A 136,771-nucleotide genomic window follows, 5' to 3' on the forward strand; every position below is an offset into this window, starting at 1 on the left:
GAATGACACGTTATTCTTTCATTGTTAATGTAAAAATTGGTTTCTTTATTATATTTTAAGTGCTCCGTAGAAACCTATAAATTCTGCTATACCTTTAATGCTAGTCAGACTAGATTTGATCTAATTGTGTGTGCATTGTATTCTGTGTATGTTGTCAGATTTGCAATAAAAGGTGTTTCAAACGTCCATTTACTACGGCCGGAGACTATCGACAGATAGACGTTCGAGTTCGAACGCAAAACAAAATTATTGTCAGTCAATGCTGGGGTCATAATCCGCAAACCAGTCCATTCAACAAACAATTTATGTGTCGTGGAAACTAATCACTATGGACGAAATTGTAATAGTCTTATATTTTCAACATAAAGAAGCGCTTATAACTTCAATTATACTGAGGTGACACAGCCGACATTCGACACTAAATTTTACAGCATAAACACGCAAAGAACTTAAACACAACTGCAAAAAGTGGGTGCGGAGGGGAAAGCGTTTTTAAAAATACCAAAACAAGATCCTCACAACTTCACCGAAACATGCACAGCAATCAACCCCCCCCCCCCCCCCCCAATCTATTCTTTCCAAACGAAAAGGTGCAAAAAAGATTCCCCAATTTCTCGAAATCCAGAAGTTGGCATAAACAAAAACAAGCTTCGCGACTTTAGAGAGATTCCAAACAACCGAGAACGTTTTCAGAAGTAGTAAACCTACTTTATGGCGTACACCATAAACATCAACATGAAGATACCTTGTAAGCACGAGCCTCCAAATCTAAACAAGATCAGACGTCTTATAAATTGGAATGACGAGATACTGACTGAATTGATGTAGCTAGCATGATTCCGTTTAAAAGAAAATAGTCAAAAAAAAAATAGTAACAAAGAAGTTCGAAACTAATGTTGTGTTTCATGAGGAAACAACGATACCATGCTTTGACGCAACAAAAGCCGCAACCTGCAATAAATGGTGATAAAATAAGTGAGTCAAACAGTAAGTCACTTCGATCTTAAATAAAAATTGAGGAAACCTAATTCCTCATTGTAATGAGGTTCGCTGTGCAAGAGGAAGAGTAATGACGCAATGCATGAATATAAAAACGTCATTTTGTGGTTCTTAACCTAGACTTTGAGTTTTTCAAAACACTCAAGTAAAGAGGAACTACGCACCAGCTTTCTCCTATTACGCAGTCTATGATGTAAATCTTTGAATATCTCATTAACGATTATTCTGTGTATACATGAGTTCAGCAAGGTTCAACTTTATGGTTTTCATATAACGTCACTTTTCACAAAATTAGCATGTGATCTCAATTATTAAAGTGAAGTTATCCCTTAAAGTGAATATTCCGCGCAGAACTAGGATACATGAAAAACAGCACTGTTAGATAAAAGTTTTCTGAAAAGTATATATAGAAAATTGTTGCCGTGAGTTATCTCAATTCTCCTGTGCAAGTTAGCACGCGAATCTAACCAACAGAAATTTATACAGCGAATAGTTTAGTCAAAATGACATGAGATTTGAAGTGCGATTTAAACACTGTTGCCATAGCCAACCCGGTTATCTGTACTATTGAAATTCCATCAAATCGATTTATTAATGTTTGGAAAGTCTCGTAATCACCAGGTATATTTTGTGTCGCTGTGAATTAGCCATTAGTTGGATGTTTACTCATACTAGTAATCGTAAGGAAATTTTTTACACTTGAGTATAAGAAAACGATTTGGCGTGTTGCAAAATAAAGTGTTCGTATTGCCACAAAATATAGATTCTATCGTTATAAAATTGGCATGATGTATGACAGTACATTGTCATAATGGTGTTTTCAAAGAGCGTAGGCGATGTCACGTAATAATACTATATATTAGCGAATATTTACAATCGACAGCTTGTTTGTTATTAATAAAATTACAGTCTAGCTAGCCTCTTAACTCAGGTTTATTTTGATTCATCGTTGTAAACGACGAAAGAGACATCGACATCAATGTTATGGTAATCGTTTGCTTATACAATAAGAATAATATTAGGTAAATTTATCTAGAAGTGCTTAGGCACAGCACCAATATCAGCAGGTAAAATAGATAAAATTGCACCCACAGATGAGTTAGAAATTCACACGTGGGAGAAAACAATAAATATATATGTAAGGTGCTACGTCAGTATTGTAAATAAATGAATTAATATTGTAACTTGGTAAAATATCTTTATTGCATAGTAGGTATTTCTGTAGTTAATATGATTCTTGATTACAACTAATTTCCTTCTTTAAATATTAGCAAATTTGAAAATTTTTATTCAATCTTATATAAGCACATTTTGGGATAAGATAACTCGGGATTTGTGACGTTGGTGCATTAAATATAGCCTATGAAATATGACTGCGACATGACTGCATTGCCTACCTTTCGACGCAATACACTATTTCTTATTTAGAATAAAGCCTGAGTTTGTTGAATCGTAAATTTGAATACAATGGAAAAGCTGACCCTATACTTTTTTTCAAAAACTTATCGTTTTTATATAACGTTCAGTTATTCTGTTAGACTGGCTATATATTTGATATTGTCGAAGGACTAAGAGTATGAGATGTCAGATCGAACTCTGACTTGGTTAGTGTGAACCGGGAAAAATAGTTTGAACCTGAGATAGAGAAAAAGAGCCGAGTCCATATTTAGAAATATTTGGTTAGAAGAAATCAAAACTTTCCCCTCTCTATACCCGAGCTTGCTTAAGTGAAAAATGTTCACGCAATGTTACTTCCCCACTGCGTTTAAAATGCCGTCGTCTAATGTTGAACTTATGCATTATATTTTGCAGTCTTATAAGTTCCGTCTGAACTTCAAAATATTCCGTTTAGAGCGCAAATTTTCATCTTAAGCACTGAATCAACAATTTAGTCAACAGAATTATATTCATTTGGTTAGATTGAGGTCGTCCCATTTGATTTTTAAAATGTACAGGCGAATTTTCTTGTATTCTGCGAGTTTAGATACAACAAGTAAATGTGCAGGATGTTCAGAAATTCGAACAAAACGTTATGTACGACAGAATAGACGTCAAAGTTAGATTGGTGAGTGAAAAAATTCTATGAAAATAACCTGAATAGAAATGAGATTTTTTTCATCTATGTGACATTTTACACTGCCAGTTTAATTCACTTCATTGAAATTTAAGACATGGTTTGGACCATATGAACTGGTTCCAGGTGCAGGTCTAATACCTTGAAAGCAATTAACTGAAGTGAAATTTGTTCATGTCTATTTCATTGAGCATGGTCGAAGTATTAGGTTCATGATGCACCAAAGTTTAATTTGTTTGGTACTTGTATCCATTATTATATGTTGAGAGGGGAATCTTGATATTAGCCCCGCCGATCTCGAGTTGGATACTTTGCGGGGCAGGGACTCATATAAGCTCTGAAGCATGACGTGTCATGTCGCCAAATACCCGTTATGTATTGTAAGTTATTGCCATCGTTTGTCAAATAAAGTAGATTCTTGCTTAAGTCATCATATTTCGTTTCCATTTCCTAACTTATTAATACAAAAACCCTTGTATTTCACACAAAACAGATACAATAATACTCGTTTTAAAACAAGTAATCATCATGAATTCAAATGATGAGAACGAATTCATCCGAGTCGTAGAAAAGATCACAGTATTTCGTTGGTTATAATTATCAAAGTTTGGAACAAAGTATGAAGGTTTAGATTGCGATTTTGCGTAATACAACGAACTGTTGTAATATAGAAAGTAACCTGTAATTCGAAACCCAAGTAAAACAAGCAGGAAGGAAGCTGTACCTAACGCTTACGTCCAAGCAACGCACAACACTTCCGGCGAAACTTACTTAAAACAAAGACGAGATTGTGTAGACCAATTTCAGATATTGGAAGCAATTTGGTTGACAACTAAACTTTGCTTCGCGACGATTACTTTGTATACTTGTGATGGAAGCCTGTTTGCAATCCGTGATTAGTACAGAGTGAGAAATCAATGCAATAGTCTTAGGGTGTGTAAAACGTAGATGTAAATCAGTGTTTTTTCACGTTAGCAGTTTGGTAAACATAGAAAACAATAAAAAATTATTAGCGTAAAATGAAAAAGAATGTAATCAACGAGCTGAAACGTTAGTTGAAATTAAACTCTGCTGAGTGATATGCTAAAAAACTTTAGCATATCACGAACAAAAACATTGACGGAAAATTGACTGCGACCACCGCGAATCAGGCTTCACGGGTACGTTAATCCGCATTAACACTTTATATCAATTGCTATTTTTGGCCGAGCTACAATGCCATAATATTTCACAAGTTTGTGCAGCATTTAGGACTCGACTATTTAAAGCTAAATCCGCCTTAAAATATTCGTGCTCAAAAAAACATTTGTTATATCAATTTCGTGTTTGGACGTATTTCAATGTCGATGTGAAGAAATTTATACTATAGGACATATTCTCTCTCACTGAATTGGCGTAAAACCGTTTCGTTGGGTGTCGTTTTCTTCATTTTTATGGCATGCATACAGTATTCAGGTTGATTTCAGCTCGTGAAACCAGATCGTAAATCGCGATATCGAATGAAATTTAATATACCGCCTATATCATATGCGATATACAGTAATGTGGATTGGATGCACCTAAACAACTGTATATAAAGCTTTATTGAACATACGACAGTATAGGAGTTTTAGTTTCAAATAAATGACATGGTACTGAATAATTTATATGACAATTGGAAACATCAACTTCCTCTGTATACTAGTTAATATGTTTTTTCACGTTTTAATTGACTGTCGTTCAGCATAGAATAAGTTAGTTACCGCTTCAACGCAATTTTATTCAGAAGAAGTAGAATGTAGAGTTATACTATACAATGCTTAGCCGTTTCATTTCGCTTTCCATATGGTATCAATACCGGTATTAAAATATCATTTCCGAATTACTCTAATACCAAATATTTTTATTTTAATAGCCAATCAATTTGAGCAATCGATGATACAATAATTTTTGATTGCATAATGTGGAATAAATACAAAAAACTTAAAGGGCGATACATCTACAGTAGTAAAGAGAAGTGTTTTTACTGTTTCCAAGGAATTGTTCATCATAAGAGAACAATATCGTCCAAGAGGCATACGCTCATAGATTTAGTTCAGTTTAGTTCACCCGACGAATGGGTCCCAATTTGGTATATTTCACAGACGATCACGTTTCTGTTAAAGTGTTAAGTAATCGAATGTTCAAATCTCAATCAATATAATGATAAGGAAGATAGTAGAGACAGAAGTTAATTATATGCGGCATCGAAATTTGGGTTGAATCAAAAATATTTTGAAGCCAAAGCAAAAACTACACTTAGATTTACTCATTTACGAATTCTGGCAATATCAATGAGTCCAACATGACTGTCACTAGTGTTTAATACACGGTTCAACGCTTTTAAACCTACAAATTTTTATTCAAAGTGTAGGACTGTTTATTTATACCGATTTAAAAATTGAGGAAAATTCTTCTAAGATGTCTGATATTCATTCCACTGTTTCGATTCAAGATCCTAATTCTACGACAACTGTACCCGCAAATGCGGTCGGACAATCTCCTGTTACTCATGAACAACAGGTACCTTTATAAATTGTATTTTAGCAATATCCCCGCGTACACAGGCCTGATATTCGCAGAAAATAAGTGTGCTCTATGTTCAGGTTGCAATGACGGTCGCGATTGCATTTTTAGGACTTTGGTGTGCAATCGGAAATATTGTGACGATTCTCGCTATTACTACTAGAAGATATATGAGAACAAAAACGAATGTATTTATTTTAAGTCTTGCAATATCAGATCTATTGTCTGGATTGATTGCCTCGCCATTGTGGTTGTATAGAAGGTAAGATGATATATTTTCAGATTTTTGTTTATATTTATCAAATAATAAAAAGTCTTTTCTACAACTTATTAAAATTTTCCTCACTCTTCGAGGAACATATATACAGTAATACTTTTCATCCATGTATATGCAATAAACTTGGGGGCAACTTAATATATTAGGTCGAATGCAAGTGGCATCTAACTTTCATCTCTTCAGACTCTAAATTCCAAAAAAGTGAAGTAATTTAATGATTGAACAAATTATTTTCAATAAACTATAAAAAATTAATTTTAAAAATTCCTAACACAAGTACTGGACACAGTATTATGTATCAGGCTATAGAAAAGAATGATTTAGTATATTTATCATGTTGAGATAATTATAATTAGAAATTGCATTTAACTGGTTCGTTAAGGGTTCTCGTATATTTAATATATGCAAACAAAACCGTCTCAATAGAACGAGATGTTTATGTCATCAATACCTGCTTTTTTCAATATTATTTTTAAATGACATGTCTTAGTAAAATAAGAAAAACATTTTGAACATTATGCATTTCAAATTCCATCCTCTTGCTAAATATATATTCAACCTCACCCACTCTATATCACAGGCGGTTCAATGCTGATGTACATTGCAGCAAATGAGTAATCTATTGAAGTGCCCACTCTTCGGAATAGAGTTCAAACGTTGCAATGCGCACGTATTACATTTACCTCAGTGCATGACTCGTGAATCCTCTATTTTATCGGCATTATTACCGTTTAAATGTAATTGCGCCAATCGGCATAAAGTGAGAATGAATTTTTACCCAAGTTTTTCGAAGACATTAACGTTTTATTGCATTTTGTTATTTTCAGGACCTGGGGTTTCAATCCATGGGAATTGGGACAATTCGCGTGTAAGCTATATTGGGTTATAGACGAAACTACTTCCTATTGCACAGCAATGCATATTGCATCGTTTGCCATCTGGAGATTCATTTTGGTGAGATGGCCACACCGCATGGGAACCACCAAGATCAGGTTGCTTTTTGTTTGTTACTGGCATTTTAAAGTTTTATATGCGGAGTTTACAATCAATTTACACGCAATATATAGTTAAGTGACTTACGTCAGCATTCAATATATGCAAAACTTATGATTTTAAGTGAAAGCGTTCAAAAACTCAAAATGAATTGACGCCCTGGCGAGGTTTTGCCATGTATTAGGTCATACGTAAAGATAGAGTAATATTTCCATCTAGAATTGAATATCGAAAATAAATGTTGAGTTTTAAAACTTACATTTGTTCAAAATCCCTCGATTTGTTTTTCCCGGAAAACTGTGTGCACATAAGATCGTGTGATGGCAATCACAATATCTTTTTTTTGTCTAATTTTATGAATTTTAATATTTACAAATGTTGATGTTGACTTTAAAAGAATTATTTTTAACTATTCCGTAAACACAATACTTCAGAACAATCACAATATGGGTCTGCACAATATGGGTGATCAGTATTATATTCGGAGGATTTGTCTACAGTCTGTTCTATGAATCAGTGGAGAAGCCACAGGATGGGGGTGTCTACTCTCACTGGCCAATGTGCTCCATAAAATTCGTTGATGATGGGTGAGTTATCCCTATTTCTTTCTCAGAGTATGCGCGTAATCTCACAATTCATTAGGCCCCATTATAGTTGGGAATGAGGAGAAATATAATCCTAATGGACCATTGAACGTGTTCCTCATATATAGCTAACGGGGTTGCCCGTTTCCTGACAAAAGGGCACCAATGAGAGACGAACTCGCGACCTCTAGTTTACCAGATCAGTGCTTCAACCTCGGAGTTACGGTCTCCATCCACATATGGTTATGACCAGTTAGTCGGATGATAGGTAAACTAAAGCATTATTCGAACTTTTCGCAGTTTTACTTTTTTTAGTTTTAAGGAAAAACTCTATAGTATAGTATAGTAAAGCTCTCAAGAGAAATACTTTTTTTCTTGGGCCGCCTACTCTATGTTGTCAAGTGTGAAATTGATATGTACCCGCCTTCCCTGCTTTACATTTTCAATCAAATTCCTTTCAAACGTAAATCCTGTCAGTCTAGGTAGGAGGTGTCAAGTATAAATACGTTTGGTTCAAAGTATCAGGTTAGCTAAATTTTAACGCCACAGTATATAGGTAACATTTGCTTAGGCGGCGTGCTTTCAGATCTTTATTGTTAATTTCCCCATTTTGTGATAAAAATATTGATTTAATAATTTTAACGACAAATGTTAACACAGATGTATATAATGTACAACATGTTTTTTTCCTGTGAGTGCATATAGTATACCGTGTGCGTATAGAGTAAATAAAAAATTTATAGAGATGCGTTAAAAAATATAATTGAATACTACTAAAGCGTATTCCTATTTCCGGACCAATTAAGCAATCTATATTACCATTAACAAGCGGTGGATCTGATGAAATATTAATTAGAATTGATATCATCACCATGTTGTTAATTAATTGATTTGAAAGCAGGAAACAGCCAAGCATAATTGCTATTTTCAACTCAATTATGACGACGAACTATATATTTAAGTTCTTGTGAATGAACATTTAATTAACATGTTTTATCGAATTAAAATAACCAAGAAAAAGTAAAAAATAATGAATTTTACACTTGGCCAAATTGAACATAGTCATAATTTTCTGTTGATAACATTAGTCAAAAATTTGTATATTGCGTGCATTCATTCTAGTTGCACATGGGAAACCACATCGTTGATAATTTCAGAACTGTGTTGCGGAATTTCGATTTCGTTATAAGCAAACAATATAAGAAACCTTGTCATCTCAAAATTATATTGAATGAGTAACACCACATGCAAAACTGACCACATAATATTGTTTCGTGATGGCAAAAATTAACGCAATTGCTAGATTGCAGCGCGTGTTTTAATCAGAGTATGTTAGTATGTTATTTTTATAGAAGTAAATATGTCAAAGAAATACGCTAGATTTTGAAAACTGCATATCAGAGAAAAAGATTTGCAAATCACGTCTATCAAATTTATTTATTGGAATTTCGTTTAAACAAATCCGCCGTCTATACATACACCGTGATTCGTGACATAGCACGACACGAAACGTTGTTATGCCACGGTTTCGTACGAAAACTCACATTTCAACTCGAAACCGCGCACGTATATTACGGTTAGTGTAATCTCTTACTTCTGTCGGGTTTCCAGTTTTGTTGCGGGAGTTTGCATAATATCACGGTTGGTTTCAAAAACAATATATAGAATAAAACAGCTTTTTTACAAATTTAAAGTCAGACCGTAAGAATTTAGTTGGCTGAACATGACATCCCTTTACTCAGATACCTCGTTCTATAAGAGAGAGGATTTTGGGTTTTACACATCTTAATTCTTAATATGGACGCACTCCAACATTATTTGTTGCACTAAAACCAGAGCTCACAAAGCTGAATTTCCTTTTTATAGAATCGCAAAATTCAAAATGTATTATACATTTTCTTCAACGATGTTCATGTTGTTTCCAATGGCAATTCTGTTCGTAATGTCGATGTTGATTGTAAAAGAGCTTTTCTTCAACAAAACATTCAAAAGCGAGTTAAGAAAAATTAAAGGCAAGTTTTTAAAAAAATAAATAATTCTGAATGCAGCAACATATTTGCAAACTTTTGTCGATAGCAAATATTTTTATGACATATAATATGTCTCTTAGCTTTACCGGCGTTTCTCCGACCATATGTAGGTGTCACACTTACTTTGCTTCATAATTGGTCAAACGTCATTCAGCATTTCACCATTTCGCCAAATTATTCAAACATTGGGTGAAGGCCTATATATCTCATATTTAACTCTAGTATAAACATATTAATGAACTATTGATTTAAACCTCATATTCGCCGATAATTCATGAAAATCTCCTACATTTTACAGAGAAAAAAGCAGTGGCGCAATTAGCTATGATTGCTGCGTCGTTCATGATTGGATATATCCCGATGACGTCATACATGATGTGGACTATTCGAGTATCAAACAAAGATAAATCGTAAGTATTCGCTGAAAATAATTTTTACATCTCGTCGTCAAAAGATCGCCGGTGTATTAATGTTTGATCTGTGAGCGTAGCTATGCAACCAGATTTCTTGTATTTCTGAGGTCTGAAAGCTTTCCGGCCTGGCAATGGAAATCCAATCTTTTACATTCTCAGAGCGCCAATGCTTTTCTGAGGTATGGTCTAAAATTCAAGATCTTCAAACGGAGATTTTTGACCTGGAATTCCAACGTTATTTTACCAACGCGCTGACCTCGTTATGCATTTTGTCATGCTCCAAATAACTTTAATTATTCGTAGAGTAATCCGCTGACACAAAAGTGATCAAGCATTGCTGCACTGGTGCCGGAAACTAATTTAAACGTTGTCGCGTGTGATAATTGTTTGTTATTTGAATATGTCTCCAATGACCAAAAGGTTGATTTGAATACTCAAAAGTATAATTTGACTTGAAAATGGCAAATGAGAATTTTGGATACGATCGATTGATTGTTGACGGTATTGCTACATATTGCTTTAATGCGATTATTATATCTTTTCGCATTTAAAAAAAATGTTACATTTGGTTATGACAGTTGAAAGCAATTCTGCGATCTAATCTTGTACGTGGAGGGTCCAACTTTATAATATATTGGGATAGGCTTTAATAAATTAATATCAACAATTATAGCTATACTAACCAATGTTTTTATAATACGATATAATTATATACAGAGTATATGTAAGAGATATTCCAACTTTCTTGGTTGCTACAGACCTGGTAGAATTTATATATAGAATCGATTTAGACCGAACCGAACATGATATTACGCTTTATTTTAAAATTTGATTGCTAGGTATTTCCGCGATTGCGTTTTTTACATAAAAAGAACCACTTAAGAGCTTTGAGTAATCGATTTCATTTTCACTGATAAATGTTGTAAAATGTAATATTCGTTATTTTATTTAAAAATCCTAATCTTTAAGTTTTCATTCAATTGCCAAAGATATACGAAAATATGGTTTGCGTATGTATGTATAAAATAATTATTTTCTGGTTTTAGACTTGATTACTGGATGGGCGTTGCTGCTTATTTCTGTCTGAGATTTTCAGAATGCATGAATCCTGTCGCTTACAATGTATCGTCTAACAAAATGAGAAAGGCATCAAAAGAGGTTTTAGCACTCGTCTGGTGAGTGTTATGTCAGGACTTGTATAATACTAGATCAGCGATTCTCATTCTTTATTTTCTTTTGGCACAATTTATCGTTAAAAGAAATTTTTGGCACACAAAACCTTTAATAAAAATTTCGAATTTCATAAAAATGTTTTTTTATTAAAAGTATCAATGACCAACCAAATCTTTGTGTCTATTCATCAGCTTGTCATGTTGACTTTCCAAACCTTGGTTTAATGTCAGTCATACATTATCTTGGAATCTATTATAGGCTTAATAAAAAGTCCATTTCCATTTGGGAAATCCCGCATTGCTTTTACAAAGGTTCGTCTTCAAAAAACACGTAGTAGCCTAATTGTCGCTCTCGAATTAACCAAGATGGCGCACAACCTCAACCCTAACCTGGTACTGTGCGCCATCTTGGTGCACTTACTTCTGTAGCTCCGCCTAATTGGCATGATGTTATTTCTGAATAAACTGTATTTACGATAAATAATCAATGAAGAATGTAAAGTGTTTTAGTACCGAAAGACGCAAAGGCGTATATGCATGTATATATATATATATATATATATATATATATTACATGAAACGCATTAATTCTTCCAACCAAAGTTATAAAAATATAATGTCGTATTTGCATACCAGCATCTAATTGTACAACTTTCAGAGATTACCTAGATCAACAAGACAATTACTTAGATTTATTGACTGTTACTTTAACCTCTTATTCTGATATGTAATATGTTATATACAACTTACATTCGATATTTCAGGACATGTTGTGGAAAAAGGGCTCCCGTGTCTCAAACTCCATCTCGTGTATCTCACTCAACTCCAAACGAAGCTGGATTGTACGTAGGAAGTACCATTATCACAAACGGAACAAAAAGTTACGGAAACGGACCGAAGTGACGAAATTTAAAACGTTATCAATCATAATCTAGACCAGTGTTTTCCAACATATGGGCCGAAAATCCTCCCGTGTAACTTTTTTTTATCAAATACATGAAAGTGGTAAGTAAAATGTTTGTTATGTATTAGTGATTTTATTTTGCCGCTATAAAAGCCGCTTTTTCGTAGTTCGGAAAAAACACCACATTATTGCTTACTATTTAGCTCGTACGCAAGTCTTCGCTCAATATTGTGCATTAAACTCAAACTGAGGGGTGACAGCTGACGGCTATTTTCATAATCCACTGTTCTTATATAGATATTTTAATATATACAATGGTGTATAAAACGCTATATGAAGATAAATTCCAATGTAAAATATATGTGTATAAATTTACGAAAACAAGCGATATAAGAATTGCGTACTGGAAAATGTTTTTCATACGTACTGTTCTAGTTCAGATTTCTTTTATCTTTACTCCAAAGAAAATTATACTTATTGCTTCTGAGATTTCATTCTATGTCTATGCAATGTTCCTTCAATAATTTGTTACGTTTTTGAATGTGATGTGTTTTAAGTATTTTTTTTATTATCTCAGTATATATCTAAATTTGTAATCTTATTTGCTTTCGCAGACTAGTAGATTTTTAGTTTGAAAATTGTCACGAACAAATGTTCGGGACAACCTGGTTTGGCAGAATATATAAAACTAGATAAAGGTAATTAAGGTCGAATTTAACAGCGAAATCCCTTAAAATGTCGTAATGTACATAGCGAGTGTGTCTGCAATCAAACCTATAACATGATGTGTTTCCAAACTATTTGTTTGCCCTTGTCAACCATAGAAAATGACAGCTTTTGTCATGCTCAAAATGTTATTCAATATTCACATACAACATAACAACAGAACTGCCTATAGGTTTGCAATCACTCTAAACTGCGTTAAAATCAGTGATGAGATTCAAAATGTCAAAAATGAACTCTCATTAGTATCGACTTCACTAACAACAGGCTCCCTCATTTCAGCAACCATGCCGATCTTATAGCTCTATAAAGCAATAACGGGTTAAGTGATTACCACAAAATTCCAAGAACAGGTTCTCGCTACCCGTGAATTCTACCACTGGTCTTCATATCATATCAAAACATATTTTTCAGATTGTATATATTACATTTTTTTTTAATTTGAGTTTAACATTGCTGTTAAAATAATATCATTCTTTAATATTTTATGCAATATAGATAAAAATTGAAAATATTAATCTCGTAATTTCATTGTCATAAATTATATTCCCTGGTAGTCGCGAAATAACTATTGGGGGTAACGTATTTATCACCATTTTGAATATTTTCTGTCTTAGTTTCAGACTGGTTGCTAACGATTTAATTTATACCCACATCACTTTTATGTGTTTTTAATGAAGATTCTCTTATTCATTCCGAATTAATTGGAACTGCTCTCAAATTTGAGATTGAATGATTGTTTCTGAATATTGTTTCTGAACATTTATGCATCAGTTATTTCTGAGTATTTTATCACAATTTTTCATTGTTAATATACATAGTGTTTTTTATTGTTGGGATTGCATTATTTGAATAAAGTATAAAATATATGAACTTTGTCGATTTGTTTCAAATCTAAAATTAGCAGCGCAGTCCACCTTCCGTGTATCCGGTGAATAGATTCTAAGCAATGAATCTAGGATAGATAGAGAGAGGTCATCCAAGTATCTGTGACATAAATTAGTGATCTTACTTATTGTTTGTTAGCACTTTTTCCGGCTCAGCAATATTAATAACGTCAGTTCAGAATGACGTCTTCTGAAATTCACCTACAACTGACAGTGACGTAGATTTCAGAGGACAATGGAGAAAAACGTGCACTTTGTCATAACACAAACGATTGTTTGTTGCTATCACCGGAAAGAACTCTTGTAGTTTACAATATTTCGTGGTTTACTAAGATTTTCCAGTTCTTGTAAAAAATATTACTAGAGTCTTGCAGTTTTTTGCAAGACCAAACATGACGGTGTTGCATGATACACGCTTTATAATTGTCTTTTCGAAATTTTTTACACACTTAACTACTCTTTTCTTTTTCATCACTGAAAATTTATAAATGACCTATGACCATATAATAGGAGGATTAGAAAATATAATAGGAAAACAAGTTTAAATTAATGTATTCCAAATAGAATAAATTTATGAAAAGGTATATATTAAATATGAAGATAAATTTTACTTATCTTCTTATGGAATGTGTATCTTAGTGAGTTGTTGCCAATTCTTTGAGAATTGAATCACTTGAGAACACCTGAATGAAAATATTCATAACAAACGATTTTTTGTACACAAAATCTTAAGTACACACATTTGCTATAAAGAAATATGACAGTTGCTCCCACGAAGTGCATTTTTATCATGTTTACTCATTTATTCAACACAGTGCGCTATTCAAGTGAATTTACGATGAGCAAACCTAAAAACCTTTACAGGCTGTGTTTTTAGGCGCGTAAAAATATAGCTAACCCAAATACTCAATATTCACGTATTACTCTGTGGTATACGTGCAAGGTTTGATGACAATGCTCTCATTCTTGTAGTCTCAGCTATTTTAAGACGTACGTCAAGTCATGGAATTTCACTAATGAATTGATGTTCGATAAGAATGAAACAATAAATGAAACTCAGGTATTGGAAGTTTGCAATTTCAAATTGACGTCAACTGAAGTTATAGATCCATATTGACAGTTGACACATACTGGACATTTTGCACGTACACGGTTTGAGTAACTATGCTTGCATAAAAACCTTCAGACGTTGACCTTTGGCCGATAGAATGCATCTGATCGTGGAAAATAGTTCAGTGATAAAATGGCGGACAACGATAATCCGAAAACATGCATGTTCATCAGAATTTTTCGTTAATATTGTAATGGATATCTAGAATTGATATTATAAAAGCTTAAAAATGCCGAACGAATCCATATTTTGTTGGAATTTTAAGAAAACACCCTTCTCAAAGTTAAACCATTGATAATAATAAACACCTTTGTACAACAGATTACTGTTCCAAAACGATAAAACATTTGATCAATGCCAATAGATGCAAATAAATTCATTTCAGCGTGGATGTTTCACAGTGTAGTTACGATAATTAATTAGTATTTTCATATTTACCAAAAAATTACAGTAGTATAATTATAGAATATGAATTTCAGAAACGTGACGAACAATAATAATTTGACCGTATTCGGATTCCCTGCAACATTTGAACAACGGGTAAAGTTAGACTAAAACGAAGCTCAAGAAAAAGTTTTTTCGTTTCTTAATTTCCACAAAAAGATATTGGTGGGAATATGAGAATGGTGATTATATATATATACATAATTATCCATGACTTGAAATGCTCCTGCTTGCCATCACAATTTCTAGTTGCCATTCGTTTTTAAAGACTACAGTTTTTTCAAAGTCACCTCCAATCAATCTTTTTAGTACTGTAAATATTTGGCTTGCCAGACACAAGACTTGGCTGCTTTTGATGAAACAACACTTTTTTGATGAAACAACACTTGATAAAAGTTCTTAATCTTCATGTAGGTAGCAATTTCAGTGGGAATTGGGATACTTGGGCTATGGAGTACAGTTAGAAATATTTTGCGAATCATCACAACGATACATGAAGAAAAAATCAAGTATTTTGATTCTGAGTCTTGCTGCATCGGACTTAATTTCGGGAAAAAGCAAGTATTTTGATTCTGAGTCTTGCTGCATCGGACTTAATTTCGGGAACTATTGCTTCTCTGCGGTGGCTATAGTATAGCCGAAGGTTGGGAATATTTCCCACTGTGTTTAAAATTTTCGTGTCTTTTGCGATAGATGCTTTCACGAGAATTAGCATTAAGCTCAGTATTCTCGATATTCTCACTGGGTAATTTCCATTCAGCCTTTCATTCTAATTCTTATTAATCAATTTTTATCACATCGTTTGGAATTTATTTCATGATATCATTCTGGGCTTTACCAGTGTTGTATAGTATATATATTAATATATATATATATATATACATGAATTTTTTGACTTTAGTGACCTGAAAATTTTGTCATATCTAACAAAAGAGTTGCGGGTAGTTTATTGGCGGTTTCGGGAGGTGGGAGAGCAATGTGGTTGACGACTAATCCCCTGAAACAGCAAAATTGGGTTTTCAGGGTGTCAAGTACGTTGAAAATGGCCGATGGATCATTTGGCCAAAAACTAAATTATGGTTTTGTAAAGCACTGAGGAATAATATTTCGACGTAGTTGAATTTCTTTCTCAGATCTGGTGCATTTGTGAAACTATTGACGGTTTCGGAAATGTTTTATCATCAATCGTAGGAAATTTCACCTCTTTTACTGCCCTGCCCTATAGACAGGGATGGCCATTACCGAATACTTGTCCATTTCGAATACATTCTAAAAAAATGTTTTCGAATCAGAAATTCCTAATATATACTGTAGGTAATATATATTCTGAAATCCCACAAAACCTAAATTTTATGCACGTTTCCGAAATCCAAGGACATAGAAATTGCGCTTTGATGATATTATATATCACAGTAAAGCGGATGCATATAAATCAAATGGCACTTGTAGTATGATTCAAATTTGTGGTTCTCTTGCAATTACAGTATTCATACTCATGTATTGCTGTGTATCTTGGCGAGTACCGAAAAAGGAGAAACTGGGCGCCCAGTGAAAGGTTCAAATCCTACAGTAAAATCATAGTTAATGAGGCACACACTTCTTGACTGGGCTAATTTTGGCTATAAATTCCCACTGTTTTTCGCAAGCGAGAGTGTCCTTTAGCCCGCCGACATCGTTAATTAGCTAAATTCTGACACTTCTCCCTATCTCACAACTATTCCTTTAAGTCAGGGGTCGGCAACCTACGGCCCACGGAGTAATATATATAATCCGGCCCGCGACGTTTCACTGAATTATAGTAATAAAACAGCTGTTTTGACAATTATTTATATTTTTTACGTAACAGAATTTATTATAAGACACGTGTAGACTAAATTATATATATCATAACCTAACAAGTATATAATTCACAATTACTCGTTCAATAAGCCTATTATTTAATTATAATACCCAAATGGCAACAAAACGCAGAAAAGTTTATGCTAAGTGCAAAGGGCTCAATGGCGCCGAAAATATTCAAATGAAATTTTTTGAGACGCAATGCAATGAAGAATGAAATCTATATTCTATTCGAGAGATGTAGGCCTATCATTGCTTGATTTTTATTATAAAAAGTATCATTCGTTCAGTTTTAAACTTGCCGACCCTTAGTTTAAGTCTTGTGCCACCACGTAGCCTACGTGTCGATTAATTACTTATCGATCTTAAGATCGGTAAGTATGTTGATAGGTATTTGTATGTCTGTTTGTGTGTATGCCTGTGTGTTAGATGCACGCGATATCTCACGATAGCGAGGTTGAATCTGCTCCAAATTTTGCATGTGCATTCATCATAGCTCGGATCAGAAGCCTAGTGATTTTGGATAGATTATGTCTCATAATTAGCGAGTTATTAATTAATTAGTGCTGGGACACACGGTGTCACTATGGAGTTAGACCACTGTTTTGGGGGATCCCCAAATCTTCGATCGATAAGTCTTCGGTTTCTAACCGATATTCTAGTTTTTATTTTGCTCGTGAAACTGAGTTCATTTAGAAAAAACGCCGATGTTATTACATATTTTTCGTTAACGAGACGATAAAAATAGTTAAAGGAGCAAACCTGATTTCCAAATTCAATCGGACGATGAAGACCGAAAATCTTGTTTTATTCCTCAAGTCGGGGCTGATTTGAACAAGGTTAAATATTTCTCATCGGTTTGTGATGCTTTTTGCTCAGCTTTTAAATTACTGCCGCCAACTTAAAATGAACAAACAATATTCTCAACGACACCGGGATAACGATAATATCCGCGAATCGCGATAGATAGTATGTATATAATATTTTATTATTCAATTGCAAGAAATGCAAAAATTACCAGTTATGCGCGGTCACGATAGCAACGAAGGGTAAAAAAACAAAAATTGCAAACAATTGTCCCTTTTTTCCGTAAGTTCATTGCTGCGGCGCACAGACCATCTCGACTCAGATGAAATAAATTTACGACAATAATTGTAAAATATTTTCAATCAAAAACTCTGCTATGTTAAAACCACTCCCGGGTCGACGCGTTTAAATATGCTTCCATGTCGGCTGTGATTTAATTCCGCGGCATATTTGCATAACTATATTTTCAGAGTTATAAAAGGAGATCATGGCTCCATCAACTTGTCAAAAAATTAGAGTCCTTAAAATTGGGGTTTCGAAATTTGTCGAACGTTGAAAATTGCTTAACTTTATTTACTTTAATAAGGTATGTAAACCCTGTAGGTGCTATATTAATTCCATTATCATCAGTCAGAGATTTTTTGTGTAATTTTCAAAAATGATCAACAGTCATCAATATAGATAAAGCTGTTTAAATTGCATTTAGGGAGGTCTCGAATTCGGAGTTAGGGTTGACATTATTATTTGACGATCGTATTGTCACCGTGCAACAGTCATCAGAACGCAAGAGTGCAGTTTTTTGTCATAGTAATGTAATATGAAGTATTGCCATCATAAGAAATTACGAACTTCATCTGCCATCATATAAGGATCCCCCAACATGTGTTTCAGCTTCAAGTTACCTGTACCAAGTTCCTACGACTACCGACTCGAAAGCTTGAAATCGATTCTATTTATAGAATTAGAATAGATAATTACATACCACCAACATACAACTACGAAATCCCACATAAATAATCCGAAGATTCAACGTAATATTCTTTATTAAATTTTAGAAAGGTCACAACAATCGAATACGCCAGTGGAATTCAACAACAACAGATGGAACACAGAAAAAAAAAAGCATAGCCAGAATCATATGACCTCTGGAGGTAAACCAAAAATATTTTGCTGAACTTAGTCATCGACTGTAAAGGACAACTTCATAAATAAAGATTTGAAACCAAAAGGATGGGACTGACCTAACCTAAATTTTCACTAAGACAGAAAAGGGAGAATAATGTTGTTGCTGAAGTTACGTGGCGGTCGATTGGAAGGTTTTGACGAAGTTGAGCACAATTTCTTTCAATTTAGTTTCGGTGTCCTCTGATAACATAGCCTCAGAACTGAAAAAGGAATTTGGGATTAGTGTTATCGATCTTGATATACCAGAGACTGAAAAAAGCTATTTAACAAAAAAGCTAAAACCAATTCCTCTGTAACTTTCTATGGTCTGTGGCCAGAGTCTCAAAGACTTTTGAATTTGTGGCTCCCTGCTCTTTTATAAAAATATACACTTTTGCTTAGTTTCCAGTCACTTCATGTGCAACGTTCAATAACAAAAAGCCAACAAATGAAAGTAAAAGAAAAAAGCATTGAAATCGAGAAATAAACAAATCAGCCAATCTAATTAGTTCACGGCTTCACACGCTCCTAGCAAAAATGTTAAAAGGCTTTTGCTAGTGGCCCAGAGAACCGATACGCGGGTCCTTAGGGAGGCCTATAGAAACGCTGGTCTAAACAAAGGAAGTGCATCAGTTCACACCGTCCATGAGTGCCACAAATCAGTTTATGTAAATCAAGCTACAAGAGAATTTTATTCTTGAAATATTCAAAATAACATTGTGAAATAGTACCATTTATATTTGTACACATTTGAACAATTAACAACTTTCGTACTGTAAATTATCCTTTCAACCAACTGCCTTGTTACTATAAATTTTACTTACCGAATAGTATCTACCAAACCGGCATGGTTGGTTCGCATGTGGACTAAAAATTGTTCTTCGTATTCAGTTATTCTAGTTGGATCAATTTTGTCCAAGAAACCTCTTACACCGCAGAAAATTACAACAATCTGTTCAGCAATATCCATAGGTGCTGCAAAAGAATTTTATAGTTGATAGCAAAGCAATCTAACACTTGCAACAGGGCAGCAGCTAAATTACTGACCATTCAGTAGCCAGTATACTTACAGTATTGAATTTGTTTCAGCAGTTCTGTAAGTCTGACACCACGATTTAACAGTTGTTGAGTAGCGGCGTCCATGTCACTTCCGAACTGTGCGAATGCAGCGACCTCACGATATTGGGCAAGATCCAGCTTCATGGTTCCAGATACCTGAACATATGAACAGTCTTTAGATTGACAAAGTAGAATAATTTCCTATTCTAGAATATTTTAGAATACTTATTAAAATTGAATCCAGAATCCTATTCTATTTTTAAAGTTACCGGTATTTAAATAGTGGGAATTCCCCACCAGATTGCTTGAATAATATTTTAAAAAAGCAGCAAAATTGTAATCTAAATGCGTTACTATCTTTGTAGACTACCGGTATTTAATTGAAAATGTCCTCAGCATTGCATTTTATTTTATACCAAATGGACATTTAAATCTTAAGACAATGAAATTTAGGAATTTTGACCTTTTTTTGCCTTTGTGAACTATTTAAAATTTATGTGACCCCTAAATACCTACATGCTACATAGATCGTTACGACAATTTTTATATACCTTATTAATAGTAAACGGTGGGATACAGAAATCAATATGAAAAAGCATTTAATAATTTGAATGTACGAGTGCCTACACCGTCTAGTGCACTGAAACATACCCGCTGAGAATTACATGCAGAATTAGCGTGATGACACTGCAACCTGTGCGGCAGCAGCAGGTACTGCACTTCGTAGGGAATGTATTAATTATTGGTATAGATCAGTGGTCGGCAACCTTTTTCAAATGACGGACCGGTAAAGCCTGACCAAAATCTTGGCGGACCACCTATAAACAAACAAACTAAGCCTATGCAATACATTGAACGCATTATGAAATTTATGTTGACAATATACTAAACACGATGGTGATGCTATTTAACGCGATATCTGTATTTGTTTGACGGCCATTAACTGTTCCCATATTCGAGATATGGTCGACATTGACACACGTAACGTGTTTCTTACATCCACCCTACTTCGATATTTCGTTTTTGTAGTTATTAATATTGATAAGATTTCGGGAAAGTTAACAATTCCTGTATCATTTTGTTATGGAGATCTTATTCGGACTGATGAGAGGCATTCTTATACGAGCGTAGAGAAACAATTGACCCAGCAATATTGCGACATACTGACATGGCAATTGTTTATGAAGTCAGACATGCTGCTCAATAGTGTTGTGCGGTGGTCGGCAAACTTCATGTACTTGCGAGCAAAATATACACATTTCCGGTAGCGCGCGGGCCGCAATATTCCTATTTCCGCCTGCGAACAATCGCTACATTAATTGAATGGTGCATTCGCATTGTTGCCCTTGTATTGCTGTGTTGAAAGCCACAATGGGATGTGTATGTGGCGTTTTTTCCAACAATACATTGTTTTTTATTTACTTATTATCAATGTGAAAGATGATGTTTTTATGGCAACTTGTCGTCCAATTGATGCTCTGACAGGCGAGTACGAAATTCATTCTAAGTGTAATGCATTTTAGATAAAGTTGCTCAAGGCCATATATTCTTCCGACACATTACACCTTTTGCACTAGCGGACAGATATGCTGTGAAGCAGTACCGGGTCTCGGGGTCGAATTCGACGACTTGTTTCGTAACAAATTTAAATTAAAACCCTTAACTGCGATGCTGTCTGGGCATATCGAGCAAACCGGTTTTGGAATGCGCAAGAAAGAAAAATATTTTTCCGTCCAAGCACTTTGGAATGCTCGACCCTCGTCGCTCCGTTTCCCGGACATTTTTAATTTTTAAAAATCAAAATTAACTCTAACGCTACTTATTACAAAACAAGCACCGTACATCAGCACTTGTTACCACATAAATCCGTGTAGAGACAATAATAAATTTATAATCTTATTTGGTTTTATGTATTAAATGTCGGGTCGATCGAGGGCCGCAACAAATTAGCTCAAGGTCCGCATTTGGTCGGCAGTTTTGCCGACCCCTGGCGTTGTGTTTGTCTGGTTTACTGTTGTGTTGGGTGCTGTTTTTTAGTCGTAGGGTTTGTAGTTAGATTGTAGAAGTTTTATTACAGCCTTGTCCGTTTTTGTGTCACCTCTTTGCGGACCGGCAGTAACCTTTCCGCGGACCGGCGATGGGCCGCGGCCCAATGGTTGCCGACCACTGGTATAGATTATTAAATTTAACCACCAATAATTATAATCAAGTATCAGCCAGCGTGTTGTCGTAGTCATGATTTTGTACGAGTGAAATTTTCAATTACAAAATTTTGATTTTCTGTTAGTTTTATATCTACCTAAAGTTGGCCTTATTTATCGTCAACTAAAATCATTTGATTAATAAATTTGAAACTGGGAATACAAAAATTTACACTCGGCGAATGGGCCGAAATCGTTTATCTGAATCTTCTGGATTCGTTTCTATCGGGATTCGGTATTCTAAATTGCCCATCCCTACACAATCTTGTAGCTACAAATGATAAAACACAGCTATTCACAATGAGTAGTGGTATAAAAGCATTTCCTTTCCCTGTATTGTAAAAAATTGAATAAAGTAATGTAATAAACAAGAAAAATGTTGAGTAATTACCTGTTTCATTCCTTTAATTTGTGCAGCAGATCCTACACGACTGACAGACAAACCTACATTGATAGCAGGTCTGATACCCTTGTGGAAAAGCTCAGTTTCCAAAAATATCTAAAATAAAGGAGATGAAGGTAAAGCTTTTATCTACAGGTTATTTATTATTAAAATTCAATCAGCGTTCATCGATTTTCAAGATCAATTCAGAAGAAACAGTGTAAGAAACTTGGCCAGACTGCTACAAATATATAAAGAACATTACAAAATATTAAAAATACAAAGTCTTCACATTTCTGGATAATGACAGTAATTGCTCAGTAGACTCACTTGTCCATCAGTAATTGAAATGACATTTGTTGGAATGTAAGCAGATACGTCACCAGCTTGAGTTTCGATGACAGGAAGAGCAGTCAAAGAACCACCGCCAAAATCATCATTCATTTTTGCTGCTCTCTCGAGAAGACGAGAATGCAAGTAAAAGACATCGCCTGGATAAGCCTCACGACCCGGTGGACGTCTGAGCAATAGAGACATTTGACGGTATGCAACAGCCTGAAAATAAATAAAAATGATGAAAACAAGAAGATACACACAAGAAGAAAAAAGCTAAAAAAACATACCTGTTTTGACAAATCATCGTATATGATCAATGCATGTTTGCCATTATCACGGAAATATTCTCCTATAGAGCATGCAGAGTAAGGTGCAAGATATTGCAAAGGAGCAGCATAGGCTGCAGATGCAACGACAAAGACCGTATACTTGAGAGCATCTGTAGAAATTAAAAAAGTATTGAGGTTTGATTCTAATTTGCCACTAAATCATTACGCATATAAATTCCCATGGAAAAACCTAGAATTTGACGACTATACCAGCACGCCATCTTAGGGATTAGAGAAAAGGGCAAAAATTACGAAAGAAAATCAAGTTAAGAGTAGGAGAGCTTATAGAGGGTTGTCGAAACTAGCTTTTTCAGGTTACACTTCCACATTCATATCCAATTATTTGTCAACGACCTACATTTTTTTAGATACGTTTCTAAGTATTAACCATTGGATTTGATCTAACCTTCATCTTCCAATCTTTTGATAAGTTGAGCAACTGTAGACTGTTTTTGTCCAATAGCAGCATAGATGCAATACAATTTTTTCTTTTCATCTTTGCCTTCATTGAATCGTTTCTGATTGATAATGGTGTCAATCGCAACAGCAGTTTTGCTGGAAAAAAGAAAAGCTTATGGTAATGAGCAGCAAGTGGTTGTGATCACCAACTAGGTGACTTTCAAGACTATATCAGAAGTTTAATATTTTTCAATTGGCTTTATTTATACATCTCAGTTCCATTATTTGAAGATGAGGTTTTTCCATACTGTAGTGTTTTCATTTTGATAGTGCAATGATGGGCATAACTTACCCTGTTTGCCTATCTCCAATAATCAGTTCACGCTGTCCTCTTCCGATTGGCACAAGTGAATCTATAGCTTTCAAACCAGTTTGCATAGGCTCGCTCACACTGATACGAGAAATAATACCAGGTGCCTTCACATCTACTCTTCTTCTGATTTTTGTGTTCAAAGGACCCTGGAAATAACAAATGTAATTACTATAAAATCATATCACTTTTAAAACTTCCGATTGGCATATTTGACTGATACCATAACCGCAAACCAATCATTGACGGGGGATGAGGACATGCAATAGACCGAAAATATAACTGCAAGATCCATTGCCCACCAACCAATATAACTTTTGAAACTAACTCTTTACCACGTTAGATAGATTTGTATCTAAACTATTAACTAACCCAACCTTCAAAATCAGTATAGATACACACCTTGCCATCAAGAGGATTTCCTAATCCATCAACGACTCTTCCGAGAAGTTCTTCACCAACTGGGACATCTACAATTGCTCCAGTTCGTTTAACAATGTCCCCTTCTTTGATATTCCTGTCATTACCAAAAACTACAACACCGACATTGTCTCTTTCCAAGTTGAGAGCCATACCCTAAAATGATACCAAGAATAATTGTCAAATGCCGATAGTAATTGACTGCATGCAAGCTTCAAATCTGTGTTACAGAACAGGGGTACCTCTAAGGGTCTATTGCAAGATTTTTGGGAGTTCGTGAGCTTCCCATACATAATATGAAACGGCAATAGCAAAAAAAGATTTCATTCGTTCATCTGGACTCTCAGTAATATTTTTCTTCTAGATAACTATCGACTTGTTTTATTGAAAAGCGCCGTTAGTTCTGATAAATCATCCATGGCAGAGATTAAGTGTAGATTACTTTATTTCCCATTTTTCATAATAGGCTAAAACCTTATCTGGGATACAAACCTTGAGGCCGCTACTGAATTCCACCATCTCTTCTGCTTGGATATTGCGTAACCCATGGACACGGGCAATACCATCTCCGATCGCCAGCACTCTTCCAGTTTCTGTTAAATCTTCCGATGGAGCTGTGCCACTAATCCTCTCTTCCAAAATTGTGGCAACTTCAGCAGCTCCTTGCTTTTCTGCATTTAGTGGTTGATTTATGGAGACATTTCGGCTTCCAACAAAGCTTGCACCGAGGCTTTTGCAGAACTGTCACATAAAAACAGTTTGTTAATTTGTATAAAATACACTTAAAATGTATTACAATAAAACTATTTACAATGCACCGATGAGACTATAGCTGAACCAGGAGTGACTGCTATATGAACTTTGCTCTTAAGCGAATCAATCCACAGCATTTAAATACTCATATCAGTGGTCGGCAAACTTTATGTACTTGCGGGCCAAATATCCACTTTCCGGTAGTGTGCGGGCCGCATTAATTTTTGGCTATGAAACTTCAACTGTAAATCATGGCGCACTTGCACCTTCGATTGCTGTGTTTTAGGTCTGCCACAATGAGACGCGTATGTAGCGGTTTTTTACATATATTATCAGACAATAGATTGTTTTTATTTACTCAACAATTGGTTGAAAGGATAGTGTTGTTGCTTCGTTGCCCCGCATTACGTCGTCCAAATGACTATCTGACAAGCGTGTACAAAATTAATTCTCGTTGTAATGCATTTTAGAAGCAGTTCACATCAATGGTGCTTCCGAAGTGCAGATTGCACATTTTGCAATGTTGCGTAGCTGAGCAGTGGCGCATCTCGGGTTCTCCTCAGGCAAACTTCCCTCAGTTTCCCCAGACATTTTTAAATTTAAAAATCAAAATAAACTTCACTTATAACTAAAACCAACTATGCGATGTTCATCAAGTAAACAACATGAAACTGAAGCTACTTGCTACAAAACAAGCGACGTACAGCTGCACTTGGTATCACATAAATCCATACGAAGACAATACTTTTAAAATCAATTTTTGTCTATGCATTAAAAGTCGTTCCAAGGGCCGCAAAAAGGTAGTAGGGACGCAGTTTGCCCACCCCTGCTCTAAATTAACCGATAGCACAAAGCATAAATGGCCAAGCAATTGGTCATGCTTAATATTTGAGGTGTACATAATTTATATAGTCAATGAAAAAGCCATTAAGTGCAGGTTCTCTGTAATCAGTCAGTTTGTAATGTTAGTACTTTTCAGCACTGTTATTAGTGGCTGTTTTATTCCGCCACCCGTCAAGACTATTGAATATAATTGTGAGCAATCACGAATTACAGTCTAGCAAAATGTATTCCTCATGTGTGCATTTTTTATAGCACTAGTGTACTCTGGCATGCACCTGCCATGGAATCCAGGCTAGTGGATAAGTCTGTATGAAGACAAAACTGAAGAACAGACGCGGTTGTTCCCGTGTTACGTACACGCTTGCACGATACAGTTGTTAAGCACAGAACTGGGGTCTCGTATGGTTTTGTACCTCAAGTCGTTCTAGTGGGCGATGCGTAACGATCTTTGCATGTGTCATTCCTAATCCCCTCTATCCAAAAACTACGTCACAATCACGTCATAAAGCTTGCCGAAGTATACATACGGTCGTTGGGAATGGCATCCGTACCGACGATAAAGAACTCACTAACGACAGCATCTGTCATATCAGCAACTTTCTAAACAGCATAAAGATCATACGAGTCCGGTGCGCCGCCAAACAGGCCCGGAAATTACATCGGGGCATTATTTATGTTAACCCGATCAACATCAAATTATTGAAAAGAGGAAAAATAAAACTTCAAGAAAATCAATATCATGGGACGAATTATGTGAATCGTGCGAATGTTGAAATGATCTGAAGGGAGGTTCACACCATAAGGACAAATGGATCGGATGCAAATCGTGCAATGTTACGCATTTGTTTCATTTTAATTGTTGTAGCGATCCACATGATCTCTGTGGAAAATTATGACAAAGTATTTATGCAGTTCTCTTTTTTATCATTTCTTATTCTTTACCGTATTTTATGTTTTTTTTTAATTTTACTTCGGAATACAAAAAATGATAAAAAATAAGCTTGGTTTCATATTAGTGTGATTAGGTATCAATGTGCAATAAATCTGTAAATAGCAATACAGTACATTGAAAAGGTACACCTAATTTAAAGAAAAATGTTTTATAATAATGTGCTATTTTGATAATGACGCTCTTTTATGTTATCACGTCGGATGGTAGTCTCGCAGTGACGTTCGTTACGCACATTCAGACGTTTCTTCCCTTTGGTAAGAGTGACGCGACACTTTAGCTCTCTGCGTAGAAGTCATGTAAGGGGAGGTGAAGAATATCAGACGTCAGTTAAGGAAATCGAGGAACATTCATTGAAAAATTGGGTCTAGTATAGTTTAGTACCACAAGTACTTCCGGTGGGCGTAGCATAACGAATTTTGCATATGCTATTCCTAACCCCCACCTGACTATGCCATCCAAAAATTACGTCACTATGACGTCACCATCACGTCATAGGGATTGCCAAAGTATAATTACGATTGCCCGAAATGACATCTGCGCCGCCGATTAAAGCCGGCGATCTCTCTTCTATCGTGATCGTTGTGACGAGAAAACGGGAGAAATTGATTGCTCGATTTCGGGTGATCGTCTGCGCGTTTTGGACCACCATCCGCATACTTCGGTGGGCCTTATTACGCCACTGTGACGTCGAAATGACGTAATTTTTTGGTGACGTAGTCAGGTCTGCAGGTGGGGGTTAGGATTGACATATGCAAAAATTGTTGAGCCAGGTCAACTAGAAGTACATGTGGTACTACAGTACTAAACTATACCAAACCCGAAAAATTATCAGGATTTTTCTCAAATTTGCAGATGATGAAATCACACTCTCAATCTGTCAATGCAGCAATGCAGCAATGTCCTACCAGTTAAGTTTGAAGCGATTTAAATATATATGACCGAAGTAATTGCTGAATTGAGCATTTAATGCTGAAGTTAGGCACTCCGACACCATACTCTAACTCAGTAACTTAAAGTCCTAAAAGCAATAGACTAGGCGTATAGCATAGGATAATGACGAGCTTGTTGTACCGTACAAGCTGACGAGAGTTGTGTGGTACCGGTAACAGTGTGCCAGTACCGGTACCGTTAGGTCTGTAGGTCACGGGGTGCCTATTCGTACCGTACACAATACAGCAATACCGGAACGTTACCGATACGGCCAGTGCCATTGATACCGTACCGGTACAAAGTCCACCACTAATAAAATTATGTAAGAAAGTATCAAACCTGTTGTGTAGCTTTGTGCAAAACGGCGGAGGCCACTTTTGAGGATAACATACTGGTAGATTCCGCTTCGAGTCAGTTCCTTGCCAGCCTACGCAACAACAGCCGAATGAATCAAACCAAATCTTGCAGAGGACGAACACTCGGACGCCCCTGAAAAAGCAAAAATCATCCCCGAGGTCTGTTCGTTTGATATAAAATTTCCGACCTTTGACCGTTCGCCGGTAAAAAACTTCCGGGTAAGTTGATAAAGGTCAAAAGACATATAGAAATTTTATTTTTAAAGTCGTAAACATTTTATGGCGTATTTTCATATCTTTACTCTCATTTCTCAGACAGATATTTATGTGGGGTTGTTGACATTGCTCCGTTAGTCGCGTTATATCTCAGTTTTTAGTTGTGTTTTCAAAAATTAGTTGTAAATCAAATGACGTGATTGTCATTACTGTATGTCTTCCGAGGAGCTTTAGTTCAGTTGCAATGGACTTTTCCCCGACCTTTGACCCCAGAAAAATTATTCCCATACTTTACCATTGCAAAATTTTCGGGGCTATTTTAAGAGTGCTTTTGCGAGTTGGCGCCTGTAAAATGGGGAATGTGTTTTAAACCATCATTATGATTCATCACATACAACAATCTGTTCTTTAAAAGTACCGGTAAAGAATTTTAGCCTAGTCTATCACAGCTATTTCTACACTCATTTTTTATTACTGCAATCAAATTAAAACTCCTAGGAAGACAGAGTGATCATTGACTTATCTGATTGATATTTAAGTTTCCGAAACACAACTGAAAACTAACGATTAGGGTTAAAAAACGCGAAAACGAGGTAATGTTTACAACCACGCTTGAAAATCTGTCTGAGTGAGACTGAGAAAAGTGTCTGAGCGGATGCGAAAAGGGAGCATTGTTACGTCACTTTTTGCATCTTGCTGATTGGCCAATTTCACGATGTAAACAAGGAAATCGAAGCTCGGGGAAAGGTCCATACTCAAAAATTGGTCCCGAAAACGCTGCTATAGACTGGGGCTAGGCTAATATTAGCTAGCGGCACGCGGATATATATTTTCGATATAAATAGTGGTTTTAATCTTTCTACAATGAAATTTTTTTATGCGGGGTCAAAGGTTTGAGAAACATCAATAAAAAAGAAATAAATGAGACGCATTTTCAATGTTATAATTAGATATTTTATAGGAAGTTGAGAGGTTTGATGATTGGTGCGCTGTAATAAGAATAACATAGACAGAGCGAAATTTATTGCCACAAAAATAAAATCAACACTAATATAAACATGATACAATAAAGAAAATATTTCAGCAGTATTAACAGTGATTGATTATTGTTTGTGTGGATCGGTGTGCAGGACGGATTAAGGTCATCTAATCTCCCAATCCTTGTGTATATGCTGTATATAAGCTCATCATGGAATAATATAGTACCATGGGTGAATGTAAATGAGATTAAATAAAATATGAATAAGATAAAGAAATGAGTGAATGAGTCGGCAATTTGAAGTTATTTGAAAATGGCAAGTCAAGCGGAAATTTAGGATTTTGAGAGGTCATGTATTGTTTGAAGCCGGGCATGTCCAATGGAGGAATTATAAAAATCAAAGATTTTTTTTTATCGGACACGAACCGGGATAAAAAATTAAAAAATAGGGACAACAAAATAATATCATCACAGAATCAGCAATAGAGTGCATGACGTAAAAGTATCATCTGACAAAAAAGCAAGGGAAAAATACTAACAATCACTGAATATTGCATAGTTGCTACCGCCATTTATAAGTAAAATACATGCTGGAAAAAGGGCATAGCTATTCTCGCATCGCGTATGAATATGATGTACAGCCGTGGTTTTTAAAGCAACATAAATTGCAAAAAAAGAACAACGTACTGCACATAGTCATCCGACCAAGTCCTTTTTTTAGTTGACATGTTTTCTAAAAGTCTGCTCGAAATTGCAATTAATCGAAGATTTCCGGCAAACTATTAACCACCATTGCCTTGTAACTTTATCAATACATGATGTCGAAATAATCACCACCACAGCGATGTCGGCGGAAGAAAACATAAAAGTGTTTTCGTTGTGCGGGATGTCATAGTGGGAGGGGGAACTGTCGGAGCGAAAATTGCCACTCTAGAAATCTGAATACTGAAACGACGCCCCAAAAACGTTAATGGCTCTAATTATTCACTTCTCAGATCGCTAGACTGCTGTCAGTTGCGGATAAAAGCATTGTCCATTGTTTCAAATATAGGATACGATAAAAATATAGAATAGATAAAAAGTATAGATAGCATATGTCAGCGGTGGCAAACCGCGCATCGCGAGACGCATGCGGCTCACCGGAGTTTTTGTGCGGCTCTTTTCGCTGGCAATATTTATATATTATTCAAATTTAACTAAGAGGAACTGTAGCGTAAGAGTTTTTTAATTCATTAAGCGGTTGAAGAATATATACTTTCCAATATTGTTACTATACGTTTGTGTAAAATTCTTTTCAGTTCACGGTATTCTAATATTATTAATTTTTTAAATTATGTGGCTCTCATATTTCTGACTTGCTGCATGCGGCTCTTATACTAAAAAAATTTGCCCACCCTCGGCATATGTCATATAGCCTACATGGGCCCTACAGCCAGTGGTGGGATTCAGCCGGTTCGTATCGGTTCTATAGAACCGTCTAACTCCAGCAAAATTTTATGACATCATCGAACCGGTTAGCATTAATGATTACTGTCAATGTTGTTTTTGTAACAGAACCGGCTAAAAAATATGACTTTTGGGAAGGAACCGGCTTACAAAAATTTTGAATCCCACCACTGCCTACAGCCAAGCACGCGACTTCTGCGACAATACAATGAGGTGTCGATGAAGTTTCTGGTATCAATCATTGACAGGTGCACTAAAACATATCTTATTATCTGTTATATATCACTAAACTATTTCAAAGAACCTTTGTCCAGTCGCTGGAACATCTCCACCGAAAACCAGGAGTTCGATCGCATCCGGGTTAAGAAATTTGTATCATTCAATAATAAGTAACTAGAATCTAAATCTTCACGAGCAAGTCAAACGACCCTGTGGCCTTCAACGCTTGTGGCCTTTCAGCTACGACATTATGTTTACAAAACTTTGTTTTATCGGACACGTAGTGGACATAGCGATCGTTTCAATAGTATGTTGTTGTTCTTTGACACTTTTTGGACACCTAGTGGAAAATCTAAAAAGTCGCTTTTCTCTTTGATTACCGGACCACTTGCTTTGAAATTTTCAGTAGTTAAAGATGGAATTTTTTTATAAAAGGCTATGACTTTTATTTATTTCTAAATTTTGTATGAATTCTATTAAATTTGATATTTCGTCCAAAATTTCTCTGTATTTTTTTATCCATGGAAACACGGATTTTAGTCCGCGTGAAGTCTGGTTGTATCTTGATTCTACAAAATTCCTGCTACTGAAAATCTAGAATTTTCTTGATGGTACCGATAGCGTCAAAGGTACCGGTAAGGACTGATTCACTCTCGTCTACGTGTCCATATATTTGAGCGTTGCTCTCTTGTTTACAATATTCATATTATCCTGAATTCATTAACGTTAGAGTTTGTGTTATTAGTTCACAGAATTAATCTCCTCATCTCCCATGTGTACGAGCAAAGATGCAACTCGACTTGTGGATATCAAAATGACCAATAAATTAAAGATTCAATCTTCCATTTATTATATAACTAGAACACGTCTCAGACATAGTACATAGACAAAGTTACTGTCAGACGTTAAAACAGTGTTCTTCAACCTTTTACTACGCGTTATACCTTTTTCACTACTTATTTTTATCATATACCCCACAAATAACAAATGTAATTTGATAATATAAAGTAGAGAAATGTTGTTAGATAAAGTCGGTAAAGAAGTCTTACTCTGGTCACAACTACTATAAGTGCTGCATTAGGAAAAAAAGAAGAAATTGACGTTGATTTTATGACTATGGCTTGTGTTCAGAAATTTGAGACTGATTTTGCCTTAGCCTTCTCTGCATATCTATCTGCTACTAATTATTTTTTCGCGCGGTATGGGTTTGTAATGGGTCATATAATTTACCTCGCAAAATTCGTATAAAAACAAACACTTTACTTGCCATTCAGTGAATTCCAATGTGGAACGTGAACTGCCTCTGTTTCAAAACACAAAACTAACTGTTGTGTAGACTGTGGGTAGAGCAACGGTGCACACACAACCTTCGGCCGTCGTGAAAAAATAATGCGGCCGTCCACATACAAAATCCTATGAAAAAAATAAAAAAAATTCAAAATGTGGGATTTGGAGGCTATGCTGGCGTATATTGAAGCACTGCAGAAAAGTCAGACGACACGATGCGTCACAATCTGGGCGACCCTTGGTGGTACTTAACCTTTCCTGCTGATCGGCAGGTAATTGAGTGACAGTGTTACGCTTACTACCGCCAATAATATTTTCCCTTTTATAGCTTTTTTGATCGTGTTACATCCGAATGAGTACATGTTCCGCGAATCGGACTAATTGCCAGGCTGCGAGAAATTATGTTGGTTTGTTATTTTGTATCAGTGTAACTGCTTGGTTATCGAATATACAAAGAAAAGTCGCTTTATTTGACAACTAGCCCTTGATTAGGTGTTTTACAAGTATGGTATTGATTCCCAGGAGGTGTCTTAGCTGGTTCCATTACATTTGAACCCACGTACATTTGAACCCATGACAATTGCACCTGTATGCTATTGCACCTATGGAATTTTTTTTGTTTCACGGATAGTTAAACCCATACTAACCCTAACCCATGGGTTTTAGCACCCGCATATAGATTGAACCCGTGGATATACGCATGGGTTCAAATGTACATGGGTTCAAATGTACGGTCACCGTCTTGGCTGAGTATTTATTACACTTTGAGTTTGGATCAGTTGCGGAAGCGCTTCGTTGATTCGCACACGTGTCTTAAATCTACGAGTAGGCTACCTGTTTTGTCGCCTCCACATAAAAGTGAACATTTTTGTGTCGCTATATTGCGTATTTAGACGTTTCATACATCATTTCAAAGCGTTACGAGCAGTCAAACACAGTTCTAGCATAATAAAGGCACTTAAAAAAAGTCTAAATATAAAATTGCACTGTCGAAATGTACAAACGTAATATAATATTGAACACGGAAAGTCTGAACAGAAAATTCGCAGGTATAATGATAGCTACATGAAATTTTGATCGTTCAACTTTCGTGTACAAAAACTGCTCTGTGGTTTTTGTTTCAACTGGTGATGCGATGTTACTAATTGCCGTTTAGGTTAATTAGATAACATGCGTTCACTGGCCAAAATCTTGCTACAGACAACACATTGCGACTTTTCTTTGCCCTTTTATTGAACGGAATCGATATGAAAAAAAATTCAAATTCTAAAAAATTAATGAGTTGTTGGATTTCCCTGGATAAAGATTATGTTTTCTTGGTTAAAATGGCGATGCGCACTCGCATCCCTTTTGCAACTTCGTATTTATGCGAAGCCAGCTTTTTTACCATGGCCGTAATGAAGCAAAAAATCTTTCCCGAGTAAATGTTGAAAGGAAAATGTGTGCGGCTCTTACAGTTCACCCGAAGGTTCAATGACAATTGTAAAAAGTAGCAAGTACACACATCACATTGAATGCGATTTTACTGACTTTTGTCAGATTTTGTTTGTTCGTTTAAATAAAATACATTGAAAAAAAAGGTTTTATTGAAGGGTACTAAGACGTTTTTCATGGGGAGTCACAACTTGAGCATATTTTTTTGATGGCGCCACAATACAAAAAAGTTTGAAAACCACTGCCAGACACGTTGTTCCTATTTTACTTTCATGCCCTGTTTTACTTTCGAATTAAAGATGGAGCAATCTGTAATATGGTAACATTGAACTAGAAACAATAAAGACACTGTTGGAATATACTGAATAAGATTTTAAATTTATGTATTTAGAAGCCTATAATCTACCACTTTTATCAAGTCTGTCTATATTTCGCCAAAGAACCGGTATAATTCTGATCTAAGAGATGTTACACCGTGGTTTTCATACGATGCCACGTGTTACCAAATTTTCTGAGGTTTTTCCGGCGATGTTCATCGTCAACGTCCACTTGCAGTCGATATATATATATATTTAAATACATTGTTCTCATTGAGATAAATAAAATGATATGCAGTACTGATTTTTGAAGTTGCGCACTGTTTATAGTTGTGGGGTCGCGAGTATCCGTGGGCTTTGATTTTATGAAAATTGGGGTCGCAAAAAAAAGTTTGGGAACCGCTGCTCTACACTACAGTATACCCGGTTGAATAACTATGCTATTCCAATTCTCTAAATTTTATAATACAAAAAAAAAAATTTGATTCGAAAAAAACATGAAGATATTTAACTAACAGGAAAGCATTTCTGATGTAAATTGTATGTAGAATATTTGAAAATAGTTAAATGAATTTGGTGTAGTTTACTACTATAAATATACTTATTTATTTACAACCTAAAAATAAATTTGGATATTTAAAATCCCTATTTGAGATAAGATCCTTTTTCATTTCCCACTGAATAAAACAGCACTCGCACTTGTCAAAATCAGTGAAGCATGTAGCGTAGAATTTTCTTTGGGCTGCTGCCATTGGGCCTGCCGCCCTCGAGGCGGCAGAAGCATTGCTTAAAATCTGGCTCTTACAATTTCTATAGCGTATGCATTCCCGACAGTTGTGAGATTTCATTTGTCGTTACAACATAAAATACTTACACGACATTTATTCGGAAAAGCTATTTATCTTGATATTTCATTTTTCGAATGTAGATTAGCTGTGATGATGACTTACGGTAGTTGTTAAACTCCACCAAATAATCACAAATTGTAATCGTATACCCAGTTTTCTAAATCCTGGGTAAGATGGTGGACATAGGGTTTGGACCCTAAAATTTTAACCGACGATTTTAACCTAGTCAGATCCAACGCTCTAATCACCAGGATGCGCCGAAATATACACATATTTATTATATTTGTTTTTCTTATTTATTTTAATTTAGTCTGGAGCTCTATCCGAATTTTGGAAGTGTTCGGATCTCGGAAACAGTAGAGTGTTGTACTCACTTGTGAAATTTCTGCAATCGCAATTCGCAAGAATAATCCCTTTTTCCTTTATTCTAACAAAAGCGATGTTTTTTTTAAATTTTGGTAACTGGTAGAATCTCTCGTGATAGCTGGCCTTATTAAGTGTATTAAGCATGTGGTTTTTGTACAAATTATTATATTATTATATCTTAATAATATTCAGACTTGATTATAAATTTCGAAAAGCAATTATAACTAAATCTGCCACAGAGACAAGATAAAAGCAATTCGACCTTTAGAGAAACTTCGCGTATCAGTGTATTCCGCGAGAGGGCGCATGAATTCCTAGAATAAAATGATCAAAGGTTATAATGAATGTAGGACTTGCAAATGTCAATGTAGACCGTTCATTTCTTTATTTTATATTAATCTTAACTCCAACCAATTGAATATACCCGTGGGATTAAATTCTGCATTGTCGTCGCTGATTTATCGTTATACAAATAGATAAAAAAAACAGAAGTCTGTTCTCATAAAGAGTGGAGGAAATAGTGACCGAAATTTTTTTTTTCATAGAATTGATAACGCATATAATATATGATAAGGCGATGACGTCAGGCAATATTACATAATGGCACCTGTTTTTGACGTTAATTTCAGTTGCTAATGTTATTGGACAGTGTTATTGTAAATATCAGATTATTTGCCACTAATTACGATTTTAAAGTTATGATAAGTAATACGGAGTTGAAGAATTCCATAAACCATTTGGTTACTACACTCTGTGTCGGGTTTATCGAGCCTAATTAGCTATTCGAAAAATCCAGGTATTGATTGTCTTCTGCCATGGAATAAATGTAAAACTTTGGCTGTCGTTTTCAATACAAATTACAACTTGCGTACTTACAAGACGAACGGAAGCGTGTTAGGGAGCACGAACACACATAGCTAAATATACCAGTAGTCGATTGCCATTTGGCATACATTACGACGTTCTTTTTGTCAATATGTCAAGTGCATAACCCGACACATAATTTATAGCATTGCCGATGACACGGCGATGTCGATTTCCAAATTCCATACAATTTCTCCAGCTGTTTTGCCGCGAAGCTACCTTTTCCCATTCCCATAGTCAAAATTAGATGATATATAACTGGTGAGATCAGGATTTCCCCGGTAAGACCCAATTCAAATTTTTAGACTTGACAATTTTGCTTATAAGCCGATATCCATACGGCGTTGCTCTGCGATTCTTTTCAAATTTCAATAGAAAACTAACACGATACACGGAAGTGGCAAATCTGCAAAACAGTGCACACTGTGCATTATATTTCACTCGAACCAATCAATAACAATAGCACGTCTGCACCATTTTCACGCGCCTGAACAATTAGCAACGTACGTATGATCATGGAAATATCCAAAAATAAACATCCGTGACATTTTGACCTGCTTTTAATCAGCATACTGCGGTGTGCCGGCTTCCCGCTGTTGGTATTAGCATAATTCATACAACCTAATGATAATAGTAATTTATAGTATGAGAATGTTTGGCCATTTATGTTCCGGTAATGATGGGACATTCAGATACGTGTAACATTCAGCATTGATCGCTGAAGCTTCAGATTGAAATATCTCCCAGTTTTCTATTCATCGTAATCTTTAATAACGTTGAAAATTGAACACTTTATGCTTTTTTCTAACAGTTTAGTTGATAGTGCTTTATTTTGCATGCCGTGTGGTGAAGCTGGAATGACTCGTTATAGTATATGTGCAGTTGTATATTGTATGCGTTGAAATAGTGAGTCACAGCAACATGAGATTATGTCTTAGTTTTATGCAAGAAAATATTATCATAATATATTAAATAAACGGCACAGCTTTTTGCTTCAGGTTTCAATTGGGTTATCATACGGGACCAAAACCATCTGTTCCCAAGTGTTTGGCGACCCAGAAAACAATTTAAAAAACATCGCGCTGATAAGATAACTAAAGATAACACGTTCTCGTTACGTCAGGAAGTGCCCGAAATCAAAATTTGTATACGTCATAGAATTTTCGCATTATCGATTAATGATCAAATATATAATGAGCTGACGAATACAAAGTTAAAGAACAGGACGTAACAACTGAGCGCATTGTACGTGTTTTCAGGGAAATGCAATGTTTTTGAGGAAATAGAAAATGCCATAGAGTATCAATATAAATGTGCGTTTATTAAGAGACTTTTTGAGAGGCAGTTGTAGTAAATTTTATTTTTAGTTCAAGAATATGAGACATAAATATATCCAACTCGCGCTTTAGCTGATTGGTCGATATGCAACATTGAAAGGATCAACTTGAAATGATCTCGTAGGAATTAAATCACCTCGTAATATGAATTACATATTATTACGCAGCAATTACCTCGTAATAGGTAATGAATGATACATACCAAGAAATGGGATGAAGAAGGGAAAATGGACATATACATTCTTCGGTCCCAAATAGCCACTCATTTGAATGTTTCTAAAAAACATTAGGTTGCTATATTACATCTCGTTGCTACCGCTGAGCATTGTGGCATTGTTGTTGTATTCGTAACCAATCGCCATATGATTTATGGTTGGGCTTTCAATATCATTACCAAACTTATTTTCTGTATTTAACTAACCAGACCAAACGTAGTTTACTAAACGGACGTTGCAACGCACGGTGCTGTTAGAGTTGTAATATATATAAGGCAGACTATTACCTCATGGCGGTGGTGTGTTAATTTGTTTATGGGCGCTAATATAACTGAATAGAATTAATAAAACTGCATAAATGTTTTAGAAAGCCGTTGCCATTCAATACCTTGGAACCAGAAGCTCTGCACCTTGTTTTGTTTCTTTAGTCTTCTTGAATGTAGGTCGTTTGTATTGTGTTAAAGATAAACTGACCCATTTGTAGGCTAAGTTTAGCTGTTCATTTTTAAAATGAATCCCATATACAGGCCACCGCATTGACAATAGTGATGACAGGCGAGGTCTGTATTGATGCCATACAATTGCAACTGCGATACAACGAAATTGGGTGTTATCTGATACTTTCCGCTCCCATTGGCATTATGGGGTACGTTATTCACAATGTAGAAATGATTGACATTCGCAACATTCAATAGTTTCAGTTACATGTTTTAATGGCGAATTGCTGCGAGTATTTTCGACTGAAATTTACTTGCAATTCCGGAATGTTATTCACCATTTTTCAATTTTTACTTCAGAATTGTAGGATGAATTTACCGTTTCAGACCATAGTCAGTGGTTTTCCAGTCGAAGTCTTGTTATCTTCCTTGGTGTTTGTTTTAACTTTAGTAGTAATCCAAATTCGAGGGCGAATGAAATATCAGCTTCCACCAGGACCAAAGGGATGGCCGATACTTGGAATATTTTTTGACATTTACGATTACCCAGCTCATCTGGCATATACAGGTATGTTTATCAGTGGTGAAGCAGAGTAGGGATGATCAAGTTTACCACTCTCACTCAGCGGTGTTGTAAAAAAAGTGTTGTAGATGTTGAAATGGTGGTAACATATGGACGATATGGCGAGTGGTTGTTCATATCAAAAGTGGCCTTTTCCTAAAGTACTAAATAAATCTATTTCAACCAACAAAGTATTGACTACGTTAAAGTACATTTCGAAATAAAGTAGGCTTATCAATCACAAACCTGACGGTTGGTGACTAAATGAGCACACGATGCCTATCAAATTAGCGATTGACAGGTGCTTAGATGTATAATTTAATCAGATTCACTCGTATATTGGTAGTGACTACTTTGATAATAAGACATATTCCAGCCAAATATGTATACCTAGACTGTATGTAGTCTTGTAATCGGCCAGAATCTAGGATATACACTTGTACTTGCATATACCTGTTATTTTTCAACCAAATGAGATATTTTGTCATATGCAACCGAGGCCCCTGTATAGGCTGCACGCGTTTTCGATGACGCGCAATTGATGAAATCAGACCCCTGCTATATCTGTAGAGTAATATTCCAAGATAGATGACGAAACAAAGCGGATATAGCAATTATTTTCTAGTTTGGAATTAATCAATTGCAGTTACATTCTGGACTATTTTAAACTCATGCGTATCCGTGAAATAGTACAGCGAAACATGCTCAAAAATTCGCTTAATTTTTTGAACAAAATTAGATTGAATTTTTTAGATTTATTGATTAGGAGTGAGGAATGATAAACATAGACATTTGGCAACACTACAAAAATGTCGCATTTATAGACTATTTTATAACGCGAAATAGTACAGCCACTGTGCTAAGTACACAATTCGCTATCACGTAGGCTGCCACATAACTGTTTTTTTTTGTTATATCAATGTGATTGTCAACGATATATTCAACAACATAGCTGTTCATGACACATAATATCCTGAATATTATAGCCGTATAAATCCTAATTCGTTGGCAACATTGGTGATTTAGTTCTCATCAAATTTAAATAATCGTGTTAAAGCAGGATTACCCTGCATAATTAGGATATAATTATGAGTGCACTAGAAAGAGCGTAAAAGCATGGTATATTGGCTAACTAAGCGATTGTAGATAATACAAACGTGTAAAAGCACTTGAACCTTGACTCTGCGGCGATGTCTGGTACAGTAACAGCATGTCATTTAGTGGCCATTGGTCACTTTTAATTATTGTAGCTATCATCCGATAAAAACATGGTATAAAAGTGATTTCTTTGTACGTGAAACATGACCTCGCTACAGTTGGTTTCTATTACTGAATGAAATTTTACAATTTAGAATGGAGCAAAAAGCACGGCAAAATTTTCACTATAAGCGTAATAGGAAGAAAGTGCGTAATACTCAATGACGCAAAGACAATACGAGAGGCAATGCTGAATTGTTCGCCAAAAATAGACGACAAAACAGACTGGAGATATTGTTTTATAGAATTGCTGAAAGGTGAGGTAATTTTGACTTGGCAGTTAGCACTACACAATACCATATCGACAAACCAAGCTCGTTTCTCTGGATATTCGGTGCTGGGAATAAACTAACCTTCTAACATGTAGAATACCATATAGTTTAAACAAGGGGCCGAATTTAAATTTATTTCACTATAAATAGAGATGTTATAAATAAGGCGACAAAACCCATGTTTTTCTTTAATTCCTGCCTGGGATTGCCAAATTCGTCTTTTTGTGTTATCAACAAAAAATGTCTGCAGTACGCAAAAGTCGAATAATTTTATGAGGAATGGACGAGCCAATTTGTAAAAATATTGAAACCCTATAACTGAAATTTGATGCACTTGATCATACCTCACTAATCACTTACTTATAAATCGTTATAAAATCAGAGTTTGGGATATGGAATGATAAGATTTTTTCATACTTCTATCATTATTGATTGAACGTTGATGATTCACATGAATACTGTAGCAAGTACATAAGGATAGTTACTGTGTATTTTAATAGTAACTATCCTTATGTACTTGCTACAATACCATTATATATATTTTCTAGGTCTATCCGTAATGCCATATTCTAAAAAATGGCAGAATACGAGACGTCGAACGGCGGCCATACTCAAAGAACTGGGAATGGGCAAATCATTTCTCGAGCCTGAAATATATGATGAAAGTTAGTTTTTGATCATTTTTGTATTTTATAATTTCTACTCTAACTGTTTCAATCGATTTGTCAATAACAGGTTGATATAATAAACTAGTAGTTTATTATTTGTTTATTATAAACTAGTAGTTCATTATTGGACATTAATTTTGCAGCCCGTGCTTTAGTTGCGAATCTCCTGCATCATTCTGAAAATGGAAAAACAAATATCACGATAAAAGATAGAATACGAAGAACTCCAATTAATCTTATCTGCAGTATGTTATACAACGAAAGGTAATTGTTGATTGCGTATTTTCCTGTAGCCAAAGCATACTGACATGCACTCTCGTGATACGGAATTTTTCGAAGAAAATATTCGTGAAGAACATTCGGAAAGGGAATTTCACTTAGGTGCTAAAATTACGACGTCAATCACGGTCATCTATTTTCATATAATTATTTAAAAATATCTTCAATAATTGTGCAACAATGATCACTGTTAGATATGCCCTAAAGAGGCAATGTAATAATGAAATTGTCCCAAGATTGTCAGTTGCAAAAAAAACTTTAACAGTCAGTCTGGATCGTCCGTTCTATGACACGAAACTGAGCAACAGCGCTGTACTTTAAAACTTGGCTTGCTTATTATGGGTATTTCCAATTTTTGTAGAATAAACGAAAAAAAATTTGACTGGTCTAATATTACATGCAGTTTCTATGACAATAATTATTTACCATGCGAATTGCATACGACAAAATATTGTTAGTGATTGATTATTTGTGATGGCATCAAAACGATAGATCTGAAAATAGGTAAAATTGTACATGTAATCTGGACCTGCCAAATTAGAAATTTGTTTAAACAGAATAAACTGAAACATGAATTATAATAAATTTGTTCACGCAATAATACTGATTCTAATTTACTCAGTAAAGGGTGCAAAACTATATTATTGATTACCAAAGGTACGACTACGACGACGACAGTTTGAACTTTATTCTCGAAACTATGGAATATTTGTTGACATTTCTCCGAGCAGCGAGCACGTACGATGCCCTACCAAACATACTCCGACCGCTAATGAGCCACACTCTTCGAGATTTTCACGCACATATCAAACTTCTAAATGATTTCTTACAATCAAAAGTACAATATCACGAAGAAACGTATAAAGACGGCGTACAAAGAGATTTTGTTGATGCATGGATAAAGGTAACTTGGTCAACTTTAAAGAAGGAAAACATGTAAAAAAAACATGTGAATTTTTCATCATGCCATTTTTGACTATTCCGATACTTTGGGAATAAAAAATAAACAAGATATGTATATATATATATATATGGGGTTCTTTTCTAAAGCTATTTTAGTGAGCAGCTGCAACGATAACTAAAAACATCTATTCTTTAGTATCGAAGAATGAACCTGAAAAAAAATCAGTCACAGAATGTTGAAGGTGTTAGCCAAGAAGCAAATGGAACTTCAGCAGGTACGTCATTATCAACAAACGAAGATTCGTGCAGTCCGGTCGTCAATGTTTTGCAAGATGTCTTGTTTGCTGGAGCACATTCCACTGGATATGTTTTAAATTGGTTGATAATGCTGCTCACAATGCACAAGGATGTACAAGATGAAGTAAGTTCTAGGCTCCTGGAATTTAAAACATTTGCCAGGTATACCGAATGCAAGTTCTAAATATAAGTACTATATTATGACGCTATTTAAGACCCAATTTTACTGGTGAATAAATGAAAAGGTATGTTGATTTGCAAAAACATACAATTTTGTATTACTCTACTTCTCAAGTGGATTGTATCATTTCTAAATGTCGAAATTGGGACAAGAGCCTTTTTTAGTGACGAGTGATTGCTACCTAAAAGTCTTTCTTTGAACCTCTGTAAATACTTTGTTTTCTGATAACTCTTGTTTATGAATGTATGAATGTAAAGATGTAGATCATATTGCCCGTTGTCAACATGTTCGCCTCAGACTGCATTGCAAAAAGCACATGATAATCTGGATGGTGAGATGAAAGCGAAAACAATATTCATAGTGATACGTATTACAGGTATTCAATGCCATTGCTGAAGTGTTGGGAACAGATCGTCGACCGACTGTGGCAGATCGTTCCCAACTTCCAATAGTAGAAGCTGTAATATATGAAACACTCCGTATCAGTACTATTGTTCCACTAGTCGGCCATGCTTGTTACACAGATGTGACTCTTTGTGGATATCATTTGCCGAAGAAGACTGAAGGTATAAATTGTTTTCTCGCTATAACAAGTAATACAGACCGCTCACAAAATCCCCCAATTTCTTTTATTGGAGTCATATTTTTACAATGCAATCCTGACATATGACTCTTTACTATGTAGTGAGTTATTGATGAAACATGGTTCTTTCTGTGTGTGAACGTTCATCTAACTGTCCGACTGATGGATTCCACGTTTCAAGTAATTTTTATGCCCGGACAATCCATCTCAATAACAATCTTATATACAATTGAATATCTTCCAAGTATTTGAGATTCGATTGTGAAATCATCAAGTATTCGAAAATGTCTGCTCTAGAGTCTATCTAGACCAGCGTTTCCCAAACTCTTTCGGACACGGAACACTTACACTTTTTATCTCGTCTCAAGAAATTCATTTTACCTTTCTATGTCGTTTACTAGTGCTCGCCTCTAATGTTACCTCTAATGGAGATAAAAGTACTTGCTGCAACTTCGCGAGCTGCAGTTTATTTATCTGCTGAATCGAGTTTAGCGAACATGAGTAATTTTTTCAGCATTTCAAAGTAAAACCTGGCCGAGATGGCGGAAGAAGAATTGACCATTTGCCTTTATTCTTAAGACCTACTTGTTTGCCTGCAGCAAAATCAAAAGGATTGCTGCAAACTTGATAATGAACTTAACAGTCAAAAAGCTAGGCCGACGGTTAACGAATATGCCACTACCCTACCTTAGTTAGTCCGCTTTAGGCCGACGGTGACACGATATTGAACGGTCAGTTGGGCGACAACTTCACGATCCCTAGATCGCCATGGCGACCCATTTAGACGTATTTTTGATTTATTTTCCACGGAACACTCGGAAGACAGTTTGGGAAACGCTGATCTAGATTCTAGACCACTGGTTCTCAACCAGTGGGCCATGGCCCACAACAACACTTCCAGGTGGGCTACAAACTTATTAAAAATTGCTAAAGTTATTGATATATTCAGTTTCATTCGTGCCACTATAGTGAAATTTTGATTGTAGGGATGATGCTGTATTTTGCTACTGAGGGGTAATTTTCATTCTAACTAGTGAAATGAAAAATTCCATCTTTGCGAACATAGTTTATTTTTATTTTTTTGTAGTTTTTCTCTTGCATAAAAAAGGTAATGGGCCACAGAATTTTTGTGCAACGAAAATGGGCCACGAAAGAAAAAAGGTTGAGAACCACTGGTCTAGACCTACTCTCAACCCAGCTATCATTGTGACATAACAAGACTTGACAAGTGCTGTAAACAAGTCCAAACATAATATATAACACAAATTATCATTATTTTTTTCGGAATTAATGAATCGCACCCTGTAACTTGAAAAGTGGTAGAACCGATATTTTGTATGCTTAGCTAAACAAAAACCTTTGTTCAATAAAAATGTTCGAAGCCCTGCCGGCGTATGAGAACTGTTGGGCGTTTCGAATGTAAATACCTGCATTGGTTATTATTTAGAATTTTAGAATATATTATAATTTAGCAGAAGCATCAGCGTAAATGTTCAAGAATATTTCTCATTTTCAGTAACATATAACAATTGGGCAGTGAACTTTGACGAAGAGAATTTCCCAAATGCCAAGTCATTTATTCCACATCGATGGTTGTTGCCAGATGGTACTTTTGATCGTGAATCGACTAACAAATTCTTTCCATTTGGCCTTGGTATGTTATCTGCTCTAACATATTTATTCTGGAAAATTCTGCGTTTACAATCGAACATCAATCGCTGTATGGTTGATTTCATGCATGAAAATTCTAGTTCATTTGCTACGGTTAACTGCTTGCTTAGTGATTCTCATACCGAACTTGGACTGGCAACCGAACGAGAACTTTTATTTGGTGTGACATAAGACTAAGCAGTCTAATCGTCATTTCTTTTACCGAGATAAAAATGAATCCTGTCATAACTCAAAGATCAACTTACACCCAGCTCCATATTTGTACCAAATAAAATGAAAAAATTTCAAAGCAAAAAATTATTCAAACGAAGATTCTGGACAAATGTGTATATGATTATGCAATAAACCATTGCATGTTAAAATTCCTTACCTCAGTTCTTTTATTCAATATTTTAGGAAAACGAGGTTGTGCCGGAGAAACCCTGGCAAAGGCGGAGCTTTTTATAATCACAACCACTTTGTACCAAAGCTGTGAGTTCTTAATGCCAGGTTAGCAAAAAAACATTTTGAAATTGACGTAATTAAATTTGCCTTAAAGATGTTACTTTTTTTAATTAATTCAATACTGATTGGGTAGATAAAATTCTAATTGACACAGAGCATCTTTACACCACGATTAACTTTTTACCTTATTCAATTTCCCTCAGCTGGTGACTTGAATAACTAAATAAAAATAATTAGGTGAAAACATTATATTGGCTTATCTTGCATACACACGATAGGATTGACTAAATGTTAATCATTGGGTTTTTGTGCCCCAACAACCTATTCATTGTTGTGTTATCTCGTATTACTGAAATTATTTTACTTACAGATGGTGACGTTGGATCAAAACATATGCCAGAAATTAAACATATACAAAGTTTTGTTTTGGAGCCAAAACCCTACATGGTTCGAGTTAAAAGAAGAAGTGAAGTGAATTCAAAAAATGTTGAAATCCCTTCACAACCTTGAATCAAATGCGCATGAACTCAAATATAATGCGCATGAGGGACCGAAACAGATTTTGTACTTCGGTGGTTGATGCCAAAGTTGTTCACCAGCGAACGAAATCAAATCATTTTGATTGATTAAATCAACTGCTTATTTACATCCATAAACCTCAATTATTAATAATCTTACTATACTAATTAATACTGGACGCTAGTGAAGTTTATACGTCAAATTTGCCATCTGCACACTCAAAAAAGTGATTGAACATTTTTTCTTTTTTTGATAGTGTCGAAATGAATTCAATATTTCTGGGCTATTTCTTCCGAATGCAATGTTTATTCTTCTAATCGAATTAACTTTCTAGAGGAAGTTACAAATAGTTTTTTTCTTCAGACTGGGTGTTCAGCTACGCACAGGATTGCATCGTCACTTCTGAGACTGTGAGATACCGGTATCGCGTGTTCTTTTCTGTATTTTGTGGTGAATTTTGCAATCAATTAAATACTTTTCCGCTTCATGGTCTGCTTGATTTTGTAACATCCTCGGACTATAAAATTGTCTAGTAACAGTGATTCTGGAAATCAATGCTGTAGTGCTATAGCCTACCTTGTTTCTCCAGCACTAATGGATTGCGGGGTGTTGTGTGGGAGGAACTAGGATGCCTGTCCCACCCCCTCCAATGTGATTCCCATTGGAATACAATTCAATGAATATTACTAAATTCATGAAAATTTTGGTTTAGTGTCTATTAAGTAGGACTACATGTACAAAGAGATATGCACAACGACAAAATTCATTGACTTTGTTAGCTTTAAAATTTAGAAGTATTGTCTAACTATGACAATTCAGTATCATACTGGACTCTCATAAATAAGATAACTCTGCTCATTCAGCAAATTATCAATGTCTCGCTCATCAATTGTTTCTAATAATTCAGGTAATCCAGGTAATTCCTGAACTATTTTCCTAATTTACATGTACCATGTAAATCTGATGTAGCCTACATACTACATAGAGTTTATAAAAATAGCAGGTAAAACCACATTTCTCAGGCCCGATCGGAACGGGTATTGTAGACACCACCCCAGACCTACATGCCAAGTTTCGTCCGAATTCGAAAGCTAAAATTGTGCTCGCGCTCTAGAATGTAATAAAATTACCAATCACTTACGCACACCGATTTCTGATTCTGACGGTGGTTACGCCCAAACTGACGTTGGCTTTTTTATGATTGTCTTCACATATTTATCCTGATGAAGAAGAAAGTCCATGATACGTCTTAATCATATGGCGAACCACGGCCAATCTTCCGGTTACCAGTCCATGTCGGGTATACGATTAGTTAGCTAGTAATTTCCCCCGCATGGGATTCGAACCCACACAGGTAAATCAGAAGTGCGATGACGAGTGTTCCCTCACGCTTAGCACGGTGGGCCACACCGCCACACTATCGCGGCAAAATTGGATTGTAAAGTCCGGTTCCGATAACAGTAGCCTACAAACGATGGTGACTACATATGGGGGGCAATCCGTGAAATCAACTTGGATTATAGTTAGAAATTCAGGGGAAAAAATCTTTTTTTAATCAATTTTAAGTCTTCTTAGTCGCTAAAAAGTTATTTATAATGAGTTTGTATTAATTTCATCAAGATTTCTTACGTAGAATGGAAGGAAAACATATCCGGAATATGCAAAATACTAAATTAAACATTAAAAACCGACTATGTTATAATAGAAGTTTTACACCTTTTTTTTTATAAAAAAATACAAATTTGATGGAAATCCCCCACCCCCATTTTCACAAAGCCAAAATAAAAAAAAATTAATATATATATATATCATTTTTCTTCAGTTTTGGGGTTTAACCGAATCAGAAAATGATAATTGGAAGCCAGAACAAAAAGTGTGTTACGCTTTGTAATTAATAATTAGGGATAGGACAAGATTCTGATCCTGAATCGGATTCAAGTCAAATCCAAGAATTCGAAATCAAGTCATTTTAAAATACTATATTTACCGCTCCATCAGCGCCTCCCCTATGCATTATGTCCACATCTAGCAATAGGTCAGCATGCAGTAAATTATGTGAGCGATGCTTTATTTGAAAGTATATGTTTTGTTTCCGTTGTAGCTAACGACCACCCTGACTATAGTAATTTATGGTTTAAAATACGTGCACTCTCCCGACGAGCAAATATAACATATCTAGCCTATGCCCTCTAGTATATGTGCTTTAGAGATGTACCGATATATATCAGCAATATCCGTCATTTTCGTCTATACAGTATCGGTAATTGTATCGGCATCGACTAAAATAGACCTATATTTCCGAAATATCCAACTCTTTGATCTCATCCAAAATGTTTTAAAGTATGAGTCAGTATACGAATATTGCGGTCGAAAACAGGTTGGCCACGCCTACTCCTGCCGTACACTAAAGATTATAAGTATAGATCGATATCACTTACATATTGTTGAAACATCGGAGGCTTTTCATTAGTATGGGCGAAAAACTTGTTATCGGTACATATTCATGTACTTATCCGCATATTCTTGTGCGTTTTATTAATTCTGCACTATTCAACGCTCCAAACCAATAGCTTCAACGGTTAAAAACTAGTGTAACCATCCATCTCCAAACCCACGCTAGATGCCACATTGGTACTTACTAATCGCTTGACATTGTTGACGAATCCTGACTGAAACTACAGCAGAAATATAGAAACGCGTTCCCTCCGGTTTGGGCTGAGAATCTTTGCAACACAGTTGAACCTGCTTAGAGTGCGACACCACGAGCTATAAAGATTGGACCAGTCCTTGACTTATTTTATACCTATGAATAACACCACATTGTCGCATTCCTAGCAATGATTAGAGGGGCTCAGCAGATTGCAAGATAATCCCCATGTGAGCTGTAGGTACTGCTGGTATTCTATTATTAATCAGATACATTATTTCCTAAACGCGTCCGTCCAGTCTAAACGACAAAGTTAACTGCCCAATATTAAGATCTCTCTCCTTACAAGATAAGTGCATCAGAGCAACTCTTTATTATCGAACATCTGACAAGAAATAGACAGGAACAGATTACTTCAGCTTCTTTTTTGGTCTGAGCTGATTTGTATGTCCACATTTCTTCTTGCGACAATTTGTAGCCCTGGGATGAAGCCTGGCATAGCACCTGAGAATAATTCATAAAATTGTTTATGAAGTGATACATTTGTGTGAACAAAGTGACCCACTGCGTTTTATTCGTGACCCGCTAACGCACAAATAAAATGCTAACATATTAGTGATAAAACCGGCCTCAAGTTAATCTAACAATAACTAAACTATTTTTATGTACCGTCAGTTGGGAAATCACGACTGCGATCGCTTATATTCAAATTGTTAATTTTTCGGTATGTTAATTTTCAAAACCCATAATCTTGTCGCATGTCTGCACCGTTGCGTGCCGTTATTCAGCTATTGGCTCTGACATCGTTTATGACATAACAATGCAATTGATGTTCATTTCTCACAACGTCTTGTCCCTTTCAGAAGTGCATCTGCCGACAGTTTTAGGGGATATACGAGAACTAGATGCTACTTTGCATTTTATTAGTTTCTCGCCTACAATGCAGTTGAGAATACAAAATCTTTCAGACTTGAAATAAAAATCTAGATTAACAATGGGGCAGTGTAAAATTGCTTTTAATATGGTTAAAGCTGATAGAAAAATATAACACTATAAGAGTGGAATTCCCTCCAAACTCTTTGGAACCTTGAAATAATTTGCCGCATCATCCTAAACGTAATTCATATGCGTACTCTAATTTCATAAATTCGAGTGCCATAAAAAGTCCATGATACAAGTGCTGTATAAGTAAAGCCCTAAACTACACCAACATTAACCGCTAAATTACACCAACATCAACATTAACAACCGCTGTATCATGATTTGTTTCAGAAGTTTTTATAGATACAAACATTGATTAAATATCTGTGACCCACTCTCTTCTGTTCCGCGATAAAAATATAATTTTTGACCCATTCATTGAAAAAGGTTCCATCCCTGCTCCATATCCTTCTATCCAAGGTCTATTTAAAGTCTTTTGCACTTTATGAAACTTTCACCTACTATACACAGCATTAGCTGATTGTTCAACGTTCATGAAGGATGACTGTTTAAATCAGCTCCAACTCCAGAATGACTCGATTTCGAATTTGACATTAGGTAGAAGGAAATTTTCTTTCCAGTTCAGGAAAAGCTTAATTTTGATAATAAAACATTCATCGATTGTCTGATGTGTTGAGAATGCTTTATGAACCGAATGCTTCGATTATCATCATTTTGAGTGTCTGAATTTGACTTTAATGAACTTATAATTTTGACTACTGCAAGTTTAGGGATGCGATTCAGGTTCTGGCACCAATATGAATGGGCATATACCAAACCCTGACCCTAAAGCTTCAATTGTTTAATCATAGTTCAAAGTCTACTTACTTTCTGCAGATCATTTTATCGCAATTGTACTTTTGGGCCAAAATACGTAAACTGGGTTCAATAACACCACCACGAAGTCTCAAAACAAGATGAAGGGTTGATTCTGTTAAATAACACAACTTGTGTTTAATGACCGTTCAAATAAATCGGCATAACTGACTGTCAGAGATACAGCCATATAAATAATATTCTAAATACATTCTGGAATGGTATTTTAAAATATGGATTTTATCCTGAAATTGGTCATGGATAAATTCAGACAACTTAATGCATACTTCATCCGTTTGGATTTAATGTAAACTACATTTATAAGGAGTAATTTAAATGGAACTGAAAGGATGAACTATCTTATTTATATTTCTGCAGATAGCATAAGGTAAGTTAAATAAGGCTAAATTGAAGATCTGATGTCAATTACACAATCATATTTTGTCAGATTGAAATTTTCATAGTATTTCAGTAAGTAAAGATAGATAACAGTAGATATAAAATATGAATTTGATGTGGTGCATATTATACTCAAAAAAAAAAAACTGTTGAACTATTGGCAGAGAATCAATATCAGGGGAACGTATATAATTTGTAAAAACAATGGAATTTTATTATGAATTTAATTCCTATAACTTCATGTTTGGTTGGACGTCATAACTAAAAAACTTCTATTTTCTGTGATACTTCGATCTGCAGCAGAAAAAATTGAATCAGTCACTATGAAGATAATAATAAACAAAATAGCAACCTTTCTGAATATTATAATCGCTCAAAGTTCTTCCATCTTCTAATTGTTTTCCAGCAAAAATAAGACGTTGCTGATCAGGTGGAATACCTGTAAATTCATCATATATTCAATTGCACAAATTGATCACCATGTTGAAAAAAGGGAAATTGCAACACTTTCTGTTATGATAAATCATACTAGTATTATGTAACAGAAATCCAGAAAGGGCTCATTTTGTAGCTTTTCGTCAGTTTTCAGTTATGTTTCCAAAATTTATGCACAAAAGGATGAGATGGACCAAGACTAAAAATAGCCATCAGGTGCTTGGGATATTTTAAATCAAATTGATTGTGGATGGATATGAACAAGTAAACCGGTTTGTAAGCATCAACCCTTTGAAACTACATTCAAAATAAAACCAAAGTATTTTTTAATGGTACAGTATATTACGAATTTTTCAAAACAAGGATTCCCTATTGCTCAGGAATGCAGCAAACAGATTTCCAATTTTTAGGACCGGTTTCAAAAAATCACCTACCCTCTTTGTCCTGAATCTTAGATTTCACATTTTCAATAGTATCTGATGCTTCAACCTCAAGGGTTATGGTCTTGCCAGTTAATGTCTTGACAAAAATCTGCATCTTGACAGATCACTGTATAGAAGACAAAATAAAGTAACAACATAGTATGCCAGTAATATAAACAAATACTACTTAATGTGCAATAGAATGACATGAGGAAAATGATGCAAAAAATTCTTTGGAGAAAACCATGGAGGTTGCACGAGGCAAAAATATAATTCATATAGAATAAGTTTTGAATCTCTTGGAGTTTCGGCTAACTTATACATTTTAGTGCAAGTCACTCATCAGTAATTATAAAAGCATTTCAATCAAATGAATACTGAAAACAGACATAGCAGCATAGTGAAACCTACAGACCTAGGTCAGCTTTAACTAATATTCTACGGCATGCTTCGCTAATTGTGTAATTACGAATTAGGATACGGCAGTTCAGAAGTTATGAGACTCAAACAGCAGCCCGAGTTGTAATAGACTTCATATTCATTCAAGAAACCTGGCTCCCGTTTTGCTACTAGATCAGACAGCGCATAGAATTCTTTAGTCAGTTCCAATGCCACCAGTATCACACTGGCAGACTGGATAACTTCAATGGCCGAATGGAAACATAAACGGAAGCACGGGAGGAAAAACAAAATGATTATAATATCCACAGTTATGAAATGGCACTACATAATACACACAGAGCGAGATACAAGCCTCCAATCACAAATAAAACGAAATTTGGCAAACAAGAACGCACCTCCGCTCCCAATGAATCGCTGAAAAGGACTGTCGAGAAGGCCACACGGTTCACGGACTTGTGAATCGGTGTCAAAGGTCAATTCCGTGTCTTTCGAAAGATTTCGCGCAAGCAATCGAGTACGGTAGTACTATAGAGCAGGGGTTCTCAAACTTTTGGTGTTGCGGAGCCTTTGAAAATGTTGACTATTATTCACGGAGCCCCAAAATAAATGTTAAAATTTTTACTTTCAGAATAATATTCCTGAGCAAGTTAAATGTACTTCATAAGTCATACAAGTCATAAATAAATCTAAATTTCAAACATAAGTTATATATACTAGAGCTGTAAATTTGACACTTGGCAAAAATACTAATGAATTATGGGTCAAATCTTTTCCCTTTTGACATTTTTGAAAGACTTAAAAGGCCGCTAATAATGTGCGCGATTGCATTTTGTTACGATCGCCGATTTTTTCCTCAGCATGGCGTATTTTTGAATCTTTAAACATCTTTACGTCGGTGTTTATTCTCCATAAATAAAAAATTTCCCTCGGCATATACATGTATTGTTACACAATGACGAAGTTAATTGCTTTTTTGTTCTCGTGGGGAATTATGAGTTCAATGTGAAAAATATGTAAACATTTTATAATCGTCGGCGACGAAATGCTGAAAATAATAATTAGTAAAGAGGTAAATCGGCAACTCGAAATTCTTGATTGAAAATAGGCATTCTAAAATATTAAAACTTAATATGGGAGATCACACGTTTGGTTTCACCTCAGATTGAAAACGGTTTTATAGACATTGTCAATCACAAAATTTGGTGTTATGTTAGGTTTTCATCGTAGTAACTGCGAAATCGAAACACTGTCAATTGTGCGCGCGATGTACCTTTTTTCCCATTTTGAAACTACGGACGGAGCCGCACACAATCGATTGTACGCGCGATCCGCGATATACCTTTTTTATATTCTGAAACTACCGACGAAGCCGAATGCAATAAAATAAATTTTGATTGTTCGTATTTTGCCCAGACTTTATGTGATTCTTTAAACGGTGATATCTTGCTTAAATATGATCTCAAGTGCGAAAGAACGAATCAAGTTTGACAAAGCCCAAGATCGCAAAAATACGACTCCAAATTTATTTATAGTTGGCAGTTCATCACGTATTCTATGTTATTTTAGAATAGTATTCTTTCATTTTAGTAATCGTAATTGTAATCTCGAATCAAACGTGAGTAACGATGAGCACAATTACATTATAACGACGAGACACGGTAAATGCTCGCGTCGGTCATGGATTGAATATTTTACGCAACAGAAATCTCGTTATCCGTTTTTTTTTAATCGCGAATGTTGCGCGGAAATTTCCGATTCCAATTTTGAACGACTCTTAAGAATCCTGGCTGTGCTCCTGCTTACAAATAATGTCATTTTTTAATTCCGCCTCTTTGTCATATTTCGAGGCTATATTGTTGTCAGATTTTATCGAAGCTGTTATTGCTTCTTTGAACAGTTACACAATTAGCCAAGTCAGTATTTTGAAAAGTAATCGAATAGCTTGCGGAGCCCCTGGGTTTCTCTCGCGGAGCCCTGGGGCTCCGTACGGAGCACTTTGAGAACCTATGCTATAGAGCAGTGGTTCTTAAAGTATGGGTCGCGACCCAAACATGGGTCGCGGAAGGTTTAAAAATGGGTCGCGACAAGGTCGTCAATCTAAGAGGAGAAGGACGAATTTTCAGCTTTCCCAATGTTTCAATTTAGCTTCTAAACTCGGGTATTTAAAAATAATGAAATATAAAATTTCATTCACGGGAAGAACTGTCTTGAGCTCATTGTTACATCACAATTCTGATATGCCAGTCACGTGTATTATTTTTATGGTATCGGTAACCATGCACGTCGCTTGTCGTTGTGTTGACCGCGTGGAATGTCGTCTTAGTGGATTAAAATAACCAAAAATGGGTGTCTTTTTGGTAATGTAAATTGTAATAGACGACGCAATGAAAAAGCTCGCTTCTCGACATTGGATTATTCAATATCTAGCGAAAATGTGACTTCATCTCGAGGCACCATTTACTGCGAACGAAGCAGTGTGTGCACATTTGATGAGTTAAAAGTTGTATATTGCGAGAGATACCGAAGGCCAGCTAGGATGTCGTGTTTGCGACGGACAGCGGACGCCTTTTCTGCTACAATTCGCGACAAGGCACTTGTGCGAGCGAGGATATTTGGCACTGACGGTTATCAAAACTAAGCTCGCAATCGCCTCGATACCCGTGACAACTTGCGTATTGCGTTAAGTAAAATAGAGCTGTGTATTGAAGATATAATGAAAAGGAAATTTCAGTTTCATCAATCTCACTGAGTCAATGGACTGTTTCTAATAAATAGTTGTCTGTATTTGAGTCAAACTGTACTAACATTAAAAACACATTTTGCGTTATTTAGGATTGGGTCGCGAGTATTCATAAAACTCAGATTTGGGTCGCGCTCGAAAAAGTTTAAGAACCACTGCTATAGAGGGTCAACATCATTCTCTGTGGTAGTACTAGAGATGAGAGAGAGAGAGAATTTATTTGTTTCGTTCACCAGAAAACATAAACACAACAAAAATAATTACTAAAAAGCAAAGTCGTTCTCAGTACAGATTGGGTGGCAACGACACGACCATGCGGTCATCGAAGTTAGTTACCACAGTATTGGAGTACCACGGTATTGGAGAGTAAATAATAAACAATAATAGACTTGATACTTAGAGATCAAAATTAAAAATCAAATCAGCTCGGATTGATCATAAAATAAGAATTTAACAAAGTACAGATCTTAAATATCTTATAACAAAAACAGAAAAATCTTTTTTTTTTAGCTGTAGGAAGACCCGATACTCATTTATACATAGAAATACAGCATTATATTATAGTCATTGAACATCGCTGACTTCCCATTTGAACTCTTTTTAACTTGAATATAAAAACTTTAACATGCTTAATGTCAGTGGGTTCGCGAAGCTAACAAAGAGTTTTGTTGGTCAGTTGGCTTTAATATGCTTGTTTATATATGCTTAACGCTCATAATACCCGCAATGTGATGACATGGCTCGTTTTCATACTCAAACGCGTAATCACCATACACCCCAATGGGTGGAATGAATATTTCCCATTACCCAAGTTCCCATTTACATCTCTAACAATGAGTTTTCAGCAAGTCGTCAACGGGAACGCAACAATATAAATCTCAAGAAGAATATTTTCAGGCACAGAGGAGTCAACATTGGGCTATTTTTACAATACAATTTATTTCAGCATTCTGAAAACACAAAACTCGACGAAACGAACAAAACATATAACAGAAATGTCCGTAAAACGAGCAAAACTTAAGAATAAAGTTTATAACGCGCAAAGCACGTGTTGGGTTACCAGAAACATGTGTTCGTTTACCAAAAATAGGAATTTAGCTGATATATATTAGTTTGATTTGTGTCAAGTTTATTATTTCCAATCAGTAAAAAAAATCAATTTTCCACAAATAAGAGAAAACAATGGTTACACAGATTTACTGAGAAAGTGAGCCGTGGTCAACCAAAACTGGTTATCGAGCAGCGACAATCAAAATTTGAGTTTCCAAAATTTAGGTAAGAATGAAATATCTCAATGGTCATTTTGTTTTCCGGGAAGTTTTAGTTTAGTAACGGTAATCAACAATCAGTCCCAAAAAACGCGATAAATTAGATACCAGTCCTTTTAAATGGCAGGCAATTGAATATTTTGATGCAAAAATGATGGTTAGGAAAATGTAAGCGCCGGCCGGAGAAAACTTTTTCAAAAATAAGATAACTACTTTTGCAACGGAAAACTACAGTAAAGATAGGATAGGATTTACATATTTATCCCGGGGGAGAGGAAAGCCGATAAGACGGCTTATCCATATGGCGAACCACGGCCTCTCGTCCGGTTACCATTCCAAGTCGGGTATGGGATTAGTTTTACTGTATTGTTTGTTTTCGAAAGCATGGACTTGGTGGTGGAGGAAGCCGTAACCGACGACGGCGAGGAGTCCAGCAATCCTCTCGCACATAACCACCATGGGATTCGAACCTGCGAACCCACGCAGAGTAATTAGAGGTGCGGTGGCGAGCGTATTCCTAACGCTTAGCCCGTTGAGCCACACCGCCGCGCCGGTTTCTGTTGTAGCATCTTCTAACCATGTTGTGTTATGTATCTTTGCGAGCTTGCTTGTAGAGCATAGTGTCCGAGTTTCAACTGATATAGCCTACCACTAAACGGAAAACGGGCAGTCCAATCCCAAATATTTTTTAATTCTACTTCACTAGACAAATTTTATCATTCTCAAATTCCCTTTGCCGTGTTGCGGATTAAATCTAATTCCGATATCCAAGTACATACGTGAAGCAGAGGTACTGTACCAAACAATTTTAAATAAATGGCAAAGGTAAGGTAACCATCCATATTTATATCATAATGATAATAACACTATAGTTTCCGACCCAACAGTTGGAGACGGCTAATTTGTGGAGCCCACATCAGAGAAACAGTCAAAATGTAAAACCTATCGCTGGACCTGTCCAAATTAGAGATGTATCGATACCACTTTTGTCGCCGATACCGATACCGATCCGATACCAGCTAAAAACGCCGATACCGATACCGATACGCCGATACTACAAAAATGCCGATATTACCGATATTCCGATACCGATACTATGTAATTATTACTTAATTAGGTATGCTGTGTAGGGCAGACGGGTTAAAACAATGGTCTTTAAGCGTTGTTCATAATACACATTATTTCAGATCGAAAAAAAAGATATATATATCACATAATATGAAATTAATGTTTGGTATCCATATGCTGTAACTGATTAAGATACATTGTACAGTAACGCTAGTAATCTCGGTGTTCAATTAGAAAACTCATAAACCGGGATGTCCAATTTGAATTTAATGTTAATATCGCGAGCTTCGAATATCGTTATTCGTGTTTAAAAGAATATCGAATATCACCCACACATTCTAGCGCCGCCGTCCTACGTTCAAATTAAAAGCATTTTACAAATATTTAATTTAGTGGCTAATCGTAATCGTCGACGCAATAAGTCAAAGCCAACATGAAAGAATATCAATCAGCAACGACAAAAAGAAGGCCCACCGATAACCGTTGAGGATGTTTTTTTACTTCACTATTTTATAATATTTTACAATTGCTATCCTATATTTTGAGACAGTCTAGGGCTAGGCGGTCAAGTCAATATATCTATAAAGAAATCGTGTAGTTAAGCAGAATTAAAATTAATACCTGTGTAGTGGGATAGTTGTGTCGGAATTTAGTTTATCGATGTCGACGGACTAAATGACACTCGTACTTGACGACAAACAGTCAGAATTTATACCCGTGCCAAAAGTCCATGTGCCGTTAATAAGGAAGGACCCCAATTCCACTGTATGATTTAAAACTGGGCGCCTAGTTGCTTTTTGTTATGTGCTGTGTTGATATATTTCTTCATAAAAACTATGTAATATTAAAAATGTCAATATAAAAATTTGACAGCGAAAATAGCCATATTAGTTGAGCTAGTCAATGACATTAAACAACATGATGCGCAACTCCGGCATTTTTGTCCGAAGATCGTATTCGATAGCACGCTCCAATGCACATACTTGACGAGACGAAAACGAGCGGATGTGTGCTGCTTTCAAGGCGTAGCACGAATGGTGTTCGTGCCTGCTTTGACAGTTGTTGTCGATTTTAATGATATTTTTGAAAGTTGGGGTAAAAAGAAATCGGCAAAAGGTAAGGTGAATACTATTGTTGTATATCACACCCGGGCATCGCACTGTTAAGTACATGTGGGAAAGCCAGCCTTTGTCAAATACTACGAAGTTATGATTTCAGTACGGTACGTAGTTGCCCATTTGCCGAAATTACATATTTACTTACCCCTTATGGTTTCAAATAGTTCATGCACCTCCAGTTAGATTTTTTTAATCAGTGAGGATATATACTCATTGTTGATTGCTGCTCATTGTAACATACTATTACGCATTCACGTTTATTTGCGTATTGAATCAAAGTGTCAACAAGTTCACCTAACATTTCACTCATACCGGTCTATATTGTATAGTCTGATTTCTCAAGTATTTGGAGCCACGAATGCTTGTAATTTTCTGACTAAACCCTTTTATTAGTTGGTTTATATACCAAATTCAGTAAAATATTTTTTAAATAAAACATGAGATATTGGATTTATTAGCTTTTCCATTCTGAATCATATAGACTGCTTTATTTATTCTTAACGAAAATTAATAAATCTCCTCTCTCTCTTCAGATGTGAAAGTTGTGGACAAACCTGTCTAAGCATTGTGAGACTCTTGCAGCACAAGAGGCAATAGCAGAAATAGTAAGTATATCAATCAAGAAATTAAGCCGACAGAAAGCAAAAGTTTCAACTATTCGTCTAATCTCAATTTCCTATTATTTATTCACAGGACAACTATAGCAGACGGGAAGATATCAGAAGTTTGGCGACATATCAGTGACAGTGTGATTCCAAGAAATATATTGCAATTGAAAATAGAAAATTGCAATAGAAAAACAACCTATGGAGGCATGCAAAGACGTTTGACCCTCCGGTAGAGTTGTGTATGGCCCCCACATCCTGCAGGGCTTGAGGAAAATAACTAAAAATTCCAAAGCGTAAGATTGCATAAGCGGTCTTATTTGTAAAAAGGCACAAAACACGCCAGACATACTTAAAACAGCTTTGGAAATGAGGATTACGGGTACCTCACTGCACCTGTGTTATATTTGGTTCATCAACTTTTGGTAGTACTATAGAAGAAATTCCGGAAGGGGTATAATCATCATTCATGATAAAATACTATCATATATTTTTTGAACAACTTCAATCTAGACCAGGGATCTCAAACTCGCGGCCCCAGAGAACTTCCAGTGCGGCACTCGAACGCTTAACAATAATTGTAATAGTATTTTGGAAGTTTTTTTTTTATCTAAATGTAATAGATTTTTCAAACCTTCTAAAGTGAAATTGATTATTCACACAGAAAACAATTTACTGAAAGTAGTTTTGGAATATTAATTTTTTTTGTCCACATTTTGACCCAATTAAGAATACACATCAAGCTAGCAAAAGAATACTTGAATAAAACACTTGAGTAATTAAATTAAACGCAAAGTACATGAAGAAGGTGGCATTTTCGAAGAAAATGGGAGTTGTAACATTTCTGCTCTTCACAAAATTCTGAAGCACATTGTTTAATTTGTCATATTTCCATCAATACAATCAAAAAACACAATAAGCTCAGCAGTCAATATGACAAATTCGAAGACCAACTTCGAACAGAAAATTTCCATGTGTTTGTATATTAATATAATTATACAACGACTTAGTTACTAAAAATCAATATCAATAATAATTCAAGCAATCCTATGCCACGCAATGTAGTGCGAAATGTCTTGTCGAAAAAATCTGTCATTTGTTTTTTTACTGATCTATACATGAAATGATAAAAGTAACTTTTTTGCATTACTGGAATTAATTAAACATTCGTAAAGATCCAGATAAACCCATGATCATGTGGCCTCGTTAGTTAGAGTTGGTACTATAAAATCATTTCAGACTGGCCTTAGTATGCTGGTGACACAAAAAAAATGCCAAACGCCAGGACAAATGTAATTATTAAAACATTGAGTTTATACTGTAGTATTTTTGTTAATTTTAGGTTCATATATTTAGATTAAGTTATTTTTAGTGTATGTATTATTCTTTCCTTATTCAAAGCTTGTTCAAAATGATTTTGATGGTTGTACATAGAATTTTACGATTTTTTATAATAAATACTGTAACTTGCAAATGTTGCAATAATAGTGGAATGCAAATATTAATATGTAATTGCATTTGAAATTGAAGAAAATAATAAAACTTAATCCAACTGTTGCATCACAATATATGTCACAAACTAAAACTATCTTAAAAATATCTTTTAAGTATACATTATCAAAAACTGTTTGCGGCTCTTTTTACAATTTTCAAAATGCAATGCGGCTCTCGAAAACCCATGAGTTTGACACCACTGATCTATTCTAGACGATTCAAGTATTGCTTTGGGAAATTATATCACTTCAATTAAATTGAAATAATCTCGCTATATTAAATACAAAATCGTTGCTATCATAAAGGTAAACCAATTCAGCCACTCGAAATATATTGGCCTTCACAAAGCAATGGAGGCAAACTTGAGAGTTCATGAGCTATGAACATTTGTTCTTTTCTTTGTCTTGAACTTTCCATACTCCACAGCCACTATTAATTTTTTTTAATTTTAATTACCATGTGATGGTCATACATATCTTTAACTTGTATTTTCTGTCATGATGTATTATCTCAATGTGCCAAACTATTAATTAGTGTGCATATTTTGCTTCCAGATGACATAAATGTATTGTCATGTTTATTACCTCAGCTTGGAGTATTGACAAGAAAAAGGTGCCAGTAAATTAGGTAAAAAAATTTTCAACTTATTGTTATAATCAGAATTCACAATCAATAGGAATTATAAACAGCCAACAATCAGTGAGAATTATATGCGAAATCCCTCAGAATAAATTTGTCTAAAATCGGAGGAAGGCAAAAAATATAGGTAGTTTCCATCCACACAAGCATTTCAAGAAGACTTGCTCGAGCCAAACTAAATGAGCATCGTCAGGTGATCGGTAAGGCTGCAAGTTGAATTCAGCCCTGCAACCTTCTGCATAGAAGATAATATTAATTAGTGGGCTATGAGCTAAATTCCTAAATTTAAACAAACCTATCTACGATGCATTATGTACCCGCAATGTTACCTACGATTAACTGAATATGTAATATGTCTAATAAATTCACCTACAAAAGCAAGTTCGATAGGTGCAAACTTTGTGTTATGGAATTGTATCGCAGCACAGTTTTGTATGACACCCTCTTTAAATGAAATTTCAATGATTAAGCGCAAACATTAAAATTACTAACTTTGAACTTTGTCATTATCTGCAAAATGTTCCACACAAATCTTTCCGCTATCGCGTTTGTAATCTTCTCTGATAAAAAAAAAACGTCTATGATGTCCAGAATTGCATTTTACAGCTTGCCTGTTATTCCAGCTTTCCAAGTAAGCAAAACTTCTTAGATATAGAGATTATTTTGTTTCGTTACAGGCGCAAAAAGGCAGGTACTACACGTAAAAAAGACGCCGAGTAGCAAAAGCGAGCGGAAAACGGACGCGAAAGGCGACGAGAAATATGTGCATTGGAGCGTATCATGAAATACAATGTTTTGCCTGTAGTCTTATGGAGTGACGTCAGAGTTGCCTATCATGTTGTTTAATGTCATTGAGCTAGTTTAGCTGATAAATAGCTAAAAATACGTGAATCCTATTCTCTCGCAGGGGTGGAGACATGTATGGCTCATAGCTCACGATCTCTCCAGACAAAAATAAATTAAAAAGTAGTATTCCAACGTATCTTTTAAAACATTCTGGACCATATCAAAAAGGTAAATATATCGGTAATATCGGCCTTAATCTAACCGATACCGATACATGGCCGATACCGAAAAAATGGCCGATATTGCCGATACCGATACATCTCTAGTCCAAATATGTGTTTCCATAATTCATAAAGACTTTAGATAAATATCCACGAGAATACATTTTGTGCAAGTATGGCAGACCCGAAATCAAGCTACCGACTGAACTACCCCATTTTCTTTTGTATGGTTCACAAAACTGACAGAAGTATTGAGCATTACCCATTTTTAAAAACTCGTCACTTGCTACTAAGCCGACGACTCAATGAGGTACGATTGATCTAGCTATAATGAATACAAATACGCTGTCCTAAGCGTGTCCTACGCTACTGTAGATCATGTGCATTTGCAGGCGCTCCAGAAGTATGTGCACCAAGATGGCGCACAACCTGAACCATGACCTGGTACACATACTATGTTCAGGTGTGTGCCATCTTGGTGCATATACTTCTGGATGTCCGCATTTAAAAAAAAAATTGTGGTATCACTGGCTCGGTTTCGAGAATGAATTCAAGAAAACAAGGTGTTTTTAAAAGCACAATTTTTATTTTAATTATGCAAAAGCACAAGTGAAAATGCTGTACAAAGTTTAATAAAGTAACAGTTTGCTACTGCGAATATCGGGATTGATTTCATAGTTGATTTCATTTATTAGTCGGCTAAATTCTTGATTTTAAAATCATAAAACTCCTCCATCTTGAATGAAAAGGTTGACAAATATACCTTTCATCCCATATTCCACATGAATATTAAAGTTTACTGCAAATAACAAATGAATTGTGTACATTTACAATGTTGGAAATATCAAGCCTTGAAGACAATATGACCATTGACATTCAAGATGGAGCGAATACTTTTAATCTGACACTTGTGCGTCTATATGAAAATAAGATCTTGGCATATAACTAAAGAAGATAAGTACTTAAATCGACACTATTAACATCATAATTGGCATAATCACAAGAGCATTGAAAGGAAAGATCGTACCATATATAATGTCCTGTAAATATTCAGTACATTTCCTCAGCAACCTGATAAAATGGAAATTGTTGGAAACAAAAAATTCTACAACTGGGATATTTCAAAACAAGGAACACATTTTCAGTAACTTAAATAGCCACATTACAATTTAATACAAATTAATTTTTTCATTAAGTTGAACAAATGTAATAGAATTGACACTGATGAAACATAATTAGTGGCATGTCAGTAAAAGTTGGTGATAGCTACCATACAACATAGTAAATTATTATTTCAAGATCTTAGAATATTTTAATTTACTTTGGGCATTCAAAAGACGAATTAATAAAAATTATTTTACTCCTTCTGATGAAAACAATATCATAGTGACTTGTCCTTAGTAGTAAAATTTATCATAGTGTGAAAATATGTTGTGTTCAATGTAGTTTGAGTCTCATCAACAATGTTGCTATATAATTTGAAGTTGTAAAATATGAATAGAAGTACTGGCATATGTTGTTTCTCTTGCAATCCAACCACCATCATGACAGGCGAGTGCTATTAAACATTGCTACATAAGCAGTGTTTCGAAATACATGTACTGTATTCCAATACCCTATACAATTATAAAGATCTAAAAAATCTACCAATTGCTTGTGTACCACAAAAAAATGGGTGCTCCCGAAGTATGTGAACCAAGATGGCGGATACTGGAACTTAGTATGTGTACCAGGTTAGGGTAAGCCGTAATTTTATTCCAATTTTCCTTTTAGTTCTATTATGAGTTCCGTGACTGGCCAAGTGACTCCCGTAGTATTTGTACCTGAAATTATGACATAACCCTAACCTGGTACTCATACTACGTTCCGGTGTCCGCCATCTTGGTTCACATACTTCGGGAGTACCAAAAAATGAGTAAAAAGAAGAAATGCACACAATGAAATACAGCACAAATGATTAAATTGGGCACCATTAGATAAACTTGAAAAAAAAGACAGTAACAAGAGAAGACACATGATAGCATAGAACCTAATGGAATTTGTCTTTAAAGAAATGAAAATCTTTTCTCATTAAAATTTAATTCTTAATCAGAAACTTTATTGGTTAAGATATATATTATCCTATATAATCATCAACTAAAGGCATAAACCAGCAAGAACTGGAAACAATCAAGTATGGTGATCATGAAGGCAGAGTTTCAGAATTTGCATATTCCGTAACCAGAACCATATAATGAATGGGGAAGACAAATAACAAAAAAAAAAAGGCACCGTTTCAAGAATAAGTAAATTTGGCCCATGAATAAAGAAAATGTGAATGCATAATTATTGATCAACGTAGAACCATTTGTATTTAATTAGTACCTTTAACAGATCAGAAAGATGAGATGCTACTATACAGGTGTTTAATACTGTTGAATATAATGTGCTGCTGTAAATGGGACTCGAGATATAATAAGATTTTTAAACAGATAATGAATTCTAGTTACAAGGATTGACTTGAGCATGAAAGTGCACATTTTTGAAGTCACATTCTGTCCAATAATCGAGGAGTTGAGCAGCTTAACTCAAATTCAAATATTAATCTTAAATAAGCCACAATCATAACACCATAAACTAAGATATGTGAAACGGCAACAATTTTCCAAGATAACCCACTTCCCTCTATAAAATAATGACATTTTTTTTCAGCCACGGGCAGTTACAATTTGAATTATACCGAACTGTTTATGTCTCTAGAGTCCTTCCAACACCCATTTGTCACATAGAACATTGGTGCCATTTTTTACATACCGGTAGATCAAATTCAAGTATTCATTCAGAAAGTTGAAAACTGTGTGTAAAGTTTCAGGTTTGTGTTTATAATGAAATCGGTGGGAGTTGACAAAACGAAAAATAAAATTACACAAAAAGGAAACAAAAGACATTTTTTATAACTTCAAAATTAAACTGAATTGACAAATTTGCCCATTATTTAATTCTGGTCATCACATATATGAATATTTTTTTTACTTTTATCGAAGAAATTCTTCCATTCATTGGTACAAAACAACAGCAGCAACAGAAAGATAAAAAAGCAAACACTATGTGTCATTCAGGTAATAACCGTGATAAAAACGGCACACCATTATTGACACAGGGGCTTTGTCATTGAATATCATCTTATATATCTGGGCATGTTGTATGATAACAAACTGCAACATATTTATTTGATTTTCTTTAAATTCTGAGTGACACACAAAAGCTTAAAATACTGATAGTCATTAAAATATACAGGAATTACTAGAATTCAATCACACATTCATAAAAGCGATAAAGTAACAAATACAAATAAGAAAATGTATTGTCTCTCACATTTCATAATTACAGATATAGTGCAAATACAGCATTGATATAACAAGAAATATTCTGACATTCTCACTCAATTCTATCTTACAACAGGAAATCACAAAATACAAACTTGTGATGTTTTGGGAAATCAGGAGATAACATCCAGTAGTAATAAGCATTAGCAAAGGCTGAAGGGTTTTCCAATGGCAAGTGGAGAATGCAGGTACAAAAAGATGTGGTTGTTTCAGACAAAGGCCTCAGTGCCGCTACTACCCATGTTGTCTGTAGTCAATCCTTTTCGTTCTGCGTCATCCGTGCCATTCAAATTGCTGTAGTTGTACGAGCGTCCAGCAGTTCTACGAAACAGAGCATAACAATGCCTGTTGGTTTCACAAAATGCACAAAATTTTTGCAAAATAAATTAATTTCCATGCAGCATAGCTACTATTTGGAAAGAAGTGAGCATCAAACAAAGACAAATTTAAGCACATGCAAAGCTAAAAGAAATTTTTAATTCGAAGAAATTTCTTGCCAAAAAAAAAAAACTACCGTAGTTCAAAATTGACAAACGGTTTAAAATCTAAAATAAATTGGTTTTATATATGCAAGAAAAATAATAAATTTCCTATTGCACAAAGATATCTCAAAAAACCTTTTCATCTCAATAACGTAAACAAATTCCTCATTATTACAATTACACGAGTAAAAAAGCAAGGAAATGATTAGAGACAGCCAATGACTTGTTAACTGTCACATCAACCATTGAAATTAGCCGATGTAAAGTAGCAATTAACCAATAAGATAAAGACCTAAACAAAAAGAAAATGATGGTGCAAACCCAAAATTTCAGTGAATGCAGTGAGCAAGTAATAAGTGTATAGAATAATTAGTGCATATAAAATGAACTTTGAAACTTATCAAACATTAAAACATTTTTTGTGAAAATCAATGATCAAAACAAGGCTACATGACATGGAATTACTGAAACTCATTGTCTAGCTACAAGTAAGCACATGCGCAAACCAAAATTGTAATTTCTTACCTTGCACGTCGTCCATATCTTTTCCATAAAAAGAAAAGCACAATTGTCAAAAGAATTCCAACAGCAATCCCACCAAACAACAGTCCTGAATAATTCGAAGTTTCTACTGGAACAGTTTTTTCTATAACATCTAAATTATAAGAAATTTTAAGTCTCGTATTCTCAATAAAAAATGTTTTTATCCCTCAACAGTCACCAGATTATATTGTATGAAAAAAACGACCATATATTGACAGGATGGCAATAAACAGATAGACCAAAAAGTAAGAGTAAACTCATATTAGTCCTCACGAGTTTAAGTACATCACAATAAACGATATCAGCAGACATGTTTATTGAGCCCGAATCTTTCTGGTTCAGCACTGACTATCCAATTTATTACACCCTTGATGATGTGGGGGGGGGGGGGGGGGTAGGGGGGTGGAATTTAAACTCAAGATGTGTAATCTCTGATGCCAACCCGCCTACATTTAGCCCACCTGTAGTTTGGGTATAAACATATGTCATTATCTTATGCACAAGTTCACACTTGACTAGTAACAAATGATCATGTGTATGCACACCGTCAAATCACAAAGCCTCTTAATTTACCTGATGTTTCAACCGGTGTTAATATTAACCACAAACGATTGATTTCTATCCAACATGTTGAAGTATTATTCACAAAAACTAGCATATGAAAGCTTTCTTGATTATCTGTTTAGAATGCTCAGTCAACTAACTACGATACTTTCTTGGTTTCCACCAGAAATTTTGAATTTGATATAAAAATTCTGAAATTCTGACTAGAGAATTAGATCCAAGGGTTCAGAAATGCGACTCTGGCCCAGATTCCAATACCAATAGAGCACCATGCCAAACTTGACACTACAGCCCTGCTAAATATTGTATTGTACATGAGCAATGTTTTTAAAACCAATTCTACCATAACAAGATAGTTCTGTAAATGAAATAGTGTTAAGTATAGTTGGTAGTAGTAAGTGGTAAGTAAGACTAGTTTAAGTCTATGTCTATAAGAACCAATGATAACTGACCTGTGACCTGAGCTTCAAGAGGTTGTTTGATGTCAACAAGAAATCTGTCAGCCAGCTCTGGAGGATATGAACATCTGAGTGAATCAAATTGGAAGAATTAGCATTTTGATCAAAACTATAGCAGCAAGCTTGTCAGTTGAGCAAAACAATAATGATTGTCTCCAATATTGAATGAACTGAAAACTCATTAACATAGTATTAGGTGTGTATGCAAAACCACAGCATTTCAGTATTGTTTAAATATGAATATCGACTATCTGTTATTGATGGGTCGAGATTCGGATTTGAGTCGAATCCAAGCATTTTTTGAACTCTGTTTCAATTTCTAGTCACTTTTATCGAATCCATAATCAATTCGGCTTTTACTAATTTATGTTTGTGCTTTTATCTCCGTAAATCTAATAAACTTCTAATAAAAACGACGGCAGATATCCAGATAAAATAGCGCATATTTAAAACTATTGATCACTTATGACAGTAATGTCTCCGCCCTTACTATCGAGTTTAACGAACTTTTACATGAATTGTATTGACTGTATCTACTGTATTGACGAGTGGAATCTCTCTACAATTTGCGCATGCGACATAGTAAGTTTATGGCTGAAACTATCTGCAATTATAAGGATGCATTGTAGTCAAAATTGTGATCTTTTTTCATATCGACATGTGGGAATTTCTGAACAGCCGCCCAGAATTAACCAAAGGCGGACTGAAATCCAGTCTACAACCAAGGTGAACCGAACGTTCACATTGTGGCCGTTAAAAAAATATATTCTTAAAATGGTTCAAAAGCTTTCTACGGAACCAATAGGCAAAAAATACGAAATAAGGCGTATGTTGGTGTGCGCACGTTGCTGTAGGAGAGTCAGAAACATGTTTTTCTGCTTTTTCCATTCTGACGTCGCGGGCTCGGAAAATTCGATTCGAGTCCTTGACCTATTACTCAGATTCGTCGAATCTCTGTAATGCCGGACTCGTCCCATCCCCACTATCCGTTATACTCATAGTCCAGATATTATCAGACTAAGAGCTTACATAGTAATAAACCTACTTTATACCATCCGCAAAAAGATCAGGAAAATGTTTCCGGACTTTTTTATCCTTAACATAATTCCTCATTTCCTCCATGTTGTCATCACAATTAAAGGCATTATCTTCCAAAAATATTTTCTTAATTGTGGGATTTTCCTGTAATAAAGAAAAATAATAAGCAATATTTGGTTTCTCTTATATGCACAAATGTTTCATTTCATAATATTATATACCACATATTAAATTGCTTTCTATGTGGTTACCATTTTATTGGTAAATTAAAAAAAAAATTCATTGAAATGGTGAAAGTATGTATGTATGTATATAAAGTTACAAAGATTAAAATATTAGCTAACTTTTGTAATATCAGTATAAAAGCATTACCCGTTCCGTCAGGGTCTTGACTGTGTTGGGGTACATCACACCAATCTGATTTGACTCTAGATGAATAAATCTGAAAAATATTGAAAAGATTGCTTACTCACTGTGAAGATTCTAACGCAAAGAGCAATTCTTTGCCTTACAGTTAAACCTATCTTCCAATTATAAATGCAATTCATTAACAAAAGATGGCTTGGCAACACAATACCAAAAACATCTGTTTTTACAAATTCATTGAACCTTCTAAAACCCACATGATATATGAAAAGAAAAAGATGAGATTTCTTTTTGCCGCAGAACCTCCAGGCCAGAAGTGAGAAATAATTGGTGTTTACTCACTTGATTCCCTTGAGTGGAGCAAATGCATCATCACTTATTGTTTTAATTGTATTGTGTCGAATATAGAGCCATTGCAAATCTGCCAAAACCTGTAAGTGAAAAAGATGAAACAAACTGAACATAGCAAAAAAAATGAAAAGGAATTTATAACATCCAGCAATGTTATCATCCCTGCCAAGCCCATGTTAACAGAATCATTTGCTACATTACTAATCAGCGAAGGATAGATGAACTAGCAGTTGATATGGTAGATTCTCCATTTCACTACATTATCATTTGGAGACTCGTGGAAAGATATTTTTAATTCTCAATCTCTTCTCTAAACTCCTAATTGCCTATTTACAAAATAAAATAAAGTTGATAGAACACAAGGCTTAGTATATAGCGCTGTGGTTTTCAAACGATTCCTGTGGCACCCAAAGGGCATATGCATAATGTTTAAATATAATCGAATACCTATCAGGTTTGCCACTATTACTCGCTCACTTTAAAGATAATTTTTTGCCAGTGTTAGGTACACTATTATACAGGGTGATCAGACCAATTGTTTATTAAAATATCCACAATATAAGTTTAGGAGAGAAAAAAAATATTTTGCAAAAAATAGCATTAAAAAGATAAATAATAAAATTCATTGTTATTTTTCGGTATATCTTCCCTTTGCCTTGATTACAGGCCCCGATCTGATTGGAACTTGACTGCACAAGGCACGAATGGTTTCTTCTGAAATTTTGTCCCATCAATCTATGCTTTGGAGCAGTTGTTCTCAATATTTATAGTTTATACAATTCATACAATAGAAGAAAATTAAACTATTGCACATGTTTTCCTTGAGTCTCTAGGATGTTTCTTTGGGGTTCGGCTCCACCAAGAAGGTTGAAAATTATAAATGGGCCAAAATTAGAAGAGTCATTAGGTTTCTCGCCAACCCCATATCCACGAAAAAACAATTCCTGTAAAAGCATTTCATCAATTAATTTTACCTTAAACATTTCGTCATCAATTCTCAGAAGTTTATTTTTATCCAGAACGAGAACCTTTAGGTTCACCAAAGGTGCAAATGTCTTTGGTTCGATAGAAGTCAGTCTGTTTTCTTGTAATGTTAATGTTGTTAAAGCTGCCAATCCTTTAAAAGCCTAAAAATATAACATTTCACATTATTTCAGGGCAAGTCATAAATAATGGCAGATAATTTCATTGTTCCACATCTTCGCTTCGTATGTGTATAAGTATACTTTACTACTGTTGGAATATTTGGAAAAAACTGGAACCTTTTTGTTCGATAAACCCCCAGTTTATTACACCCTTGTGTATAATAAACTTTAGGTCTTGTTAAGATATCTATACTGCATCATCATTTATCAATAAAACACGCCTGATAAGCTTGGAAAAATTTAAAAATATTCCAGAAGTCAACAAGCATGTTTTCTCAAATGTTTTTTTTTATTTCCGCAAAACAGATTTTATATAAAATGTCAGCAATGAAGTATCAGACAAAAACTTATCAGTGGCATAATTTTGCCCAAGTGTGTTCACATAACCATACCAATAAAAGTTTAGAGATCTTACATCAGGATGAATATGTGATATCTGGTTGTTGTCCATTCTTAATTCTTCCAAGTTTACGAATTTTGCAAAGGCATTAGCACCAAGGCTGGTTAGACCATTAGTAGCAAAACTAATTGTAATTGCATCAGCAGGCATATCAGCAGGAATTTCTAGAAAAATAGATACATCATCATGAGTTCAAGCTTTCAAAGTTATGATTACAAAATCTATAGTTTAAGGGCACTCCAGCAGTATGTGTACCAATATGGAGGTAACTAATTTTGCTCGCCTATTTTACATCAAGTTGTGTAAAGGGACTGAAACCTATGGGCAAGGGGCTAACACAGACAGTCCCCGAACTCGTAATGGAACTAAAATAAGGAAAATCGGTATAAAATTATGCACTAAACCTAACCTGGTACACACACCATGGGAGCACCAGTTTAAGACCATCTCTCTCAATATAAACACTTAGGTATTCCATTCATTTTGCATTCAAAGTTTCATAAAATATCATAAATATATACGACTGAATTTTTTAATAACAATGACATTTATAGTTTCTGACAGTTTTTTTTCTCAATAGATTATTTTAAGTAGTATCAAAAAGTTATCATTGAACCACTGTTTACCATGATTTAGAGACTATTGCGATGTAGAGATGGCTAGTTAGTAATGGCTTTTTTGTTCAGTTAATCAGTCAGCTCAGTTGGGCAAGATATTCTCACATTCATCTTGAAATAGTATAGGATTTCAAACAATCTCTTGCCATACTCCTAAAATATATACTCATGAAATTTTAATTTACCTTGTCGACTTCTTATAGTGGCCTCCTCAAATAAAGAATAATCAATTGTGTGAGCCTTCTTTATAACATCTAACACGTTAAAAATATTACTTATGTCGCCGGTGCCAAGTATAGTTTTCTTACCAGTCATCTTAACCGCGTTGCCATCACCAGCACAATCTATATGTCTCGATATACACTGACAACCATGGGGACATTCTTTACTGACTCTTGCTGTCTCATGATCATCGGGTTGTATTGTAGGTTTCTAAGAAAGGAATAAACATTGTATTCAAGTTTGAAGATATTGGTCAATATTTTCTTGCCCACTGGGCCACCACTTCACACAAGGTCTATAAAATATACAATATCAAACCAGGAATAGACAAAATAATTGAATGTTTGATGTTATATTCAATATTTGAAATAAATTTTAAAATAGTAAGTTCGATTTTAGCTTAAATTAAACAACTTAAATTTAGAAACGTCATTAGAAATGGATAGATAAAGTCCAAAAAACTAAAAATATTTTTGACCATATATGTTCTGAGTTTAATGAATATATTTCAACTGATTTTGAATTATTTTCATTTAACTACTTCCTTAGGAATATTAGAAGCTGAGTAAACTCAACTGTAAAGATTGGTCCTTTGGTTGTTGGTCCAGGTGGTCCAGGTTTTCTTTTTAACACATCTATCCTTGTATTAGCTACGAAGGTCCCTACAAAGATTTAAAATAGGTACGGATGAAGTTGGAAATAGAATTTGTTTCAAGCATAATTATAGAACAGCAATAGGCGGAAGGAATGACTTTTCAGGGCAATGCCCTTTTCAATTGAACTGGACAAAAATAACTCATTGTAATGGAAATACAAATAGGAGATTTGCTGCATAAAGGCCATATTATTTCTATTCAACAAAAATTAAATATTTGGTGACTTGTCTAAAATATTTTTATAAACTTGTTACCATTGTGAAACTCCTATTTATCCATAGATATTGAGGGCAAAGCTCAAACCATAATTTCAAGATCATGAACAAAACATACCTTTCAAGTTGGATGCTGTGCAAGAGTAGTCACCGGTATCACTTGAATTCAAGTGAGATATGAGTAGTGAACCATTTTGATGTACTGTGATTCCATCGAAATTACCAGCTGTATTAAGTCTGTAAACATCTTTATTAGGTGCTGTCCAAGAAATGGTAGGTACCGGAAACTCTGTCAAATAAAGACAAGTGATTGATTGATTCAAACTACTTTACATGAGCCTTTACTTAGGAACATTGATATGAAAAGAATTGATGTATTACTAATGTCATAAAAATACATCTAAATTCTCAAGCATCTGAAAATAGTACTTTATTGAATAAAAACAATTTAGACCTCATTTCAAAAATGTGATTTTTAGACTACAAGAAGTAAATTACAAATTTATCAAGAGTGCAACATGCAAATATGTAGTCACAAATATATGGCAACAAGGTTGGCACTGGGGCACCAAAATCAATTGAGCAGAGAAATTTTTGGGAGCACAGATAGTTAGATCAAATTTGAAAAAAAATATAAACCTTCAGTATTCAACTACAAAATTTTAAATGTGACTGTGCCAATTATTATAAAGAAAAGTGTATGTTGTCCGAAAAACAACATAAACAACAGCAATATAGTAAAACAATACAAAAGTCTACAAAAATTCACATGAAAAACAGCCTATGACAATTTATTAATTACACTTTTATTTGCCAACTATTTTCCCATCTTTGGCAAGACTATGAAATAGTGCTTACCATAATTTTACCAAACTCAAGTTAAACTTCGTTGAATTAATCAAACTTACTGTTAGGATCGACAACACAGCGAAGTAAAACATCTCGGCCTTCTTCAATTTTTGCTGGTGATGATATACCAGTGATTACAGGCATATCACAAGTCTTATTTAATTCCGCATGATCCAGGCTTACAAGCTGTTTCATGTTATAAGGACTTGGTCTGAAAAACATAAAACCATATCAGCCTTTATGGAAATCCATTTTTGTATTCATCATTACAACAAAGACAAATTAGTCAAGTCATATATAAACAAGCAGATTGATGGAAAATTGGTAATAAGATCTGGAAATTGAGGAATCTGAATATTTTTAAAGACTATTATTAATTTACTATTACAATTATATCCCTGTATATTGTTATTATACTTCATTTCCACAAAATAGGTGTTTGAAGAATGATGAATAAATGCTGTGTATAAAAAAAACTAGAAGAGGATTCACACAATTCAGATCAGTGGTAATAACAATAAAAACCATACAACAAAGTAGTTCCATTATTATTCCTGTAAAGCATTTTCTAACTTTGTCACACATCCCACTGCCCTCAAACTTGAATACACGGATCATGATTGGTCTCAATAAAAAAACATAATTAGATATTTTGGGGACGCGTTAAAATTTCAAAAACCATTGCTTTTTTCACCCTACATCACCCTATGACCAATATATCATCATTGTTGTGAGGATAACACGAACATAAAAATGTTAAAAATAAAATATAAATGAAAATAAAAATGTTAGTTACAATTGGCAAGTGATCGGGTGTTCAGTGGTGAGATCGATAAACCATTTTGCCTTCTTTTGTTTTTGCAACCAATCATGTGAAACATTCATTGCGCAATCGCAGGACCAGGGATTATTGTCAAATCGAAGTTCCTGAAAAAACAATCATACTTTTGTACTTTGAACAGTTATGATATTCACAGTTCCAGTCAATTTTTTACAACAGATATTATTGCAATATCTGCAACTTTTGGTTCACAATGCCCAAAATACATTACCCCATAAGAAAATTGAGTCAAACCATATGACACATTACTGCCGTACTTAAGCTATCAAAGCATTCTGCTGTGTGAGCAAACATATAGGAGATATGATGTCATTTCTATCATTTTAGTTTATACACCATAATACACGCAAAAATGATAAGCATATTAATGAGCCTTTATAGCACAGATGCTGAAATTTCTTTCTATACTAGCTATTATGACTAAATGAAATAATTTGCATAGCTCAAAAAGTATCATTTTTTCTATGATATTCCACATTTACATTATTGTTATTAGGTACGGTATCTTCCAATATCAACCTAATCAATGCATCAGATTTCACCACTTGTAAATAGAAATCAGAAGCGAATAGAGAAAACTGACAAAAAGAAACCAGTTTTTAAATGTTGTAAACAAAACGAGAATTGTATACAGCATTATACAACATCACAGTGTGAAAATTAAAGTCTTGAACTGGCGCATGAAATTTTGTCTCAAACCAACCCATAAAAATCCTACAATGATATTAGTGCCCAGTGAATAATATTTGAATAAACTATAAAGACAATGACAAATATCATGAGATAATATTGTGTTGCTTACACTTATGGTATTTAGATAAGAATGACTAATACCAAAAACTTTTTTCCTATTCCATGACACCATATTTAAATTGTCGACCAAAATAATGAATAATATTGCCAATGAAAAATAGCCTCTGGAAATTGCCATTGTATTTTTTGCCTTTTCAAAAGAATAGAGGATACAGTCATGTTTTCAGATTTGCCTTAGGCTAGAAATATTACGGAATCAATAGACAGTTTCAAGTTCTAAGCTCCGTCATACAAATTCAAGCAGTAATATTTGTCATTCGATGTGGAGAAAAGCAAACAAGTGTTTGGAAATATGTAAATAAGATAGGAAATGCTTCAAAATGACTTGGATAGGACAATATCATAACTTTCAATAAAAATAGCCTATTTCACATTAGCAAATATCTCTGCTAGTCAATTAGTTTTTACCTTTATTTCCTTTACATTCTTTCCATATTAATTAATACCCACAGGAATCAAAATTGAATTGAGAATATCAAAAAAATTAACAAATGATTAAAAGAAATCTAGAATTCAAAATATAAATAAAACAATACGATAGAATGGAATTTAATTGTTGTAAGTTATAGCCTATATATTTGTTTGATGTGGCATCAAATATATTATTCATTTATCAAATGAATCTAAGTTATTTTGGTGTCTTACATATGGTTTGTGACTGTGCTCAGGCATCTACTGGTAATTGCCAAACACTACGCATGCAAAAACATAACACGACGTCTTTTTTAAATTTTTTTGCGAATTATTTAAACTTTGATTTGGAAAAAATTCAAATTCATAACCCTTTTGCTAAGGTTTTGTAAGATACTGGTTCAAGTGTAACTTTGGTTCTAATTTCTAAGTGGCATAAATTAAAGATGGGGGGTTGACTTCAATTGTAAACTTTCAATTCAAAACTATTGTTTCTTTTATTAATAGATAATCTTTTTTTCGAAATTTCTTCTATTCATATAGAAGATATAAATGAAATTTATTCTAAACTGGGTATATACAAAAGAACAGAAACGTAATTTCCACACAATTATGTCATTGGGCAACAATTAGGTCATAACTCAATAACCTATCAATGAAAGAAATTCGTTTCTGATATAACAGCATAAACTCAAAATGATCTGTTAATTGAAAAATCAATAAATATTTTCAATTCATCACTACTACAAACCACAGCCATATAATTTTAATTGTAACCCCGCGTAAATATGGAGTTTATATTAAAAATCCATTCACAACGGACTAGAGGCCGGCGTGCTATTGCGCAAAAATACTTCCAAGTTCCAACATTCAGCCAATGAAAAAAATGAACCAACCGTGAAAGCATTTGCTTGTAATTTTTCAACCCATTTATGATTAAACGTGTGTAGTTTATTCCCATCCAGTCGAAGATTCCTTAAATTTTTCAGCTGAAGGAACGCATGTGGATGAATAAATGTGATTATATTGTTTTGTAGATGGAGTTCAGAAAGTTGCTCGAGATCGTAGAAAAGAAAGTGTTGAATAAATTCCATCTTGTTGCCATCAAGATGCAAAACCTGTTCCCAAAAAAAAGAAGAAGTAGATACTTCAATCAGGTATCATTTGATATGCAAGCAAATTCTACTTTTAGGCAAAAATTAAAATATGAGCAAATACAAAATCTATCACTATACCTCTAACTTCAATGGATTCCACTCAAAAATATCATCAGCAATAGTTGATATTGAGTTATTGGTCAAAATCAATGTCTTCAGATTGTCAAGATTATCGAATGCATCATATGATAACTTTGTTATCATGTTGTTGGTAAGAACCAATGTTGCTAGATTGGACTCTTCTGGCAACTGAAACAACGAAAGTGATCATCATAAATTGAAGAACTCAAAAAAATGAGTTAAAACAAAGTGTATAAAATCTCAAAATATACCCGCAAAAACATTAAAACCTCATGAATAAAAAAAATAAAAAATGACAACATACCTGACCAATTTCTTTTATTTTATTATCATTGAGATAAATTGCTTGTGTATCATTCCTGATACCACCAGGAAACTTGACTAACTCCTGACCTCGACAATCCATAATAAAGTTCGAACAAGTGCACCTGAAAGATAACAAACAAAATTAGCTATATAGGCTTTACTAATTTACTGCTTAGAAAAACAAAAGTGATCCTCAATTTATGCTTACTTTTTCAAGTCTCCACATCGTGTATCTGCAGCTTGAGCTATGATAATATATTGAAAAAAAAGTAAAAAACTCGTACATTTGAATAACATATTGCTCTTATGAATCTGAAATGAATAATTATAATTTTAAGTTGGCAATACATCAACATTCCTTTAATTTTTTCATACAGTAATGCAATATTGACATGTCTATATTAAAACGGTAAAAGCGCTGTCTAATCTAATGGTGAGATATAATGAATTTAACTATGAAAGAAACTTTGGTTCAATTTATCATCTTTCTCATGAAGTATATATGCAGATGTGATGCCAGGATACAGTATTACACTATATACCAATTGTTTGTCGAATTGGAATTGATAAGTACAGTAATCTGCATGGTGGTAAACATTAGCTTGTTACTGTGTTGAGTGGCTTTAAATGCCATTTGTCAGTTTTTAGTTATATTTTCAAATTAAAATATTGATTAACTAACTCAATTTGACAAAATCTCCAACAGTTGTACAGTACTATCTCATTACAGCATTATCTAAAAACTAAAATGAAAATACTTGGCAGACTGATAAATAACTTTGTTATTGGACACCAAGTTGACTCATGAATCTTTTGCTGAAAGTATTGTAGACATTGTAGCTTTCTTAATGCTGCTTGGACCAAATCGCTTTTTACGGAGCCAATCTCTGAATATATTCCAAATTTTCAGTCCTAAAGATAATTCAAGTTTCTAGAAGGCTTTGTATATATACTTTATAAAATTTCTTACAGATCCTATGTGGCCGTATACAGGTATACTTAATATATGACCAGAACATGGTAATTTTAAGTTTTGTGTATGGACCTTTGGTCAAAATAGTTGAGTAGCCTGGGATTACGGCACACCCCCCACGCACGAATTTTGTATAAATTCTCACCTTCCAGCCTTCCGTTAGGGGTCTCCCTAAAACCAGGCACTTGCGAATTCAGGCACTTTTTCAGGCACCATTTCAGGCACTTTGATATTTTTTTATTTTTACCGTACGTCATTGGGGTTTCCAATTTACCTGACAATGTAATTAGACTTCAAATAATTTTTTGCATCTCTATATTGCAATAAAACAATATTATTTCCAATTTATTAGGGTATAAATAATTTTTCAATAGTAAAATGTGGCAACATTGATAACAAAATATAGAAATCAGGCACTTGTGAAATTTCAGGCACATGGTCAAAACCTATTTTACAATGTATCTGATTACTCTAAAGCAGAAAATTAAATATATACACTTCGTATGGTTGAATTTACAACATTTTGGTAAAATACAATACTGTTTGTGACTGATGGAGACGTGCCATATTTCGCAAGTGCCTGATTTTTCATTTTTCTCGGTGACAGTTGCCATATTTTTTCTCAATTACTTTCTTAAATTATTTGCGTCAGCACGTACTATTCTTTGCTTTCTAACGCAAATTCATTGTTCCACAACAATTTGAGCGTTTTTAATATTGCAATGAGCAATACCATTTGACAACATATGGTCAACCATCGTACTTTCTGAGTTTATTTAAAATTGAATATGAATGATAAAATCTGGCAACATCAAGCACAAAATACTAAAACCAGGCACTTGTGAAATTTCAGGCACTTTGTTAAAACCTATTTCTCAATGTTTTTACTTACTTTGAAGCAGAAAACTAAAATATACACTCTTTTGTATGATTGAAATGACGTCTTTTTGGTAAAAAACAAAAACGATTGGGACTGATGATGGGGGGTCAAATTTCGCAAGTGCCTGATTTTTCATTTTTTTCGATAACAGTTGCCATATATTTTCGCAACAATTTCTCTAAATTATTTGAGTCAGCACTTACTATTCTTTCTTTCTAACGCAAATTCATTGTTCCACAACAATTTGAGCGTTTTTAATATTGCAATGAACAATACCATTTGACAACATATGGTCAACCATCGTACTTTTTGGATTTATTTGAAATTGAATATGAATGATAAAATCTGGCAACCTCAAGCACAAAATACTAAAACCAGGCACTTGTGAAATTTCAGGCACTTTGTAAAAACCTATTTCTCAATGTTTTTACTTACTTTGAAGCAGAAAACTAAAATATACACTCTTTTGTATGATTGAAATGACGTCTTTTTGGTAAAAAAACAAAAACGATTGGGACTGGTGATGAGGGGTCAAATTTCGCAAGTGCCTGATTTTTCATTTTTTTTCGATAACAGTTGCAATATATTTTCGCAACAATTTTTCTAAATTATTTGAGTCAGAACTTACTAATCATTGCTTTTTAAAGGAAATTCCTAGTTCTACAACAATTTCAGCGTTTTTAATAATGCAATGAGCAATATCATTTGACAACATATAGATAATCTTGGTATTTTTTGGATTTATTTAAAATTGAATAGGAATGATAAAATCTGCCATATCTTCATAATTTTTGTCGTTTTTTTTTATATGTTGTTTCCCTATTGCATTATTTTATAAAAGTCAATGTTTGTATGAGAGCTCCACTTAGCATAAATGGAATTAAACTTCTAACATCAGTATCTGCATCCGGAAATCGGTATTTAATTGAACCAATCACGCTTTTGCAAAACTATTTGAATATTGTAAAGTTTGAATGACATTGTGTTGTTTATTTTTAATAATTCAAAAGTATGACATATGTATTATTTAAATACGGGTTTAAATTTGACAGATCTGTGGAAAATATTAGTTATTCAGACGACATCTTTATAGTAATGTTCGGAACCCTTGAAATTGGTTCAAAACTTCTTCTAATTTGTTATAAACCTTTCGACGTAATATATTACCCAGGTAGTAACAATCGCATCGTTATAAACAACCTAATTTGTCTTCTGGCAATATTAGTTCGACATTCCAGTTTTAAATATTATCGGACGACGATTTTAATAATGTAATTTGGCCTATGACTTCATATAAACTACATAACAGAAACAATTGAGTTATGTCGTATAGAATCTTTTATAATACGTATCCGAATCACATTATCCCCTAATTTAGAACATAATTTACCGTTCACAAAATGTATAAAAGCCTGTGCAAAATCTATATTGACAACCAGCGGTGTTCAACCACGGCTACAATAAAGATATTTAATCACTTGCTGTTGCTGTTGTATAATATTCTTTACAACCTGAAGATCTGACTGTAATATCTTTTCATGGATAGTTTATGGAATGGATTTCATCGATAGATTACGTAGAATTATTTGTACATTATTTCATGCTGTAACAGCTATGTAACAGCTTCATGCTGTAAAACACGTAGTTCCTAAATAAGAATAATGGCTACAGGATGGTAAATACGAGATGGCAATGTCACCTAAACAAAATTCGCTCTGCGAATGACATCAGGTAGCTGATATGCCCAAAGTTAGGCTTAAAAGCATCGTTAAACGAATGTTACAATAAAAATCATTCAATATTCAACACGCCAGTAGTCAGCCAACGAATTTTTAATATATAAAAACGTAAAACAGTAATTGTTTTTTAATGTCACAGAAGCCGTATTAAACTCTTGATTATAGATCTTTCTCCATCAGTAATTGGGGATATAAATTTGAATTTAAATTTATTAAGGAGATAAAACATTAAAAACACAACTTCACAAAGGAAGTGTATGAGTGAACACTAATTGAAGCTTTCAGTTTGAAAATTATCAGAAATATTGAGTATCCAATAAAAATCTTTACTATTTGTTCTATTTTAACATGATATGATTTACGTATCTTGCAATTAAGTAAAACCACAGATCTAAGAATTGAAAATTTTAAATGTCAGTTCTGAAATTAAACATGAAAAGGTTTTGTGTATATTTTGCTACTTTTATATGTCGGGCGAATAGTTTCTTCATGTCGCGAATGAGCATCAGAATAGGTTGTGCAGAAAATGGTGCTCCCGTAGTATGTGCACATAGTTGGCACACGACCCGAACATAGTATGTGTACCAAGATAGAGGTATTAGATTGTGCGCCATCTTGGAGCACATAGGCTACTACGGGAGCGCCCTGAAAATACCCACATTTGCAACACCGACTTACCGAATACAAATTTTATACTTCCACAATTTCGCTTCCGATACTTTCTCAAATGTATCATGATACCAACGCTTGTAAACGCAATATTGGTATTGTACGTGCTCCCGTATACATTTCGCAATTTAACAGACACTCCAATTATTATTTTCCAGAAAGCAAAATTCATGCATCGGAATGTCAGAGTATATGAGTGGCGACGATGCAGTGCGACAACGTTCCAAATGTGATTGAATTTTTGTTGTCTCCGCCCTGTTCAATCTTCCATCTGGGCGTTTTGAACAGGTATGTACTCACTTCAAATATCAATACTTGCACCACCTTCGGGCAGACGTCGAATTGAAATTAGCGATAAGAATAGCACTCAATATACATCGGATTGTCTTAAAAAACATTTTACCGAGAAAGCAAAGTATAGTAAGTACTAAGTTCTGACGAAAATGATTTTATGAAAAGTATTGCAAAAATATAGGGCAACTGTAATCGAAAAAAATGAAAAATCAGGCACTCGCGAAATTTGACCCCTCATCACAAGTCCCAATCGTTTTTCTTTTATACCAAAAAAGACGTCATTTCAATCATACAAAAGAGTGTATATTTCAGTTTTCTGCTTCAAAGTAAGTATAAACATCGAGAAATAGGTTTTTACAAAGTGCCTGGAATTTCACAAGTGCCTGGTTTTAGTATTTTGTGCTTGATGTTGCCAGATTTTATCATTCATATTCAATTTCAAATAAATCCAAAAAGTACGATGGTTATCTATATGTTGTCAAATGAAATTGCTCATTGTTAAAACGCTGAAATTGTTGTAGAACTAGGAATTTATTTTAAAAAGCAATGATTGGTAAGTTCTGACTCAAATAATTTAGAAAAATTGTTGCGAAAATATATGGCAACTGTTATCGAAAAAAATGAAAAATCAGGCACTTGCGAAATTTGACCCCTCATCACCCACCCAATCGTTTTTGTTTTTTACCAAAAAGACGACATTTCAATCATAAAAAAGAGTGTATATTTTAGTTTTCTGCTTCAAAGTGTATAAAAACATTGAAAAATAGGTTTTTACGAAGTGCCTGAAATTTCACAAGTGCCTGGTTTTAGTATTTTGTGCTTGAGGTTGCCAGATTTTATTATTTATATTCAATTTCAAATAAATCCAGAAAGTACAATGGTTGACCATATGTTGTCAAGTGGTATTGCCAGGGTTGTCCAAAACGAATCGAATATTCGAATGTATTCGAATATCAAAGTATTCGAATACCTTTTCGGCTGTTTTTCGAATAATTCCGAATAGTAGCCACTTTTCGCCGTAATCGTGGTGTTTCGTTTTATGGGAATCTTCAAACGACTTTTTACGCTGTCTCACGTATTGTAATGACGATCGGCACTTTGATTGTTTATATTCTGTGCGACCGTACGTCGCATAGTGTTGCGACACATTTGCACGTTTGGGTGGGTGGACATTGCCGACATTCGTCTACGAGGCTTTTAATTTACAAATTCATTTCCATTACGTCGAAAAATTGACAATTACCGTATTTCCCGGCGATAAGTCGCTTTTCTTTTGAGAAAGTATGTAGTTCTATGTGGTCTGTTTTTATTCGCATGAGTCTTCTCAAGCATGATTTGTGTAACCTTATATTTGGGTCTTAGGGTCTGCCAATCATGATACTTAATCGCAGACCGGTTATCGTTACTTTAATAAAGAGAAACACGGCCACCGAGAAAGTGATTTGTGACCCCTTCGTTTTGCCGATTCAGCAGAACACGACAGGGACAGGAAAACACAGCTGTGAAATAACCCGTGGACGTACAGTGTTTTACTTATCACATTCCAAAATTATTCCAACATTCGGGTTAATAGGTTGTCCAAAATGATTGCCGTTTTACAACTTAAATTTACCGCTCAATTGTTAAAAATAGTTAATTCTGTAAGTATGATTCTACCAAACTAACATGATCTGGTTCTAAACATATAAAATTATTAGCGCATATCAGCATAACTGAACAACAGGGACACAATTTTTCTACCCGTCTTATTGGAGGCCTGTATGGAAAAAAAACTTTTTTGAGTGCTAAATATAGACATCGTCCTATTTGCCATGTGGACTTATTAGCCGGGAAATACGGTATTTATAGCCGTCATTGTTACGATATCCAATAAATTGTCACAAGTTGGAAAAACAAGTCATTTATTAGAAAATAATTTCTGGCAAATAATTCTGATAACGATAGTTAAAAGTATCGATCCTTTGGCAGGATGATTTTTTGTTGCGCAAAATAATCCAATCCATGACTGGTACCAGCATTTAAAATGTCATGCCGTATTAATTTAATTCTGTTCAATGTAACTCATGGTTGTATCGACAATCTGTGGACATAAAATGTGTGGTAAACTGACCGATATTATTAAATATTGATTCCCATTTTTATATTGATAAAATAATGGAAGTATTAATACCAAATACCACGGTATTTGTGGACATGAAATACGTGGTAAACTGCCCAATTATAATTAATTTCGGATTCGTATTTACAAAATAATAAAACTATTATAATTCTAAAATGCAACGGCGATCTGTGGCCTTAAAATGTGTGGTAAACTGCCCGATTTACCAACATTTGAGTTGTGATAATAGAATTAAATTAACACGGTCAGGCATTTTAAATAGTGGTATCGGTCATGGATTCGAATATTTTGCGCAGCACAAAATCATCCTAGTAAAAAGTCCATACTTTTAAATACAAACCAATGGCAACCATTATCCAAATTAGTTCCCAAGAGCGGGATAAAGTATAAATTCTTTTTCCGTCTTGTGACAATTTTATGTAAAATAAGAATCAAAAACTAAATATATTCGGCACAATATCACGGCAATCTGTGGACATAAATTGTGTGGCAAACTCGCGATTAATATTAACTTTTGATTCCTATTTTCGTATTTACAAAATACAACGGCGATCTGTGGACTTAGAATGTGTGGTAAACTACCCAATTATAAATAGTTTTTGATTCCTATTTTCATATTTATAAAATAATAAAAGTATTATTACTCAAACATACAACGGCGATCTGCGGACTTAAAATGTGTGGTAAAGTTCCCGAATATAATTAATTTTTGATTCGTATTTTTGTACTCACGAAAAAGTTGTCACAAGTCGGAAAAATAACTCATACTTCATCCAACTTTTTGGCAAATAATTTGGATAATGGTTGGTATTTAAAATTATGGGCGTTTTACTAAGATGATTTTGTGTTACGCAAACATTCAAATCCATCATCGATACCACCATTGCCGTATTATTTTAATTCTGTTAACATGACTCGTGGTATATAAAATATATACTGCAATAATCTGCAAATATGAAATGCCTGGTAATATAGCTAGGTTTAACTTGTAGATAGCAGTTATTCCATTGCTTATTATATGGAAATTCCTACATACATTTAGATGAGCTTCAATTAGTGGATTTTATTTTCGAAGTATTCGAAATTTCATATTCGAAAAAAATAATTTCGAATGTATTCGAAATAGTGAACTATTCGATATTGGCCATCCCTGGGTATTGCTCATTGCAATATTAAAAACGCTCAAATTGTTGTGGAACAATGAATTTGCGTTAGAAAGCAAAGTTAGTAAGTGCTGACGCAAATAGTCTCGAAAAATTGTTGGAAAATATATGACAACTGTTATCGGAAAAAATGAAAAATCAGGCACTTGCGAAATTTGACCCCTCATCACCTGTCCTAACCGTTCTTGATTTTTACCAAAAAGACGTCATTTCAATCATACAAAAGAGTATATATTTTAGTTTTCTGCTTCAAAGGAAGTAAAAACATTGAGAAATAGGTTTTTACGAAGTGCCTGGAATTTCACAAGTGCCTGGTTTTAGTATTTTGTGATGACGTTGCCAGATTTTATTATTTATATTCAATTTCAAATAAATCCAGAAAGTACAACGGTTGACCATATGTTGTCAAGTGGTATTGCTCATTGCAATATTAAAAACGCTCAAATTGTTGTGGAACAATGAATTTGCGTTAGAAAGCAAAGTTAGTAAGTGCTGACGCAAATAGTCTCGAAAAATTGTTGGAAAATATATGACAACTGTTATCGGAAAAAATGAAAAATCAGGCACTTGCGAAATTTGACCCCTCATCACCTGTCCTAACCGTTCTTGATTTTTACCAAAAAGACGTCATTTCAATCATACAAAAGAGTATATATTTTAGTTTTCTGCTTCAAAGGAAGTAAAAACATTGAGAAATAGGTTTTTACGAAGTGCCTGGAATTTCACAAGTGCCTGGTTTTAGTATTTTGTGATGACGTTGCCAGATTTTATCATTCATATTCAGTTTTAAATAAATCCAAAAAGTACGATGGTTGACCATATGTTGTCAAATGGTATTGCTCATTGCAATATTAAAAACGCTCAAATTGTTGTGGAACAATGAATTTGCGTTAGAAAGCAAAGAATAGTACGTGCTGACGCAAATAATTTAAGAAAGTAATTGAGAAAAAATATGGCAACTGTCACCGAGAAAAATGAAAAATCAGGCACTTGCGAAATATGACACGTCTCCATCAGACACAAACGGTTTTGTATTTTACCAAAATGTTGTAAATTCAACCATACAAAGTGTATATATTTAATTTTCTGCTTTAGAGTAATCAGATACATTGCAAAATAGGTTTTGACCAAGTGCCTGAAATTTCACAAGTGCCTGATTTCTATATTTTGCAATAAATGTTGCCACATTTTACTATTGAAAAAATATTTATACCCTAATAAATTGGAAATAATATTGTTTTATTGCAATATAGGGATACAAAAAATTATTTAAAGTCTAATTATCTTGTCAGGTAAATTGGAAACCCCAATGACGTACGGTAAAAATAAAAAATATCCAAGTGCCTGAAAAAGTGCCTGAATTCGCAAGTGCCTGGTTTTAGGGAGACCCTTCCGTTAGTGAAATAGATAAGTGGGAATTTACCATCATTCATTTTACAGTTTTATTTCGGTTCTCTGACATCACAAAAAGTAAACAGACAAACAAAATGCAGGGAGGTGAGCATAACTTAAAATAAAGTTAAAAAACACACAAGTACTTGCCCACCCACCTGCTGACCTGCCCTATACAAAACCTAAAATTTCAGACCTAGAATTTGAAGCATTTAAAATCAACCTCATTTCATATATGCAGATATGTGAGCTGCGGGGCTAATTCTAGTGATTCCCCATTAAACTAGGCTATAATTGGATACGAACATGTAGATTGGTAAATTTTCATCAATCAGATTCTTCTGCTACCGGTATTAGAAATTTATGGGTCTCATGTAAACTAGTCTTGTACCTAATGTAGACTACTTCTAGTTTGCATAGCATGACAATTTTTTCACATGTCAATCCGGGTCTCATGTAGTTTCTTACCTAACATACTTCTAGTGGGCGTAACATGACAATTTTTTTACATATCAATCCTAACCCCCACCTGACCACACCATCCAAAAATTACGTCACTACGACGCCACAGTGACGTAATAGAGCCCTTCAAACTATGCGAACTGTCATCCAAGACGCGCAGACGAGAACCCGAAATCGAACAGCTATTTCTCTCGTTTTCTCGTCGCAACGATCCCGATAGGAGAGAGGTCGCTGACGTCAATCAGTTCTTTATCGTCGGCGCCGATGCTATTTCGGGCGATCGTACGAGTATTTGGCAAGCTCTATGACGTGATTGTGACGTCGTAGTGACGTAATTTTTGGATGGCGTAGTCAGGTGAGGGTTAGGATTGGCATGTCAAAAAATTGTTATGCTACGCCTACTAGAAGTACGTTAGGTACGAAACTACACGAGACCCGTCAATCCTAACCCCCACCTGACCTGACTACGCCATCCAAAAACTACGTTTTTTTTTGTAGGCACGTCTAACTTACTATATAACGTTAAATAAAAAGCTAGAGGACACGTTGTTCGCTTTTAAAAACAAAAACATTCACTCAAAATTTAACAAATGTACAAAACATGTGTACAGCCCTATAGCTCATCTGACCACGGAGACGGGAACTGTAATAATCTTGTCACAGTGTCTAACACTTCGACAGGACGATCAGCATAACGAAGGAAGTTGACGGCAGACAGTGTCTGCTCAGTAAACTATGGTCTGTTCGCTAACAATCGCTGGTTCTGATGACGCCATGCGGAATGTATCACGTGAACTCGGGAATCATAAAACAAATCACCATTTTATGTATTACATCTGTGGCACGAGCTTGTTTAACATCCCAATTTTATATGCTATAGATCAGAGGTTCTCAAACCTATTTACCTCGCCTCTTTTTTAGAATTTGTCAAGTCCCGCGCTCACCTCAATTAAGCTACAAATAACATTTAATAAGGCGAAAGTATGGTTTCTTCAAAAAACACGTATAAAGTATACGCATATGGAACGTAATTAATAAAATATATGGAAATATTCAGAAACAAGAAAACTTTGTTGCTATTTTTATCAGTGCAGTTGTTTTCGGCTGACAAAATAAGAAATGTAAATATCCAAAATAAGGCGGGCAAGATAAATCTAACAAATGTTTTTATTTTTAATTAAGCCCCCCCCCTCAAAATATTGCCTAAGCCCCTTTGCGGGGCGCGCCCCACCCGTTGAGAACCACTGATATAGATAAATAGTAGGGCATGGATACCACATCAACACCAACAGTCAATAGCGGGTTTGCACAATTCACCACACAAGGACACAATAATCTCGACTATCCCTTTGAAATGTTCATCTTCTAAAAATATTTCCTCATGATTGACGAATAATAATAATGTCACATCGTAAAGAAGTACTAATGCGGGATCGTAACTTAGGATATGATATCCTAAATATCGATCATATCGTAAAAACAATGCTAATACGGAATCATAAAACTATGTATTTTTTTTTATCTAAAATAACAAACAGAATTACCTAATAATTGAATTTAGGAGTTGTAATTGGATAGGATATTCATCGTCATGTTTTCACAAGTGTAATAGTTCCAGTCTCACCTCACACTTCTCACTCTATTCTGTTTTTTAGACTACTTAGAAAAATCATTTCCCCTCTGCAAGTTACATTAAATATTAGCAATACGTCAAGTATTATACAATTTTCTGTACATGAAATAGAATTAATTACGCTCACCACGGAAATAATCAGAGTAGCTAATTCCACAGGCAACCTCTTTGCGACTAGAGCGTCTCGACATAAAAAGCAGTGTAGCGCAAATTCTCGAAGGTGCATACTTTTTCCAAAACTATTTTTCAAGAATTCTTTTTTATTTTTATTATTGAGTGGAGTAGGATATTTTCAAGGTTACGTTTTAGTACTACTGGAAACATGGCAATATTGTTTATGGCACTTTTGTTCTTCAAAAATCACCTTTAGCCATTCATTCATCACCAGTCCCCAAGGCCAATTAAATTAAATTCCGAAAGAGAGCATATAAAATGGTAACTTAAACTATTTGACAATGCGGCGAACGATAATAGTGAGAGGGGTTGGTAGCCAAAAGTCTCGTTGCGAGCAGCGCATTAGGCACAGTGGGACTCTGCCGCATTAAGAGCAGTGCATTACGCACAGTCAGGATTGACAATTCATCCATCCATTTTACCATTGTTTATGAAATCCATAATGACAAGTCAGACTCGACTTGTAAATAGTAGCAGCAGTGATTAGACTTTTCTTGGAACTCTGATTTTCTGGGACTCGGGCTGGTGATATGTCACTGTTGTTTAAGATATTCTTTTTGCCGTGGTCATTCGATAAAGATTTGGTGATATACAGCCCCATTTATTATGGGGTATTTCACATGTCTTTTGAAAAGGGCTCTGAACAAGCAATAGTGGGTATAATTTTCGCATATAAATTCGAATATAGATTGGGTTACAAGCAGAGCCACACTTCCTATACCTACAAGACAGACAAAAAATCACTGAATTAAAAATATTATCGGGTGAGGAAGACTCTTTGAAAAATGGTGGGTTTATATGTGTTTATTTGTCAGATATAGCCGTTAAAAAAAATTATCAACATTTCAATGAAGCGTTTTCAATCTCTACGAATGAGGCTCTTATTTGGCGTGACTGGCGTTGGTTGCTAGAATACTGTAAGGTTCGTTACTGTTGTTCTCTAAACTCCGCGTGCCGAGACCACACTTCCTTTTAATTGTCCACTCAGAAGTCTCTAATAAATTGTTCAATATCCTTGTTGAATGTTGTATTATAAAAGCGACGATATAAACATAAAATAGATATCAAAACACTAAAATAACTTAACTTGGTTGAATGTTGTAAGTTGAGGGCCAGAAGTCGAGTGTTGGAAAAAGAGTGCGTCAAATTTCTTATTCGAAACAGAAGCCAAAAACGTGGCAGCGCGTCACGGGTAATGTGACCCGGGCTTAGGTGTCGCTATAATACTTTTGAAAGGACTAAAATTTCATCTATCGGTATAGATTTAGCAATTTTATCATAACCATATGGGAAGGATTACCATACTCCCTGTCAGCGCAGAGTGTTTCACGTTATCCCCAGTTTCAAATTGAATGCTATTATACTCGCTCTACCACGGCAAATACAAATTCTCAATTCTCTATATAAACGTTTTATGGTTTTTGAATATTCATTTTTCTTCCTACAGGTTAATACATATGATTCTTGTCTCAATTTGTTGCTGCTGCATTAATCGAATCGAAGAATTGAGAGTTTTGTAGCTATGTCTGTCTGTGCTTGTCTGTAGCTATTAACCGAAGAAGAGAACACAAAGAAATCCATGGGATTAGTTGATAAAAATGGTACTATCACTCTGATCTAATAGTCATCATAAATAATAAAACATGACTGTAAATACCAAAATATTTGGTATAAAAGAAGAGGTATTGTCGATGAATTTAAATGATCTTATCTACATTAATAGCATATTGACCCTTCACTTAATCTAAATCTCACCGTTTGATATATGGTGCTTTATTTCAATTAAATTTGTAATGTGGCTGCCATTCGATTGGGCCATATATAGGTTCCCCGGTGTCGCTTGGCAACTTTGCCCTTTGTTGTTATAGTTGAATCATGTATGTCTGACCTTGGTCATATAAAACAATAGGGAAATATATTTGATATTATTGTGTCAAATAACTCTTTAGTCGATGAGAATAAAATGATTGTTAAGACATAACAAAGATTTATTGACGACTGCAAACTAATTTGGACATCAGGATTAGAAAACTTTCATATCTGCAGGTATAGCTTGTCTGTCCGAAAAAGTTATGCTATGATCTAATGAAAGCTTACAAATATACTTGCTATTTCGTGAAAAGAGATATTGCTATTCTTATTGACACACATTACTCATTATAAAACCGTCGCAATGAGGCAAATGGCGAGATGTTTCCGTTATCCGATAGTAAAAATCATAGATATCCGAACTAGCCCTAATTAAATAAATACTAAAACATTTAACCCTTCAAGTATTTACCTTTTTGCGTTTTAGATACTGCCAATTGTTACACCATTATCACAGTTTAAGCACGTGTATATCGCAACAGTTCAATTATACCGGTATCTTATGTATACGCCAGGGGTCGGGAACCCATGGCTCGCGAGCCATATATGGCTCTTTCAGTGACGGCATATGGCTCCCAGAAACACCTAATATTCTGAGGCTAAGCTTACTATTGTTACGAGATTTCAAACTCTTTCATAGCCATATTTGGCTGAAAATTTGCCAATACGTTTGAAAACGCGCGCCTGTCGCATGTCTATGTTTTGTAAGAGAATTACCAGATAGGCATTGTGACAAAACTAGGGTATTCTGGAACATATTTTGTGACATAACAAAGCGATAGAGCAAGCGCGGAGCAATAGAGAAAGCTATTCGTCCGTTTGTACATATTGGTTACACTAGTATTTGACATATTTAGAGCGGACTAGCAAAGCTAGTTTTTGAAAACCTACGGAGATTCCTAGACGAAAATGAGTATTGTAGATTTCAACTTCAACAGCCGTTCAAGGTCCGCAGCGACAACATGTAGCATCGAAAGTCGCATTAAATGTATACTACTATACTGCCATTGTATATGTGCTGTCTTTTGAGTAAAAATTTCGGGTCTGATTAGGTGAAGAAATGCAATTGAAAATATGTACTTTTTATGGCTCTCTTGACCAAAAAAGGTCCCGACCCCTACTATGCGTATACCAGTATTAGGATTACATTCGGCAGTATTTTAGGTATCGGCCATTGTTTAAGAAAGCTTAAAGATGTCACAAAAAGAAAACTAGACACTGGAATCAGACGTTTTTTAAATGAATGGCAGCGTTCTTATTTCTTTATTAATAAAAAGAATCAAACTTCAGCGATTTGTCTTCTTTGCCAACAAAATATTCCAGTTCTGAAGGAATACAACTTGGGCGTCATTATGAGACGAAGCATTCTTCGAGTTATGATTAGTTGACGCGCGTATTTCAAAATTTAATTCATTGCCAAATTCATACAAAACTCAAACAAGCATGTTCAGAAAAATTTCAAATGAAAGTGAATCTACGTTATTGGGCAGTAACCCGCACCATCTCTAAAAACAATCACCCGTTTGTTGAAAGGAAATTTTTATGCGAATGTATGCTGTAAATTTTGGAAGTCATTTCTCCTGATATAAAAAAATCAATTTTTCACTGTGTCACGTGTTTTAGGCTAGAATTCGCGGACGTATGTTGGCCCAAACATTGACAATATCCTAAGCGCAGCTCGTTTGACATTAGAGTATTTATCCAATAGCATTCTTTTCCATAACTCAATGGTCCCTTTACTCAAAGCGCATTTCGGTTTGTTTTCTCCATAAAGATCTATTATTTTCAACTCAGTTGCAGCCTCATCTTAGAGACAGAGACAAAAGAGAATTTCAAACAATCCGTCTAGTTTGCAAGTGATGTTTTCTTTAAAATAACCAAGGCAAAAAGAGCCGCATAAAACCGGGGCAAGAGCCGCATGCGGCTCGCGAGTCGTGGATTGGTCACTCCTGGCATACAGCGTAGTGCAGGGCTTATTTTTGCCACCACATTGCAAGTCCAAAATGCAGTGACGGGCCGGTTTAAGTAAATTCACTCTACATTGCAAGATTTTATTGTATTTCCATACACAAAATATATATTATATCTAATGTTCCTCTTTAAAATTTTACTCGAAATATAAATATTAAGACTAGTGCAAAACATAAATCTTGCGATTACGAGAGAATGTATAAGATCCGAGAAGCAGCGCGCTTACATAGAAATGCCAACAGTGATCGTAGAAGCCTTCCTTTGTTTTGAACAGTGACTTCTTGGTATGTACCAGGTCGCCTTGGCGTACCTATTTCTTTATTTACTTATTGAATAACATATTTTGTTCGACTGTATTTCGATTTTGTATTTATCACGTAGTGTTAGACTTTCCCGAGAGTTGCTCGATATACCAGTATAGGTTTTCGGCGTCTCTTTTCGGCCTAAAATGCGATTTTTTCATATTTCTTTATATTTGTGTATGTATAGTCTGTATTATCAGCATGGTGTGTAGCGTGCACTTGCAGTAACAAATGCCGACATTGATCGTTGACACTGGGGAGAGCCGAATTAGGACCAGCCCTCCATGGCCAGACATCGTATTCATATAACTTTGCTGGTATCATAGCGTTGTAAACGTGAATAGGGGTCGCGAATATATATTGGAAAGGGTTGCGAGGCTAAAAGTTTTTAGAGTCCTTTAAAATGATGACGGCACATTTGAACCTACGTACATTTGAACCCGTACATCTGAACCCATAATTTGAACCCAGGACAATTGCACCTGTATACTATTGCACCTATGGACATTTGCACCTACGGACATTTGAACCCATACATTTCCACCCATGGATTTTAGCACCCGCATATAGATTGAACCCGCAGACATTTGAACCCATGTACATTTGCACCCGCGGACATTTGAACCCATGTACATTTGAACCCACGAACATTTGAACCCTGGACATTTGCACCCGCGGACATTCGAACCCATGTACAATTGCACCCACGGACATTTGAACCCACGTACATTTGAACCCGCGTACATTTGAACCTACATACATTTACACCCGCGTACTTTTACACCCGCGTACAATTGTACCCACAGACATTTGCACCCATGAACATCTACACACATGGGCAATTGCATTTACGGATATTAGCGTCTTTACATATACACCCTTATCCTTCCAAGCTATATACTATAGCAGGGATGGCGAACCTTTTTCAATGAATGGGTCAAAAATCATATTTTTATCGCGGAACAGAAGAGAGTGGGTCACAGATATTTAATCAATGTTTGTATCTATAAGAAACTGCTGAAACAAATCATAATACAACGGTTCTGTTAATGTTGGTGTAGTTTAGTGCTTTACTTTACAGCACTTTATCAAAAACTTTTTATGGCACTCGATTAAGAGTACGTAAACACACATATGAATTACGTTTAGGATGATGCGGCAATATATTTTACGGTTCCAAAGAGTTTGAGGGGAACTTCAATCTGATAGTGCTATATTTTTATATCAGCTTTAACCATATTAAAAGCACTTTCACACTGCCCCATTGTTATTCCAGATTTCTAGGTTTTTATTTCAAGTCTGAAAGATTTTGTATTTTCAACGGCTTTGTAGGCGAGAAACTAATAAAATGCGTAGTAGTAGTAAGTAGCATCTCGTTCTCGTACAACCTGCAGATGCACTTCTGAAAGAGACAAGACGTTGCGAGAAATGAACATCCATTGTATTGTTATGTCATAGCCAATAGCTGAATATAGGGTTTTGTTTTTTTATCAATTCTAAAAAAACTCTTTAATTGGATCAAAAAAACATCGTGTTTTAAAACAAGGGCTTGTTTTAAATCAATTTTTTTCTGTATTTTTTTATTGAAATACCCCTTGCATCGCCGCGAAACTACGCCAAAACGTTGCATTCGATCAGCTGAACACGCAGCCGGAATTATAATTTTAAAAATGTAAGTAAAAATCCCTATTTTGACTTTTACTTCTATTGCGTACATTTATCGCGACTTTCGTATCTCCACAAAAGTCATAAGATTTTAATCGCAATGTTTATCCGAGATATCAAAGAGACGTTTTGAGTAAGAAAAATCATGAAAATTGGCTCACAAGCCTACTACGAAATTATTTAGAGGAATGGCAGCCTTCGACAAAAAGAGTGGTTTGCGATAATGAAGAATAAGTTTACATCGACGGCGGATGAGACACGCTAGCCTGGCCTATGTTAATTGTAAGAGTCCTCTGATTCAAAGACGTCTCAACTAATCTGTTATGAGTTATGACGCCATGATGTGGATTTTGAGTTCATGTATTGACATTTTTCTCATAAAATGAAGGCATTATTACGGTTAATACTGTTCGGTTAATTTATGCTTAGCAAGCTTTGTTTTTAAGGTTGAAGTTATAGAGTTTTTCGAGATTATACAAACTCATTTATTCGATCACATTTCAATTTTCGCAAGGTGGTTTCGTCGCGGGGTCGTTTACGTAATGGCGTTACGTTATCGGTTGCGTCGTACTGCGCCAACCACTGAGATACAACCTGAGAAAGTGTGCATGAGCCTCTATCGTTATTTGTGGCGTTTTGAAGAATTTATTGCAAATAAGAAGCGCTTGGCATGTTTTTGCATACATTTTCTTCAACCTATCCAATACAAAAAAAAAAATAGTACAGCCATTTTGAACCAAAAAGGCAAAAAAACTTGATTTGAAACAATTGTTTTAAAACAATTCTTTTTGAACAAATCCCTATGAATAACGGCACAAAACGGTTAGCATGTTAGCATTTTTCCTATTTTATTCGTGCCTTGGCGGATCACGAATAAAACAAGGTCTTTGGTTCACGGGCCAAACATTTTGCCCGCCTATAGTGACGGGCCATGTAACTGTGACGTAAAAAGTTACATATTATGGACAATATTTCCAGTATTACAAAGCAAAAGTGGAAAACAATAAGCTTCCTGCCAAAACTAAATTTAATCGCAATCTATTCCTCGAGCTATTTTTCAGCTAAAACATCAAAATTTGGTTTTCGTTTGGTTGTGGAAGCATCAGGCGGGCCAGTTTGAAATAGCCAACGGGTCGGATTTGGCCAGCGGGCCGTAGTTTGCCCATGTAAGATATAGACTATGACTAGGCTTACCATACGTCCCGCGTTAGGCGGTACAGTCCCGCTTTTTAGCGTCTTGTCCCGCCATCCCGACAAGTCAGCCAAAAGTCCCACTTTTGCGTTCAGCCATTCAGCATAATACACGAACATGTTCTCGTTACTGTCTTTGCTGTGTAGCGCAATGCTAGCGTACTTACTGAAGGTGAATGCGTTATTTTGTTTGTTTCGTTGTTTCCCGCTAACATTGTTAGCGAACGTATCACATGTAAAATCAATTCTACTTGGTCCTGTTAGGACGTTCGCGTGAATGTAACATTGAACAACGTTTTTTTTAAACGTGCTATCTACATGCATGCTTTGGCGAATAAGCAAATTCTCAATGCTTAAAAAAAGGCAGACTATTTCAATATTCTTTATTCCTCTTGATGTACATAAAAAATCTAAATTCGGATCATTTGTATCGTTAGCGTCTATTCCTTTCTATTTTTCGAACTGAACTCGATATTTAGACAGAGAATATGCGCATGAACTCTCGATGGCAATATGGTCAATGAAGACAGTCGGGATGGCTTAAATGTAGACCTATGTAGTGAAAGTCGGAAACAGGAGGCGTCCCGCTTTGAAGTCAAAAAATATGGTAACCCTAACTATGACAAGAAAACAGTGTGTGTCAGAGTCTTTTCTGGATTTTCCCAATCTCCGGATAGATTTGCAAATTTTGCTGACATTGGCAGTATCCATAGAAAATTACGATCGGTCGTTTAGTGAACTAAAATTAATTCTGTCATACCTTCGATCTTCAATTAGCCAGGAAAGCTTTGTTATCTGGCTATATTAAGTATAAAGAGGGGTGAAACAAAAAAAAACAAATTTTGATGAAATCATTGGCAAATTTGCGTCTCGAAATATACTATTCTAAGATCTTGTTATTGCACGATCGTCTACTGCTTATTGTTTATTGTGTAGTTATTAAATTGCTTGTTATGTTGCGTAGTTGAGAGCAATCAATTTCATGTAAACAAAAAAGGAAACAAGCGAGGGGGCGCATTTTTAAACCTTTGCCATGGGCGCCATTTTACCTAGATACGCCACTGCTCGCAGACAATTCCAAACTGTTTCTTCAGGACGTTGCAGCTGCGAAGATGACAAGTCCCTTGGCGAAAATAAGTTGGAAACATGGCGCCTACATTTTCCAAGACCACAAGAGGAAACGACTTACTGATTTACAAAGGCCACGAATATTGTAGCGAAATGATCAGGTTTCAGATGCTACTCATTGGCGCTGTCGTCAGTTTAGGAAATTTCGATGTAAATCGACTGTTGTTACGATCGGTGAGAATGTAATAAAAGAACTAGGATATCACAGTCATTCTGGCGACAGCATTAAGACTGAAGTTGAGATCATCCGTGCAACATTAAAAGAAGCAGCATCAACACCATCAAATACATCGACAAGATATATTTTAGGTGAAGTATTGAATAAAAGATCAACAGATGTACTGATGCGCTTGCCAGGCAAGTCGACTCTGGAGGTCAATATACGCAGAGTAAGGCGACAGAAAAATTGTTCACGTACGAATCCTACAAGTGCAAGCTTTGATATTCCGAGCGAATATTTAGATATCATTTTGCATGACACTGGCCCGGAGGATCGTCATCGGATAATGGCCATTGGAGATCGATCACTACTTGCACATCTAGATAGTGACACATATCTTGGCGACGGTATATTTGATGTGGTGCCCGATATTTTCTTCCAGTTGTATACAATTCACTGTAAAGTGGGCGCATCCTATCCACCATGCGTATATTTTCTATTACGAGACAAGCGACAAGAAACATACGTTCAGATGTTGGAAGTGTTGAAAATCATTTTCCCAAATGCTAACCCCACCAAAATCATTGTTGATTTTGAAATAGCAGCTATCAATGCATTCCATGCACAATTTCCTCTGGCCGATATTAAAGGATGTTATTTTCACCTGTCACAAGCTATAATTCGAAAAGTTGGTTCTATCGGATTAAAAGAGAAGTTTGAATGTTTACCCTCTTTCAATCTGAAAATTAGAAGTTTGGCAGCTCTGGCTTTTGTTCCCATTAACGAGGTTGCCGAAGTCTTCACCTTGCTTTGCGACACCTTCGAAGATTCGCCCGAATGCAATCAACTTTTGCAATATTTTGAATCCACCTACATTCGTGGACCTCAAGTGGGTTCACGTCCAAGAGAAGCAAGATTTCCCCCTCGATTGTGGAACTATGCCAAAGAGATTGAAATGATGCCTTCGGCCCCAAGAACAACAAACGCTGTAGAAAGATTTCACAACGCCTTACAAGGAATGTTCCGATGCAAACATCCGAGTATATGGGGTTTGCTGAATGGCCTACGAAAAGACATTGCGGTCCACAAACTGACTGCGGCAAATGCTCATGTAGGAGTTACGGCCCACCAAAGATCAAAGTATGTACAACTTGCTGTTAGGTTGTCAGTTAAAGTTTTTTCATATGGAACTGAAACCGACAAGCTGAGGTATCTCCACTCAATAGCTCAAATGCAGTCTATTTGATTTTGACTTTGATCGTGATATCATCGTCATTATTTTGATTTGTTGTTTAACTTTTGTATCATAATTGATAAATTCCTATTTTGTAAAACGTCCATAGCTACTCTCTCTCAAAATTGATCGCCCATTCGACACAAATTTGTGAGTGATAACTTTATTGAGATATTAAAATAAATGTAATCCGTAACCTATGACGTCGTTTGTAAATTGCAATATCATATTTAAGAGACCCTATATGCTGAATATGTTCGATTTACTCTAAATAGTGTAAACAGCAAAAACCATTTTTGGCCACGATAATGATTTTAAAATTTCTTCACTTTCGAATATTCAACATATTTACATGACTTACGATTTCTATGTATAGTTTTGTTCTGACATTCAATAAAACTGGCATTTGGCTATGAACATGTTGTTACAAAAATGGCATAGTTTCATTATCTTAATTTCATATTTTCTTAGAAACGAAGAATCTGTGCGTTTATTTATTTATATACAGACAATAGTATTCAATTTATAGATTGATTTTAGGAAAAATGGCAAAACCTGATTTGAGACAACACTCATTTTCAACAGTAAAGCGTGGTCGTGTATGCATACATATAACAATTTTGTAAACATGCTAGCAAGAAAACATGAAGTGGCCACAGAGCTCCCAAATCTCATGCTGGGCGGGATATCATAGTAGGCGTTTTCGGTGCAATAATTTCAGAACAAATTTATAGGAGTTGACCACTAAAAATATTACTGTAAAGCTAGTTTTAGTAAGACCCTCATTTAGGACTTCATTGGTCTGTGGGATATTTGTTCCGTATTAGCCCTGGTTTCAGGAATTTCAACGAAATACCGCTTTCTAGGTCATCGTCTGTTTTGGAGATCGCGACTAACGAATGAGATAAGGATTTACAAATGTCAATGTAAAAAAAAACAGCAAAAAAAAAGACCTTGGCAGAACAATGTTGTTTATATCGTTAAGAGACGTTTATCCCTCGGACTACAATGACACTCAAAAATGCTTGTTTCGTAGAAGCGGGTAAATGCATATACACCAAAACTATCTACAAGTGAAACAGTGTTGAAATTTAGAATATTGAGCTTGCGCCTGTAACATGAAAATTATTTGCGACTGGACATTGCCGTTGGGGCAAACATTTTTTGTGAAAATGTACGTGGGTTCAAATGTACGCGGGTTCAAATGTACGCGAGTTCAAATATAATATACGTTGGTTCAAATATACGCGGGTTCAAATGTCCGTGGGTTCAAATGTACGCGGGTTCAAATATACGTGGGTTCAAATGTCTGTGGGTGGAAATATACATGGGTTCAAATGTCCGCGGGTGCAAATGTTTGTGAGTTCAAATGTACATGGGTTCAAATGTCCGCGGGTGCAAATGTACATGGGTTCAAATGTACGCGGGTGCAAACGTACACGGGTTCAAATGTCTGCGGGTGCAAATGTACATGGGTTCAAATGTACGCGGGTGCAAACGTACACGGGTTCAAATGTCCGCGGGTTCAATCTATATGCGGGTGCTAAAATCCATGGGTGGAAATGTATGGGTTCAAATGTCCGTAGGTGCAAATGTCCATAGGTGCAATAGTGTACAGGTGCAATTGTTCTGGGTTCAAATTACGGGTTCAGATGTACGGGTTCAAATGTACGCGGGTTCAAAGATAATGGAACCCTTTAAAATACCACGGCACTCCTCTATTTGTCTTAAGCATCTTGTCGCCGGTGATTATATACAGTAACTCGTTATTTTTCAGTGATTACGTGCAAAGAAAACAAGCGCTGATCATTTTCTCAAAGATAACAGGTGGTACTATGGTCGATAAAACATCGCTACTAAATCACTTATATTTATTACAATAATAACGTTTACATTTAAAGTATATTTTACATGTAAATATAAAAGAAAGTGTCAAAATATAGAAATTCCATCGCGGGCCGGATGACACGATGCCACGGGCCGGAAGAGGTCCGCAGGCCACAACTTGCCCAGGGCTGGCGTAGAGTGACTGACTATACGTCCTCCTTTTGGAGGATTTGTTCTCCTTTTACCTTGAAATTTTTCGTCCTCCGATGACGTTCTAAAATGCCCTCCTTTTTCACGAGATTGAATATTTAAAATTATTTTATGATATTACCAACAGTTTTTGATGTGTTAAGAAAATTTTCAAGTAAATAGAGACTTGCAATTATCAATAGAAATGACGAACAATGCATTGAGTTGTCATAAAATGCTGTTATGCACAGTCGTTTATGACGTAAAAATGGTATTGTTCTGCAGTTATGTTTTACGTCATTCCACTTTGTATTTCGCAATTCAGTGAAGTTTCAATGGCAAATTCCTGCATCTGTAAATTTTTCAAAATAAAGACAAAAATGCATTATCTCATTACTCTAGTCGGTGTTCTACTGTTCTTTAACCTTTTTTATCGTGGTATACCTTTTACAATTTTTCAAGAACTTTGTATACCTTACAAATACCAATGTTTATTTGAAGCTTGAATAAACATTAAATTTTAAGCACATATTGTACTGCAGTATCATCATACAATCGAATAAGCTAGTGTCCGCAAATTTTAAGCACATATTGTATTGCAATATCATCTTGCAATCTAATAGGCTAGTGTCCGCAAGTTATAAATTTGACTGTCGGCTTTAGCGTCAACGGAAATAATGTTCAACGTAAATTAAACGAAATGCATGGCAGCCGAAATCACCAACCCAGACACGTGACCGCATTATCTGTATAATTTGGGATGTAACAATGTGCTCAAGTCGGTTCTTTGCGTAAATGACATTTTATATTTCATGTGCGTCGCGTCTGCATTGTTGTCTCCGCTTGAATATTTTATAATTTATTATATTAGAGTTTAGAATCCCTGAATTAGGCTGTACACCTTTTGTATACCCTTTATCAGTTTACCCAACTTATGGTCTGGTATACACTTGGGTATACCGTATACCCGGTTGAAGAGCAATACATACTTGTTATGCACAGTCGTTTATGACGTAAAAATGGTATTGTTCTGTAGTTATGTTCTACGTCATTCCAATTTGTATTTCGCAATTCAGTGAAATTTCAATGGCAAATTCCTGAATCTGCAAATTTTTTGAAAGAAAGACAAAAATGCATTATCTCATTGTCGTCACTTCGTCTATTGTGACTTCTATATTTAATCTTAGAGTATATATATATATATAATGTATATCTCAAGCACATGTAAAATATGGTTCTGCCGAATGATGTGTTCTCCCTTTAGGGATTGGTAGTATAGACAGAACAATCTCGTAGTCTCATCTTTAAATCACAGTACTCGTGCCTATTAGAAGCGATACGATATTATACAAAAATAAATCTCAGTGCACTGTTGGTGAAAACACATTTAAAAAAAATTTGACTGACCTTGAATACTCTCTATTGTAAATATGGCAACATTCACATGTGTTAGTTTACTCATTAATAAGCGTCTATGTGGTTTTACCGAAATTGACTTGTGTGAGTCTTAGAGAATGAGCAATCAGTTTTGGTGCCTATAAACCTGATATGGGCAAACTACGGGCCGCGGGCCTTATCCGGCCGGTTAGGTAAATCAATCTGGCCCGCCTGATACTGCCTCATATTTAAATTCATGATAGCAACAGTCAGCTATTTCAGTTATTTATTCCAGTTCTTGTCTGACATAAACTATTATTACCGTATTAAAAACCTTTTTCTAAGAATGTACCACCCATGGGAATTTATACCGTAAAATATTTTCTATACTACTTGCCCGCTGAGCTGCTTAGTGTACATTCATTACCAGCTTTGCAGTATATATGACCATATTACACCGCTTAAAAATTTTAATATAAATTCAGTATCAACATAGCTTATAATTTAGTCATGATTATTTCAGCAAACCATAAGGGAGTTAATTTTCAGTCAACATAAATTAGTATGAATAGTTTTATATTTGTTGCTAAATTTTGTCTGTTTTCTTTGGTAACGTGTGGTATTCCTGCGCAAAAGATATACAACGAAAGATGGAGTCTTAAAGACTCGCCCCCACCACACCAAGAGAAGGCCAAGACTGCAAGGCAAGTATCTAAAATAATTTATTTAATGATAACGGAATGTTCGTCAAGATTATTTATCGTCTTTAAAGTAGAAAATAATTATCTTTGCTTTTCATCGAAGAACTTAGCGGTTAGTGGAGAAAATAATCAATAACGTTGTTCCGGCGATGTTACTCCTTTTCGTGATATCATTAGTAACGTTTGATTTTGATGACGAAATGCGTTCCAAATAGGCATTCATGTCTTGGCAATCTTGAACGTAAATGCCGCCAAAGCTAACGTTGTTTACTTTCTGCTGAACATGACAATTGCTTCAGTTTGGGTGATAATATAGGAATATGTTACGACAGCTGGTTCAAATCGACTACCATATAAGATGTTGTTCTTGTGTTAAGATATCTGGTTCATGCAACGTTGTGGGCAGTCGTTGCGACAACGTCGACTTTAAAAGAAATAGCTGGAAGACCATTTTCGAATGTATTTTCTTTCTGCGACGGACCTATTGGAAATGGCACAGGTTAGACCGATAAAAATGCTCTTAAAGTACAATTACTTCAACTGTTTTTTTCGACCTGTTACTATTTTGCTGAGCGATACCCCGGACAAGCATTAAATTTTCAATACCTCACAATATCTTTTGGCACATGCCTCCAATTCATTATTTGATCCAAGAGTCTTGCTGCACACTAGATAAATATCATAGTTACGTTTGCCTCCAATTTGTTGCGCCATCAAACCATCACTTTGGGTTTGTGGTTGTATTGAGTTACAAATCAAACCATTTCAATAACAATGACCTGTTTAGGTGAATTTATTATCGATATATTAAAGTATCTATATGATAAAACAGAATTGAAATTGCAACTGTTAGCAACTAGCGTTTTCTTTTGTTTAATCGGATTACATCATAAAACACACTGTAGAGGTGACTGAAGTTAAAACGAAACATGAATGAGCCATAATCCACCCATATATTTCATTATTGCTACTTATTACCGTATCATACATGGTCGGATACATCGTATATCAGATCAATTGTTGGACACGAAGTTTACATATGGATCATTCTACTAATCATTTTGCATTTGCGTTATTGTTGCCAGGAAAATCGCTTTTGTCTGCGAATAATGTACGATTATATTCAGTATTATTTCAGAATATTTTCTCTATTAAAGATGACTGTATTGCCTAGAAGGCTATACCTTTTTTCCAATTTCCACTGAGCTTTATGGAACCCTACATTTGCCCAAAATTTTGCTGTAATAATGTAATTCACATGTTCAATTTTTCATGAAAACTGGCAACAATTTATACCGTCACACTTGTCGGTTGCCAAACGGTTGAGAGCCCTACGCGACCTTCGTCCGGTTCGGCAGTGGCTATTCAATTTATTAAATCCTGGTTGAGATGGCAGCGATGGTAATGTATTTGAGTCCAACGCTTTAACAATTATATACATATATGAATGTATTCCAACATATTCGACCGCCACATAACATCTTTTTACTCGGTACAGGAATACCGTATTTTTACGTCACTGAATTGGACATCAGCATGCAAGATGTTATGACGAATCCAATTGTTTCGTTTACTTTGTCGGAGATGGAGACCCAATATTGTGGAGACCAGGATTTCGATCCTGAAGACCCGAGATGCGCCAGACTAACCTTATCAGGAAAAATGGTATAATTGGCATTTGGCAATATAGTTTGTAACTAATACTGAAGACACTTCATATTTGTACATTCATACCTCTTTATAGTGGATAAATTACACTCTGCAATTCTAGTTGTTGGTATGTTCCGTTGGTCTGCTTTTACATTCGCCTTCAAAGCTGGGTGTAATTTAAGAATATTTTACCCTTTAAGCAAATGGATGTATATACAATAAAATGAATGTTTGTCGCTTTTTCATATTTTTCCGCTTTGCAGGTAAATGTTACCAACAGCGAAGAGAGAGCATTTGCTTTAGCATCTTTATTCAAAAGACACCCAGTTATGAAGTATTGGCCATCTTCTCATGATTTCCATGTTACCAAGCTAGAAATTGACATGATTTGGTTGCTCGACTACTTCGGAGGAGGATCCGTTGTACCGCTGGAGGATTACTTTGCAGCAAATATGTAGTATGGCAGCAGAATCCAACAGTTGATTTGAGACACTGAATCTCTGTTTCTAAAATAAAGTGCATTATTTATTTTTCAATTGCTGATATTGTTCATGTTTTGTGAAATATTCTTTTGTCGTCAAAATGTGACATTAAAATCGACATTATCACGGAAAATATATTTTGGTGAATTTGATGCTACATAGTTAAAACTTTTTAACGCTTGCTATTTACATGAAATCTTGTTGCGTACCACGCAGCATTGGAATAATTGTTGGTACTGTAAAACACATAACAAAATTCAATAAAACATATAATAACGAATAATTATTTACTGAACAATTAAATGTCATGAAAATCTACTGTGTTGAAGAATTGGAAATGTTTGGCTTCAATAGAAAAATGCCGGTGCGCGTCACTGAATCTAAAATCTGTTAAAAAATCGTTTTCTCGACTGTTATGCTGAGTCCAAAAAAAATTAGTATTTCAACGTCCACCATGCGCTTGCATCTACGACTCTTATCACGCCCAATTGCACACCGATACTCACCTCGCGAATTTCCTCAATTAAAATGGAAGAGCGGAGTTATGGCATACTGTTAAAACATGGATGCCAATCTTTCAAATTAATTTAATGAACGCCAATACGGCCGAGTGTGACTTCGGTGTGACGGCCAAGTGTGAATAACCAAGGCGAAAAGAGCAGCATAAAAAGGGCGCATGAGCCGCATGCGGCTCGCGAGCCGCGGATTGGATCCACTGGTTATAGTAATTGGGGATATTACGTTTCTGCAGTGCAGATGTATCGATGAGTCTAACTCTAAGCGTTGAAGAAAGGGGCAGTCGTGTGCGTCCTTAATAATGAGAATGAAAAGCAGCAGCATCATTAATTGCTACTACAATAAAAATTTGACTCTGATGACACAAATGAAACTAAACTTTTCAATAACCATAGTAATTTTTAACAGACTTGTGGGCTGTGGCCAACTTGAAAATGTCTCTATAGCCCAGCAGTGGGCCATGGCCCATTGGTTGAGAACCAGTGTTTTAGAACTTTAGACAGTACTCTCAAATTGAAGGTTGCCCATTCCGTGATTGTAAATATCCGCTCCACCATGTTCTGTGTTGTATATCGAGACACCTACACGACAATACGGTAATATAAACAGACTAGTTCGGTCGGCATCTCTATGAATCATGCTTATCACAATGTTCACGCTAATAAATTGGCGCCGACAAAGAAATAAGGCAACCCCTGTATTTATCTGAATACAACCCCCATGACGATGCCCATGGATGTAACATCACTCTTGGTGATCTTCCCAATAATATTCAAGCAAAAAGGTTGTCTCTTTTACTAGTTAAATTGTCGGAAATGGCGATTGCATTGAATTACTTAATGTATTGTGCGGAATATCTTGACCGTGAAGCTCGATAGGCTACCTCCGGGCAGTTCCTTGCTTAAGTAGGCTATACGTATTTGTCCGATATTGCGTTTCCTCGAGTACGCGACGGCGAAGTATCGAGAGTTTCTGATAATGATGCCGCTTATACCTACTTCAGGGGATAAACAAATTATATATCTTGTTATATATACATGATAAATTAAACGCCAAGTAAGATCGGAATGTTTGTATTTTTATTATTAATTAAATCATCAAACTAAACAACAAGCTCACATGTATAAGGTCAAACTCACGTGCAAAACTTTACAGCTTGGGGCAGCTGTGTGATTGGAAAGTGGTGGAGTATCATCTTTGTCAGTTAAAGCAATGACATATAACAACATGATGCGCAACTCCGGCATTTTTGTCCGAAGATCGTATTCGATAGCACGCTCCAATGCACATACTTGACGAGACGAAAACGAGCGGATGTGTGCTGCTTTCAAGGCGTAGCACGAATGGTGTTCGTGCCTGCTTTGACAGTTGTTGTCGATTTTAATGATATTTTTGAAAGTTGGGGTAAAAAGAAATCGGTAAAAGGTAAGGTGAATACTATTGTTGTATATCACATCCGGGCATCGCACTGTTAAGTACATGTGGGAAAGCCAGCCTTTGTCAAATACTACGAAGTTATTAATTCAGTACGGTACGTAGTTGCCCATTTGCCGAAATTACATATTTACTTACTCCTTATGGTTTCAAATAGTTCATGCACCTCCAGTTAGATTTTTTTAATCAGTGAGGATATATACTCATTGTTGATTGCTGCTCATTGTAACATACTATTACGCATTCACTTTTATTTGCGTATTGAATCAAAGTGTTAACAAGTTCACCTAACATTTCACTCATACCGGTCTATATTGTATAGTCTGATTTCTCAAGTATTTGGAGCCACGAATGCTTGTAATTTTCTGACTAAACCCTTTTATTAGTTGGTTTATTTTCCAAAATTCAGTAAAATATTTTTTAAATAAAACATGAGATATTGGATTTATTAGCTTTTCCATTCTGAATCATATAGACTGCTTTATTTATTCTTAACGAAAATTAATAAATCTACTCTCTTTCTTCAGATGTGAAAGTTGTGGACAAACCTGTCTAAGCATTGTGAGACTCTTGCAGCACAAGAGGCAATAGCTGAAATAGTAAGTATATCAATCAAGAAATTAAGCCGACATAAAGCAAAACTTTCAACTATTCGTCTAATCTCAATTTCCTATTATTTATTCACAGGACAACTATAGCAGACGGGGAGATATCAGAAGTCTGGCGACATATCAGTGACAGTGTGATTCCAAGAAATATAATGCAATTGAAAATAGAAAATTGCAATAGAAAAACAACCTATGGAGGCATGCAAAGACATTTGACCCTCCGGTAGAGTTGTGTATGGCCCCCACATTCTGCAGGGCTTGAGGAAAATAACTAAAAATTCCAAAGCGTAAGATTGCATAAGCGGTCTTATTTGTAAAAAGGCACAAAACACGCCAGACATACTTAAAACAGCTTTGGAAATGAGGATTACGGGTACCTCACTGCACCTGTGTTATATTTGGTTCATCAACTTTTGGTAGTACTATAGAAGAAATTCCGGAAGGGGTATAATCATCATTCATGATAAAATACTATCATATATTTTTTGAACAACTTCAATCTAGACCAGGGATCTCAAACTCGCGGCCCCAGAGAACTTCCAGTGCGGCCCTCGAACGCTTAACAATAATTGTAATAGTATTTTGGAAGTTTTTTTTTTATCTAAATGTAATAGATTTTTCAAACCTTCTAAAGTGAAATTGATTATTCACACAGAAAACAATTTACTGAAAGTAGTTTTGGAATATTAATTTTTTTTGTCCACATTTTGACCCAATTAAGAATACACATCAAGCTAGCAAAAGAATACTTGAATAAAACACTTGAGTAATTAAATTAAACGCAAAGTACACGAAGAAGGTGGCATTTTCGAAGAAAATGGGAGTTGTAACATTTCTGCTCTTCACAAAATTCTGAAGCACATTGTTTAATTTGTCATATTTCCATCAATACAATCAAAAAACACAATAAGCTCAGCAGTCAATATGACAAATTCGAAGACCAACTTCGAACAGAAAATTTCCATGTGTTCGTATATTAATATAATTATACAACGACTTAGTTACTAAAAATCAATATCAATAATAATTCAAGCAATCCTATGCCACGCAAGGTAGTGCGAAATGTCTTGTCGAAAAAATCTGTCATTTGTTTTTTTACTGATCTATACATGAAATGATAAAAGTAACTTTTTTGCATTACTGGAATTAATTAAACATTCGTAAAGATCCAGATAAACCCATGATCATGTGGCCTCGTTAGTTAGAGTTGGTACTATAAAATCATTTCAGACTGGCCTTAGTATGCTGGTGACACAAAAAAGATGCCAAACGCCAGGACGAATGTAATTATTAAAACATTGAGTTTATACTGTAGTATTTTTGTTAATTTTAGGTTCATATATTTAGATTAAGTTATTTTTAGTGTATGTATTATTCTTTCCTTATTCAAAGCTTGTTTAAAAATGATTTTGAGGATTTTGTTGTACATAGAATTTTACGATTTTTTATAATAAATACTGTAACTTGCAAATGTTGCAATAATAGTGGAATGCAAATATTAATATGTAATTGCATTTGAAATTGAAGAAAATAATAAAACCTAATCCAACTGTTTAGTTGCATCACAATATATGAGCTATGTTCTATGAACATTTGTTCTTTTCTTTGTCTTGAACTTTCCATACTCCACAGCCCCTATTAATTTTTTTTAATTTTAATTACCATGTGATGGTCATACATATCTTTAACTTGTATTTTCTGTCATGATGTATTATCTCAATGTGCCAAACTATTAATTTGTGTGCATATTTTGCTTCCAGATGACATAAATGTATTGTCATGTTTATTACCTCAGCTTGGAGTATTGACAAGAAAAAGGTGCCAGTAAATTAGGTAAAAAAATTTTCAACTCATTGTTATAATCAGAATTCACAATCAATAGGAATTATAAACAGCCAACAATCAGTGAGAATTATATGCGAAATCCCTCAGAATAAATTTGTCTAAAATCGGAGGAAGGCAAAAAATATAGGTAGTTTCCATTCACACAAGCATTTCAAGAAGACTTGCTCGAGCCAAACTAAATGAGCATCGTCAGGTGATCGGTAAGGCTGCAAGTTGAATTCAGCCCTGCAACCTCCTGCATAGAAGATAATATTAATTAGTGGGCTATGAGCTAAATTCCTAAATTTAAACAAACCTATCTACGATGCATTATGTACCAGCAATGTTACCTACGATTAACTGAATATGTAATATGTCTAATAAATTCACCTACAAAAGCAAGTTCGATAGGTGCAAACTTTGTGTTATGGAATTGTATCGCAGCACAGTTTTGTATGACACCCTCTTTAAATGAAATTTCAATGATTAAGCGCAAACATTAAAATTACTAACTTTGAACTTTGTCATTATCTGCAAAATGTTCCACACAAATCTTTCCGCTATCGCGTTTGTAATCTTCTCTGATAAAAAAAAACGTCTATGATGTCCAGAATTGCTCTTTACAGCTTGCCTGTTATTCCAGCTTTCCAAGTAAGCAAAACTTCTTAGATATAGAGATTATTTTGTTTCGTTACAGGCGCAAAAAGGCAGGTACTACACGTAAAAAAGACGCCGAGTAGCAAAAGCGAGCGGAAAACGGACGCGAAAGGCGACGAGAAATATGTGCATTGGAGCGTATCATGAATTACAATGTTTTGCCTGTAGTCTTATGGAGTGACGTCAGAGTTGCCTATCATGTTGTTTAATGTCATTGGTTAAAGCGACGTCTTTCGAAAGATAGTAAGCCTATATAATGCGCTTGGAATTTATTCAGACATTGGAGGATTACGTTGATAAAGAATACGCGCGTGTAGCTAACAGTTCTGGGTCGTCCAATATCTACCCAATAAAATAGTTATTGGTACCATCTGCGACAAACCCAAAGAAGTTACGCTGCACTTTCGAAGCGGAATACGATTCCAACCTCTTCCCGTCGATTTAATAGAAACGATTAGGAAATCTTTTGAGATTGAAGTTGGCGACAATGTGAAAGCATTTTACTGGCTTATTTCTGGGCCCTGGGGCATACATTACATTCATATGTAGTTTTTCGTACACAGACGACATATTCCTCGCATTTCAAAAATGGAATTCCCGGAAGAATATTGCAGATAGTAGTTGTCTATTGAAACATATTTATCCGTTTCCACTTGCTCATTTTTGACGACTTTATCAAAATGTTTCGTATAGCTTTGAAATGCTTTCCTGTGGATTCGCAGTCGTCGCAAGTCCAATTCTAATATTCTTCTTGGGTTACTTCGGGAGGTTCTCTGAGACATTTGAAACCAAGTTCCACATGCCATGAATTGGTGCATTTTTCACCTTCGTCTGGCATTGAATATGCAGATCCAGTGATTAGATCCAACATGCAAAATTTGGATACAATTTTGCACATTTTCCTTCCGGCAAATCCTTGAGTAGGTTCAGTGGTCACGTCGCAAAGTTCATCGAGGTCAAAGGTCCGACGCTTAAGAAGATCCATTGCTGCATTGATATGCTTATCATTCAGCAATGCTCCAGTTTTCAAAACCATGACATCGTTCTTTGTCAGAGACAGATAATGCTTGCATGCCATATAGCATTGACTTTCACTATCTCCACGACTTATATCATCCGTCTGTACGAGTTTCTCTGTTCCAAACGATGTTAAGATGACTTCATTAAGCGCCTCATTATGGATATCTATCATTGAAAGAAAAAGGAATATGTGATTTTCAGCTTTTATCTGATTTATTTGATGTGAATGCGGCGTCGAGCCAATTTTTACTCTGTCTTTAAAAACCTAGAAAAACGATAACCATATCAGCCAGACAAATGTTCTCATCAGTTGGTTCCACAACCCTGCCATTGAAAGGGTGGAACATGCGATCCTTCCTGAAGTTTTCGTGAGCGACTAGCATGTTGCCAATATCGATGACCGTTGTGTTGATGTTTCACAGATAGTAGAATATCGACAAAATTACGTGGGCTCTCTGCCTTCGGGACAAATTTAATGACGTAAACAATGCCATGAGGACATATTACCGAAACCCAACCACCAAAAAAGTCCCAAATCCTTTTTAATGCTTTGTTAAATTTTTGGTCATTTTTTTCTAATGTTTTGAAAATTGCCAAAATGTTGTCAATTTTGGACCCACGTGAAGATATACCCAGATATTTGCAAAGTCAGAAACTTCTTTTGGTTTCGACTGAGTTAGATGTTCAACGGTACGCTCTTCTGATATTGTGCGGCAATCTTTCTCTAAAACACTTGTTTGAGGGTTAGACGCTTTCCCATGTTCGGTGTTGTAAACCCTATTAAAAAGCCTTGTGTTGCAACTTGCAACCTATACAAGGAGCCCAAAACAACATGTTCGTGGACTCATGTAGACACTTCATTTTAACATGGCCCGGATACCTGAGCATAAGGATTTCGTTCTTTACACACGTCCAGAATTGATTGCAATCAACAAAGTAGTCTTTGTTTCATCATAATCTTCCAAAAGAGAATACATTGAAATAGGACATTTGAAGGCGAACCTCCGGTTTATGTCCATAATAAGTATGATTGGATGGTACCCGCACAACTTACAACTGAAGTCATATTTGCGAAAAATTAGGCATTCAAAACGCATATAAGCATTAAATATTGTTTGCGAATCCAAATGCTGAACAATATTGGAGTCCATAACCTTTATAATAGGCCTACTTCCAACAGGTAGGCTTCATGCTCATGTAAGGTTTCTCTTGAAATGTCATCGTCAAAAAAGAATATGTCGTTGAAATTATGCACTCCATCGGTGTTTTCCAGATACCTATACCATATTCCGCATCCAGGGCATCTTCAGAAATAGGATTCATTATTTTGAATTAAGGTTTCACGTTTGTTAAAGGTAAAAATATTAATATTCGCAAAAAGAGTCTTGTTGTCTTGTTTTTCCTGTAGTTTTTTCCTTGCATGAGAAAGTTAGTGGGCCACAGAATTTTTATGTAACGAAAGTGGGCCATGAAAGAAGGAAAAAAGGTTGAGAACAACTGGCTAAATAGATGACACCGTTTCATGTATTAAAGTACACTTTATTTCGTCTGGCCACATTATATAGTTCCTACTGCGAAAGGCCTTTAAACCTCTTACAATTGAATAATTCGTTAGAGAAAATACAACACGGGCAGCAAGAACCACACATATTTGAACCACTAGTCGAAATAGCACAAACACTTCGTTTCGCCTTAGATTTTTCATAATAATTCGCTGTTTTCCGTCTCGTCAGTCGTCATGCGAGACGAAAGTTTGATTTCGAAGCATTAGCTTGCTCGGTGACAAATTTGGAGAGGTGGTAATTAATAATCACGATCCTCTTTCTCCAAATTTTGCCACTTTAAAATCCCAAGCGTCCAGCAATGGCAGGCAAATTATCGAAATCATTGAGATCGACGAACTCTTCACTGAGAACCAAGCCACATTTCCGAATCGGTCGCGCGTAAGCCTACCTTTGCGTACTTGGGTTAGTTCGGTTATCCATAATGTCTACTATCTGGATAAAGGATATACAACGTATATTTTGTATTTTAGAAGTTGTTAGAGAATAGATTTCACGAGAATTTGGTGGTGAATTGATCAAAAATTACGACACTGTTTTACTATAAATACTGTAGATACACATACATTGTTAAATATTGTGAACGCACAGGCTAGGGTTGTAAACAGGAAGATAACCTGAAGCACCATCAGATGGTTGTGGAATCAAAGTTGGCAAATGCCGTGACGAACATTATCAATGAGTTATAGTTTGGTGCAAAACCACGGTAATTCACGCCATTTTCATTTCTAATACTATGTATTGATACCCACCGCGAAAATTCTCCATCGCTCATCTCCCTAACCTTTGCTTCAGGCTGCGCCTTGTCAACAGCTCCACTCCTACGTGCCGATCAGAAAATTTGCGATGACGCTGAAGAACTTACGTCGCCAACATTACCGGAACTTCTGCAAATATCCAGAAAATTTTGGAATTCATTAAAACCCTCATTCTCAATTGGTCTACCACCGGTAGCCATAGTAATAAATCAGTACTAAAGTTCGAAACTTTTGAACAACTGTTGAAAACATTTTGTTCAGCTTCAACTTCAGATCGTTAGAAAACTTTTAAACGTTTGAAAACTCTTCAAACAACTTTTTACATGGCGCAATTAACAATTATGGTAACAATGCATAGACCAAATCGGTGAATGAACAGTCAACGTCGAAGTATTGAGTATCACGTATAATTTGGCAAACCCTTCAACGGTTCAACGATACGTATAAACAAACAGTCCACAATACGGACAAATTTCAAAACCCTCACACGTCGAATATGTTACGCGAATACCAACAGCAAAGATAACACGACACCAGACAATATGTGAAAATTACTAGTAGAGGGAGGTTGTAATCAATCAATTAGGCGTGTAATAATGGGGCTAAGTAATGGCATATACGCAAAGCTCAATGCATAGCATACGGCGGCAAAGGTTCCCGTACATTTGAACCCACGACAACTGCACCTGCATACTGTTGCACCTATTTTTTTGTTTTACGGATATTTGAATTCAATTCATACTAACCCTAACCCATGGGTTTTAGAACCTCATATAGATGCAACCCGCGGATATACAGATGGGTTCAAATGTACGGTCACCGGCGGCAAATACCGTATTTCCCGGCTCACTATATTCTACTAGGATTGAAATAAATGGTTGAGCACGGGCGATTTATCATTTGTCTGGATCGGTACGTTACGGCTGTACGGTATGGAGCAGGCGCAGAGAGTGTTTCAGTAGTCTATATTCTACGAGACTATCCGTATCTCCCATTCTTTCATGAGTGATTGTATGGCTACCGGTACGGTCAGACGCAAAGCGACTATAACCGACTACCGGTATTTGGTAAGACGGTACCGGCATCGCGAGTGTCCAGACAACTGAGTAGTTAAGCAGCATTCTCCAATTAAATTACCTTATACACGTAAAAACAAATTTTCCGAATTTTCGTATTCAATTCTATATTCTCTTATCATTATTATAAATATATTACTTCTTGTTGAACTTGTAGCATGGAGAATTTATAGAACATTTTCATATTGCTCAAGAAAATCAGTAGTGAGTTTGAAACCCAGGGAACACATTTGTGCGCGTAGGATTATGCCTGACAACGTTGGTCCCAAGCAGAAGCAAATTTTCTAAAAATAAAAACGCGTGACAACGATGGGCCACGAGGCGGACCATCGTTGTCAACCTTTTTATTTTCTTTTTATTCAATTTTTTTGTTTTGTTTTTTATTTATTTTTTTTTAATTTTAATTTTTTTTTTTAATTATTTTTATGTTTTTTTACAACAATTTTTTTATTTTCAGTTTTTTATTTTTATTTTCAATTTTACGCGTGACAACGATGGGCCACCATAGTAATGTTCTTATATGGTGCACGCAATCGTGAGTTAGGTTGAACACAATTAGATTGAAACTGAAATACAGTTAGAATTCTCGTAGTTGTTATGGATTGAATATTACTCTACAAGAAAAAGTCATTATATAGGCTATTTTAACCAATGCGCAGAGGCGGCGACCGCTCAAAAGCCTCCGCATGGTAATTTAAAATTCCGATGTTGATGCGATTTTAATATATACTCGTATTATTGGCAGGTTATATGCGAAAAGCCATTTTTTTCGGGCTCCAAAACAGGCCTCGTCGTATTCACCGGGAAATACGGTATATGACAAGAAAATACAAACACTCACAAGTTTTACATCATACCCTAGAGGGGGGGGGGGGGGGGTGTTCATATTAGTTGGACCGATTACAACGGGACACATGGATCATTCATTCAACAATTCCGAAGATGAGAAAATAGCGTTCTGTCAACTGTAGTGGAAACATTAGTTCACTCGTCTAAATTGGTTAGCCTGAATTCAGGGCATTGCGAAACAGAGTAAGCCACAAAACCACGAGTTCTAGGCACTTCCATTCCTGGGACATAACTGAACATGGATAGTGGTCCTAAACTTCGAAACAACCAAAAAAACTTCCATTGACCATCACGTCCCAAGTTTTCAGAAGCCGGGTTCCACGCTCGTCATTGCTGCTGGCAAAATCTTAGGCAATTCAGAAATAAATTGTGAACACGTCATGGAAAATTGAAAAAAAATATTCAGATGAAGCGAACTAACTTCTTTCTAACACGAAAAAGACTTTGAATTATGTTGATGTTTAATCCATAACAAAGTAATGTTAACGACAAGCGAACAGAAAACAGAATGACAAGTTATCGTAAGAAAAGCACGTAAGTAATCATGCGTGACAAAAACATAAACAAAACAATTGTGACTCATAATGGCTATTATTAGTTAAGTGGTTCGCCACACTACCCCCCCAGACGGAATGAGTTATAAAAATCTAGTGGGTTTACGAGTTTTTCTACCAAATTTGGTTCTGTAATCATAACCGGTTGTAGGTTCGGATGAACGATCGTCTGTAGAACGCTGATTGTTCGTTGTTGTTTTAGGGATTGGAGGACGTCCTCTTGGTTTAGGAATGGATACAGAAACAGGATGGTCGAGATCAAGATGAGCTGGCTTTAACCTGTCAACAGAAATAGTTTCGCTTCGGTTTCCAATCTGTACTTTGAAAGTTTTATTCCCATGTTGCAAAACTTCGAATGGTCCTTCATAAGGTCTTTGTAAAGGAGATCGGTGTGCGTCACGACGAATAAACACGAACTTGGCTTGATTGAGTGCGGCTGGCATTCTTGCTCTGAAAGGACCATGGTGCGACGTAGGAATTGGAGCCAATGATCCTACTCTTTCTCTGAGAAGCCGAAGATTTGTGGTCGGGCAGCTATTGTCTTTAGAGTCTGATATGAAATCACCGGGGACAGTGAGGGGAGCGCCATAAACAAGCTCAGCTGACGATGCCGTAAGATCTTCTTTCGGAGCTGTGCGGATTCCCAATAAAACCCATGGAAGCACGTCCAACCAGTTTGAATCATTGAGTCGTGCCTTAATGGCAGATTTCATTGTTCGATGAAAACGTTCTACCAAACCATTTGCCTGTGGGTGGTAGGCTGTAGTGTGATGAATTTTTGTTCCCAATAATTCGGCAACAGCAGACCAAAGGCCTGAAATGAACTGTGATCCTCGGTCAGAAGAAATGTGAAGTGGAACACCAAAACGGGCAACCCAATTTGACAGGAAAGCTCGGGCACAAGACATAGTTGATATGTCTTTGAGGGGAATGGCTTCTGGCCACCTTGTGAAACGATCTACTATTGTAAGAAGGTAATTGTATCCTTGTGATGGTGGTAAAGGACCAACAAGTCAATGTTGATATGGTCAAAACGTTTGTCTGGCATTTTGAAATCTTCTAAAGGGGCCCGTATATGACGATTTATTTTATACTTTTGGCATTCCAGGCATGTTTTGGCCCATTGTCCAATTTGTTTGGAAAGACCATGCCACACAAATTTTTGTGAGATCAGTTTGCGAGTGGTACGTATGCCTGGATGCGAGAGCCCGTGAACCGCATCAAAAATTTTTCTGCGCCAGCTGGCAGGCACTATAGGTCGTGGTCTACCCGTAGATACGTCACACAGCAATGTAAATTTGCCGTTGCAAAAAGGGACATCTTCGACACGAAGGCCGGTGATAGCAGTGCGGTAAGCCTGTGTATCCTTGTCGTTTAGTTGATCTGTGGCCATAATTTCATAATCGATGCCGTCATTGATGACCGCGCGTGACAGGGCGTCGGCGACAGTATTATCCTTACCGGAAATATGTTGTATATCTGTTGTGTATTCAGATATGAAATTGAGGTGACGCTGTTGTCGCGCTGACCATGGCTCAGAGACTTTTGCCATAGCAAAAGTGAGGGGTTTGTGATCTGTAAAAACCGTGAAGGGTCGTGCTTCGAGAAAATAACGAAAATGTCGTATTCCTAAGTAAACGGCCAAAAGTTCCTTGTCGAATGCACTGTATTTCGTCTCGGGTTTGCGTAGCTGTCTACTATAAAATGCAATTGGCTTCCAAGATCCATTTAACTTTTGCTCGAGAACACCTCCTAAGGCAACGTCCGAAGCGTCGACTGTGAGGGCAGTTGGTGCGTTTGGTTGTGGATGTGTAAGCATAACTGCATTTGCCAGTACTTTCTTAGTTTTTTCAAATGCACATATCATACTGTCAGTCCATTCGGGCAAAACCTTCGACTTCTTGGGCAGGCCGGAAAGTGCTGCGAATAGTGGTTGCATTATTTGGGCAGCTTTGGGCAAAAACCGATGATAGAAATTAACCATGCCAAGAAACTCTTGAAGGCCTTTTACAGATGAAGGGCGAGGGAAATTAGTTATCGCCTTCACTTTATTGGGGAGAGGAAAAGCACCCTCTTTTGTAACAGTATGTCCCAGGAACTCTAATTCGCTTAAACCGAATTTACATTTGGCAGGATTGATAACCATACCGTGACTTTTTAGCCTTTGGAAAAGATTTCGCAAGTCCTTTTTGTGTTGATCTTTAGACGTACTGGCGATAAGGATGTCGTCAAGATAGACAAATACGAAAGGCAAACCTCGACAGATGGTATCCATTAAACGCTGAAATACCTGGGCGGCGTTTTTAAGCCCAAACGGCATGCGGAGAAATTCAAATAGGCCAAACGGTGTGATAATGGCAGTTTTGGAGATATCTTGTTCATGAATAGGTATTTGATGATAACCGCGAACAAGATCCACTTTAGAGAAAATTGTCCTTCCCGCAAGACGGGCCGTAAAATCTTGTATGTTTGGGACTGGGTAGCGGTCAGGCACGGTCATATCATTGAGACGTCTGTAGTCTCCACATGGGCGCCATCCGCCGTCCTGTTTAGGTACGATGTGAAGCGCAGACGCCCAGGGGCTATTTGAGGGTCGGATGATTCCGAGTTCAATCATGTTATCAAACTCGGCCTTTGCCGCGGCTAGCTTATCGGGGTGCAATCTTCGAGCCTTTGCGTGCACCGGGGGGCCTTCTGTAACAATATGATGCTTTACCCCGTGTGCAGTGGTCGGGTTGCTGAATGTGGGGCGCGTTAAATCAGGAAATTCGTTCAAAATTTTGGCAAAATCGTTTTCGGCTACGTAGTGAAGGCAAGGCGGGGTGCCAGTAATCGTTCTGGTTGGAATACAAGCGTATGTGCTTGCCTCGATAAGTCGTTTGCCCCTGATGTCAACCAAAAGTCCGTGAGAGCGCAAAAAATCTCCCCCGATAATTGCCCGTGAAACATTGGCTAATGTGAATTTCCAGGTAAAATTTCTACCGCATATAGTCAAAGGCACTTTTCGTGTGCCATATGTCGTAATTGAGGTGCCATTAGCTGCCAAAAGTGCTTGTCCTGGTCGCCCGTAACGACGGTCATGCCCGGTGGCAGGCAGCACGCTGACTTGTGCACCCGTATCAACTAAAAAACTGCGTCCAGAGTTTTTGTCTGTGACGTAATAAAGGTTTGAATCGCCGACCGCCAAAGAGGTTACTGACGGTCGGCTATGGCGTTTTCCGAAACCACAAAAGAACATGGCGGGCGACATTTTTTGGCTTTCTTGCCGAATTTCCTGTGATAAAAACACATTTCAGACAAAACATGAGATGGTTTGAACGAACTGGTTTTTTGTACAGCGTTTGTCACCTCGTAGCCTTTTGCAGTTAAAATATCATCTGCTTTCCTTGCCAGCTTCCGAAAATCGTCGCCCGTGGTTGTTAAAATGTCTGTAAGTTGAGACCGGACGTCTGGTGGCAGATGACTGACGAACAAATAGCGAAATAAGAAATCAGGTGTCTTACCTACTGGATACAATGCAAGCATGTTGTCCATAAGTTCCGTTGCCGTTCCATCCCCTAGTCCAGGCATTGAACAAAGGCGCGCAGCTCGTTCAGGATCCGTTAGCGAACATTTAGTAGTGAGCTTCTCTTTGAGATCTTGGTACTTGTTCGTTTCCGGCGGATTATTGAGAACATTAAGAATGCTGGCAGCGGTATTGTCATCCAGAGCGGCAACCACGTAGTGGTATTTTGTTTCATCTGTTGTGATATTTCGAACAGCGAACTGCGCTTCGACTTGGTGGAACCAAACGGCAGGATTTTTAGTCCAGAAAATCGGCAGCTTTAATGATACCGCTGTTAGGCCTACTTTGTTGTCTTCACTCATATTCTTCGTTATGTGCGTATTCTTTTCTCAAAAGTATGCTTTTGAGGTCGGGGTCACCATTTGAAGCGAACTAACTTCTTTCTAACACGAAAAAGACTTTGAATTATGTTGATGTTTAATCCATAACAAAGTAATGTTAACGACAAGCGAACAGAAAACAGAATGACAAGTTATCGTAAGAAAAGCACGTAAGTAATCATGCGTGACAAAAACATAAACAATTGTGACTCATAACGGCAATTATTAGTTAAGTGGTTCGCCACACAGACATATTTTTGAAATACGGAACAAATTGATTAAGAAAATATTGAGACACACGCTGCTCGATAACCAGTACTGGTTTTTCAGCGTTTCCCTCCACCCTGAAATGCTATTCTTCTTTTATTTTATTCTGTATATGTACCTTGCGTATTTTCAAATGGTGGAAAAAATAAATTACTGATACTGATACCAGGGGAGAGGAAAGGCGATAAGACGGCTTAATGATATGGCGAACCACTGCCTCTCGTCCAGTTACCAGTCCTGGTCGGTTATGAGATTAGTTAGCCAGTTATCTGTTTTTGTAAGCATTGACTCGATGATGGTGTCGGCGTCTTGTTGTCATTTGACGCGTAATAACGTCAGAGAGTTATCCTGCACCCGACGATCAGCGTCGTAACTGACTACGTAATAGCTTGTCACCAGTTAACGAAAAACGCAAACAGCAACCCAGCAGGACTTGCATTTACCCGTTTAAGAATATAATTTTGTCTAGATGTCTCGATCAAGTTTTATGATTGAAGAAATAAAAATCCTATCATGATTCAATATGAATAAACTATGAAAAACCTGGAGAAATAGTACCGGTAATTATAATTCCATAAACCGTAAATGCAGCAATCAAAATGACGAGTCTTGATAACTCGGGTAGCGAGTTGGTAGTGTCATCATCCATGCATTTGATTAGCTTGAGCATTTTCTGCTGAGCATGTTCTTGATATAATTGCACAATTTTTCTATAGCTGGATAAAGCACATTTGGTTCATAAAAGGAAATACATATCCTCATTCCATTGCCATGAGAGTGGGAAAATGAACACCTGAAAAAGACATGTCATAGTTCTGTCTCTCCTTGTTAAGAATATAGTTTTCCCCCATGACCATATTTTTTGTTAATAAAGTATAATAATAAGTATGAACCTACATAAAGATTTTAGGTCACCTGTGTCTGTCTGTAACTTTTGTATCCCTACTATTTCTACTTTAGTTGAGGCCCAGGACCTTGGTTTATGCAAACTGGACAAGAAAGTACTTCATTTTGCTAGGTTTTCTACAACCACTAATTGTGTTCGTTTTTTGTTGATAAAATGTGGTAACGTTTCGTGTGACAATGAGGGCAGTGACTAAAGCACATAATATAACAGTGAATTCAAGAAAGAAATCAATAACTCAAGCCAACAAAAACTAGTATGTTGTGGTATTCCACAACAAAAATATCATACCAAAATATACTATACCTATCTCCAGTGATAAAGCCGAGTTCATTGCTAGCTGAGTCTAATACACTTTGAGACAATTTTCCCTCTGGCAGCACAACCCACAAAAATATTCCACCATCTGGACAACTACACTTCACACCATAAGAACGAAGTGAAGTTGTTATCAAACCTTGTACGTGCTTCATCTTTTCCTAAATAGCAAATTGAAATTTTGCATTCAGTCGGTAGCTGTAAAACACCTTTTTGGTTTACAAACGCTTCTTGGAGAAGACATAAATCACTGTATCATCAGACATGAAATATCATATCAACAGTATCATATACATTGCAGAACCAAAAACTTCAACCTTATTGATCTTCATCAAAAATATTACCAATGGCTTTAAGGTCAATATTAACATCCAAAGTACTTGAACAAAAACACTCGGTAAAATATTCAAACTGCAATGAAATATATTGGCAGAATTATTCAACCGAAATGATAGGCAACTGAATACGGAGACCAAATTACAAAGTCGGGTATCATATTCAATGAATAATAAGATAGCATCTTACTGCATAAAACTGTCTCAGTTTTGTAACATGTTGCTGTACAGAACCAGATTTCAATCCTGCTGTAACAATTGCGCTTGTGTAAGGATTCCGTCCATTTCCACTTAAGCTCAATAATATTTTGTTAAATCTTTCAAGAACATGATGTGGGATTTCGAACCAACCAAGACGCAATCCAGGACACAGGATTTTTGAGAAGGTACCAATGGAAATGACATTTCCTGAGACGTTTACATGAATTTTATTACAAACAAAATATTCATCAGTAAAAATTGTGTTTGAAATATCTGGGGGGGCTGTTGTTTACAGTATTGGTATTTCATCAGTCAGTACTTTATTTGTCACAAAAGTGTGAAGTACGACTTCAAATGATTAACTCAAACTAAACTGCATATGCTTCTATAACTATTGACTAAGAATTTGTCATCGAAATTACATTACTTAATGGTCTATTTTACGCTTTCGTGCCTCATGCCAAACTTATAGCAAAGCCAAAAATTACAAAGTGCCAACAAACATGAAAAAAAAACCATATAATATGTTATTTTTAAAACCAGTAGTGTATGCTTGCCTTTATAATCAGGATCCGATTTATTATCAAGATAAAACATTCTAGTTGGTGGTTTTGCAAGTCTGGGATCCTTAGAGTCTGGAGCAGAATACGTAAGAATGTTATACACATCGTCAGTTACCACCATAAGTTCATATTTTCGTGCTAATTTGATTAACTTTCTACAACGATCTGAAAAAGCAAATGAGTGCTGTTGAAAAATATTTCTGAATTCTAGAACAAGCACTCTTGTGCATTGAATTGTCAGAATTATATAAACTTATTTTATTGAAATTGGCACAAATATGTAAGAGGATTAAGTAATTTAAATCCAAAGAAATTTCTGAAGTCTAAATCTTCTCCATCATTCAAAAGAAAACCGTCTTGTATATTTGTATTCTATTATAGCTATAAGCTTTTAGGAGCAAAGACTATATTCAAGATTGATCTGCGTTACTACTGCTAGTGAGAAACATGTGATCTTGAAAATATAAATAGTACAAAAATAATATAAATAATACTCAAGTCGAGCTTACTCATAACTATACTATAACTCATAACTTACTCTAGTCTCATTTAAGTTACTATAAAATACTCGGCCATCGAGCTCTAGACATTACATGGGCAAACTACGGCCCGAAGGCCAAATCCAGACCGTTGGTTGATTGGCCCGCCTGATGCTTCCACAATCAAACTAAGACCAAATTTTGATGTTTTAGCTAAAAAAATAGCCTGAGAAATTTGTTGAGATTGTGATTAAATTTAGTTTTGTCACAAGGCTTACTGTTTTCCACTTTTGCTTTTGTAATTCTGTAAATATTGTTCATGAAATGTTACTTTTACGTAACACTTACATGGCCCGCCAGTCTAGGTGAACAAAAATTTTTTGCCCCTGGTGTAAAAACCTTGCCCACCCCTGCTCTAGAACCATCTACTAGTATCAATATACCTTCTGAAAGACAAATTGTAGTCGGGTTATGATATACTGGCATGACGTAGGCAACTGCTCGAAATGGATGTCTATCTGTCGAAGGTCTTAATGTGTGAGCTTCTAGGTATTTTTCCAGGTCATCCACAACCATCCCATTTTCATCCAGTTTGATTCCGACAATTTTGAACTGTATAAATAAAAAGTACAATAAAAAATAAGCAAAATATTTTCACCATCCAAATTGGGAGTGAGCAAATGATGCATAGAGAATATAAGAATATAAAGTGTTGCGAATGCTAAAGTAGTTTGACTTATTTGATGATGTTGATAACTTATCATAGTTGTAGTCAAGTTTATATTGAAATTGGGAACACAAAAATTTTAACATGCATTTTTACATGGGAAGGGAAGCCGCGAGGAACCAAAACTGGCATCGAGCAGTGCCACCCAAGGTTTAATATTTGATTAAATTTGTAAGGCGCGATATTAAGTAGGTATTTAGAACCCCGTTATCGTTGGTGAGTATGGCATTGGCAGCTGAACCACCAACAGCTTCCATTAGACACAGAGGTTATATGAGATGACCCCAGATAACTTGTGGGTTATTCACTGATTGACCAGGTAAACAAAGTTCAAAAATGCTGAACTGTGTGGAGATATCCTAGTTGCCGACACTGTGGTGGCATGTTTATCATGACATGACACTATTAATAATAGATATAATAAAAGACTACATATTGTAACCATAGGAATAAATTTCAAAAGATCTAACACCAATGCATTACATTATCCTAAAGTTTTGCAGATTTAATGATTAGGCAATCCATTCTTCCTGACACATAATTTCAAGTATTACCAATTATCAAATTATCCCCTTCTTTATACAACAAATTAACTAAAAAAGTCAATCCTACATCAAACGTATGGGATATTGTGTCTAGTAATGTCCAGTAGGTTGGATCTCCCACGAACAAGATATCACCAGGTTGAAAATATACAGATAAAAGATTGTGCAGTCCTTGACTTGATCCAGTGTTGACAAACAAATCTTTGCTAAACAAAACTGTATGTTAATAAATGAAATGGTGAGTGGTGAGTACAAAATAATCATTGTTTTTCTTGTTATGCCAAGAATAAAAATTGTAAAACTTTAATTCTCAAGTGACAAATTTCCATTGTGTTGTTCATCTGCAAAGTTAGAAGATTGTTCATGCACATAGCTGTCCCCAACAATTTCTGACTGAATTAGTAGAAGGAATTCATAGCTGGTCAGAACAGAGTTCGCCAACTATTGGCTACTGGCTGAATCTATTATGATGCCAATCAATTTTTTCCTACACAACTACTTGACCATCGCACAACAAGCATGATAATAGCAGCTAAATGCCTTTATTTAGATTGTTAAATAGGATAGTATTTACATATTTATCCCGAGGGAGAGGAAATCCTATAAGCCTAGGGCTTAATTATATGGCGAACCACGGCCTCTCGAGTGGTCCATTACCAGTCCATGTTGGGCATGGGAATACTGGAATAGTAGTCAGTTATTTGTTTCATATATATGAACCTGATGACTCGATTTGAAAATAATGTCACGCCTACAATAATTTTCCATCTCACCTATGAACAGGATTCCTATAATTGCTTGATAAAAATTTAGCAAGTTCTTCCTTGAATTGAAAATTTCCTGATGTACATCCGTATTGCAGAACTTCTTCACAATGAATATTTGTTTCATCAAAATGTTGAATTGTGGCATCCTTACATGAAAACACAGTTTAATGCATAGAAATAGTTCGTTCCAGTGCAAAAATCTCATCTTCAAATATTAGATCTGTAGATAGCACTCATAACAATTTAACAGGAGTTTAGAAAAGTTAAATAATCTAGAACAAAGAGTGATAAGTATCTGCATTCAATTGTATTGCCAGCGAACATTAGTTCCAGTCACCTTTATTATTTTTCCCACGTCACGAAGTGTAGCTGGGCCAGGTGCTCCAATCTGAAGTAAAACTTTATTATTGTAGTTTTCAGATCCAGCAGACTCTTCGAATCCATTCAAAAACTCAGCCATTACTGCATTAGAGTTATAATATCAAATAAATAAACTACAATAAATAGGTTAAATTGTGGAATTTAAGGTCGGGGTTGAAGGCTGATCCCCCACGTTATCCCAACTCACAAGCCTGAACGATGCGCCACACTGTAGAGTCGTAGACTTTGAGCCTATGCCTTTCACAGTACTAAGAAACAATAAAAAGAGTTAGGCCTACATCCAAAAACCCATGTAGACTACAATTTACCAAGCAAAAACTTTAAAGCTGCACTGAAATAAAATAAACACCAACAAGAGAAACGCGAATATAGGTCAGAGACCGAAGACTTATCGATTGAAAGCTAGGGGATCCCCCAAAACAGCGCTCTCATTCCATAGTGACACCTTGTGTCCAATCACAATTGGGATAGGATAGGATTTACATATTTATCCCGGGGGAGAGGAAAGCCGATAAGACGGCTTATCCATATGGCGAACCACGGCCTCTCGTCCGGTTACCATTCCAAGTCGGGTATGGGATTAGTTATATTGTTTTTGTTTTCGGAAGCATGGACTTGGTGGTGGAGGAAGCCGTAACCGACCAGTTAATATCTCGCTGATTATACGACATAATTTGCCCAAAATCAATAGGCTTCTGGTCCGAGATATGATGAATGCACATGCAAAATCTGGATTCAATCTCGCTTTCGTGAGATATCGCGTGCATCTAACAGACATACATACAGACAGACAAATACCTATCAACATACTTACCGATTAAAATCAATAAATAACAAGTAAAAGGGAATTCCCCTACATAACATGTTCTATGTCAGGGGTCGGCAATCTTTTGAACTCAGCGTGCCATTTTATAAATAATGAGCACCTTCGCGTGCCAAACATTTTTCTGTGTTTTGTTTGCATAGTCAACTACCTGATTTGAATAGTCGGAATCGAAAATTCCATTTCTCTTCTGAAACAGTCGCCGCGATTACGCGCTCCTAAAAAGATCCGACTTTTTTAGCGTATTTTCACTCGCGTAAAATATTCAATTCATGACAGCACTGAGAATCTATAAAATTCCCTTCTATACTGAAATAATTGTGTCCAACGTAATTCGCGGTTGCGTCTTCTTGCATCAAAATATAAACATTAGTCTAAAATACCGCTCAATCAGTTGACGTATAAAAATATGAGATAAACATGCCTGAGTGTATTTACTTTTTTGTGATCTTGCGAATTCGTTATCGATGTAAGAAAAATCCCAAGATCTGTAATAAAAATCTCGTAGAGTACAATTAAATACATATAAAGTATATCAGTAAATCAAAATACATATTTATGCCTCAAAATCCCTGCGGCTATCTTGACGGATAATAATGATTTTTCTGTTGTGCAAAATGATCAATCCATGACCGATACCGGCCATATTTAAAATGTATTGCTGTATTATAATTTACTTGTCTTCAATTTAACCTGCGGTTGCGTCGACAATATAAACGCATCACTACCCTAAAATACCACAGCAATCCGCGGGCATAAAACTGGTAAACTTCCCGATTATATATTGTTTTGATCCGCATTACTGCCATTTTGCGAATTCGACAAATCTGAGCGGTAATCGCAAAAATGACTCCGCTCTATCGCAATGCTGCCAGTCAGATTATTTTTTTCAAGATAAAACTGTTAGAAAAACCCTAAGTCTGCTATAAAATTCCAGAGTGTAAAATGTAATTAAAATTGATTGAATATACTTTAATTAATTACCTCAACACGACTCGGGAAAAAGTCGTGTTTCCAACCTTATACTATTAATCGTATAATATTAACACGAATATTCCCGACGGCAATTTAAAGTAATGGATAAAAATCCGCGCAACATTTTTAACCGTGTTTCTATTCTAGTGGCGTTATGATTCTCAACGCCGCTCAAACCTATGTGTGCCTTAGGCACACGAAATCGCGCAATTTATAATGCCCAAAGGAGCGTTTTTAATCTGTCACGGGCCTCATACAACAAAATATTTACGGTTTTATTTTTATTATTTTATATTGCCGCTTTTCAATGAAAAAATTTGCGTCGCCGATATACTCCTTTTTGACTTAAAGCAACTCGCCGTCGATTATTGTATAATAACTCTCAGCCAATTCACAATTCTGGGCAAATACGAATAGAAAGTAATTATTATCGTTGTCGTGAAATAGCTACTTTTCCTGATTCTGGGAAAATAAACACCGACCTAAAAGTGTTTACGGTCAAAATAACTCGTCACGCTGACGAAAATAATCGGCGATTTTAGCAAAAAGCTCAAAAGTATGAATTGATAAAATAATATTCAATATTTCACGATTTTCAAAAGGCAAAAAGTAACCCAACAGTAGTATAAAAAGTTGCGAGCAGGTGAACGAGTAGTTTTAAGTAGCGAAGCGTTTCCGAAAGTAGCCAAATCTGGCAACGCCGCACTGCATATACTTAGCTACACTAAATTCCCGTAAGGATTTAGGCCTCTGATCCATTGTTTTTCCGAAAGTAGCAAAAAGTGGCAACACTTTCGGATTCTCATCGATTCTGAATCTGCTTTAAATCACTTGGCGTGCCATGTGAAATCCTCTCGCGTGCCACAATTGGCACGCGTGCCAGGGGTTGCCGACCCCTGTTCTATGTCATGATCATAGAAATTCGTAATAAAACAATCAAGTACAGATTGCCAAGAAAAAACTTTAAAGCTGTACCGAAATAAATGCCAACAAGTGAAACTAGTAAAATGGAATTCCCCTACATAACATTTAATTACAAAATGGAAATACAACCATCCACGGCATATCTACCCTAGGGCAAAGCGTATATATATTATAATACAAGCGAGACTACGCTCAGCCAATGGATGCCATCTTGTGCCTATTATTCTCGGCCATCCAACACGGCGCCCTATGAGAAGTTCGCACACAATTATTGAAACGTACCTATTATTGAACTAATATTTTAGGTAGAAAAATTTTGAAGGTAGCGTTTTGAAGGAGAATCTTATCCGAACATGCTGATATCTTTTCATATTAAGCAAATTACATTTATAGTACATTAGGTTGTCTTTGAAGTATACCGGTACCTAGTTGTTTCCGAAGTTAGTTGGCCATTCTAATCGTCATAATTAACCATTTGACAATGGCTTCCTTATGATGTCACAGATGAAAAGTTGTATTTATTCGTCGAAATTACCGGCCGACTCAACTTAGCTTCAATAGCCGTTTCTATTTTCGGGTTAACATTTTTCGTATGTCAATCTCCATGATGCCCTACTGCTCAGCTACAAGCTGTGCTAGAATAACAAACGACATTGTAGGGCTGTTGCGGAGACATTTTACAGCGTCAAATTGGCGTATCACTACAAAATCTTCAAAAAAATGACCAAAAATGGTTCTACGTTGTGTTTGTGGTCAAATTTAACGCATTAGATAGTTTTTTATTCTTGATTTCATTATATATTTAGATAGCATATATCTTAAAGTTTAAAATCCACTCTTCGGCTTCATTCTAGCCCTCATAACAGCTGACTTATTCGATTCGGTACCACAGCACGACGAAATTTTCCATAAGAAAAGACTCCATTGTTTCGCGTTTCCCAAATATGGCACAAGATGGCGTCCATCAACTTGTTTAACATGATGCAAGTTGGGTGCCGGCCGTTGCCCCAGGGTTGGATTATCTGAATAACGGTTATCCGGTTAACCGAAAGGTATTTTGCTATCTGATATGCGGATATTATTGTGACGGTTAACCAAATAATAGAGAAGTATCAATAATGCATATATACGCATTAGTGATTTCTATGTTTTTTGTTGAGTGACGACTGACATCTCCCAGAACATATAATAACAACTTTTATTCACACTACTCTGCCTATATTTTAGCCATACGCCCCCTTTTCTATTGCGCAAAATATTCAATTTGTGGCCGACTCGAGCATTTTAAAATGTCTTTCCATAATAACTGTGATCAACGTATCTCGCGATTGCGTCGACTTGCGTTAAAATAAAATTGATTCTACTCTAGAAATACGTGAAAATACGTGGTGAGCTGCACGAATAAGTCCAGTTTTAATTGGTATTTTGCGATCTTGCGAACTTATCAAATTTGAGCTATTATTGCAATTCCAATGAGTATAATTTATTTAGTACAATAAATGCAGATGCAACATATTCGGGAAAAAAGTCGAGTGCGTCTCGTCGGTAAATAGCGCCGAAAATTGTTTTATTTTGCCCGGGACTGAAATCACCGTAAATATCTATCGTTAAAAGTGTAAATCTGAAACACACATTTTTGACTGAAAATAAGGCAGTAAATGCTAACGAAAATACCACGACTCTTGATTTATGGGCCAGTGATAGATAAAACAAAGCGCTATTCTATAGGTGCTGTTGAATCTCCAAAATTTCGTAATAATCCTATTTACTGAATTTGCAACAAGAGTAACTTTTCACGGGATGTAAACTTTTTTTTAATTAAAATTGACATAATGCCGATGTTAATTCCGTAAATAATCACGCGGCGCGGAAGAAAACAATTGGCGATGCTAACAAAATTAGCTTGTAAAATTAAACCGCGTTTATTAGTGACTTTTTCAAAAATTTTAAAAAGAAGGGCTGTTATCACATTTGTGGTTTTCATGGAACTTCCCCAAAATAATTTGTTTGTAGGATGGTCTATAACAGGAGTGTGCAAAGTGCGGCCCGCGGGCCAAATGCGGCCCGCGAGGGAAAATTGTGCGGCCCGCGGAGAAGTGCCAATTTTCAATGGTGTGCGGCCAGCTAAACTAGTTTTTAATTTAGTTTGATCTAGTTCTCTTTATGTTGCAAAGCTTATATTCGAGTCCAATTTATTATCTATGCAGAAAAGCTAAATGAGTTTTGGTTCCAGCCTATCAGTTGATTTTGTTTAAATCTAATATAGAATAAGATTTGACAGCAAAGTATTTGGGAATGAATCTTGGCGTATTATACCAAAAACATCTCAACTAAGATAACTTTCCACATCTGAGAAAAGTCATGGCTTCAAATATGGCACTTTTCGGTTACATATTTATTTCTAAAATGGGCGTCATGTCGAATTGCTAGCACTTGCATTTGAGCAAATTTAGATAGAAGTAGCCTGGAAAAGAATCCAACAGCAAATTTCTCACTAAATTCGTTTAAATTAGGTGTGACAATATATATATTTGAATTACAGTTTTAAGAAATTTATGCGTTTTCTTCAAGGACCCCTAATGATGACGACTTGAGATCGATAACAAAAATATACTATTTTGTGCCTGCAACTAATAGAAAGCCTATGTTAAATGAATGTGCGGCCCGCGGTTTTATCCAGGTATTGATATTTGGCCCGCCTGCGAAAAAGGTTGCACACCCCTGCATTAGAGGAATCTTACAATTCACATAGGCTAGGCTAGGGTCAAGAGATTACCACCGATATAAGCATATTCGTCATTATCGCAACCCACTTGTTTTGCCGAAGGACTGCACTTGATATACCGTATATGCTCGTTTTATAGCCCGGGCCCATATTTTTTTAACCAAACTCACTAACCGGGCCCTTATTTAATCCGGCCCTTATTCAAGCACGGGCGCTTATTGTTTTTAAAGTAAAATTATACACAAAAATTACGGTATCTTTGAAGACATATATTTGACGACATTTTTCCATGTTAATTTATTCACGTCAAACGCAAATTATTCACGTCTTTTTAAGAGTAATTCCTTAAATTTTTCTACGCACCGCAGGTACAAATCCGCAAAAGAAGAACAGTTTTGCGACGCCCCATCAATATCGAAACGACGCACTTGGGCGTCGCGACGCCCCAGTCCGAGAACCACGATGTTACGTAATCAATGCTATCTGTTCACCAGCGCTTAAAATTCAACAGCGTTGTGACAAAAGCTCTTCTTATTTCTTATTGTTCTCTATCACTGAAAAATCAGCTTTTTACATCGGGCGGGTATTCAAGCACCGGCCCTTATTTATTTTTATGTTCTGTTCACACGGGCGGCTATTCAAACCCTTAAATCAAGATCGGGCGGTAAAACGAGCATATACGGTAAGTACTTTTGTAGTAGGCTCGTGAGCTAATTTTCATGATTTTTCTTACTCAAAACGTCTCTCTGATATCTCGGCTAAACATTCGGGGTAGAATCTTATGACTTTGGTGGAGATACAAACGTGGCGATAAATGTACGCAATAGAAGTAAAAGTCAAAATAAAAAATTTTACTTACATTTTTAAAATTATAATTCCGACTGTGTGTGCAGCTGCCAGAATGCAACGTTTTGGCGTAGTCTCGCGGCGATGCAATAGGTATTTCAATAAAAAATACAGAAAAAAATTGATTTAAAACAAGCCCTTGTTTTAAAACACGATGTTTTTTTTAGAATTGATAAAAAACAAAACCCTAAACTTTTGATGCCACTGCTACCATTGCGAACACATGACTGCTCAAATTTCAGTAGGCCTGTCTAATATACAATTTCCTCCAAAGGCGATTCTTCGCTTGCTCAGAATTAGAACAAATTGGGCATAATTACTCTGATTTAATTAAATAACTCTCGCATAGTGCGGAAGTTATTGTAGCATCGTTTGTCAGTCTAGACACGCGACTTCATTTTTAAACCTTGGCAACGGAAAAATCTGCATTTGTTACATGATAATATGCCCAGACTCAAATACTGTATGTGTATACTTACTATACTATATTGTATTTTGCGCATGTAAGGTACTGTGTTTCTCCTGTTGTAAAACACACAACTGTTTCGGGGCAATTTTGGGGGGTATTTCAAAGAAATTCACTCAACATCAGACGCGATCGACTGCTCGAGACGCGGCGTCTCCAAAATGTCGTGTCCCACTTCTCTGGGACACGTGGGACAACTTCCGCACGTTAACTAATCTGGACAATTGGCCATGGATAACCAAAGGCATCTTAGTACAGGGTGACTTAAATAAATAGAACCCATGAATTTCCTAATTACTTCTGTGAAAATGGAGTAAATGATTTGATTTTGTTTATACTTGAGATTCTGTTTGTGTATGAAATATATCCCAAGATTTCAGTAATGTAGGACGTTTTGCACAAAAGTTATGTACTCTCTAGAAAATATTCAAAATATCCTCTTATGTATAAAAGACAGACTTGTATCCGCTGCGCAAAATAGTCAATCCCCAACCCAGTTTTCTGCTGAAGTGAATTTTCTGCTGCCGGGGTACGCCAATGGCAAAAACATTGATTACCTGGGTACAACACCTCCGCAAAAAAGACCCACAGAATGGTAAGGCCATTTACGAACATTGCTTAGCGTAGAGGGACTGATTGAGTTGATTAGTGGTTCCAATAAGATCATAACGTGTTTATCTTTTGATGACGTTTTACGTTGTCACGCAGACGTTGCAAACGTATCGACGCAGCATTATTGCGACATAGTCCTATTTAAGAAGATTTTCGATTAACCTCGGGAATTCTAAATTATCGCCACGCGGCTTCGATGAGTTGACACCGTCTGACTTGTATCCAGTGTAATTTATTGCGCTATGAGTTGTTTATCATGTTTAGTATTGGGTTTAATATTTGAAGTTTGCGGTTAGGATTAACGATTTGGGTTGACATTATTAATTTGGTTTAACATTAAGGGTTTATACTGGGGTTATATTGTAGAGATACACGTTAGGGTTGTATTGAGGTCCAAATAGAGTGATAACTGCTGTTTCTTTATATTTAGTCACATGAGTTAGGTTGTATTTACTTTGGATTATAATTTGTTGAATTGAGTTGCCTGGAGAACCTAAGCATTCGGTATGTAAATATTGTTCTTGTATGATTTATTCTGTATTTTAGTATTGTGAATAGTATTTTATCCTATGTGATTTAATCCGTACATAATTGTGCTATATGAGCTATTTAGTTTTATCTATTATTTTGGCAGAAAGCCGTTCCTCATACCCGGTATCAAGATTTACGTTCCGTTCCTTTACGTTCCTGATTTGATTTGAAATGTATGTTGATTGTTAATAAATATATTCACCGATTCCAAGTTGAATTATATTGGGGCAGCACTTGGAAGGTACAGAAGAATCTGGGGGCACTTCAACCGGCTGTTTACAGACTTTAATTGCGTGAAAGCACGGACTAGTTATAACAATTAGCAGACATAAATTTGGGGGTCAGGACTGGGTTGTTGGGACGCGTTTTTGAAGTCTCCAATCTCTTAATGTGCGTGAGAAGTAACCAGGATACATAAAAATCGAGCGCAACAGATATAGTGCGACCCTCCACATATCAAATCACGACCTTGAGTGGATTATCAGCAGAAAATGTGACGTCGAGTGGGTACCTTATTCATTAGACTTGAACACATCAGATTTTTATCTGTGGAGGTATTCGAAGGACAATGTGTATCAGAACATTCCATCAAACAAATGGTCAACGCAAAACCGCAATTGCAAACAAAATCGGAAAAAATCCCCATAGAGGAGTGTGTGTGAGTGATTTGACGATTTTGCGCAAAGCGTGCAATTCTGACTCTTTTGCCCTGGAGGTGATTTGGAACACATTCTAGATAGAACATATCTTTTCAGCGAAGCGTCTAAATTTCTGAAACTTTCTGGTTGCCATCAGCGTCCCGTTTTTGGGGGGTCACCCTGCATCTACAAGGCGTATCAATTTGATGCATTGCATGCAGGCACACCAGAGCGAATTATACAAACTATAGTAAAACCACAATGTAAGAAGATCCGAGAAGAATTACTATTTCGCAAAAGTGCATGATAACAGGAAATACAAAACACACTCGCCATACAATAAAATACTTTGAATATTAAAATGAACACGACACGAGAGCTTAACCGTGAAAGTGGCTTCGGAAGCGAAGTTGATCATATTGTTTAAAATTATCGGCAACTCAAATAAAAGTATTTCTTTGTTTCTCTACGAAAGAGCCAATAGTTTTCAACACGATCTTCTCGTTTCTTCGACGTATCAATAAGAATCTCCAATTTCGCATCTGAAGTTGCATATCACCGTCACCACCATGCAATTATATAAATCAGGAGACAAAACAAATACTTGAATACAATTTGAAAGTGGTGAAAATATGTATTTTGTTTTTCTAGCCAGATCTTGACTTTCGGATCCTGTTAGCTATGCTGTACTTCTCCATAAACTACAGTAGAACTGACCAGGGTTTATGTCTGGGACCATTATTCTTCGTTTTGTTCATTAATGATATCCCTGATTACTCTGGCGTATTGATCAATTTGGCAGGGTTTTCATCTCATGGTACATCATTCCATATTTTTACTCCCGTATATCTAAATCAATTTCAGTTTTAGAATGTAACAAACGAAATGAATAGAAAAATGATGTAGAATTTGATCTTGTGTTGCATGCGTGGATGGATGCTACTTCGTCTGGGAAAATAGCCATCAAATACAATAGCTAAGATATCTGAGCATGAGCTTACAGACCTTCAATTTATCAATATCTGCAAGATTTAGAGTTCGCTGGATAATAAATATACTCCGGCACTGTACATATAACATTGTTTTTCTATGAGTCAGACAAATGGATCGATCAATATTGGTCATTCAGTTACAGAAGGTCTCGTCAGTCGATGCTGGGTAATGCCAACTTGCGGAAATTTATTTGGGGTGACCAATATGGAACAACTTAGTTTTTGAATTAATCGTCGACAACTGTCAGTGTAGTTTATTACGTAACTGCGTTGGTCGAAAGTTTCCTCCTACAACTGATTCACATGCGTGGTATATATGACAGTCCCATTTGTGATATAAATCTTCTTGAATTTTTAAAACTTCGGGTATATGGGTAGGCGTCTTCTGAGACTTTGTTTGTAAAAAAAACGTTGTAGCCTACCGTAATTCCTTCTGAATATACAATAACTAAAAAATTCAGATTAGCTAATACCTTCCGGCAAATCTGGTGGCATGTTTAGTCAGGTATGATTCAGAACAGATCGATCGTAAAAGTTGCGAATGATCAATAATTTATTACAATATTTACACATTTTTCACGTCGATGAAAATTATTCCGCCGTAGATTTTACCAACAACACCCGCTGTATTCGACTCGACATTGACATACATAGCTCGCCAATTATTAGTTGTGTCTGCTTCAGATAAACTACAGATGCAGGCAATGTGAGAACCTTTGTAGATAAAGGTACGTGTTCTCACTATGGTATTTAATGTTCTGTTAGTCGACCGTAGGCCATAGGCTGATAAACAAAAACAGATTGTTGCTGATAAAATGTATATTTATAAAAGCATCCTTACGATAACAGCAAGTAATACAATCCCCAATACAAAAGATTCAAGATACCCTTCGGCAGCCAATAATATGTGCTTCCTCGTTGCCAGCCATACCCTAATTTACATATTTTGTACATATTTGTTTTCCTTCGTGCGCATTATTAGCGCTCGACTGATTTACTGTTTGTTTGGCAATGGTTTTTAGTCAAATTGAGGCAGTGTAGTTTAGATCAGTTACCTATTTATATTGCTATATGCTTGTTTATTTATATAAATTTACCATTATCCCGATCAGGCATGGCAAGTGGTTTAACTTCTGTTTCTCCCTCGTATGCCACTGTTATTGTAGGTGAGCGATCCACGGGCAGATATTATTGCCCCTTAAAATCTTGTAAGCTCGAATTTGTATCCCCGACCCTACTCGTTGCGAGACTGATAATTCAACATTCCCGAAAAATTTGGCTTGTCACTCAAATCGGTTCAAAGGGGGACAAATACCTCGTCCGCGGATTGTGTGAACAATTTGCTCACTCGATTTCAATTCCCTAGTACAGGGAAAGTTCCATTTTCGACGTGTACGTAAGGGAAAAGCTGTTCCCCATGATGGTGAGTTTGGCCGCCTCTCCACTACCACGACTAAAACCTCCGTTCCACTTATATACACTGGCACAAACACCCTTTTTCTTTGCTCATTGCCTGGGTGTCATCAGAAAGCTCCCCGGTACAGCGAATAAAAGAGCGCTGTATAGACATATCCCGGGTGTACAACGGCTTCAGCAAGCAGAACTTTCGCTGGATCCGGTATGCGGCAGGTGTTCTATGTAAATGCAGGGATCATTCATTCCTCATTCCTGTAAAATCCAACTGGGTTGCCTGCCGCCCGGTGTGCTCTCTCTCGCCACTCGAGCAATCGGGTCTCGGGATTCCTCTCCGATTGTCGCCTTTTTCCAATCTTGGGGTTGTGGTCGGCCGAGTCGCGCCCTTCAGCTCGAGTTCTCCCGTTTCTCTCTTCCTGGAGCAATCTGCATCCAACATTTGTTCATCTTCTGCCGCAACTTCTTTTCCAGGCTCCCCATCCTATTTCTCCTGCTTCCTCATCCTCAAATCTGAACCAATAATTTCTATTTCTCACATTCTAAAAACACCAACCCACCTTTATCCTCTCCGGATTCAGAAACCTATTCTACCTCCAAATTTAAACCGTAAGAAAAACACTGTCACTTTCTATGCTTCTTTTTCCTCTTCTTTGCCCGGTTTGTCCCGACAAAACCCATTGAGGCTGGCGACACCAGAATCTCCCACCGCAAAGTAAAACCCTTCGCCCTTCCTATGGCCGTAAAGACTGCGCCCCTCGGTCAAATCTGACTTCCAATAAAGGCATTTCCGTCTAAACGCGCCTCCAGGCCCGTGCGCCGCTATGCCAATAGGGACTCAGAAAGGCAGTCCTTGTTGTCGTGGCTGCGTACGGCATAGGACGAAGCTTCTCCCCGACCCGAACCTGATCCACACTTTTACTGTAGTTACCCCGCCGCCCCAAACGAGTAATTGAAATCGGGGAGTCGGCAAAAAATTCCGGTCTTGGTGGCCAGGATTTTAACGGACTAGATCATATGATGTTGTCGTATCTGCGGTCTCGTGTCCGACCTCGCCTACTCTCGTGGTTAAGCCTGAGCCCGTAGTTACCGATATTCCGGACCCTCTTGTGGTTACAGCAAATATTAATGCCTACCCTCACGCTAACCATGACACATCAGAACTCATTTTCTGCGCCGGATGATCGCCAGAGTTCATCTCCCCAGAAGGGCGCGGTTCCTTTGGGTGTTCTAAACCTGGAGGAGCTGCGTCAACTGTCCCGCATGGTGTATGAATCTGTCAATGTCTTCATCAGACGAGGCGTTCGTCCATCTTGAAGAGCAGTTTGAACTTTGGTCTCCCCGTGCCACTGTTTTCCAGAGTGCAGGACGCCGGCCCCAAACCGTTATTCACGTTCAGCCCAGAAACGGGCCAAATAAAACAAATTGAACGGCGAACGTGGGTATCAGCCGGGTTCGGTCCTCAGTTGAGGGCGGCTTCCTGGAGAAATCAGAAAATCACGGTTAGTTCGATTATCGAGGATTCTCTCGGTGGTCTG

The 136,771-nt window shown here is 35.9% G+C and overlaps 7 protein-coding genes and 1 long non-coding RNA gene across 13 annotated transcripts; 4 read left to right on the plus strand and 4 right to left on the minus strand.

The window, feature by feature from the left end:
- Positions 1 to 5,460: 5,460 nt before the first annotated feature.
- On the plus strand, positions 5,461 to 13,586 carry LOC120327037 (growth hormone secretagogue receptor type 1-like). 2 transcript variants are annotated; one of them, XM_039393418.2, is made up of 8 exons: positions 5,461 to 5,614; positions 5,698 to 5,879; positions 6,722 to 6,886; positions 7,322 to 7,474; positions 9,338 to 9,483; positions 9,800 to 9,911; positions 10,961 to 11,089; positions 11,851 to 13,586. In XM_039393418.2, exons 1-8 carry the CDS (start codon positions 5,513 to 5,515, stop codon positions 11,987 to 11,989), a joined length of 1,128 nt encoding a protein of 375 aa, XP_039249352.2. In that variant the 5' UTR covers positions 5,461 to 5,512; the 3' UTR covers positions 11,990 to 13,586. The 2 variants fall into 2 exon arrangements, with proteins under 2 accessions (XP_039249352.2, XP_077968208.1); XM_078112082.1 differs by having other exon boundaries at positions 5,479 to 5,614; positions 5,729 to 5,879.
- Positions 13,587 to 18,826: 5,240 nt separating this feature from the next.
- LOC120326138 (ATP synthase F(1) complex subunit alpha, mitochondrial-like) lies at positions 18,827 to 28,439 on the minus strand. The gene is made up of 11 exons (XM_039392375.2): positions 28,279 to 28,439; positions 24,954 to 25,202; positions 24,444 to 24,617; positions 24,024 to 24,190; positions 23,679 to 23,827; positions 23,231 to 23,382; positions 22,938 to 23,162; positions 22,617 to 22,724; positions 20,036 to 20,180; positions 19,790 to 19,940; positions 18,827 to 19,186 (listed from the first exon to the last, which is right to left on the minus strand). Exons 1-11 carry the CDS (start codon positions 28,327 to 28,329, stop codon positions 19,096 to 19,098), a joined length of 1,662 nt encoding a protein of 553 aa, XP_039248309.1. The 5' UTR covers positions 28,330 to 28,439; the 3' UTR covers positions 18,827 to 19,095.
- A 10,136-nt stretch (positions 28,440 to 38,575) lies between these two features.
- LOC120326955 (cytochrome P450 1A1-like) lies at positions 38,576 to 46,383 on the plus strand. The gene is made up of 10 exons (XM_039393312.2): positions 38,576 to 38,828; positions 40,175 to 40,336; positions 40,900 to 41,016; positions 41,163 to 41,283; positions 41,956 to 42,202; positions 42,398 to 42,622; positions 43,056 to 43,245; positions 44,779 to 44,916; positions 45,330 to 45,422; positions 45,748 to 46,383. Exons 1-10 carry the CDS (start codon positions 38,588 to 38,590, stop codon positions 45,885 to 45,887), a joined length of 1,674 nt encoding a protein of 557 aa, XP_039249246.2. The 5' UTR covers positions 38,576 to 38,587; the 3' UTR covers positions 45,888 to 46,383.
- Positions 46,384 to 48,897: 2,514 nt separating this feature from the next.
- LOC120326981 (ubiquitin-ribosomal protein eL40 fusion protein) lies at positions 48,898 to 52,435 on the minus strand. The gene is made up of 5 exons (XM_039393342.2): positions 52,394 to 52,435; positions 51,609 to 51,723; positions 51,092 to 51,178; positions 50,353 to 50,455; positions 48,898 to 49,047 (listed from the first exon to the last, which is right to left on the minus strand). Exons 2-5 carry the CDS (start codon positions 51,709 to 51,711, stop codon positions 48,954 to 48,956), a joined length of 387 nt encoding a protein of 128 aa, XP_039249276.1. The 5' UTR covers positions 51,712 to 51,723; positions 52,394 to 52,435; the 3' UTR covers positions 48,898 to 48,953.
- A 5,548-nt stretch (positions 52,436 to 57,983) lies between these two features.
- On the plus strand, positions 57,984 to 60,232 carry LOC144422238 (uncharacterized). The gene is made up of 3 exons (XR_013475230.1): positions 57,984 to 58,190; positions 58,726 to 58,797; positions 58,886 to 60,232. It is a non-coding gene; the product is annotated as an uncharacterized LOC144422238 (long non-coding RNA).
- Positions 60,233 to 62,501: 2,269 nt separating this feature from the next.
- On the minus strand, positions 62,502 to 77,128 carry LOC120325730 (uncharacterized). 2 transcript variants are annotated; one of them, XM_039391856.2, is made up of 17 exons: positions 77,026 to 77,128; positions 76,816 to 76,939; positions 76,509 to 76,679; positions 76,170 to 76,391; positions 74,005 to 74,135; positions 73,268 to 73,419; positions 72,478 to 72,648; positions 72,065 to 72,150; positions 71,575 to 71,698; positions 70,665 to 70,813; positions 70,079 to 70,231; positions 69,096 to 69,184; positions 68,760 to 68,829; positions 68,395 to 68,531; positions 67,344 to 67,417; positions 66,310 to 66,439; positions 62,502 to 65,623 (listed from the first exon to the last, which is right to left on the minus strand). In XM_039391856.2, the coding sequence occupies exons 1-17, from the start codon at positions 77,112 to 77,114 to the stop codon at positions 65,512 to 65,514; spliced, it is 2,184 nt and encodes a 727-aa protein (XP_039247790.2). In that variant the 5' UTR covers positions 77,115 to 77,128; the 3' UTR covers positions 62,502 to 65,511. The 2 variants fall into 2 exon arrangements, with proteins under 2 accessions (XP_039247790.2, XP_039247789.2); XM_039391855.2 differs by having other exon boundaries at positions 62,502 to 65,647.
- A 24,483-nt stretch (positions 77,129 to 101,611) lies between these two features.
- Positions 101,612 to 105,782, plus strand: LOC120326669 (protein CREG1-like). The gene is made up of 4 exons (XM_039392997.2): positions 101,612 to 101,932; positions 102,307 to 102,428; positions 103,428 to 103,594; positions 103,843 to 105,782. The coding sequence occupies exons 1-4, from the start codon at positions 101,793 to 101,795 to the stop codon at positions 104,035 to 104,037; spliced, it is 624 nt and encodes a 207-aa protein (XP_039248931.2). The 5' UTR covers positions 101,612 to 101,792; the 3' UTR covers positions 104,038 to 105,782.
- A 13,242-nt stretch (positions 105,783 to 119,024) lies between these two features.
- LOC120326668 (uncharacterized) lies at positions 119,025 to 130,706 on the minus strand. 4 transcript variants are annotated; one of them, XM_078111748.1, is made up of 9 exons: positions 130,598 to 130,706; positions 124,248 to 124,372; positions 123,917 to 124,056; positions 123,211 to 123,349; positions 122,315 to 122,483; positions 121,387 to 121,557; positions 120,819 to 121,036; positions 120,282 to 120,454; positions 119,025 to 119,864 (listed from the first exon to the last, which is right to left on the minus strand). In XM_078111748.1, exons 2-9 carry the CDS (start codon positions 124,368 to 124,370, stop codon positions 119,729 to 119,731), a joined length of 1,269 nt encoding a protein of 422 aa, XP_077967874.1. In that variant the 5' UTR covers positions 124,371 to 124,372; positions 130,598 to 130,706; the 3' UTR covers positions 119,025 to 119,728. The 4 variants fall into 4 exon arrangements, with proteins under 4 accessions (XP_077967874.1, XP_039248928.2, XP_039248930.2 ...); XM_039392994.2 differs by lacking the exon at positions 130,598 to 130,706 and having other exon boundaries at positions 124,248 to 124,498; XM_039392996.2 differs by lacking the exon at positions 130,598 to 130,706 and having other exon boundaries at positions 123,211 to 123,344; positions 124,248 to 124,403.
- Positions 130,707 to 136,771: the final 6,065 nt, after the last annotated feature.

This window comes from Styela clava, chromosome 4 (assembly GCF_964204865.1).
Source record: "Styela clava chromosome 4, kaStyClav1.hap1.2, whole genome shotgun sequence".
Taxonomy (NCBI): Eukaryota; Metazoa; Chordata; class Ascidiacea; order Stolidobranchia; family Styelidae; genus Styela; species Styela clava.

Coding starts and splice junctions, on each gene's coding strand:
- LOC120327037 (XM_039393418.2), top strand. CDS start 5,513: ATGTCTGATATTCATTCCACTGTTTCGATTCAAGATCCTAATTCTACG. Junction 7,475..9,337: donor ATAAAATTCGTTGATGATGG/GTGAGTTATCCC, acceptor TCCTTTTTATAG/AATCGCAAAATTCAAAATGT. Junction 9,912..10,960: donor GTATCAAACAAAGATAAATC/GTAAGTATTCGC, acceptor TTCTGGTTTTAG/ACTTGATTACTGGATGGGCG.
- LOC120326955 (XM_039393312.2), top strand. CDS start 38,588: ATGTTATTCACCATTTTTCAATTTTTACTTCAGAATTGTAGGATGAAT. Junction 42,623..43,055: donor ACAAGGATGTACAAGATGAA/GTAAGTTCTAGG, acceptor TACGTATTACAG/GTATTCAATGCCATTGCTGA. Junction 44,917..45,329: donor ATTCTTTCCATTTGGCCTTG/GTATGTTATCTG, acceptor TCAATATTTTAG/GAAAACGAGGTTGTGCCGGA.
- LOC120326981 (XM_039393342.2), bottom strand. CDS start 51,711: ATGCAGATTTTTGTCAAGACATTAACTGGCAAGACCATAACCCTTGAG. Junction 51,179..51,608: donor TAAGATTCAGGACAAAGAGG/GTAGGTGATTTT, acceptor ATGAATTTACAG/GTATTCCACCTGATCAGCAA. Junction 50,456..51,091: donor CGATTATAATATTCAGAAAG/GTTGCTATTTTG, acceptor GTTATTTAACAG/AATCAACCCTTCATCTTGTT.
- LOC120326138 (XM_039392375.2), bottom strand. CDS start 28,329: ATGTTATCCTCAAAAGTGGCCTCCGCCGTTTTGCACAAAGCTACACAA. Junction 23,828..24,023: donor ATTGGAGATAGGCAAACAGG/GTAAGTTATGCC, acceptor TCTTTTTTCCAG/CAAAACTGCTGTTGCGATTG. Junction 19,941..20,035: donor GCTGAAACAAATTCAATACT/GTAAGTATACTG, acceptor ATTCTTTTGCAG/CACCTATGGATATTGCTGAA.
- LOC120326669 (XM_039392997.2), top strand. CDS start 101,793: ATGAATAGTTTTATATTTGTTGCTAAATTTTGTCTGTTTTCTTTGGTA. Junction 101,933..102,306: donor GAGAAGGCCAAGACTGCAAG/GCAAGTATCTAA, acceptor TCTTGTGTTAAG/ATATCTGGTTCATGCAACGT. Junction 102,429..103,427: donor ACCTATTGGAAATGGCACAG/GTTAGACCGATA, acceptor TACTCGGTACAG/GAATACCGTATTTTTACGTC.
- LOC120325730 (XM_039391855.2), bottom strand. CDS start 77,114: ATGTTATTCAAATGTACGAGTTTTTTACTTTTTTTTCAATATATTATC. Junction 72,649..73,267: donor CTGTGTTGTCGATCCTAACA/GTAAGTTTGATT, acceptor TTTATTTGACAG/AGTTTCCGGTACCTACCATT. Junction 71,699..72,064: donor CCAAAGGACCAATCTTTACA/GTTGAGTTTACT, acceptor TTCCTTTCTTAG/AAACCTACAATACAACCCGA.
- LOC120326668 (XM_078111748.1), bottom strand. CDS start 124,370: ATGGCTGAGTTTTTGAATGGATTCGAAGAGTCTGCTGGATCTGAAAAC. Junction 122,484..123,210: donor CAATATCCCATACGTTTGAT/GTAGGATTGACT, acceptor TTATTTATACAG/TTCAAAATTGTCGGAATCAA. Junction 121,037..121,386: donor ATCGGATCCTGATTATAAAG/GCAAGCATACAC, acceptor TAAACGTCTCAG/GAAATGTCATTTCCATTGGT.